General features: G+C 44.4%; 3 protein-coding genes and 1 long non-coding RNA gene across 5 annotated transcripts; 3 read left to right on the top strand and 1 right to left on the bottom strand.

The window, feature by feature from the left end:
- Positions 1-96,507: 96,507 nt before the first annotated feature.
- Positions 96,508-107,444, top strand: LOC136294806 (cytochrome P450 2J2-like). The gene is made up of 9 exons (XM_066192923.1): positions 96,508-96,714; positions 98,266-98,428; positions 99,069-99,209; positions 101,132-101,292; positions 102,093-102,269; positions 102,821-102,962; positions 103,502-103,689; positions 104,713-104,851; positions 105,339-107,444. The coding sequence occupies exons 1-9, from the start codon at positions 96,508-96,510 to the stop codon at positions 105,515-105,517; spliced, it is 1,497 nt and encodes a 498-aa protein (XP_066049020.1). The 3' UTR covers positions 105,518-107,444.
- Positions 104,765-114,059, top strand: LOC136294805 (cytochrome P450 2J2-like). 2 transcript variants are annotated; one of them, XM_066192920.1, is made up of 10 exons: positions 104,765-104,851; positions 108,917-109,221; positions 109,739-109,901; positions 110,051-110,200; positions 110,704-110,864; positions 111,255-111,431; positions 111,691-111,826; positions 112,021-112,208; positions 112,662-112,800; positions 113,429-114,059. In XM_066192920.1, exons 2-10 carry the CDS (start codon positions 109,033-109,035, stop codon positions 113,602-113,604), a joined length of 1,479 nt encoding a protein of 492 aa, XP_066049017.1. In that variant the 5' UTR covers positions 104,765-104,851; positions 108,917-109,032; the 3' UTR covers positions 113,605-114,059. The 2 variants fall into 2 exon arrangements, with proteins under 2 accessions (XP_066049017.1, XP_066049018.1); XM_066192921.1 differs by lacking the exon at positions 104,765-104,851 and adding an exon at positions 107,522-108,563.
- A 1,675-nt stretch (positions 114,060-115,734) lies between these two features.
- HOOK1 (hook microtubule tethering protein 1) lies at positions 115,735-139,792 on the bottom strand. Its single transcript, XM_066192919.1, has 22 exons — positions 139,672-139,792; positions 135,418-135,503; positions 133,783-133,855; positions 133,398-133,448; positions 132,276-132,408; positions 131,550-131,617; positions 130,273-130,335; positions 129,600-129,683; positions 126,859-127,025; positions 126,124-126,264; positions 124,872-125,073; positions 123,926-124,036; positions 123,546-123,633; positions 123,401-123,461; positions 122,832-122,972; positions 122,190-122,277; positions 121,821-121,855; positions 121,192-121,274; positions 120,673-120,773; positions 120,231-120,332; positions 119,483-119,551; positions 115,735-119,303 (listed from the first exon to the last, which is right to left on the bottom strand). Exons 1-22 carry the CDS (start codon positions 139,720-139,722, stop codon positions 119,139-119,141), a joined length of 2,163 nt encoding a protein of 720 aa, XP_066049016.1. The 5' UTR covers positions 139,723-139,792; the 3' UTR covers positions 115,735-119,138.
- Positions 139,793-140,029: 237 nt separating this feature from the next.
- Positions 140,030-141,193, top strand: LOC136294320 (uncharacterized). Its single transcript, XR_010722362.1, has 2 exons — positions 140,030-140,281; positions 140,565-141,193. It is a non-coding gene; the product is annotated as an uncharacterized lncRNA (long non-coding RNA).
- Positions 141,194-142,929: the final 1,736 nt, after the last annotated feature.

Raw genomic sequence — 142,929 nt, 5'->3', positions numbered from 1 at the left:
TCACTACTTTACAGCTGGCTGGATGGTAGAAGAGAGGAACCATTTGGCAAATCAGGCCAGACCAAATAGCATTCATTTGGTTAATCACCAGCTATTAAAATAGCATCAAATCATAGCAACCTATTTGCTTATAATTCAGTGCACAATTTTCTGCACAGTATATTCATAACTGCTGTACCCAAGCTAATTTTAAATGAGCCAACAAAGCCATTTTCCACCACTCTCCTGGGAAATGATTCTGTGGACTGATGGATCTTTCTGCTTCTGGGGCTAAGCCCCCACAAAATCTGAGCTGATGACATCGGTGGTTTAACTTTGAAACAAACTGATTTCAAATTTAGCCTATTTTTTAAAGCTTGGTGTGGTTTAAATCTCTTGCATTAGTCTAAAATTCATCTAACTTCCAGTGCCTAGAAGGTTATACCCACTATGTTCTCTCCAAACATACGAACGTTCAGGAATCATTGCAGATCGCTTTGTGAATTCTATTAGAGACCACCTTCAATAGATCCCAGGTAGTTCCTCTCTTTGTCACCATGAATTCAGCAAACGATGCAATCCCTTTCCTTCTAACTCAGGAATATATCAGTAACTTTGAATTTCGTCTTAAAAGTGTTGACCCTTTATTTCTGAGAACTGATATCTCACTGCTGGAGTAAGAGCCCTGTACAGCTGTGGGGAGCAGAACAGTAGAGCCTGTGCAATGATTAAATGTTTTTCATTGTGAGGGAAAAAATCGATGAAGGTGTGGTAGTAACGTACACAATGAAGTTACGTTGTTTGTAAATATTGTGCACACTGTTGTTTTCTGTACTGCAGTAAAGTTAGCAAGTCTTAAAGATGAGCCTCTGGGCTCAGCAAAAGCTGAGGAATGAGTGTCACCTGCCCCAAACACTTCTTTCAGATAAATAAACAAATGGAGAGTTCAAAATTTCTCCTCTGGCACTGCTGGTGTCCTTCCAATCCAGCTTCCCCATCTTTAATTCAGCTGCAAAGAAATGAGGACAAACTCTGGCTCTGAAGGCAGAACCCAGCCTTGCACATATTCCTGCAGTGTCCACACTCATGTCAGTGAAAAAGGTACGTGCGTACTTTTAGGGATGCAGTGGGATACAATGAAACCTCAGAGCCATCTTAAGGGTATCTGAATCCTTGGCTTGGCATTTCATTCTGCACGTCAGTTGATTGGTCATTTTATCACCAGTTATGAAGTGAAATTAGATAATCTCGCTGCCATATGGTATAGAGTATTTATAGTTTAGTATGTTTTCCATATATGTGCACTAAAGCCTGCTTCAGGGATTTGTTACGGTCCTTGTGTTTACAGGATTTGGGTCTTGGGTGAAAGAAGAAATTGACAGTTGCTAATGTTTGATTTAAACTGATACTTCAGAGGCCACATGAGTGATCCCTAATTAAAATCAATTTACACTTTCTGTCCTTTGCCAGGGAGGCTGGCAGGGCTTTCCAGACCAGAGCTTGTGTCCACCCAGCTCTGCTCCCTCTAGTAGCAATCAGGAAAGGCTGACCTCAGGGGACAGGGGGAGAGGCCTGTGGAAGGCCAGGGATGCTTAACTTCCACCTCAGCTCCCCTCCCAAACAACCAGGAGTACCCAGGGACTCCTCCAGGTCTTTCAGGTAGCCTGAACCCCAAAGCATCTCTCCAAGGATTTTCTCTGTGTTAGGTTTAACTGTTGATTTCTTGCTTTCCATCAAAATGCTCCATTCCCCTTGAAATTTTGATAAATAAGGAGCAACAGGATTAATTATGTGGGACATTAGTCATTCAATATGTGTCATTATTGTCTCAAAACAAGCCTTAAATGAGCACCACAGAAGGGTCTTGGAGATCTGCATTTGGAGCTTACCCAAATGTGATAGAACAGGAGCGTATTCTCAAAACAAAACATTGCCTGCTACGGACACCAGCGCTGGGGAGTTGTATGTATGAATAGCCCTCATACAATTTTCTGACTGCAAAACTGTGCGAAGCTTTAGAGCACTTGTGTGGGTCTGCTTGAGACCTACATCCCCCACTCCTCTCCAGTCTCTGCTGCCATGTCTTGGTAATTTTAAGTTGCAATGTCAGACACAACAGAAACTGGCCGAAGCTCGACAAACCATTTTTAAAAAGTGGTAAATAATAATAACAAACAACCTCTGAGAGAGAAGAAGCAATGTTCAATCGCCCTGTAAGAACCCTGTGAGCACTTGAACAAAGAGGAATTAATAAATGTTACAGTCAGGTTTTTTGGATAGGATTCCTGCAGAATATGATTTCATAATCCCCTGTCTCTAGTGAACAACAAGACCTCTGTAAACACTCAATATTCAAATAGAAAATTGTTTCTTGTAGGCTTCCATGGCACAAAATAAAAGCTCTGTAAATCTGGGCCTCCATATGTGGTTCTCAGCTGGTGTAAGTCCCTGAATGAATTACATGTGAACAGAGAAATTAATGCTATGCACATGGTGGCCAAACTTGAAAGCAAAAATTGCAACTGAGAATATACTGCAGCGGATTGTGAAATTTTTTGAAGATAAATGGAAGCTTGAGTCCTTGTTGATGTAATGCAACATCGATGCATTTCAAGGGATAGACAGCTACCATCACAGTGAGATACTACAATACTGAGATCACATTTAGGAGAGTAAAGAGATTTGCTCTTTAAAATCAAAGACGGAAATTAAAAAGACCAATATTCAAGAATCCAATGTAACTTAGAACAAAAAATTGGGTAAAATTCTTCCCCCTTTTTTAAATCTGTCAAATTACGGCGGCACTAAATGTATATGCTATCCATGTTTTGAAATGACTGTGCTCTAAAGCCACTTTTGTTAATCAGTCAGCATTGATGATGAATTACCCAAGAGTTTTGGTACTTTACAAACAGTTGCAATCTTTTTGTTGTTGTTTTCTTTCTCCCTTCTCCTCTCGACAGAGGAGGGAAGAATGTGCATGTTACAGTGAATTCTAAATGAGGCCTGTGCCTCCCCTGTTTGCAAAAAGCCAAGCAAAGCAGTAAAATAATAAATAAAACAAATGAAACCCTCTTTAATCCATTCATGAGCTTGAGTGTTTCAAGTAGGCCATAATATTAAGACACAGAGCTCTGAAAGAGATGGATCAGAGGAAAGGGCTATTGCTTAAACAATGCCAGCCCATTTAATTGAATTACGTATTTGTCAGCACTGTATTTTCCCATGTCCAGGATTCTTACCGTTGATTCAGGGCTTAAGGCCTAAATGGAAAGGGCAACAACTGCCGTGTATTTTGGTCCCGAACAAGCCGTGTCCTTTGAAACGCCAGCGCTCGACATTAGGAAGAATGCTGGAGTGCTTTGCAGCAACAGAGGCCACCAGCAAAAGAGGTAATGAAAATATGTTACCCCCATGGATTCGACCTTGCTGCAGCATACCGAGGAACTTGACTGAGAATTTTTAAGCCTGATGTTATTTCTGTAGCAGTTTATTTGTATTTATCACAAGGACAACTGGAGTTGTCCTTGAACAAGAGGACAGGAGCCAGAAATTCCCGACTTTTTCCTTTAAATTGATTCGACAGAGGTTTTTTTTAAAGTATAAAATCTATAGTTTAGTCAAGGACATTACCAAATGTTCATTGTCTTATGATCAAAATTTCAACTGTTTTCCTTGATTTGTGGCACAAAATAAGCGCTTGTGTATCCATCCCTCCCTCTAGGGGCACTTTATGCCTCATATACCACAACAGGGCTGGAGGAAGGCACAGGGACCTGGACAGCAACAGCTCAGGCTGGAGGAGGAGACAAGGAAAACTTGTAAGTGTGAGGCCAGAGTACCTGCTCTGATCCTGTACAGAGCTTCCCACTCTGGCATTCCCTTCTGTCCCAGCCACCTTGCTACTACTGCTATCTACATAACAAGACCAAAAAAAAAAAAAAAATTGGCTGCTTTTTCTCTGCTGTACCCATGCAAGTGTTGTTTCCAGATTATTTTGAGGACAAGTGTCTGTGATTACAAAGAGCACGGTCATTCCTTTGTCCCATTCTTTCAGTCATCTGTGACAAAATTTTGGGAGCCTATTCCCAAAAACCAATCTGTATTTGGAGCAGAAGTGTGGCCAGAGCATCCTGATTTCAGCAGAGATGACTCTAGACAAAGAATGCTTGAAATTGGTTCCTCCATACAACCAGCCATATAAGAAAACTCTGCTGAGTCACTTCCTAGACTTCAGCCAAATGATCTGTAACCCCGAGCCATATTTGCCCAGTTTATTGACCCTCAGTCATATTTCATTACAGTGAGATTACATAGCCTAGGTACCTCCTCCTCCATTGTGTTGTACTCCAAATGAACATGAAATTCCATTGTGTTTTGAAGTTGGAACAACTCTTCCCAGATTAGTACACGAGTGACACAGAATTGTGTAGGTTTTACTTGAAGAAATGCCATTGTGAAATACAAGTTAGGAGGCTCAACAGAGCAACGATTGGAAGAAATTATTTATGACACTGCATGGGTCTGGCTGTCTTAGCTGATAGATCTTAAAAATCTACAGTGCTTCAAAGCACACTTGTCTCTGCTAACAAGCCCACCTATCTCTCTGCCACTCACATCAGCTTTTTCCAATGAATTTTTCCATCACTAGAAGTCTTTGTTTTACGTAAAGTTCAAGGTGAGATTATATTTCTTTCAGCTGGCTCTAGCTCTCCCAAGTTGTGTCGAGGCACAGCTTTCCCTCCTGCTGAACACGCAGTTTTAGCTGCATTAATTGTAGGCAATTTTTAAGAAGTGCTAAAATAGGTTCCATAAATAGGAATGTTATGACCCAAGGAAACGACTCACACGGGTGGAAGGGTCTGCTGCTTGTGCATCTATAACCTGGTTCTACAGAAAATGTGCGGCCAAACTCTGGAGTTCTAACCTGCCCACAGAGTGGTTTCATTTGGTACTTCCAGTTCCATGAGGTTGGGATCAGAAAAAAGGGCATAGGGCTGTGTGGTCCTGTCACTTCTGCACCAGTCTTCATTTGTCCCCCTAAAAGGTTGTAGGAAGAGACGTGTCACCACCTCCAGCCACAGAGAAAGAAGTACGATGCAAATAGGTTAAAGATTTGTGTGAGTTGGCTCAGGAATGGTGCATTGAAATCGAAATTTCAGAACACTGAGCTAATCACTAACTTGTCCTACAATAGAGCAAATGGGCTGTGCCCCAGCAGCAAAAATTTGAAGGACTTTTTGTAAAATCAGACTGAAAATCTTTTGCCAATCTCTTGCCAACCAAATTCAATGGCAAAAATGTTTCTGTGGAATCTAAAGATTTCATTTGCCATCTTGCCTAATTATTTTATGAAGCTTTTGGTTGAAATATTATTTCAAATGACACCTGAAGTACCCCATTTTAAACACTTCTAAAAAGAAATTACTATTTTACCCACTACTTTTTTGTTCAAGTTTTGTGAGATTTAAATTTCTTTTGATTGAAGCATTCCTTTCTCTCTTTTGTTGCCCTATTTTTTTTTTTTGTTTTTTTTTGTGCATCATGCAGTTCAGACGCATTTCGAACAGTTTCCGCTCATGTCTGAGCTCTGGTTCTGATGTGCGTGAAGAGCATGGCTGCTCTGAACCCACCACATGTTAAAAGGATGAATATTAACTTTTGTTTTTTCAAAGTGACTCTTTAATTGAAAAATTAAATATTTAATGAGCTATTTCCATCCAGAATAGAGGCAGGGAAAAAAAAATACAACCCTGTGGTTCATTCCCAAGAAAAACTCATGCTGGTGTCTGGTACGCCGTCAGTGGTGAGCTGGCAGCAATTAGTGCTAACACAGCCCGAACACAGGACACCCTTGGGGGTGCTGGTCTGCACCCCCAGCCCTCAGTCCCTTACCTGCATCCCTTAACATTCAGCCCATGTCCAGTATTTCAGCTGGAAAGCAGCTCTGGCTGTGGTTCTTTATACAAGTCCTTATTCAATGTATTAGGGTAAATTTTGGTTCTACTCACATAAAACCTCATAATCAAAACAAATGGCATTTCTAATTGAGCAAGGCCCTCTTGGTAATGAAGGGCAGCAGTGCTGCTGAGATCACTGGTTTGTGTTTCTCTCCCTGTTCAGAAGACTAAACTAATTTATTTATGAAATCAAAGCAACCCACCAGATTAGCCATCTAACTAGCTCGCTGCGCTGTTTAGATTCACTCGTTTGCTCTCTCATGACATCCAAGTGAACAAGCTATATGTCAATGAAAGCGTTGGCGCTCCATCGTACACTATAGACTACTTTGAAGCGCAAAAAAAGGATCCTGCAGTGGGGCTACCAGCAGTAATTTTTTTTAGTTGTTTTTTTTTTTTTCCAGTGAGCATATGCTGCGAGTGGGAAAGGACCGAGCAATGTAAACGAAGGTTTCATTAGCGATGATATGTGGCAGTCCCTGAGTGAAGGGAGAGAAAGCAAATCTGGGAGCACCTGTAGACTTTGCTGCCTTGTACCCAATGTGGCAGGGCATGCGCAGAGGGCAACCACGGGGTCTGTTCTTCCCTCTTAGGATGCCCTCATACCTCCCGTTAAAGGCAGGGCAGGGTCAGCAGGTTTGGGTGCAGAATGAGCCCCTCTGTGCATCTGGCCTCCAAACAGAAACTGATTTTAAAAAACAAAAGGCAGACACTTGCTTCCACTGGAAGTTAAAATATTTCTATCAAAAAGGCAGAAGGGTCTGCTGGGATATATTTTTTGCCAAATGTTGCCCTTGTGCACATCATTATGTTTTAAAAGTTCTTGCTTAACTTTTTTCCATAAATCTTGGCCTGGTTGTATTTCCTCTCCTCCGACATTCTCCTTGCAGCAGGTTGGAGAAGGTGTCCAGAGTGTTACAGGACTAACCATGCTGAATGCTGAAGACTTTGCCGTCCCCATGGGCACACTGAGTATCCCATCATCAGGCTCCACCAGCTCATGGGCCCCACTGGTGGAGATGCTGGTGATGCGCCGTGCCGGGGTGTGGCACTGCAACAGGCTGCACAGAAAAGCTGTGGATGACCCATCCCTGGAAGTGTTCAAGGCAAGGTTGGACAGGACTTGGAGCAACGTGGTCTAGTGGAAGGTGTCCCTGCCCATGGCAGAGGGTGAAATGTGATCGGCTTTAAAGTTCCTTCTGACCCAAACCATTCTAGGATTCTGTGATTCACTGCTTTTCCCCCAGCTCAGCTCCAGCAAGGCGTGAGTGATGGCACTTCGGTATTCCTTGTACCCTTTATCTGCTTTTGGTGCACTTTTGGGCTGGAGCACAGGTGTGATGAGGAGCAGCTGAGGGAGCTGGGAAAGGGGCTCAGCCTGGAGAAAAGGAGGCTCGGGGAGACCTTCTGCCTCTGCACAACTCCCTGCCAGGAGGCGACAGCCAAGTGGGTTATTTGGGGCTCTCCTCCTAAATAACAAGAAACGGGACAAGAGGAAACCGCCTCAAGCTGTGCCAAGGAAAGTTTACACTGAATATTTGGGCAAATTTCCTCATGGAAAGGGCTGCCCTGCTGCCCAGGGCAGTGGTTGAGTGCCCATCGCTGGAGGCATTTAAAAGCTGTGCGGATGTGGCATTTGAAGACATGGTTTAGTAGTGGCCTTGGCAGTGCTGGGGGAGCAGTCGGATTCGGTGATGCGGGAGGGTTTTTCCCAAGAGAACGGCTCTGTTTACCCGGCTGCGGGGCCAGCGGCGGCGGGCCCGGGCCCGTCCCCTCACGGCCCGGCCGCGCGGGGAGCGCGGGCTGCGCGGGCCGCGGGGGGCCCCTGCCGGGGGCGGCCGCTCACTGCACCCGGCCCCGCCGCGGAGCCAGCTCCTTCTTCCGGGGCTTATTGCACGGAGTGTTTGTTTGGGTTTAATGTAGTCTTTTCAACTCAAAAAAACATTCGATTATTCTTTTCCCCCCCAGTGAATTTAAGCACACGCTGTATGTGTTTACCTGCAAACACTGCTAGCTAAGCCAATTCCATGAACACCTTGATCCCATGTTTTTCCATTTCCTTGCCCCAAAATGGGTTGAAAAGCCACACGTGGATAGGAAGCGGTACCAGATCTACGGAAGCATTGTTTCCGATCTTCCTGCAGCCACTGACTTTCCAGGTTACTCGTTAAATTTGGCTTGTGCCCGCCTGTGTTTTCCTGCCGCAGTGAGGGCTTGGCAAGCCAGGGCAAGTGACCGAGTGTGCAGCATTTGGATACCGTGTGACAAGGGCCGTGTTTGCGCACAGGGAATTTAGGGAGAGCTCTATCCCTGCAAAGCAGATGTGTTGAAGAACACATCATGTATGAATCTCTTTTAAGTGCCCCCAAAATTTACTGAAGATATTGCCAGTATCTCACTAGCAATCGAGGCCTCCCATGGGGACTGCTCCAAAGCCTGCCGAGCTTGGCTCACTCTCTGCTCCGTAAGTTAGCTGGGAATGACTTCCAGAGCCCTGCTGTGCTGCTTCTGCTCTTGCGTTTGCAGGAATCACAGCAAGAATAAAGCCTCCACCCAGGGCTGCTAAACACAGTCTTAGCCCCTTGGGAGGGGTCCGAGCTGCGAGTCAAGGTGGGAGACCACAGATGAGAAATATGAAAGCCTCAGACCGCTCAGCTGTGGGGAAGAGCGGCTCCAGGGGGACACTGACAGAGGGGCAGCGCCTCATTTGAGTGCTACCTTGAGCTATGGGTTGTACGGGCTTACATGGGCACCGGCATCACAGCAGCAACAAGGATTTCTTTCAGTCGAAGCCGGATGGGATTTCTGGATCTGTAGTGTTTAAAGACCACAGCTGATGTCTTAAATTCCAGAGAGTTGTGGAGCTTTTTTTTTTTTTTTTTTTTTAATAGTATGATATCTATGTTCTAAGTTTTTAGAGAACCCAGGATTTCCATTTTAATTTTCCCCTTTTTCCTGTAGGACTGATGGCTGCTATACATGCATAATGACACAGAAAGCCTAGAGGATAGTTTTACCATGCAGCTGACAGATGGCAAGCGCACAGTCCAAGGGACACTTTACATCTACATCATGCCAGTCAACGATGAAATCCCTCATCTTTCCAGGTTAGCTATCTAAGTGACATTTGGTGCATAAAGACTTACAAAGAAAAAAGAAAGAAACGAGAGGAACTCATCTCAACACCAGCATCTCCAAGCCCACCCACATTACAGAGGAGATCTGGCTTCCATTGCATGGGTTGTCCCTGAAAGCTGGTTCATAACAAGGCTGGTGCACTCTGCTGCCTGGTACAGGACTGTGACAAGCCACACAATGCCATCCGGGAAAAACCATTCATGCAGAAAAAGCTGGTTTCTGGTCTCTGAGCAAAGGCTTGTTTATATTTAAGTTAGTGGCAAAACTCTGGTTGTCTTCAGTTAGGCTAGAGTTGCTGGTTTTTCACACTCTATGTCTCTCTCCCACTTTCTTTATTCCCTTCTGTATGTTTTTTCCATTCTCTTTAATCTATTTTTAACAGTGAATCTTGTTGGGAAGAACATGGCATGGTTTGGTTTTTTTTCTTTTTTTTTCTTTTTTTTTTAATTTTTAAGGTCCAAAGCCAGTTGAAGGCAGTGTTAATGCTCACGCTCCTTTCAAGAGAGCCAGAGTGCCATCTCTGGGAATAAAGCTTCAAAGAGGTGGAAGCTATATTGAGAGTAATATTAATTAATTGTCTCTCTTTGCCAGTGTGAAGTCCTTCTGACATCCTTTTACCATAAAATAGTTTATCATAAGGTTTTTGAGTGGTATGGCAAGTCTAAACCCTGTCCTCCACAGGCTGTAGGCTAAAACTTCAATGAATGATGATGGTACAACATTTTCTTGACTTACAAAAGTAGTTTGTAGAGCTAAAAATAATTTCTACTCTTATGCCAAAAGAATATTTAGGACTTTCCAAACAAACTTTTTGTCTCAAATTTGTATCCTGGTTGAACTCTTCCTACTAGCAAGGTTTGAATCCTCGTTTTCAGGGCACAAGAAACCTGTTGGATCATAAAATACCTGGTGAACTCTAGTTGTGAAAAAGACTACAAACCTTCTTTTTGAGGCAAAAATCAGTGCACATAGGAAATTCCATGTTTCTCTGCCTGGGTGCCTGGGGCCCCTTTTCTGGGTCCTTTTTGCAGGGAAAAGCAGAAAAACCCACTGTGGCTGCCCCTCTCTGGAGGGGAGCAGCAGCCCATGGCATGCACAGAGGGGCATCGAAGCTTGAAACAGCTTTGGCTTCTTTCCCAGAGTGTCACGTGTGTATTTTGAAAAATTTCATGGAAGTAGTAAACAATGTGAAGTTATAAAATGGACAAGTGTCCCTCCTTCCTACCAGCATTTCCTTAGGAGCTCGTGGATGAGGAGCCATCAAGCCCCTTTGCTTGGGGGGAATGCTGCCAGCCTCCCCTTCCCTCTCCAGCCAGGTCCTCTGCTTGCAAGTCATGATCTGCAGCTGTGTCATCTTCTTCATCCTGCTCTTTGCCTACTTCCTCAGTCCGATTTGCTTATGCTTCATGTCTTTACCTCCCTTTCCCCCATTTCTTCCAATTCCCCCCTCTGAGGATGGTTCCTTGCTGCCATTTCTATTTTCACACATGTGAAGTGGCTTTCCTGGATCCATATGTTCTCTCCTTCCTACTGTGAGCAACCCCATGGAGACACCCCTTATTTAGTCTTTTAATTTCCGTGTTGTTTTCTAGTCCATCACAGGCGAGCTTCATATCTCAGATCATGTTTATATGTTCCCAGCCCATGGATCAAATTGAGCCCTCTTGTAAGTGAAGGAAACGTGCCCATATTACCATTTTCCACCAAGCCACAGAGCTGGAAGTGCACTCTTCTTCTGCATAAGGCCGTAAATCCAATTTTTAGTTTCATCAAAACCCGTGAGGCTGAAGGGCAACATAAGAAAAAATCCCATGTGCATACGTGGCAAAGCTTTCTGTCCCAGTCCCACAGGAGCAGATTTGTTGAAATGTTTTTAAAAAATTCTATCTGCTCCATGCTAAGAGGAGCCTGTTCATGCTTAATAAATCGGAGAAATTGCTCACAAATACTTCATCCATATGAAAGTGCGAGCCCTGTACTGCTGCCAAGAGACGTGAGACCTGTGGTGTTGTGCCGAGTAAGTGATGGCCACACGAATTAGAAAAGCTTAGGTACAGATCCCTCGCTGCCACAGTTTTCCCCAAGATGTGAAAATATAACAGGGAAAATACTAAGCAGCATTCAGTCTTTCCAGCCAAATCTGCCTCTTTTGGACACAGTCACGGGCCGCGTACCAAGCGGTGTAGGAGAGACCAAAATAACATCTTTAAACAATCTGAGCTGCCTCTTCCACCACTTTGAAATTAGAAGTAACTAAGAAATAAGGAGCGTCAGAAAAGGCTGTTGCCTGTCACCCTGTGCTGCATGTTGTACCAGCACATCAGGGCTGTTCCTGCTGCAGGTCATGCAGAGAAGCCACTGGGCTTTCTTGCAGCACGTGCATGTCTATTAATTATTTTTACCCAGATTTGTGACGTTAACTAATTTTTTCCCAGCCTCTCTCCTTAGTAAGCTGCTTTTCCCACAGTAACCTTGAGAAATCTCTTACTTCCCATCCTGAGGAAAAAGGATGGCATTGGAAGTGTTGCTTTGAGTTTGGACAAGAGTGTGTGCAGTGAGTAACTGCGGTGCGATATGTAGACATGCTGAGCTCAAGGAAGTCTGGCTCAAATCATTAAATCTCCCTCGCTAAATAGGCAGTGACTGCTGCTGGTTTGTTTTTTCACCAGTGTCTCACTTCCCGTTTCTTTTTACATTTTTTCTCCTCAGGAATATGGGTTTGGAAGCTGAGGCAGCTGACAAAAAGCCACTTCCAGTACTGGGTCACAAGCAGACACCAAAGATGCTTCAGGGAATGAGCTCAACCAAACTGTTCCCGTGTGCCCAGATCTGGAGGCAGCAGTAGCTTTAGGGATTTTATTCCTCCTTTTTGTTGGGAATGAGTGAAATCCCCAGCCAGCTCCTGCAGCAGTAGACTTGTTCTGGAAATGGTTTAGTTCATGACTTGGCTTGTTTGATAGGGTAAGCAGCAAGACCAAACACAGGTTTTTATCTGATACTTTCCCCTGTGTTGAGGTGGCTCTGGAAAGTCTCCTGCAGGATTTCTTTCTTCTTTCCTCATTTTTGCTTCAAGGTGCCCATAGCCTCTGTCCCTATCCTATTTGGAGTGAACACAACACACCTATGGAACACCAGGGCAAGATGGAAGCCATCCTCAGCCTCACCCTGCAGCATTCCAGCTGGGGAATAACTCAGAGAGAACGTTTTGCCTCTTGGGCTCAGACCCGAGAAACTGCTTTTTGTTGCCCATCTCCCTCCACCATCCCCTCTCTGTAATGACACATTTTAGCTGACTTTTATATTGGTTCACTAAGCCACTGTGCTGTCTTCTTCCTTTTATAATTAAGCAACTTGAGAAATCCTTTGAGGTCAATAAATTCTGAGGAGGCTTACATAAAACAGAATATAAAGTGGAGAGCCCTGCCATCAGAAGCCAGTAAAAGTCAGTGACACCTCTGCAAATGGCATTATGTCATTGCCTAATATTAGTAAGAAACAGTAAGATTATGTTTTTTGTTCAGAGCTATAAAAAGTAATGAGTCTCACATAATCTACTGAAAGGAAGGGGTGGGGGGAGTGCATGAGAGGAGAAAAAGGTGACTGGAAAAGTGAACTTCAATTTTTTGGGCATCCTGAATGCATTAGTAAATCTAGCTCGTTACAGCCAAATATACTTTAATGTGCTTTGTCCTGTGAATTTAATTTATTTTGTTTTGCTTTGCTTGCCGGGAACACACACACACACAACCTTTCAGGAGTCAGGTGGTCTCGTTTCAGTAAATACAACATGATAATCAGAAGCCAGAAAATATTACAAGGAAGCCAGAAAAGGACTCTTCATCAGGAACTTTGGGGATAGGACAAGGAGTCATGGGTGAAAATTTAGGTAAGATATATGGAAGAAATTCTTCCCTGTGAGGAAGTGAGGCACTGGGACACATTGCCCAGAGAAGCTGTGGATGCCCCATCCCTGGAAGTGTCCAAGGCCAGGTTGAATGGGGCTTGAAGCAACCTGATCTAGTGGAAGGTGTCCCTCCCCATGGCAGGGGAGTTGAAACTAATTTAATGTCCCACCGAAACCAAACCATTCTGTGATTCTGTGACTTTGGGATGGATGAGGATGGTGTTATTCATCCTGGGTCATGATACAGTGCTGCAAGTGTCTTGGATGCTGCTGATCCCAGCTCGGTGAAGCCCAGGGCATTATTGTCAGTCTTCACAAACAGGGTGAAATATTTACTTGCTCCCCATAGGAATGTCTGTGCCCAACCAACAGATCTGTAGAGTCATTCATTACAGAAGAGGAAGGAAGTGACCCTCTGAGGGAGGCTTTGTGCTCCCAAACTGAATACGCAGGTGGTGTGGGAGTTAAATACGAGCTGTGAGGGCTGGGGATGCAGCAGAGCGTTGCCCTGCTGCAAGCCAGCAATTTGGGAGCAGTAATCTCTAATAAGGACCAGGCTTTACAAGGGAGAGCCAAGCAAGGGCTGACTTTCATCCTGCTTGGTCCTGGTGAAGGTGGAAATCTTCAGAAAGGGGCTGGAAGAGAAAGGCCTATGGACTGTGCTCAATAAATACCAGTACTAAATCTCAGACTGGGCTGAGGGTGGGGAAATATTTTAGCAGTGATATTCTGCAACCAAAGGATAGGAAGGTTTTTTTTCACACACCAAGGCTGTTCACTAATGCATGCATGAACTAACTGTCCTTTCTGTCAAGCGCCTTCATTAGTATTCTTTTTCTTTCTTTACTGGCGTTAGATTGAAAGAGAGATTATACCAAAAGTTGGCTGGCTATCAGTTGGTCCAATTTTGTGTGTTTTAAAATGTGTGCTTTTTATAGGGCTAAAAATTGGTCCGGAGCCTCTGTGTAAGCAGCAGCTACTAGGGCTGGTGGGTGTTAGCTCTCTCTTTGGATCCCAAATTCATTCTCATGTGCTGTGGGATTAATTTCCAATATGTGCAAGTTCCTCAAACACCACCGAGTGTTTTTTGGAGCTTATGAGTGCTCATGAGCAGGGAATAGTGCAAGAGCCATCAGTGACTGCTAGTGTCAGGATGCAAAATAATCCATATGAATGCATGGAAAACCAATAGATGGTGGCAGCCCTAGGAGGTGATTCAGCCCAGGGATTTATAAATCACAGAATTATTTAGGTTGGAAAAGGACCTCTGAGATCATTGGGTTCAAACCTTGACTTATCACCACCTTGCCAACTAGACCATGGCACTAACTGCCACATCTAACCTTTTGTTGAATAGTTCTGCACTGAAAAAGGTGCATTTTTAATGCAGGAAGCAATGTCTTGTTCACTTCTGCTCCTCCATGCTCTAGTGACACAATGGTCCTGTCCTGCTCCTCCTGTGCTTGTCTCAAGTGATCCATCTCCGGGTATTTCCAAGAGATTGCTACTATTTCCTAACTTGCCTTCCTGGCACCTCGTCATTTTTCTTGCTTTACCATGAGTAGCAAATACAAATGGTCAATAAAGGGTGACCTCCTTAGGGCCATCAGACCTGCTCTTGCCCTTTTCTCTTTTTCCTTTCTGAAATTTCATCCAAGTGAGAACCTCTGGATTTACCCTGAGTAGAAATGTATGGGGTCACATAGCAGGTGCGTGTCGGCCCAGCACCTCTGATTGTGTCAGCAAGGGCTGCCAGCCCTCCAGAAACCCTGCCTGGGCCAGAGCATCCGCATGGTGCATGGCTTTATAGCCCACACACCACTGATCCAAGGCTTTCTGGAGTGAGCCAGCGCTGCACAGTTGCTCTCCACATGTGTCGCAGGTTTGGCACGTCTCCGAAGAGTTGGACCCTGCTCGTACGTGCTGCTCCGAACGCACCCGCTGCAGACAGCTGGGGAGCCCCCGCCAGCCAGATGGTCGAAAAGCTCTCTGCACCTGAATCCTTAAAAGCATTTGTTCTCCAAAAAATTGTTTGCTCTGCAAAAAGGGTTTAGCTGAGACGTAGGCAGCTCTGGCTCCGTGCGGGGGGCTGGTGCATGAAACCACACCGCGTCCCTTTGCCCATCCACTGCGAGCGTTACTGTGTCACCTGGGGTGTGAAGCTGCTGCTTGTGGTGTCTAGACTTGTGATTACTGAAAATTAATTAAACTGAAGGAAATTAGGCTGGAAGGGGAGTAGACTCCTGGGAGGGGAAAATGGAAGAGAAAATAGGATACTGATGTTAACCCTTTCCAGCTACTGATATTAAATAGGAAGGGCTCATAAATACTCTCCAGGCCACTCAAATACATGCAGACAGACAGTTGGTGTGATTTCGGGAGCTCTGCTCCTTACACATTCAGATCCTGTGTAGGCAGTGTCCATAACCCAGGTGGGATGAGCACATCAGAAATGGACAGCCCATTCTCCCTCTGCCCATGTCTTTTAAATAAGTCACTTCATTGTTAGCCAGACCTGAAATAACTTGCAGATCAGCAGTAGGTTTGAAACGAGCTGGTGTGACAGTGGATAAGGTCAGGGGAACAGGGATGCTTGGATAGAATCCAATAATAAATCAGAGCTTTATGGGGACGGGAGGCTGGATGCGCAGCAGAGGGAGGTGTTTGCTGGTGGACAGGTCTCCTCTTGCTTTTGCTTAGCCTCTTACCTGCTCTTCTGTCTCTTAAAGTGTCTCTTATATAGCTTTTCAGCACGGTATCCGAGTGCTTTGTGCCTTCCCCTTGGCACACAGCCACCGTCTGGCTAGCGAGCAAGTACAAACTGTAACACCTGGGTGTCAGCTATGAACATTAGGGTGTGCTACAATGGACCCATCTGTAGTACTTGGCACATGCCGGAGATTTTTATGTGTGGTTGGCTGAAAAGCAGGATCAGAGAGAGAGAGGAGGGAGAGCAGGGGAAGAGGGCTCCGCTGGGCACGCGGAGAACATCATTTTGGCAAAGGTGCCAGTAGGTTTCCATGGGCTTGTCTGCTTCTTCACTCAGCTCATGCATTCAATAAAAATATCCAGGTTGTTTCAAAGAAAAGCGGGAGCAGATTTCCCCAAAGAGCAAGCCTAGAAGCCTCATTCTTTGTCTCTGGAGAACAAGTCTTATGCTATAACTAGATTTAATAAGAATGCATTTAATAGTAATAGATATAATAAAACCTTGATTTAATAATACATAGTTTTATTGTTCTTCCATGTGTATCAGGTGCTGTTGACTGACCCCTGAGCACCACCTGAGTGTTTCTAGCTGGGTTTGGAGGGAGAAGTGCTCTGGTTTTCAGGCTGTGGTTGCTTTGACAATGCTGTGCCCTGGAATAAATTTCATTTGGGAGAGTATGGACAGGGGCTGCCTTTGGTATTTACACACTAGTACCTTGAGCCTAAAGAGTCATGATAGTTTCCAGTTTTATTCAATGAATGGAAAAAACCATGTCCCCATCTGAAAATGTCTATGTATCCCTGAGAAATCCCAGGAAAGGTAGGAAATGAGTTTACAGCAGTAAAAGGAGCCATAGCTTATTGCATCAGGTTCAACTAAGTGAAAACTGCAGTGCACTGAAAGGAGAGGAAACATTTCTTTTTTCTCCTTTATGTGGCACTGATGTGTTTTAAAATGCATAGGCAAAGTTTGTAGTTTATTTCCTCCAGAGGGGCCAAGTCCTCCTGGCATTCTTATGAACAAGCTCATTAGAATAAAATCCATTATGCGCATAACTAATGACACAAATTTACAAATCTGTTGACAATTATGACCACATCCCTCATTGCATTTGCTTGTAGCTCACTGAAGTGACCAGGTGAAGGAGTTCAATCCAGAAGTTTTACAGCTCATGAGCTCCAAGTGCAGCCATGTGAGATTATTTCCCAACTGGATTACAAAGCTGTCATTAGGCAGGGCAACTTGGGAGGACCAGGGCACGAGACCGTAAACTGTCCTCAGGAGACTCGAAGTCATTTTGAAGGCAGGGTGAGATATTCCTGGCTGCAGAGACCATTATATTTTATATTTTCTTTTTAGCTGGGGAGGGGGGAAACACATGCGCATGCACACAAGCCAGGGCTGTTCCAAGTAGTGCCTGGCATCCTCTGGAAATGAATAGAAATTAAATTGAGACGCTGGTATCCTCCGAGTGTTAAATATTTCCAAGTTCTTGCCAGGCGAGTATAATTTATTGAATGTAGGTTTTGTGAAATAGTGCTCCTGTCAGGGGGAGATTGGCACCAGAGAAATGAAGGCAGCTAATTCTCAGGGGGTCCTCCCTGGCAAAAACCCTCTATTGAGTCCTCATGCTACTTGTGCTCATAACTGCCGAAAAACCAGGAGTGCCATCTGCAAACTGTGATTCATAAACACTCTGTCAGTCTGCCATCTACCCTGACATCATAAAATAACAAGAAGCAGCATTGTAATAAAGAGAGGAGGTTTGCAGTCGACCAATTAAATGCATCTAATTTATTTCTGTTACAGCTGAGGCTTTATTTATTAGTAAACAGCTGCATTTGTTACACTCCCCCCCCCCCCCTTTTTTTTTTTTCTCTTTAGCAGGAGTGTGCCAACTGGCACTTTTGATAATCCATTAATCCTAAATAATCATCTGGGTACTTCATGGTTGGTAGGGGGAAAAAAGTAGAAAAAAAAAAGGTTATTAAAAGTTAAAATGTAACCTTGCAAGGAGGCTGGAGAGCGCTTCTCTGCTGTGGGTTTGCATGAGTTATGGTGAACTTAAGTTTGCAGGCCATGTCCTACACTCAATTTACACCTGCGAGTAACTGGCGTGACAGCCAGCTGAAAGGGCTATAAATCCAGGAGCAGGATCTGGCCCTGGGCATATTTTTTTCTTTAGGACAGCCTGTTTGTGGTACAAGAGGAGCATTTTGCGTGTTTGGTTTACTTGCCTTCTCATTTCTCAGTGCTAACTTCATTCTCAGCAAAGCTAAAAATCTGCTAATTGGTTGTCAAAGTCTAATTAGCTGATATTACAAAAAAAAAAAAAAAAAGAAAAAAAAAAGATAAGTTTGCCTTTTATAATTGGAGCTGACCCCCACCCCCCCCTTTCCCTCCCCTTGAACCCCCTGGTGTGTGTTAATTGAGCTGCAGGACTTTTCAGTGTATTTTAATGCTCTCTCCTTTTCAGTGCTCTGGAAAGGTTTGCAGTTAATGAGACAATAATATGTATAATCAAGTAAAAAGGCAGTAAAAAAATAGGTGAAACTGTATGGAATTGGGATGGTGTGTGCATGTGTGAAGAGGTTCACCAGCCTCCCTAAAGCTTCATATGGTCAATAATGTCCCGTAATTTTTAATTTTCCTTCCTGGGAATTTCCTTTCCCTTACAAGGGGGATTTGTTTTTTTATTTTTTTTTGCTTGAGGATGTGTTTAGTTAAGGCAAGAAGGCTCTACTGTGTGTAGTGGTTAAATGAATGTGATGAGGATACTCAAGGAGCCAAACTAGGTGAAACATAATGGGAAGACCTTATAGCTGTCTACAACTTCCTCGTGAGGGGAAACACAGGGGAAGGCACTGATCTCTTCTCTCTGGTGCTCAGTGACAGGACCCAAGGGCATGAAGCTGGGTCAGGGGAGGTCTAGGCTGGATATTACGAAAAGGTTTTTCACTCAGAGGGTGGTTGGGACTGGGACAGGCTCCCCGGAACAGTGGTCACAGCATCAAGTCTGCCAGAGCTCAAGAAACATTTAGACAATGCTCTCAGGCACATGGTGTGATCTTAGGGCTGTCCTGTGCGAGGACAGAAGTTGATGATGATGATGATCCTGGTGAGTCCCTTCCAGCTCAGAATATTCTATGATTCTATGATTTATCTCCACTATATTGTCTCTGCATGTGTGTCTACAGACATAAATACAATGCCTCCTGTAGCCAGAAACCAAGCCCACCTTCAAGTCTGTATTGGCTCTTCTTCCCATGAGATCCCAGAACATTCCAGTGGGAAGTTAAACACCATGGAGAACACCTGCCCTGCACTCCTGCCACGGCCACCTCTGTGGGAGCAGTGTGTGCCACGCTGTGCCTTGTTTTGGTCGCTCGATTTTAAAGCCTATTTCTTGTTTTATGTTAAAAAAACAATGTTCAAAAGAAGTGAGCACAGGTGGGTGCTCTATATATGGGTGCTCTTTTTCAATATGTATAACATTGAATTTACTTACTCAGTCATGTTTTCCTCTTTCTCCTCCTCCCATCTTCCTCCTCCACACCTGCTTTCAATCAGTCCCCTCTGCCCTGCCTGTCATCCTATCCTCTCTGCTTCTTTTACCACAAACCCACTAATGTTATATTTCAAGTCAAACTTTCAAGCCTACGACATTTAAGCAAGTTAATCAAAAAAAAAAAAAAGAAAAAAAATCCGAGTGGCTTCACCAGCCCCCCAAGGCAGGGAGCTGGCGTGGCCCCGAGGAGCATGCGGGGGATGCTGCTGACCGCTCGAGCTGCTGAGGTCGTGGGGTTTCACCCTTCCTAGCAGTTGGAGTCTGTTTTGTTGTTGGTTTTTTTTTCCTTTATATCTGAAAGCGCTTCTTGGCTTTTTTTCTAGAGTCTATAAAAAAATGAACATATTAAGGCCAAATGTTGCTGCTAGATGAACAACTTCAGATGTACGTGTCTTCTTGTCATGCGTCACATAGGCTTAGAGGGGTTTGACCTGACCATGATGGGTATTGGACTGAAAAAAGAAAGAATGAAGAAAATCAGGCTACCCAGAAGATCAGATGAACATTTGTTTATTCTTTGAATTATTGTACTTCAAATACCTGAAGGGATTACAGGAGAGCTGGAGAGGGAATATTGACCAAAAGCATGGAGTGACAGCTTAAGGGGAAATGGCTTCACACTGACAGAGGGCAGGGTTAGATATTAGGAAAAAATTCTACCCTGTGAGAATGGTGAGGCCCTGGCGCAGGTTGCCCAGCGAAGCTGTAGATGATGCAACCCTGAAAGTGTCCAAGGCCAGGTTAGACAGGGCTTAGAGCAACTTGGGAGAGTGAAAGGTGTCCCTGCCCACAGCAGGGGGTTGGAACAAAATGGTTTTAAAAGTTCTTTCCAAGCCAAAGCATTCTAGGACTCTCTGATTATTTCAAATAATATCTACTTCATGGTAACCAAACCGTAGTGGCTGATGGCTGACATCTCAGTTCGGGTTTGTACTTGGATCACTGTGACTTAAGAAAGGGCTTGAAAGTTTCATCCTTGGGCTCATAATTAGAGACATAAGGAGCCTCATTCTTCACACAGTGTTAAGCAAGGGGAGTATATAACTGGCTGGTCAAAGGACAGATCAGGAGGGTCTTCTCTATATCATGTGGCTTGGGGCAGAAAGACTTTCAAGCTGCTATGGGAAACCTGGCCCTTTCTCCACGTGGGCAAAGATAATTTGAATCACCTGCACTTGCCTATTTAACTGTTGCCTCTTTAGATTATCTTGTTTGCTTGGATTTCTTGTAAAGAAAATGAGTCAGCATGAGCACTGCATCTACGTTATCAGCCTGGGCTTGACTGTGGACTTCTAAAACCCTTGAGCAGATTGTACAGCAGGTCAATGTCCTGCATGCCTGGATGCTTCCTACAGTGTTGTCCTGTCCTTTGCCTTCTCAGGCCCTCTCTGCACTCCTTCTTGATCTCAGATTACTTTCGGATACAGTCTGAAAACGAGTCCCCATTCAGTGAGATTTCATACAAATTTAGGGTAGTTCAAAGGTGCAACCAAAAAGTAAAAAACACCCAATTTCTTCTCCAACACAGCACAAACAATTGGTCAAAATGCTTCAAGACTGGTGAGTTCTGATAATGTTGCTTGTGATGGGGAAGGGGTTGGTTATTTTCCTTCTTGTTGCTTTTTCTCAAACAGAATTAGAATTTTTGTTATATGAAGGTAAGCTAGCTAATTGTATTTATATTTTGAATGACGAAGATGTCTTGGGCTAATTTCCTCAAAAAACAGTCACTTCTTGAATGTGTCAGGTCTCAGCCACACTTTTCATTTGCCCTGCTAGCTGCATGGGAGAAGTGGAGTTAAATGAGTTAGTAGCAAAGATGAGCCATCAAATGGGGCCAAAAGCATGGAAATTGGGGCACATTTTGTTGTGGAAATAAAATTTTAAATCCCCCCAAGCCCTGACAACAACTATACTCAAATTTTGCTGGCAGCATTCTCCACTTAATAAGGAACCTGTTGTTTTTAAAACTCAGTTGGCAACATAATAGACAAGAAACAGAAAAAAAGCTCCCATGAAGCCGAAGCTAGAAATGCCACTATTGTATATTGTCATCAGCAGGTTGACTGACAGCAGTGGAAGCTGATTGACGTTATTCTCTTGCTCTTGCAACATCCTCTGATAAAAACTTGTCTCTGCTTCTGCCTTTGGCAGATCAACCCTTGTGCTGCCACGCTGATTTAGGTATGTTTTTAAAAACAAGCAGGGCTATGATAGAAAGGGATGAAGTGGATATGACGAGGTAAATCATTGCTACTCCTCTTCTGAGAAGACCAGTTCATCTTTCCAGCAACCTCAATTTTCTGGGGCTACTCCTTTGTACAAGTGAAAATTGCCCTGGCCCTTGGCCGATGCAGTGGAGCTCCTCATAAATAAATCTAATGGAGCCAGAACCGCTGTTGCTGAGGTTACAGCACCACTATCGGCTTAAAACACGGCGTTTGTGCTTAACGCTTAGTTCATTAACGCGTCCTGTCCATTGGCTCGTTTGGGTCTATTAACATAATTGTTCTTCCTAAACAACTGGGTCATTCTCTCTGCCCAAACAGAAAATCAAAGCTGGCTTCGATATTTTTGGACAAATCACATGGCCAGATAAAAACATGGGCTCCTCTATAAACTCACCCAGGCTGAGGTTAGATTAAAATCTTGTGATTCCATTTAACATTAGCCTTAAAGTGAGACTCTCTGTGGGGCATATTTGAAAACAAACGAGATGGCTCTGCAGCTTTTTCTGTTGTAAATGTCCTGGTGCCTCTAAAGCAAAAATATTTTCCCAGCCTATTTTGATAATAATCTTCTCCTTGCCTTGAACAGAAGGGCTCACTTTTACCCTATTCTTTCCTGGTCTGTCTGCGATGTAAAAAGGAATATTCCCCTTTTCAATTTCTCTCGCATTGGTTTCCTCTTTTACTCGTTTCATTTTTTTAGGTGACATTGTTCTACTCGCCAAACCTGTAACTTTAACAGAGGGTGACAGGGTGACCTTGACGACAGATGTTCCTGTGGCAACAGATGGCACTAGCAAACCCGAGAAGCTGCTGTATGCCGTCTCCCTGCCACCTGTGCATGGTCAGATTGAGCACATCAATTATCCCGGCGTGCCCATTTCCAGTTACAGCCAGTTGGATGTGGTGGCCCAGAAGGTCTCCGACGTCCACGACAATAGCCATGGGGCCGGTAAGGAGGCACTCAGGTGAGAACACCTCCTCTTTGCACACCAGTGTGCTGAAATCCCTCATCCAGGGAAGGGTTAAGTCCTGCCTCTCCTTCTCCCCATACCAGTTGGTGCAATATTTAATGACTGATGTGGTTGTGGGGAAGAGGCTGCTGCAAACAGTAACACGATGTAATTTTATCATTACAGCAATTACATACTTTATTAACTGTAATGGTGAAGTTGTATGGCCACAGGCAATAGGAGTCTCACAGGCTTAGGATTGGGGTGTAACCAGGTAGGCTTTCGTACCAATTAGCAAGTAAAATCAAACGATTTAAGTGCATATAAAGAATTTACCACCTTTCTCAAAGATGCCAGCGGTGGAAAAGGAAAAGCAAAAATTCCCCATCTGCGACTGTTGTTGCTTTCTGGGCAGTTTGTTCTCCTGAAGGGGAAAAAAAAAATAATAATCGTAACATTGTCTGAAATGATCAGGAGAACTTAATCCAGATGGTGGTGTCATTTCTAAGAAAAAGCATATGTTGGCCATTATGATACTTAAATATAATGGTTTTACATTCCTCTAGTGGGCACAAAAGGCACACAACAGAGTTGGCGGGGTTTTTTAATCTTCTGAATGGTGGCAGTGGTGGTGGAGTGGTGGGAGATTTTATCTTCCAAATGGTGTGTTTCCCAGAAGACATGGCAAATTCAATTGAGGAGAGCCTGCTGTAAAAGCCGTGCTCCTGTGGAATGTAAATTTGTGCCTTCCTCCAACCAGTAACAGTGGAGAGGTTTAATTTACTGCCCCCTTCGGATGATCATCATTTTTTTATATTCTTCTGGCTTCTTCTTTTTTCTTCTTCTTCTTCTTTTTTTTTTTTTTAACGTGTTTTTCTTTCCGATTTGCTTTAAAAGTTATTTACGCTCCCTTTGCAGCAAAGTGGGCACTATAACTAATTTTATTCTTACCATGATTAACTATGAATAATTTCCTAAGAAATGAGTCAAATTAACAAGGGGAAGAAGGAATCAATAAATCATGAAAGCAGCCTATTTCTAAGTGGGGTTAAAACCACCATTAAATAAATCACAGACTCTAAATGATGACCCGCTTGGATATGAGGGGGAGAAAAATAATGTCCATTTAAATTGCAGTGAAAGGAAAAAGGAAAGTGAGGGCCAACATCTGTGGCCCCCACACACTGCACAAGGAGGGGGGCACAGGAGAGGGAAAGAGCTCCAGGGAAGGACCCTAGGACAAGGCAGAGACATGGTTGTCTTGTGATGGTTGCCACAGACCAGCTGTGGGGAGGCGGCCAAGCAGGGATCAGGAAAGCTCTGGTTTTTGGATGTTGAGGCAGAAATGTTGTTTAATAGCACCTTCTGCCTCCATCCCTGCTCTGCACGGGAGCTCAGGAATGCAGGGCCTGACCCAGCCTCACTCGAAAAATCTCAAAAATTTTCACTCCACTTTGATATTTTATTTTTTTCATTTGTCTTCATAGGGTTAGTGACAATTTAAACTACTTGGAAGCCATTCCAGCACCAGGCCCATCGTGCTTCTTAGCTGGTTTATGTTACATCCTTTTAATCTTGCATTAAGGATCATACTTTGCCTGGTGTCATGTGGAGTGCAGTAATGTTACCTAGGGCTAGATTTCCATCTTTCTTGTTCATTGAGACTTAAAAATTTGAATTTATACAAGGAATGCCATCACTTTTGCAGAAGAGTGGCTCATCCATCTCCACACCAATATGTTAGGACATCTTTAAACTGTAGAAATTGGGCAGACTTTCCTCCTTGAGTTTTCTGTGGGAAAGAAGGGGTCAAAAAGCTTATTCCTTAGTTAAAAGGGAAAAATAAAAAAGGAAGGGAGAAGCAATTCTGCTTGTAACCTCCCGTTTGCAATTCTTTTTATGATCTTCTCTCCTCCCTAAACACATTATGAAATGGCCTCAGCTCCCTGCTCACTGGGAAGGGGTACCTATTGCCTTGTGTTATGGGCTGGTTTGTCAGCTGGTTTAAATCAGGATATCTCCATTTGCTGAAATGATGCCGTAGCCATTTAGACTGTGGCTTATAAAGTTAGTTCATAAAGTTGCTGAGAGAGTCTCTTTCCTGATGTACTTTTTGGTCATGGGAGTTCATCTCTTTTTTTTTTTTTTTTTTTTTTTGTGGCACTGGGGAATATTCCATTGATTCAAGCTGATGATGTGTCTCAGAACTTGTTTGTCCTCTCTCTCTTTTGCCCACATGGCTGCTGTGGGCAGGATTTGGTTCAGGTCTTTTGGCAAAGCTGTGCATGGGACCACAGAGCCCCAAGGCACGGCAGTCTCTCCCTGTTCACAACATCCCCAATCACAGGGCTCCCACCAAAAATCAGTGTGAATCAGGGAAGCCTCATGCCCTCATCCCCAACTCTGAGCTGGCACTGAACCAGGGACGGCACACAAGCATCTTCATCCTGGTGTCCTCTGTGGTGGTCTCAGTGGGTGAATCGTGCTTATCCAGTACTTCTGCACTGGTTTTAATCTTGGTCTTGTTCTTTAATAATAAATGCTGCTGAACAGAGTAGTGCTTACAGAGCAACTAAGAATGAAGTCTGTTTTTTCTGTATAAACACGGCCCAGTGTGTGTCCCCAGGGCAGAGGGACACGTGTGGGGAGGACTGGACCCATGCGATGGCCATGGAGTGTGTCTCCATTTCCTGCTGCTTGTGGGGGCAGAGAGCTGGGACATGGGGAATGGGCAGAGAGCAGAGGAGCAGCAGCAGGACCAAGGGATGGATTGTGAAGGGTAGAACTTGAGTGGATGGGCTAGTCATCCCTGCAGGACAACCCTGCCTCTCTCCTCTTCACAATTCCTTCCAAAAAAATGGAATTTATGGGCAGGTGGGGGGCTGTGTAGCCCAAGGGTGTCAGTGGCCAAGTTGTGTCCAAGGATCATGCAACCTGAGCCTCTCTCAGATATGAGGGAGATGCCTGTGAAAGGGAGGATGTAAGATGAAGCCAAAGGAGAGGGCACCCACTGGCTGCCTCTACCACAGGAGTGCACAGTGGGTCCAACAGCTCTGCAGGAAGGCTGGGGTTCAGGAAAAGAGATGGGAGACTTGTCTTTCAGACGTGAAGGAGTTAAAACACAGGGATCAAAAAAAATCCTTAAAAAAAAAAAAACACACTCACACACACTCACACACTCACACACTCACACACTCTCACAAAACCCTGCACCCTAAATTAATTTCTGCTGGTAATCTATATCGGGTTAAATAACGCCTCATTATTCTGCAACACAGCTGAGGCTTCTCAAAATGTTTATCTTGTTTTGTAACTGGTACCTTCTGGCATATTCCAGTGCCAACTCTCCTAGCTCTTGCTATATTTCATTCTCACTATTTTTGGAATGGAGCTGCTGGTTCCAGGTGATTTAATAAATTGCTTTTTTTTGTGTTCCTTTTAACTTACCCATCTGCTCAACACATGCGTAACTTGCAATCTGTCGGCAGTTTGCAGAAAGACAAACTGTCAGAGCTGCATGCATTTGACAACTTTGTTCCCAATTAGATTAGTGGTAATTTTAACAGATTTCAGGGCAATCGAAAAAAGGGATGACATGTTATTAAAGCATCAATTTTGACAGACCCAAGCACATACAATTTCAGTGTAAATTATTTTAAATGCTTTAATTAAAGCTATGAAAGATTTACCCTTTTAAGCGGTAAGTGATTGCAAGACAAATATAAAGGGAAAGTGGATAACAGAGTTTCCTAAATGGTTTATGCTGCGCATGGCAGTCCACAAGTCACCACCACCATAATCTATGACTGTAATGTTGGAGGCATAGTTAATTATTCATAGCCTCATCTCTGGAGCAGACGTGATTAAGAACATGAGGAGCATTCAGACATCCAAGCAGTACCTATGAAACCAGAGTTCAAGCCCCTCTTAGAACAGATGCCGTTAGGAAAGAGTTTAGGGGTATCTAAATGGTGGATATTGGTGAAGGTGGTTGATATTTTTGCAGATACACTTTCATTTTTGTCCCAGTTCTGCTCTGGTTTAGCTGGCCAAAGCCCAGTGGTCAGGGTGATTTGAGACTTAGAGCAACTGGGAATTTTCTATACTTGAAGACACTTTACAGGCTGTACAAGTCCTGAAAAAAAAAAAAAAAAAAAGAAAAGAAAAAAATACATCATTTATTATTTAAACAGCATACAGCACTCTAAATTCGTCACTCCAGGAGCACTCTGCCACATGTGTAGCCCATTTAACCATTTAAATGATTTTGTGAATTATGGCCCCCTTCCAGCATCCTTTGTTGAGTCAAGGCTGACCTTGGCTTCGTGGTGAGAGGGATGGACTTGGGCCCTGTTTCCCAGCCCTTGGGTCCCAGCTGGAGGATCTTTGGCCTCCCTGCAGTCACACCTTCATTGTACACTGAAATGTTGGTCTGACTTGGAGCCGAAACCTTCCAGGATGGTTGTTCCAAGGGTTTAGTTTATTTTCTGTGTGGTGTAAACCTGTCTCATTTTCAGACTGTTAAGCATGAATATTGCCTTCTTGTGTAAACTGTTGGCCCCACAACCTGCACTGAAAGTTTATTTCCTTTTTAATTGAGGTTTTTTAGGGCTTCCTGTTGCTATTTAGAGTAAAAAGCAACAAGAACACTTGTCCCACCCTTCCCTCCTTTCTTAAGACCAAGCTTGCATGCATCTGGTTTGGGTTTTTTCTTGTTTTCTTTGGAGTTGGGTATGGCTCAGTATGACTTTCAGAAAAGCTTAGAAGTTTTTCTTTGGAAGTTGCTGACCCAAAGTATTGTAGTACCAAAATGCAATGGAGGTGAGAGAAGTTTCTCTAGTGAGCACTGCAAAATGCTGGTCAGAACATGAGATTTCTTGCTCTTTCCAGCGGTGTGGATGCTGGAATATAGAGGGTTTTGTAACTGGCACAAGAGTCCAGCAAATAGGACAAAATCCTGGTGGAAATGTCTCACCACCTTTGGGGCTGTTTTTAATCTTGATGCGCATAAGGCCAGTCTGTTCTCTGCTTTGCAGGTCTGTGAACCAAACTTTGAAGCATTTCACAGTTGGGACAGCTCCTAAATCCTCTCAGATCCCTTCCTCTAGTCCTCTTCTCAGCTGGTGTGAATCAGTGGAGCTCTGTTTAATCCAATTAACCTACTCAAATGTGCACTGGTTTAAGATCCACCTCGTGTCAGTCGATGAGCGTTTGTCTCTTGGGATGTTTGAGTTTGTCACAGAAAATGGCCTTCCTTCTTAAAAAGGGAAGGAGACAGTGCATCAGAGATCAGAGTGAAAAAACAAGATTCTCCTTGTCATCCCCCAAATCTGTGAAGTTCGAAGGCCACCAAGAGGATGGGGCCAAGTGATGGGTAGGGAGCAGTGATGGCAACTGGAGCAGATTGTTTCAATGCTAATATCAGACCACTCATGCTCGCACATATCCAAGTGCCTACACTGAACAATAGCATGGGAATCCTGCCCAGAGGTCCTTCACCTGGCACAGCCTCTCAAAACCCCTTTTGTTTATATTTTCTACTTGCCCTGGTGTAGCCATTTGTATATGAAAGACACTGTTGTACACTGGGGCAAATTTATTAGGATGAAACACACTCCATTGGCACGAGAGATGCAGTAGGAAAATTGGAAACTTTTATTCCATTGGTACAAAATCAATTAAGGTTTTCTTTTCAGCAGACCAAAAAAGAAGCCAGTAGGGCCTGTAATGCAGTGGGACCTGTGCACAGTGGTCTTCTGATGTTACACCAAATGGTATTGAATGACAAGAATATGATGTTGAGACTAAGACTTAGCATGCAGAAGATTGGATCCTGTGGTCTTCTCCTTGCTCATTAGCACTTCCCCTTCTGAAGGAACTCTAATCATTTTAGGTCAAAGCAACATATGCTGGAGATTGGGGAGATTTCATCTTCCATATGGATTAGAGTTGTGATAGGGGCACAAACAGCTAGAAGTCTGAAAAATCTTCTAATTTTTAGTAAACTTACCTGAAGATTGTGGGCCAGTTAGTCTCTGAGGTCAAGTCACTGGTGAAGGTGTTTCCTGTAAACTAAGCAGAGTCATAAAATTGCTTATTTAATCAAGTCACACACAAAGCAGGACAAAATCCCCTGCTTGCATACATATCAAGCTTTTCTGCCTAATCTATTTTATAATGTTTTGCAATTAACAGGCCAGTGCTCATCAGCTGATAAATAATTAACAGCTGTTGTTTCTTCTAGGGCATGACGTAAAAGGCTTACATAGGACAAAAAGTAGTTGGAGTTGTTTGCCAAAACTCTGACCAAACATATATTTGCCACTGAACAAAAGCAACTTTCTGTGGAAAATGACACTTCCTCTTTAAGAGTCTGCCAGACTTACTAGGAAAAATGTATTCACCTCCTCTTTGTGTCAGCCAGGTCTTGGAAATCTAAGGTGAAGGTTTCTCTATTTTATTGGCATTATTCAGACAAATCAAGAACTCAAAGGGTGTTTTTTATGAGTCACCTACATCTTGCTAATATCCACAGTTTTCCTGACATTACACACAGGATTGTTTGATTTTTGCTCGAACTCTTTAGATCTGAGAGGAGAGAGATCTGAATGTGATGAGATGTAACCACCCCTAATGGGTTTCAACAACTGTAGCAGTCTAGTTTTTATTAATCTCAAATAACTAAAAATTGCCTTGGTGTAGATTCTGGTTACAAACGAGAGATGCAGAAAACAGATCATTTGGGAACTCCCTTTGATGGCATCTTGCTGACTGTCTCAACAACCTGCAACTCATTTATTTGCTTGCTTGTATCTGTTTTGAGTGAAGGGAGGGTCTGTGTGAGCCAGGAACACCAATAAGAGGAATACCTGCAACTGAATCCATGCTGGAGGAGAGCTTGGTGCCTTCCCCCGGAGCTTTTCTGATTTATTTATTTTTATACTACATATTCATCAAGCAATTACAAGTGTTCTTGGCTGAGAGAGGGGGATGACTCCTGTTTACAGCACACACAATCATCTATGATTAAGCAAGTTCATACCATGCCCATGCAAAAGTTCAGTCTCCCACTTAGACAAGTTTTACACCTGCTGTAAAGGTTTCCACTGCAACAAAGAAACGTGTTTCTTGTCCATGGTTTTTATCCAATAGTTTCACATAGTTTTTCATATATCCTAACTTCAGCCTAAGGAGCATCAGAAAGGAAAGGTTTAAAAACTTGAACATGTCTCCAAATTAAAATTGTGAAGCTATTGTAGACAGTTGAGGATAGCTGTGATGTATTTGTGGCAGAGAGTATCACTGAAGAGGTTTTCTGTAACATTTTGTACTGTTTGGAGTTTCCTAAGTGTTGCAGGCTTCATGCCCAGGTATATCGGTTTGCTGTAATACAGCCAAGTGACCAAGGTGTGAAAAACTAAGGCCAGGTCAGTATCTGCCAGGATGGGATGCAGTCTCCCAGCCAACTGAGGATGGTTGGAAGTGATAATTGCTGCTATGAGAGAGCTGAATGTACTTGTGGATTCTTTCTCCTTTTTTCTTTTTTTTTTTTTTTCTTTTTTTTTTTCTTTTCTTTTTTTAAATTTTTTTTTATTTGTATAGAAGCTCAAATGTGATGTGTGCTTTGGCTACCTACTCCAAATTTTCTCCTCTGCATACTGATGTCTTGTGTCTACTTGAGTTCAACTTCTCCTACCTGTGGTGAACCTCTCAGGGTATCTTGACTCAGCATTGGAACCTCATCCTGGTACTGGCATGATTGTGTATGGTGAAAAATAGAGATGTTTGTTTTCTGTGTCCTGCCAGTGCTGAGACCACTTACCACCAGCTGTATATAAATATTGAAAGAGCTGGAGATACATCTTGGCTGATTTTATGCCCCAGGGTGAAGACACAGGCTCAGACTTTGCTCTGGACCCACGTTACATCTTGCAGGTGCGATGGCAATGCCAGTCTAAGTGACTTCATTTAAATATAGAGAGGATGGATGGATGGATGGATGGATGGATGGATGGATGGATGGATGGATGGATGGATGGGAGTGGATCATGTGGCAGCAGGACCATTTCAGCTGTGGGATTGGTGTGAGTCCAGTTTGTGCTAGGCTGGACCACAGGTCACAACAAAACAAATGTTCAGCTTCCTAGACAGAGCAGTCCAACTATCCTGATCTGACACCAGAGGTTCATACAGACATTTGTTTACTAATGTATAATAGAGGGAACTTCTTTAGAAGCATTTGTTCAAAGGAGCAAAAAAAAAATTCCTTTGCTATATTTAATTGGGACCGTTTGGTTCATGAAGAGCACAACTTGTCTGTGATTCTGCCTCTAAACCATGGTGCTAAAACCAGGATCCTTGGTGGTTTATGTTGACTGCTTGTATCTTATAAATTCTGGACTAACCACTGCAGTAATGTGATCACAGTCTGTGTTACTAGTGGTTGCAGTTCCCTCAAAATTATCAGGAAGGCTGAACATGTTGTGAAAGTGTCCTAGACCAGAAATTACTTGAGATCCTTAGCTATGAGTGGCCTGTGTGTGAACAAAAAACCTGTAAGGTTTTTGCCTCTCATTTCTTTTTAGCAGCTTGGTTTTTATTCTTTCCCACCCTTTATCTTTTGGGCTTCCCTGAAATCAGGTTGTGCATTATCCTGCAAGAGCAGGGCTCTGTCTTTTAGAAAAGATGGGCATTGAAATTGGGGTAGCTGTCTCCACCCCACTGGGATGGAGAAAGCCTACCGGTAATGGGGTCCCACAGCTCTCCCCAAATCCTCCAAAGCCTCCAGGTACATAAGCAAGGCCTTCACCTCACCCAGCAAAGGAAGCCCTGTGCCTTTAAATGCCCTCCCCATGGAGGGTGCACACTTTTCTGCTTATTCTGAACTGACAGGTTTAACATGTCGTTTGCCTGGTCACCGGAGAGAGGCACCTCTGGCAAAAGTTCAGAAGTCAGTGTTTTGGAAAGATTGGTTTGACCAGCTCTCAAGCGAGAGCAAATCCCAGACCAAAGGCAGTCAAATCTTCAACGACATTTAACTGCTGTGGTGCTGTAGCTTGCTGACATCCTTTTAACCTGGAGAGGAGTGTTCAGCGCACTTAAACCTTCAATTTTATTTATTGTTTCTTTTCTGCTTTGTTGGCAGGGGGAACTTGGGGTGAAGACAGGATGTTTTGACTTAATTCTAGTTAATTAATTAGCTTGCATCTTGTTCTGGCCCAAGACTACAGGACAGATAGCAATTTTTGATCTTGCCTTGGTATCTAGACCTCTATAATATATAGTGTTGCAGTAAGGATATATATTCCCTTATTGCCTCTGCAGGGCTTGTTATTGAAATGATCTTAAGATTCGCCGCATCTTATTTTGTAAAATTGCCAGGTCACAAACTTCTCCTCCTCCCTGGATATTTACACTGAAGGGTAACAATTTCTCAAAAACAAGCAAACAAACAGGAGCATGCAAACAGTTAATAGCAAGTGGTGCCCAAATTACATATTTCTTAAACTCGTGGCCTACTTTACTAATCAGTTGTCATAAGATGTCAGATGGGGACCCATCACTGAAGAATTGTAGAATGCAGCCAGTGAAGCAACTAATTAGTTGGGCAGTGGCATGGAGGTGTGTGTCCCCAAGGAGCTGAAATGATCAGAGCAGGTGAAGAAAGTTTGGACAGATCAGTATCTCTGTGGTATAAAACCCAACACTTGGCTGAATTCACGGGGATACCGAGGGTGAGGGCACCACGGGTCCTCCTCGGGGACGTGCATGGTGGGGGACTGCAGCACTGCTGCTCCAGAAAGAAAGGCAAGTCAGCTGAACGCTTGGAAGAGCATGACCTGAGATGTTCAGGGATTAGAATAGTTGAGCAGTTTCTGGTTTCATTTGGGAGAGCTGTAGCTCTCTGGTTTATTTGCCAACTCATTCCCAAAGCCTTTGCTTCCTGGTCACTGCGGGAATCGGCGTTGGTCATTCCCTGTGGGCACCGGACAGGCCTCCCTTCACAGGGCAGCAGAGCAGAGGAACCATTGCCTCCTGATGCAGCTGGGGGCAAAAGGCCTCAGGGACAAATGTAAGAACCCCTCTTGAGGACTAAAAGATGTAAAAGATTTACAAGTGTCCCATATACTGGTTTAACTCTAATTGTTTTCAAAATGCTGTGTGACTTTCTTCCCTTTTCCCTTCATCCTGTCCCAATACAGGTGTAGCCCTGCTGCACTCATGGAATTCTGTCTCACTATTCAAACTCCACAGGTGCAGCAGGGGAACAAATCCTCTCCAAAACTCCACCAAAGGATGAGCCCCACCATCCTACAGGACCCGAGTGTGGGTCAGTGTGGGACACCAGGAACCCCTCGCATCAGCAAGTCACTCACTTTCTCAGCAAAAATGGGGATCTCAATTCTGGCCTTGTCTCTTAGGGTAAGCTCAAACCCAGGTATTTGATTTGGGATCTTAAGTGCAACAAATCCTCAGGAGAAAATCATCTTTTTGGTGCTTTGATTTTCAAAATGTTATTGCACACTGCAAGAAGAGTCACACAAGATTGAAGTATTAAGTATTGGTAATATTTAGCTGTCTTGCTGTACAGGTTAAGGATGGCCATGTCACAGGAATTTTCAGGAGATTCCCAGACCTGGAACTTTTGAGCCTTATTTTTACAAGGGCTTGGTCCAGTGCAGTAGGCTACTGCCAAATGTGACACTCCAGTGCTCAGCCTGGACTCACAGTTTCAGGACTGACCAAACCCAGGGGAAAGGATGCTGTTGGAGGACAATATGATCATGTCACCAAGGCTGGCAGACAGGTCTGGAGGACGCCTTGCACAGGTAGTGTGGACCACATGCCCTGGCAGAACCACATTCAGCAAGCCCACACAAATGCTGTCTGGAGCTGTAAAACTAAAAAGACACCAGTTCCTTCCATCCTGTTGAATTCAGGCAAGGTACTTGCTTGAGGGACAGATTCTTGATTCAAAAAAAGCTGTTTTGACCTTTGAGCTGCCAAATTCCTTCCCCCATTACCTCCCATCTTTCTTTGTAGTGTTGCACAGCTACTCTGAGTCATTGTTTATCTAATTTAATTAACATTTGCTAGTGCCTGCAACCTAAAACACTGTCTTAAAACATTTGCTTGAAAAGCTTCCTTGTCCCAGAGCTGTCATTTTTAACATGATGGATAATGGATAGAAATAATTATCCTGAACAAGGTTAGACAGCTTAAATGATTTGAGTTTCAAGGAATTAGTAAGCTTAGCTAAACATCTTATTTTTCAAGACACATTAATAATAAAAACACAGCAATGTCTATAATGGATTTTAAAATCTGTACTCTGCTAAAATTTTTGTGATCTCTTACAGGTTCAACGCCTTCACCCAGGAAGGTTTAAATCAGCACATCAACTCATACGTGGAATCACAGAATATCCTGATTTGGAAGGTGCCCACAAGCATCATCAAATCCAAGTCCTGGCCCTACACAGGACATCCCCAGGAATCACAGTATCTGTCACCATGTACATCATCAGCCCCTGCACTGAAAGCACTTTTGAACCCCAGATAAGATTCTTCCAGGGCTGTGAGTGCTGGTGTCCAGCTCAGCTGGTCCAAGTGGGAGGGCAATGCACACATGAGTCTTGGGAAGACCTGAATCCATAAAAAGTCGTTGCTGCATCTGCAGCCCCCAGAACAGCTCTGGAACAGGACAGAAGAAATCAGAAGGCAGAGAGACTTGGTGCAAACAGAATGAGCTATTTCAGCTTTATAAAGGTGTAAAGGAGAACAGAACTGGGCTCGCCGCCTCTGTATAATTTCCCTTGTCCATAATCTTGGGGAAAATACAAGTTTTCAATTAATCATTGACCTTTAGCTTTGAAGAAAAACAGAACTTAGGTGCTGAAATTGCCAAAAAATAAGAGTAACAATTTGCAATTGCTCAATTTCCCTCCTAGAAAGCCAGGTGCAGCCAGGCCTCTGCGACGCTTTGCACTGCACAGAAGTGAGCTCTCCTCCAGGGACACTCGAACCCAAGGCAGACAAAGAAAACATGGAGAAAAACAAGCACCTGGCAGAGAAGTGCCAAGCCACAAGGCAACGGGATATGGGAATGTCCCCTCCCTGCCCTGCTCATTGCACTGTGACCCTTTTCAAATAATGAACCTCCTGCACCTGGCGAGATGCACAGACCTGATGCTGTTCCCCTTGGTTTGGTGCAGGGGGTCACATCCTGCTGCACGTCAGCCACGTTAATGCTCTCAAGAACTGCCCACGCATCCCACACGGACCCAACCCCAGGAGCAGAGTCTGGATTACAGGCTCCTGCTGTCTAAATTGCTAAATGCATCAATATGATGGAGATTTTTGCATAAGGTAGATTTTTTTTTCTTTAATTCTCATTCTACAAGTTTTATATTGCTGCGGCCTTTTTAAATAAAAATCCCCATTAAAAAAAAAAAAAAGTCCCTTTTCACTTCTGAAAGCAAAGGAAAATTTTCTTGGAAAATTTACCCCCTTGGTAAAATCCAGAAGTTTTGCTTTGACCTCACTTTTTACATTTTTAGATTTCTTTTTTACAGATCTCTGCATTGGGGTAGAACGATTTAAAATTCCTCCAGCAAAGTACAGTTTTATTGCTCCAGAGGCAGCATAAAGCTGAATGGGTGGCTGTATTTCAAGCAAGAAGTTGTGGGAGAGTGCAGCTTGCAAGTGGCAATAGAGCCCAGAAATTGAACTCTAGCCTTTCTATTCAGTGCTCTTTTTATTATTAAGTCACGGAATAAGTAAAATGTTACGGGGACACTTTAAATCTACACTTGTTTGTACAGCATCCAATGAATATGTGATGGAGAAAGAAAATGAAAAATGTGGGGATGTTGAAAATAAGAAGATTGGATTCTGAAGAATCAAGTGTGGTAAATTATGATACAGTTAAATCTGTAATTTTGACCTTAAATGGAGGAGCACAGTTTGGTGCATTCTCATGGTTGTGGTGTGGCTTTGAGTTAGGTGCTCTCTGCTTGCTCAGAGGATGGGACATCTCTGTGACATCGCAGAAGGCAGCAATGGCCAGAAGCTGCCTCACCTGTAGCAAAAAAACCCTGTTGTTTTTATATTGAAGATCCCTTTTGTTTGGATTTTTTTTTCTCAGACTTGAAACAAAACAGTCCAGATTTGCACAGAACTTTTGATCGTGCTCGTGAAAGTTTTGTCACAGGTGGCAAAGACAGACGAGAGCTTGGAGCCATCATTCACACCAGCCTCAAGGTAGGATATGAAAGAGGTTTGGGTGGAGGATGCCTGCAGGTTGCCATTAGCACCTCTTAATGACCTGAAGCCTAAATGTCTGGTTGATGGCTCTAATTTAGACTAATGAACCTTCCTTTGTTTTTAAGGGCCAAGAAGGTTCATCTGGAGCTGGCTAAGGTTCACCTGCAGGGCTACAGATTGCTGCTGTTCCTTCCAGGGTAAGACAGTGCAGATGACGCACCACCAGCACTTACCCATTGTTTCCCACTGGGATCCAGCCTTGCTGAGTTTTTTGGGCAAGTATCCCTATCCCGACAAGCGTTAGCACTTCCCAGCGTGAAGAAAGCAGGAACAGGCAAGAGAGTGAAGCCACTTTTCCAGGCAAGGACAATGAACAACCATTCCTAACACTAACACGATACAGGCTGCAATTTTAAGAAGCAGCCTGCAATTTTGAAGTCCTTGGTTGTGCTTTTGTAACCCACGATAGGTAATAAAATGCAAATATTGCTCCTATTCCTATGTCCCTGAGCAGGATAGAAGAAAAACCTGGGAAAAAACCATTTCCTTGTGTTCTGGGTTGACAGAGGCTACAGATTTATGTCTGTTTCTCACCAGTCTAAACCAGTTCCCTGGTGACCACCACTGGTACTGGAACTTCTATATTCACCTGCCTCTTTGTGCTGGCCCCATAACTGGAAAGTCATGGTGATTTCCCCAACGGGAGGAGGTGGGAATCCCTAGGCCAAACGTGCTGGGAAAGAATGGAAATGGCAGATCTCCTGATGTTATTTCTTACCTTGTTTTAGACATGGTTTAAATGTTGCAAATTCCTTGTAATTGTTTTCCTCTTTCTCCTACTCTGAGAAAACAGCCCAGTGCTTAATATGGTTTCCTGACTGTGTTTTTAATATGCAGTAGTGGGACAGATGTGGACACTGAGGAGCTTTTGTCTGTGTTTTCTGTGCCCCAGATGAGGAGCAAGCAGCCCGTGATTTCTAGTGTTGTATATAACCACAGTTTGTGTTTTCTGTGTATCAGAGATGGCAGGGTCAAATGGCAGAGAGCACTGAACAGAGTCACATGGCAAGGAGATCCCCCCGTGTACCATGGATTAAATCCTGCTGCCTAAAAAGTGATTCCAAGGTTGTCAGTGGACTCTTGCTGCAGATTTTAAGGTACCCAACACTGTTGCAGTGCTGCAGCCAGGCATTGAGCAGCCATAAGAAAACCAGATCTGAGGGGTGAGAAAAGCAAGGTGTACACAAAACCTATGGGTGGCAAAGGTACTTCTCCACAAACCCTCCCCATGGAGCAAAAGGAGAGCCAGCTCCGCCTTTTTACCAAAACCAGAAATCAGATGAAAGGAACCGCAACCTGCCCTAGGTATCTGCTCCTGGGGTTTTCCTTCCTGTAGCACAGTTGGGTTTCTGGTGCCATTTATTCCCCATGCTTGTGGATGTGTAATGAGGCAGAGCATTCATTATTGGGGAGCCACAACTGAGAGATGGATAATGTGGTTGGGTGCCAGTGTTAGCCTTGGCCCAGCATAACCATCGTGTTGGCAACCTGAGTTAAATTGCTCGTTGCAAAACCAAGAGATTGGTTTTCCTTAGCAACGACTTTGTAACTGCAGAATGAGTCCAACAAAAGCAGTAGTAAAGTGTCATACTGTAGGTACTTTTTTACAGTTACCAGGTCATTCTTGGATATATATATATATATATATATATATATATATATATATATATATTTAATATGTTGTCTCTGTGTGCTGGGTGGCTGCAAGAAGCTGGGCTTTGGAGCATGAAATACCTGCAGCCTCCTCCATAGCTGGAGTTCAAGGGGTGTAACACCCTCTGCTCACACTTTTTGTCTGGGAGGAAGAGCTGCTTTGCTCTCTGCCTTTTGGTCACGTTGTCTGGCCAGTTCTGGGCAGACCTCTGTCATCTCCTCCCATCTGATGGCCCCTTTGCTTCTTGCCTGCCCCATGACTGCGAGTGGAGCAGTTGTGGATGTCCTGCTGGGATTTTGGCCAAACACCATGGCAGAAAGTGCTCTTAAACACGTTAGACAGTGCTAGTGAAAACAGGTATGAGCACAGAAAACTGCTGCTAATATAGATGTATTTTTAATAGACAAAATGCCCAATGATTGTGGTGAGTGTTCTTTGGTCGTGTACTGACTCTTCCGCCTAGTGTATGATGTGTAAAGCAGATTTCTGGGTGTTTGGGGTTTTTCAATTGAAGAAAAAGAAAGTCTCCACATGAAAATCTCAAGTTTACTGTGGAAAAATCTTATGGGGGTAATCAAAATGCAGCACTGTGTTCTGGGATCACACCAATGTGCCAAGGTCCAGCAGCTTCAGCTGGATGTCCTGACCTCAGAACATCACAGTGTCCCATTGTATGTCCCATCCAACATAAACAGTTGTGACTTGATTTTTCTTCTGTAAGAAAACCTCAGTGTTTCAACATTTGGCAGAAAACAAACACCAGTTAATGTTCTTTATGTTTATTAAATAGGAAATCAGTGAATAAGAAAGAGAGTGTGAAAAATGTTCTATAATAATTTCAGATTTTGTTGATAATGACACAGATCCTTGCCCCAAAATTTTAAATTCAAGCAACTAGCCAACTTATGCAATATTTAGAAAATGTGTGATCTTCTGATTATTCCAGTGGAAAATGTTTAGGAATTTGCAGAGCAGTCTCTGTGGTGATTTAGATGTAGGGATTCATTCAGGCATCTGCTTAGGTCCTGTTGATGCTCTAAGACCTAAATCCCATTCCTAAAGAGCAGTGCTTTCCCAGGTGAGGATGCAGGTTGGAAAAGTTCTTCCCTCTTGGGTCCGTTTCAAGTTTTTCTCACCACTGCTCCTGCACTGGGGTGGATGTCCAGGGGGAGGGAGTAATTTCCCTAAACATCTCCTGTTCCCTGCAGCTGAATCCAGTCTTGGCTGTGAGTTGGACACAGTCCTCACGGTTTAGGAAGTGGTTCCTGTAAACCCAGAACAAGGCTAATTTCAGGTTATTAGAGTTTTGGCTCTCAAAGCCTTAGTTCCTCTCTCTACTCTCTGCTTAAATGCTGGCAGGTGGGTTTTTGAGGTTGTTCCTTGTGCAAACAAGGAGAATCATTGAATCCTGCAAAACTGCCCCGCTGTTTAACAAGGGGAAGTTGGGTAGGACACTCACCATGTCTCTCTGCAGTGTTTTCAGTGATTTTCAAAGGACAGTTGACTTTTTCTAAATTTAAAATGTATTTCTATGGAAACTGCAAGGCTAGAAGAATGATTTGAGAAAGTTTCATGCCTAATGGCAGCCCAGATAATGGCAATAGACAGCCACACGATGATGTGTGAGATATAGAATCACAGGATCCTCATATGGTTTGGGTTGGAAGGGATCTTAAAGATCTCCCAGGGAGGAAACCTTCCATGAGACCAGCTTGCTCCAAGCCTAATCAAACCTGGCTTTGGACACTTCCAGGGATGTGTTGTCCACAGCTTCTCTGGGCTACCTGTGCCAGAGCCTCACCACCCTCACAGGGAAGAATTTCTTCCTAACACCTCACCTTCCCTCTTTCAGTTTGAAGCCATTCCCCCTTGTCCTGGCACTATAATTCCTGATGAAGGAATATCCTCCAGACTATAATATCCCCATCATCCTAAACAGTTGAGCTGCAGGTGTGGGCAGGTGGAACAGAGGATGTATCCAGCATTCTCCTGTCAGCCTGCACATTCTGCCCATGGGATCAAGGACAATCACAGCCCCCGGTGATGGGAAATAACTTGAGCAAACTGGAACCAGGGAACTGAAATGGGATGTGATCAAAGCACCCGGAGGAGCAAAGCCTGCACTGCACTTGGTGCAAAACCTGCAGCGTGCCCTTGTCTGGGCGCAGAGGTCGGTGCTGGTGCAGTGCTCCCACAGCAGTGCCTGCATGGAGACTATTTCCGACTCCCATAAAAATCTTTATGTCTCTGTGATCAGGATTCGGTGATGCAAATTTGCTGTGTCAAAGGAAGATGCCGCTGTAAATGAATTAGTACAAGAAGAACTTCTTATTTAAGAAGTGCTGACTCTGCGCTCTCCCCTATGCCCTCGCTTTTAAAATTGAAGCCTGGGTTTGCTGCTTGCTATGATCTATATTTAGATACTTATAAATGAAGTTTTGCAGTCACATGGCTGCATTCTTGTACAGCTTCATGAAGCTGGTTTTTTTTTGCATTACAGAGATTTATACGTTTGCGTTTACATATTGCAGGTGTTTCCATAAAAGGTCAGGGTAGATACATTCAGGGGGGCCTGAAAGAAAATGGAGAAGTGCTTAAAATGTTACTGAGCACTCTTAACAAGTATCATCCTGGAGAAGAAGAGTGAAGTCACTGCACAAATGAGGGAGCACAGACAAGTAGGATTAATGGATGTGGGCTTTTCAGGAGCACACCTCCCTACAGGGGGTCAAGCTGTGCAAGAGGACAGCATCCCTTTTGGGATGTATCTTGTGCAATGCTCCCCGTAAACTGCTGGGCCCCCAGCGGAATATTTCAAAGTGTCAGAGAGTGCTGCAGTGCTGAGCTCATGCTATGTAAGTGATAGCCTGATGAATTATGTGCTGTACACACTACACACAAATCCTGTCCCAACCAGCCCTGGAAGAGGAGATAGCACTCTTGCTGGTATGTCCTCTGCTCCAGGAACGTTGCCAGGAGGACACACCATAATTCATGCTCTGCTGATGCTTTATAAAAGTTGCAGCCTGTACTTTGGCTGCTGTGATGCTGACCCCAGCATCCATGTCAGCCTCCAGCTCCTCCACGCCTGGTGGATGACTGCAGTTCCCTGTGCCTGTCCTGGGAAGGCGAATGCATCAATTGGCCCTTCAGCTGGCACAGGCAATGCAGGCAGGCAGTCCTGCCTTGCCTGGCCTCAACATCACATCCCACCAAAGGTCAGGGCTCTCCCTGCTTTCAGGCAATCCCCAGCCTTGCCCTCATGGCTGCAGAAGCCTACAGCTCAATGCTGAAAACAAGGTGGGAACTTACAGGGCTTCACCTTAGCCTAAGAACCTCTTTAATCTCTGTTGAGTTACAGCTACCAAAAGCAAAGGATTATCAGCACTTGATTTATCCTGGTTTGGGGCTCACCATAAAGCTGTAATGCAGCATCTTCCATGAGGAAGTGCCTGAGAAACCGGAGGTTTCCCCCAGGGAAAGAGCAGACTGACAGTATGGGATGATAGGGGAATTTCATGCAAAGCTAAAACACTCCTGAAACACTGAAGGGGAATGGCAGGAGTTTGTGCAGGAATGGTGAGAAAGAGTTTGGCTGTGGGGAAGAGTGGTTTCCTGCACTCTTCATCCCCTTTTCCATGGTGGGCTCTGAGCCTGACCTGAGGAAGACACAGTTCAAACTGTGCTCAGTGGACAGGGCAAGGCAAGGTGCAACACTGGCAAGGAGGGCAGGCAGGGTCAGGAGCAGCCAGGCAGGTGAGTGTATAGGCCAGCACACCCAGAGGTGCCAGTCTGCCCTTTTTTGAGACTTTTGCCTTTTTGGAGACTTCTTGGGGAGCGAAACCCCCCCAGTTTCCTGGGGCCACAGACCAGGCCGGATGCTGGCCCAAATGTGGGTCAAGAGTGACACCCTGTGGACAAATTATTCTTTTTCGTAGCCTCACAGGATTTCTCGCCTGATGCTTTTCGTCTGCCTCTTTATTCCCCCTCCCCAGAGTTTTCCTTTCCCAACTCTCCTCCTTTACCAACCCAGGTGTTGCCGCTGCGAGCCCCGCGATGCTCAGGGACCGGCGTATCTCATCCCGTTAAAACTGCGGGCTAAGGGGATGAGACCGAAATCCCCCCTTCCCTTTTGTTCCTCTTTGCTTTTCCCCTCCTTTTTACAGCTGCTTTCCCCCCATTTATACTGGGGTTCGGCCCTGCAGCTCAGCGAGGGGCTGCAGCTCCTGCCCCGCCGCGGTCCCCCGGCTCCGCAGCCGGAGCCGGGTGCGCTCCCGGGGCTCATAAATCTTCCGCCTGCTCGCAAAATTTGGCAACTATGAACCCGGGCTGCCTGTTAAACCGGGAGAAAAACTGCGTGGGCTTCCCCTCGGCAACCCTCCGTGTCCTCCACAGCTCCACAAGCCGCACCCCGGAGTGAGAATTCCTGCCCGAACGCCAAAACACCTCAAAAAAAAAAAAAAAATTATTTCAAGAACTGCTTCTCCTCTGGTCACTCTAATGCTCCCTTCCCAATCCTGGAACCGCTGGGGTTGCACCGTACTGTCCTGACTTTCGTGGTGTTATTCCCAAGTGTCCCAGAACAGGTTGATTGACAGCAGCTGACAACCTGGAGAGGGTACAACTCTATTTTAAGCAACAAATAATTTAGTTTTATATCGGTGAGAAATTCCTCATCACTCATTTAATTATGCGGCTCTAAAAGAAACCATAACGTCTTGGCACACCTGAATGCTGGGTGTGGGAAAGAGAGGGGAGTCAAATCCTTCCAAGATCTTGTGTCCTTTCTTACCCCCAGCAGTTTAACCCTGCCAAGACTGCACAGACCAGAATATCCATATATCTGAAACAGAGCCTGGATGGAGATTCCTGAATGTCCGCAAAAGCAGCAAATAAAAACAGCAGTAATTCTTTCCAATGACATTTATATGCTGCCATTAACTCTGCTTTAGCTAGTGTAGTTTAGGGCTTTTAGAAAACATGACTTCAGCTGAAACAACTATCGTCGGTTTCTGGTGAGAGGAGCTGCAAGTTTTGCCCAGAGTCCTACACAGATTCTCTGCCATTTCTCATTGTATTCAAAATTCTGGAGAGGAAGAAGTATCCTTGAACAAAAAGTGATATTTTTATGCTCTTATGCCGTTCCCAGCATTTTCTAGGCCTGAGCATTTGCATCTTTGTCAGGTGAAAAGACAAAGATCAGCTCTCTTGTCCAGCTTGGGCATACTCTAAGAAATAAAAAATAGAAAAGCTTTTAAAAAATCAGCATTGTTCTGGGAACTTCCTAGAGAACATCAGTAGTGGGAAGATCCACCAAGTAAAGAATGTGGGAAAAGAAGCAGAGGAGTTGGTTGGTTGGTTGAGCAAGCAAACAGTGAAGGTTGGGAAAAACAGAGATTAGAGACCCCAAAGTGAGCACAGGAAGCCGTGTGCCATCTCCCAGATGTGGTAAGGCTGAAAAAATCCCTTTTCTTTTTTACGAACCGAAGCCACACTTTGGTGGGAAACATTTCATGCCGAGTTCTGCCTCCTTGGTTCAGGTTAGGCCACTCTGCCTACAGAAAGGTGTCTTCTTGTGTCCCTTTCAGTGTCATGGGGGGACAATACAGCCGTTGACATGGAGGAGGTGATGCAGTTCACCCCAGAGGTGACTGCAGTTCACAGGAAATTGATGGCTTGAAATCTCCATCATGGTATTAGATGGCCTTGCTAAAGATGTGCAGCCCAAAATCTGCCTTGCACCAGGAACTTGGGGGAATAGCCCAGCTACAACAGCTCTTGGCTGAGTTAGAAACAGGGTCAGGCCATGAGGGCCCAGCTTGGAATTTAAATTTGGTCTGCTTGAGGTAAATAAAATAACTGCACTGCCTAGTTTGCAAAGGATCATTTACTTTTCTGGAGAGGAGAGTATGTTTTTGGAAAGTGTACAGGCATCTTTCAAGATGAAGGGCTCTGTGTGCAACAATCAAGTTTTTACCTTTTGATTAGAAAAGCTTTATAAAGAATTTCAATTCTGAATTACTAAACAAAGAAACTATACAAGCCCCAGATGAGATTTAAACAGTTTCCAAAAGACATTAAGAAAAGAGAAAAATACTGGGCCACGTGTTTTTTCTTAAGTCTCTTGAGTCCATTTATTCCAGACATCTGACATGCAATTCAAATTTCCAATAGTTTTAGGTAACCATGTCCAATTTAGAAACCACAGCCCTCAGCTAAGCCTACCTACCTCCCAAATCAATCCAGAAACCAGAGCACTTGCTGATATTCTGCACTTTCAGCCTTGCAGAGCTTTGTTATATGTGTGCCATACATTCATGGGTTGAGTTTTTTGGCTCCGTGCAATCCATTTAGATGCATTTCATAGACCTGCAGTCAGTGGTCACAGACAGATAAATTATAGCTCCTAATGGAGAGCCTGTTCATGCTTTCAAAGAGTAAAACCACTATAAAATTGATCTCTTTTGAGATGCCTTTGACAGTGGTGCTTGTATGGCAGTTCGGATGAGACGGAAGCAAAGGGCTCCCTGTGGATAAAGAACTAATGACTTTTATTTCTGGCACTGAGACGTGGCCTCATTTCTCAGCCTTTCTGTACCTCAGAGTTTGTATCTCAAAAGTGGAGATAAAGCAAGGTCTTTTTGATAGGCAAAGCCAAACTACAATGGAAATCCCAAGTTCAGATATGGGCAGAAAATGTCCTGCTATGTGCCCTTTCCTACTTGCCTGCAGAAACCTCCTTGGTGAGGATTTAATCATGTTTGGGAGGAGGTAATTTTGGCAAGGGATGCATTAGGTGATGGTTTCCATGCCACCTTTCTCACCTCAGTCCCTAAAACCTGGATCGTCCAACCCCACAGACCCCAGCACTCCGACTGCCCTCATCATTCAGGATGTGCCCCTCCTGCAGAGGTTGACATCGAAAATCCTCCCTGCCAGGGCCCCAGGGAAATAGTAGATGCTCAGGTGGCACTTCCAGGAGAGCTTGGTTGAACAAAAATTATGGAGCAGGTTCTCCACTGCTCTCAACATCAGAACAGACTTACCATCCTCCAGCAGCGAATCCTGTTTGGCTGTAAGTGGCCATCCCTTTATCCTGTAAATCCCCCATTCATCTAATTTATTTTTAGCTTTCCAGTTCTCTTTCCAGAGGGAGCACTTGTATGCACTCACAAACTCTGCAATTGGGGAAAAAATAGGATTTGAATTGAATTTATTGCTGTTAATTCCTTTCATAGACATCATGAATCAGAAGGGGCAGTTAGAGGTGATGAAATGCCTGTTCATCCACAGCCTTTGACACCACTGATCAGAGAAGGGGCCAGCAGTGGAGCTGGTCCCTGGTAGGATTTAGGGGCTGGGAAACCAAAGGGGAGAGTTGGAAAAATCTCTGGACAATTTTGTTGTTCCTTACAGTTTTCCTAAGCACGTCCCCCCATTTTCCTTCCTGCAGAGATGATCTGAGCAGAATATCCCTCCTTAAAAATAAAAAGAAAAAATGAGACAATAGAATTAATTAAGACATTCTCTGCTGACGCCTGGTTTGGGGTGATATTTATGTCCTTCCAAACCTGTGGTGCCAATTGCCACAGCCCCACTGACTTGGGAGGATAACCCTGATTTTAAGGACAATCTCTGCAGAATGCAATGTATTTTAAGCAGAAAACAAGTGGCCAGATTATGGTCCCCCAGTGCAAACACAACAACAGACTTTCTTCAGCCTCTTTTTCTAAATATACCAGGGCTGTGAAGTAAAGAGAAAAACGCTGAGTCTGCTAAAAACTGTTCAGATTCTTGTGGGTGCTTTGGAGGAGCTGGTATACAATTTTGAGGCTGTTCTTTCTGCTGGCAAATTAACAGCTTAGAAAAATTACAGTGGGGGGGAGGGAAAAAAAGAAAAAAAAAAAAAAAGGAAATTCTATTAATGAAACAGAACAATGAAAATCAAAGCTAAAGATGGAAGGAACTGAGTGGGCCCCATCCAGTTCATTGCCTGCTAGGCTGGATTTCTGCCTATAGTAATTTATGCCATAGCCTTGGAAGTGAAAACAGATTTCATTTACTACTGAACAGTACTACTCTGTGTAGAGAGAGTTCGTGGCCTCGCAGCGTTTCTGAGAAGGTATTGTGGGATTATTGCTCTCACTTTGCAGATGGGCCTGGTAATGCTGCTTGAATTCTTAAATTTAGGCTCTGGTGAGGGGGAATCTGAATTAGGACTCAAGTGTCCGAGGACTGTCCCTTGTATCCTGCTTCTCACATGGCCTGGCCACAGTAGGAAAAGTTGAGATCCTTGAGGTCCCAGTTAGCACCACTGTTCATGTGTGCAAGGCTCTGCATCAGGATCATCCCTTGCTCCAGGGATTTATCCCTCAAGGGTTTGACGGGAGAGTTGGATATAAGATGTTCCTCCAACTTTAAATACACCTTAAAGGAGAAAAGTACTCTGAAACTCTTGGCTTGCTTTCCTTTTTCACTAGTCTGGTACCAGGCAGAGCCCAAAAACACCTCCTGCCCTTCCAACAAACATCAAGACAGAGGACGGTGAGTCCCTGCCTGCCCACATCGCCAACACTGCCACAGGCACAACCTTCCTCAGAGGAGTTTGGCAGTGAAAATGCTCATGTTCAGTTGAGGGGGGAAAAAAAAAAAAAAAAGGGAAGAAAACAGGTAAAATTAGCATTTGGAGAAAAGTTCCTACAGAAAAAAGCTATATGTTTCCCGAGAGCCAAATGAAAAAAAAAAAAATCCCAACCCTCAAACCCAAGCTTGCAGAGTCTGCTGTAATTTATGATTTACCATATGAATCTAACTATAGAACTTCATTTAAAAATTTTATAAAGATTGTAAATCTACAGTGAAATGTTCTAGGGACAATCTGCTGGCAGAAACCAACTCTCCAGACTGACCTATGGGGGAACCAGCTTGTCAGGGGCTTGATCCAGAGCCCGCTGAAGACAATGGAAATGCTCTCATTGACGTCAGTGGCCTTTAGATCAAAAAGCCCCCAAAGCTCAGCATGGAAAAATGAGTCCTAAGGAGAAGCAAACTGCTCTAATCAATAGATGTTGCTGGATGAAGGTCTTTAACAATAGTTTAATAGGCCATGATGAGCTCCTCTGGACACTTTTATTTGGTATTGTATGTATCTTATAATCTTTCTCCTGAAACTTTTAATGGAATTTATCTCACTGGAGAATTTGGGAGAACATCTGCTGCAAATGATGGGTAAAGACATAAGCTGTTGTGGGTGGGGTGAGCCTCAGGAGGTTCACAGTTTGGGTTTGGCTTCTGCTTCAGATTCTTATCTGAACTGTACAGATCTCCTGTGGCTGCAAAAAATTGGACTGGAAATCACAAGAGTACGAGCCTTCTTGTGAGATTTCCAGCACTTTTCTTATGGTTTTGACTGAACACCAGATGTGGAAAAAATATTTAACAAAACTGGATGCAGTTTTTTTCATGTCTGGTTCTAAAAAGAGATGGAGGTTCAGGAATCTAATTTTATCCTTTCCAGTTTCACTCCTTGGTAAGATTCTGTTCTAGTTTTTTAAAAAATAAATGCAGTTTAAACCCAAACTACAGCTATCGCAACCAGTCCCCAAAGAATCGTTCAAGTAGATGAAACTCCAAACATTACATTGACTATGAATTAAATCCTTATGCCTTTGGCAAGTGGAGTGCAAAGAACGACCAGGGTGAATGGTGACCATTAGGAAACATCGACTAATGCTCTTTCCTTTCAAAGATTATTTTTATTTGCTTTGCGTGCAAGTCTATTTGCATTTTTGACCTGTTCCTGCCTGCTTCCACCATAAAACCAAGCTCTCCGGCTTTGCCTAGCACAGATATTTTTTGAGAATGCTTGAGCAATTCTGCTTGCCATGTGGAAATTTTGAATTTTAAACCAGAATTCAAAATCTCCTATAAAGCTAATAGATTTTGCAGGCTGCTTGCACAAGCCTGCATTAGTTTTTGGGTGTAACGCCGGTACTGGGATGCTGAGTCACTAATCAGTGGCGTGTTCTTCTAATCCAGATGTTCCATATGTTCTTTGTGGACCATTCACAGCTGGAAAGGAGAGTCATGCTAGCTAGTTTGGAGGGTTTATTAGCTGATTTGCTCTAGCTGTAATGCCTACTCACATTTGCATTTAAACTGGTGGTCTTTCACCAGAGGGGAGCAAAAGGTTTGTTTGAAACCAAATAGTGAAGTTAGGTTAGGGGAGCTCTTAAGTCACAGGAAGATTTCACAGCAACTTTGGGAAGTAGAAAATGGCCTGAAGTGAAGTGAATGGCCTGTCTTGAAGGATTTTAATCACTAGCATTGGGAGTAAAGCTGAGCAACAGAGTCAAACAAATCAAGTGAGGAAAACAAGTTTAAAAGTAGCACTGACCTCACTGAGATATTTTATCACTTATGATTGATTCTGAAATTTTTGGTCTCAGTTCAGAACAGCAAGTTTGTCCCTGTGGGGTGTATATAAAGGCCAGGCCAAATGGAACTGAGCTGGCACTTCTTTCAAACTCCTCGTTTGGTGTGTAATCTCACATCCAAATCAAACAGGACAGATGAAAAGTGGAGTATTATGTCATCCAGAGTCTGCAGAACAGTGAGCTGTAGCTCCGGCGCCTGAGGAGACTGTCTAGAACTCACCATGTCTTGTCATTTCACTGCATTTTTGGCAATATTGGGAAGTTTTCTTCAAAGATCTAGAGCCAAGCTTCCTGTGAAAATCCACTGTCATTTAACAAGCAGCAAATTAGCCAATTAATAACGGGAAGAAGCAGCTCCAGAGCATGGACACCAACACTTGAAAAAGATAGGGAAGAAAAACCCCAGGGTTTATTCTTAACCCTATCAATCTGGGGGCAAGGAGGGGCTCTGGTGATGTCTCAGAGGTTTTCTAGATATCTCTTTGGGCATGGGGAAGGAGTGGCTTGGGAAGTGAGATGTGCCAAGGCCTGTCAGTGCCGCTGCTCCTGATGGAGATGGGGCTCCCCGTGCTGTTGAGCACGGGGAAGGTTTCTGCTGGGAGAAGCAGCTTTCTCAGGAGCTGGTCTCTGTGTGTGCATGGGGAGGTAAAATCATTCAACTTCTTCCTAGTGGTCTAGGAAATGTCTGAGGATGGGACCTTCAAGAAAAATCCTGGGTTTTGAAATGCAGCTTGGGAGAGTGCTAAAAATGGTTGTAGAAAAGGGTAAAGAGCTCTCCTACTCCTCTCCCCGGGCTTTGCTCCCAGGGCTATACCTCCAGCCCATGTGGAAATAGTTACCTCCAAATAACACATCCTGCGGGACTATTTCTGGTCATTTCACAGAAGCCTTATTAAAAAATAGAGAGTTTATTAACCTGAGATTCAGGGACTAGGCTTCATGATGGAGGCTGTAAAATCTCAGCCTATGCCTCAGTTTTACAGGGATGATTTGAGGGTTGGAAAAGGAAATCTTGTGGAGAGGGCTTAAGGAGCTCCATTTGGTGAACTTAGGGAAAAAAGGCAGATCAGGCAGTGCCCTGACTCTGGGCAGTAAATGCTTTTGGAGGAAAAAATACCACGTAGAAAAGGGCTTTATAGTCTAATGAGGGAAAAACATAACGAGATGCAATGGCTGGAAATTTAAGACAGACAAAATTGAGAGATTGGGAAGGGAGAGGGGGCAGACTGTTGAAGGGGGCAGGGGATTTGTCATCCTTTTGCATCTTGAAATCAGAACTGGAGGCCAGCCCAGATGACTGGTGAAACATATAGTAGTAGGCTCAATTAGCGAGTGAATGTGTGAAATTATTTTCTTGGGGATTTATATTGAGCATTAAACTAGATGATCTGAATTGTCCCTTTCAGCCTTAAAAATGGAGGAAAGATGCCAGAAAAGGAGCTAAATATCCAAATTCTACCAAATTGCAATAGCTGGAGCCTCTGGGCTCCTTTGGAAATGGTGTAAGTGAAAGGGGAAGGGCTATTCTGGGTGCTGGGTGTGTGGAGGGCCAGACAGAGTGAGGGATGCCATCACATGCCTCCAGCACAAACCCAGTTGTAGTTGCTTTTCTTTCTTGGCCCCCCCAGCACACTTTTCTTTTTTATATATTTTATTTTTGAAACTAAAAATACATCCTCGGAGGCATTAGTCACTCTGCCCACATATTAATAAATTGCATAATGATGCCACCAAGCATCCAAAAACCTTTCAAACTGTTATATATTATTTCTTTCAATAATATTCTAAAAGGCCAGTGAGGCTTAATGGAGCCACATGGTATTGTATTTAATCCAGAAATCTGGAACTGTCTAAAATCTCATATATAAATTAAGATAATATACAATATGTTTTTTCATTTAATTTGGTTCTCCCCATTTGGGTAAGCTATAACTCTGTAAGGCTGTGTCTTTTGCAAGGGATTTTTGTCTACCAAATTTTAGATTTGTAATGTTGCTCTTGCTTTTAATTGCCTGGGGCTGTTCCCCGTAATAACTCAGCCAGTCCTTTGCCAGCTAAAGGAAGGTTTAATGGAACCACAGTTTAATTGGGCAAAGTTTAGAAGTTATGCAAGTTACAAAGTTTTCCTTACGGCCTCTCCCGCAGCGCTCCGTTGGCATTGCTGCAGGGAATGTCACTGCTGTGCCATGGAGATGGTGACCTCGGCAGAGCATTGGGCACTGATTTGCAGGTGGCTCCTTCTTGACTCTCCTTGGATTCAGCTGGGTGTCTGGTATTTACACACAAGAGTTTTTAGGACATCAAGAGCCACTGAGTAAAAAAAACCCAAATCCAAGTATTTCCTACGCTGGAAAAACATAAGGGCTTTCTTTCAGTCTGGGGTTTGGGTATGAGGCTTGCCTTCATTAGTGTCACCTCTGGACAGGTCCGCCTCTCCTGTGCAGTGTCTGCAGGAGGTTTTCACATATTCTGTCAAGCCATGGCAGATACCACAGGCGATGAGATAAAGGGTCACTAAATGTTGCCTTTTCCTCCTTTCTCTTCAAGCTCCCTTCATGCCTTTGGAAGCTCTGGCTATGACTGCACCAGGGTGGAACAAGACTGTGAAACAGGAACTATCTAAGTCAGGACCACAATTCAGGTATCTTCTTTTTCTTATAATCTGTGAACCCAGTAACCTCAAAAATTGCTGGTTTTTGAGTTAAAGTGCTTCAAGAGATGGAGGGAGAAAAGTGTACATTCTTGGGTGTGTTCTGCTCTGCAGTTTGACATCCTGGAGGAGAAGAAAGCCAGGTGTGGAAACAAAGTGAGTGAGATGATTTCTTGCAGGGTCAGTGGAATAGATGCAACAGAGGTGCTGAAATGTGGGGCATACCTTTCGTTTGAGGGAATGCCTAGGAGAATTAAACACGTTCTGGAAAGCAAGAGGCCTGTGCATTATGAGGGAACAACTCTGAATCATACGGGCCCAGGTTTTGGCTGATCATGTGAATAAAACCTCTTTCAGGATTTAATACCTCTGCTCATCATTTCTGGTGGTTTGGGTTTTTTCAGCTGGCTTTTAATTTTCCTTGGCTTTGTCAGAACTACACCTGACTTTGAGCAGGGATATTCTCAAGGCTGTAATCTGGTTTTGACAAATTTTTGGTATGAGCAGTGTGTACAGAGGCCCCGTGTTCTCCCCATGTCTACAGGATTTGTCCAGTTTTGGGAAGCTGTGTGATAGATGCCTTTAAATTCCCAACCCTCCCTGGTTTCTTTCCCTCCCTTCCCAATGCCCTGGTCACCAGAAGTGCAATCCACATCTTTCTTGTCACTTAACTGATTATGTACAAAGCTGCTTGGCTCCTGAGTCCCAACTCCTCTCCAAAGTGGGCTCTGCATTGCTGCTGCTGCACAGATCAAACTGCACTTGTAATAAGCATCTTGAGGTGCTTCATTGAACACCAGATTTGTTAGACTAAGAGTTTCACCCCCCTAGAAACATCTGGGTGATTTAACCAGACGTGTGTTGGTCTCACAAACTCCATCATGGGGGGCAGATTGGGTCACAGCAGGATGCACTGCATGGGAGGGAGGAAGATTATCCATGAAATTTCCTAAGCAGAAGCTGTGCAGAGAAAAACAGGAGTGAGCCTGAGCCCTTGTGGCCACCACAGCCTTGTCACCTCTGCCCGGGAGGCACTGAACTATATTACACCTTCCCCACCACCTCTGTCCCCTCCTGGGTCCTTCGGGACCCACAGGGAAAGGCCAGGTTTGCTCCTGGGGCACTGGTCCAGCCCTTGTAAAACATTACTGTAGGGGTCAAGTGAAAACTGACTCATTTTTGAGCAGGAGAACAAGGTCATTTTCTTGTAGCCCAGTAATTCCCTCATTTTTTATTAGTGTTGTTATAAACCAACTTCTCCGAGGTGCTGGGACTTCGCCTATATTGCATCCCTGTTCCCATCCGGTTCCAACAATAAAACCCTTGCCTTTTTTGATCTCTGGCTTTCATGCTTGCTGACACACTCTGGAAAATTTAAGAAGGGCGCAAGGAATGGGTTAGTCACACTTGTTAATATTTATCCCATTGCAGAAAGAGCAGGGCTGACCTCAGAGCTTGGGCTTTGGAGAATACTTATGAGAATGATTCCACCCAGCTGAAACGAAATCTGCATGCAAAGCTCGTTTGGTGCCTGGAAAGAGCTAGAAGGAAATAAAGGTCTTAAATGATATATTTCCGCAGTTAACGTTTTGTCCTGTTTACAGAATCTCACCAGAATACTGGGGGTTTTGTTTTGTTCATATGTTTTTCATAAGGATAAATATCCATGCAGTTTAAACATTTTCATTAGATTCAGACAAGAAGGAGGATGTGGGATTTTTTTTTCTGTAATTGTTAATCTCTCCATTTTTTTAAAGTGTTTTTTCTCAAAACACCCTTCAGAAATAAAATCTCAGGTAAATCAAAGAGATGGCGAAAGTAATTCTCTTTAATTATTCTTAGAGCAATTTTGAGTAATGTAGGTTAAATTAAAAAAATATACAAGCGAGATATTTTGGCTGGGAAGTATGTGTAATGTATGAACAGCAGGAAAAAAAAAAAGCCTTCCTTTCTAAATAGAAAATCTTTGAAAGTAACAGGGGGAAACTGATGGGAAGGGCTGAAGTCCATATATTCCCACCTCCTCCGCCTTGTGCTCTCTTAAAGGTGAGCTGCAAAATGCAAAAGAGAAATGTGTTAAATTCAGATGACTCGCTCGGGTGTCAGGAAGTGGCTCGAACAACCTCACGAAGTTAACTAACACATTCCCTTTTCTTTTTTTTGTTCATCCCCTCCCTCCCCTGCTCTTCTCGTGAAATCTGGTTTTTTTGCTGCTGTGGTTTCTGCCTCCAGGCGGGAGCGCAGCCACTTGTCCACCCGAGCAGCACCCCGAGACCCCCCCATGGCTAGCAGGGAGCCAAGAATTTCTCGGAGGATTTACCAGAAAGTAAGAAAGGAGGAGAATTTTAGAAAATGTATTCCCGATCTAAACAGCCTGTCTGCAGGAGAAATGAGATAAGCTCTGAGGGCTGGCATGTTGAGCTTGTGTTGCTTTGCTGCTTGTCTTTTGTCTGGTCAATCCGTCTTATTATCATCCACCTGCTCTGTTCTAGGTCTTCTTCAGCAGCGTGGTGCCCGCCATCCATGGGGTTGAGTATCCTGGTTTCAGGAACCCTAAATGTGACTAGTGCTGTGTCTGTCAATGACTGCCTTCAGCTGAGGCACAGAGAGAAGCAGTTAGATGTTGGGAAAGGATTTTGGAGCTGCGAGTGGCAGAATTTGGTTTGCAGTTGGATGTGTGTGATGGGAATAAGTCTCATTTAGAAGACCTTGAAAGTGGTTCAGGTGACCAGAAGAAAGTTGGAAAGGCAAGCCTCCCTGATCCATCAGAAACAGTGCCACTGCCCTTTGCAATGACTCCTATCCCATGGACCAAGAGCCCTGCAGAGCCTCATGAAAAGCCACAGACACATGGCTGTTTCTCATTAGCTTCCCCTTTTCCCTCTGGAAATGCTTCCTGCGCCTTTTGCCCACAGCTCGGCAGTAGGTGTGCTAAGGAGAAGGTTTAAATCTAAGTGGAAGGGGGTTATCTGATTTACAGTAAGTAGGTTTTTCATTTCAAATGGCAACACACAGAGCCCTGCGCATTACCTTGCATCAATATAATACACACACACATATGTCGTGCATTTATGCCTAGGATATAAAAATAATAAATTATTGCGATGCTGTGTGTCTGCACAGAGCTAATTCATGTAGTACAGCATGTTTATCAAAGGACACTCCTTAATTGCGTATTGGTATTTTTTTAATTAGTCATTAAGTTGTAAGACTCTATCTCTCTGCTGATTTATGTTCTCTTTATTTACAGTGTGAGTGGCTTCTGCGGCAATTCCTGATTTTAGTTTTCTATTCTTTAACAATACACAAGATTTCAAACTTGCATTGTTTTTGGGGGGTTTTGTTTTAAGAATATAACCGATTATACATTTGAGACTCTTTAACCAGGGAAAGCCAAAATAGTGTATGAGAACAATGGTTGTTCTCCTTCTCTTAGGGGCACTTTCATTCTGTTTTCCCCTCTAACAAATTTATCAGAACTGCTCATTCTCTGTTACAGCCAGAGAAAAAAAACCTGTGGATTGGGAAACACCTCTGTAGTTTAGTCTCTGGAAGAGAAGTAGGTAAATTGAAATAAAAAGAGAAAATTAATAGGAATTTGAATTTCTCCTTTGGGAGAAAGATAAAATGAATTTGAGAAAGAGGTTCTGCTCCTACTTAGTGTTGAACTTGATGAAGTCACCCAGCTGATCACGGCTCAGTGGAGGAGGCGCAGCATTTGATAAAACCACAGCAAAGGGAATTCAAGCAGCAATCCCCTTGCAAGAAGAGGGGTTATTAATGCTGAGGATCACTGTTCCTTTGGGGGTTTAGCTTTATTTTTTCTTTCTGGTGTACACAGTTGTCGGCAATGGAGAGAAGTTAATACAACAGTGTGGGGGCTCCAGGCCAAATGCACGGAACATCCATCTTCAGGCACTTGTGGAAGTTTAAGACCTTTAAGATGTGTCTCCTGTGTCCTCCTCCATCAGGAGCAGCAGTGGTCCATGGCTCACCAGTGGATGCTCCCAGCTCACCCTCAGAGTCACTGGTTGGTGACACCAGAATGGCCTAGCCACAGGAGATGGTGACAAGCCCTGGGCTGATGTGCCCAAGGTTTTGCATGCTATGATGTCCACAGTACCTTCAGCTTCATAAACTTGCATCATAGTCATAAAACCCCCAAGAACCTGCATTTTCCCCTGCTCCTTTCTTTTTCAAGGTGAAATAATTTCCCCTTCACATCCTGCTCTGGCAGCCCAGTGGAAAGACAATGTTCTTGTACTGCACCATTGTACCCAAAACTGTGAGGTGATAGCTGGTTGTTGCAGGAGATGAGAAAATAAACTGATTTAGTCAAGGGTTTTCACATCAAGTGTTGATGCTGAAATATGTTCCTGCACATAGCAGCAGTAGCAGAGCTGGTGCAGGAAGGGTCAAGGCAGCTGTTTAAACTGCTGCATTATCCTGCATCCCTCCCAAAAACCTGCCTTCCCCTAAAAATCCTCTTCTGACATGGTCATGCCAGTAGCAGGGTGGTGTGACCACTATGCTGCCAGTAGCCCTGTTTTTCATTGCCACTTACCTTTTCTGTTCTGCAGGGCTGATTTCTCTGGGTTTATTTATTCCTCTATTAATGCAGCACAGCCATGCCATGGTTTCCCTTTGGCAGGAGGCACTGCATGGCAGGACTCATGTCTGCAACGCATAACGGTGCAACGAGCACCTCCAAAATGTCCAGTCCTGTGACAGCCAGGGGCCTCCTCTTTGCAGCCTTCCCCTCTCATCACAATTAACCTCCCCATGATTATCAGCTATGAGAAGTTTTAAAACTTTTCAAGAGGCAGTGGCTTCGTTTAGGCAGCAAAGCTGTGTATTGAAATATGAATTAGTAGCGTGTGTATCGGCAGGATAGACCATCTGCTGTGCTCAGCACCCGGGTTTGAAGCTGGTTGGCTGGCAGGACAGCATGTGTTTACAGAAAACCCTAACAGTTGTAAAGGAGCCATTTAGGTTTATCGTGTCAATTCCTGTACAACTCCACACGGAGAGATTCCTTTCACAAACTCACATAAAAAAGACAGATAGACTAGTTTTGACCTCTCTCTAAACATTTGACGGTTGAGCTTGTTGCAAGGATAAAATATCTAGAAGAGGGGGGAAAAAAAATCTTGTCATTTCCCTCTCTTAAGCATTAGACTTCTTGAATGCAACATCCATTCATAGCTTAGTTCTTGCATTGTAATTTAACTGCCTTTTATTTTCCTTCTGAGATACAAACGCAGGAGCTGTACATGATTTTCATACCACATTATGCAAGACATTGTGGAAAAGCTGCCCAGAGTAATGGCTCCATTTCAACGTGATGCACATGCCAAGATACAGGGATCATTTATTTTTCTTAAAAAATTAAATGAGGATGGGATTAAAAATGTTATGTTTTGCCTATATGAGCAATATTCCCTATCAGCCATTCCAAACATATTGCCTCTTTGTAGCTCCTCTGTAATACAAATTGTCCAAGGGAAGGCACATGGTAGCACACCAAAGGGGTTTATGCTGCTGCACGAGCATCCCTCTTTCCAGGGACTTGCAAAGCACAAATATTCCAAGGACAGGACGGAACAAAACCACATTGGCCCTGGGGATGCCTCTGGACTGAGCACTCGGTTGTTTTCCCATACTTGGAGGAATTATTAAGAAAACAATCTCTGTAGCGAATGTGCTGAATGCATTGCTTAGCAGGCATCCATGTTGTACATATGGTTTGTGTTTGGATGGATGCAGAGAGAAAAGGGAACCTTCTCCTACGTCCTTAACCAAGCCCTTGGTCACGGGGTCCCATGTGTGACTCTGCCTGGCTGTTGGACTGAGAAGATAAAATAAGAAACAGCCACATTTGACGCATCTCTCAGATAACTCCTTCCAATGTGCAGAAGAAAAAAAAAAAGTATCTTAATACATAGGTCTTAAGACTTCAATCATTTTTTTTTAATGCTCGATTCTTTTAATGGAAAAATCCATGAAGCAAGATGAAAGATGGCAAGATGAGAGATGGCAGGATGGGGGAGAAAGCTTGTTCTTGCAAACATACCCACCTGTTTTTAAGGCCCCTCATATAGATGCTTTAGGACTGGGGATCAAAAGTTGCATAAAAACTGACTGTAGCCAATATCCTAAATAGGAACACAGTATGCTGGTAGTTTGTGAAGGATCCTACAGCTTATATGAAGTAGTAAGGCTTGGGTAAGGACAGGAGAATGGTGGCATGAAGGGAAATGACTTGTTTATTGGCCAGGTGCTGTAGTCTTAAGAATCCTTTTAAGAATCTACATTATGCCTGGGGTCCTTAGAAATGAAATATCAATGTATTACTATTACTGTGTATTATTATGATTAGAATCACAGAGGTTTAGGTAACTCCTGCTTACAGTCTTGTGCATCTGTGTCTATACATTATATTTGTGTACATGTATATATCTGATTGTTTTTTTTAAGATATGTAAGTTCAAAGTTCCTTTAACCTGACCAACAGCTCATGCTCATGTGAGTCAGGATTTGATACTCAGTAGTGGAAGAGCAGAACAGGGTGGATCAAGACTGTCAGATTCCTTCTCCAGGAAAGCAGCAGATTAATACAAAAAACATGAGCACAAGCTCTCTCCTGGGGATGGCATTCTGTGTTTAGGGACATGAGGGAGGGTAGGACATCTCCAGCTGGGTTGCATAAGGTCACTGCAGAGGAGTTAAGTGCCCAGGAGCAGATCTGGGGATTGGTGAAGCACCTGCCACACCCCTCAGTGACCAGAGGGATGCTGTGGAAAAGTCCTGTTCCCTCTAAAAGCAGCATCTAATGCAAGTGGGAGAGCAGAGCCCTGGAAAGTCATCAGGAAAGAGTTTAGTGACCCAGGTGTTGGAGCCACCTCTCTGCTCTCAGGTGCCCACCTTGGCCATTTGCATTAAGACACTTTCAGGCCAGACCACAACCACTTGTCTGGCCCTGGAAATCTGCTAGAAAAGAGCTGTTTTGGGGAGGTAAGTCACCGATTCAGTTTGCCAAGCTGTCATGGTGGAGTCATCTGTAATGGAGCCTAAGGCTGAATCCTATTTTTACATTTGCAAATGTTACAATCCAAAATTTCATTTTCGTGTTTAAACTGTGTGCCTCCAGTTTCCTGTTCTGATTTTGTTTGTGATTCAGTTTTCAGTCCATGAACCTGGAGGCTAGAACTGCAGTGACTTTGGGTGTTTTTATGTGTCATTATTTTATTATTATCATCGTGGTCATTGTCACTATTATTATTATCACCTATTTTGGGGGGATTCTTCTTATCTGCTCATTCCCCTTGGCTGGTGGAATGCAGTTCAATGAAAAGCATGAGGATGCCTATGATAGCAGCATTTTTCAGACTTTTCCTGAGCAACCCTCCCGTTTGCCTGCGGATGGGATTGGGCGCTTCCCGCGCGGAGCAGAGCGCTGCAGCCACGCCACATCATCCCACTGCCTATTTTCAGGCTGTGTGCTGTGCCCTCCCGGGTCAAAGCGAAAATGGGAGAGGATGGCAAGCCAAAGCGTGGGGAAGATGACTCACTGGATTATTTTCTGCATTTCAAATATAACCCTTGAATGCTTGCCAATGTATCGATACAGTCAGGCAGCGAGCCTCATGTATTTATATTTATTTATGCTACGTAATGCCTCAGTCAATACACTTACCTATTTTTTTATACATTTTGTTTATTTGTTTTTTTCACGTATTTTCTTGAAAACAGGCACGGAAGGAGCAAAACTGCAACCCACCCAATGCAATTCCTGTAAACTCAATGTGCCAAGGTTTCCAATAGCAGCATTTCTGGTAACCACAATCATTCCCATTCCAGGCCTTACTGAAACTGGTAAGAATGGTTTTGGAGAAGTGGACAGCCCCTGATCTTTCTGAGGAAGGAAAAAGCAGCTCAGCTGAGGTATGTTTTTACACAGAATGGGGTTATCTTTGCTCCTCTGTCTTGTATACAGATGCTGGTCTGCAAACCCCAGCCCTGCTCTGGTCTGCATGTCCCCACTCTCTGTTTTGGGAGAGGAAAAGGGAAAGAGCTCAGGTGTGGGAGAGCTGAGTTGAGGCCATGATTATTTGGGAAAACGTGAACATGGAGCTCGTAGAGAGAAACAAGCTGCATACCCCAATAGGAAACTTCACCATCAAGCACTTGGTCTCAGGAATCATTTTCTTCTCAGAAAGTGAGGCAATCAGAGTTAATTATGACCAGAACCTACAGCAATAACCTGTTTATGGGGAAACTCTAGTCCTAGTCTAGAAGAGCTGTAATCTTACCCTGCCATCTGAAATTTGTTGCATTATTAAGATTACATTCTTGACTGGAAAAAAAAAAAAAAGTGAGTTAGTTTGATAAGTTTACTGCCCTTTGTCAGAATGGTAGTATTTTTTTCTGCTTTGAAAATAGATGTTCCTGTTTCTATGGCTGTATATTTATCCTTTCTTTTAGTTTTTTCATTACTGTGCCCTTTAATCATTTAATGAGGAGTGTTCAGGTTCCTGATGATTTAAAATTATGACTCACAGAGACACTGGCAATATCTTTGCTGGGGAAATGTTGATCCTCTAACTTTAAGACTTTAAATTCAAACCACATGTTTTTGCCACTAACTCCAAAAAACAACCCCTGGAGTTGTGTGACTGTCACTAGAATATAAACCAAAGCCATTCTGCAAACAAAAGCTGCAGTATTTAAATAGTGATTACGGTCAGAAAAGTGACTATTTTAATCATTGCTCTGCTTTGCCCGGGAGATCTGCTCCCTCTGCACATTCCAAATATCTCTGCAGATTTTTATAGGCTGAAAGGAGATTTTACTGCCTTCCACTCCTCTTAGCCCTACGGAGGCCGGCCAAGGCAGGCGAGTGAGCCGGATTTGTTCCAGACTCACACATCCGCGGGAGTGTGAGCTGAATTCCCGCGGCAGGACCTGACGAGCCGATGATGTGCCCGCCAGGACCCGCGGCCACGCTTTTGCGCTCCCCGGGAGCTCGCAGGGTGCAGGGCAGTGAGAGGGGGAAGAACAAAACACAAAACCAAAACCGCAGGGGTTTTCCCATAAACTGCTGTGGTTTGAAAAGGGGGAGAAAAAAAAAAATCGCTGAAGGGCCTCTTGGGATGGGAATGGCTTTTTTGGGTGCAGCTACCTGGATGGACCCTGCTCCAAGGGCAGAGGCTCTGGGTAAAGGAAAAAATAAATTTCAAAAAGTATTAGATATAGAACTGGGAAATTTAAAATAAGAGGATGCAAATGTCTCAAGGGGATTTTCTTTTCTTGCAGGCTTTGAGGAGTTAATTCAGTCCCTTTAATATTTTCCTCATGTGGACACTTTCTTAGAGCATTCTGGGTGCTGAGCTTCATCTTCTGGTCCCCTACAAACCCAATCACTGCCTCCTCCGACCCTCAAGCCCCATTTTGTGTCTTTGCTACTTCAAGAATCGAATCCCATTTAGAGAGTGGCTGCTTTAACTCCCTATCTTCATTTATGAAATGCAATATATGTATTTTATATCTGTGAAAATCCCCTATTACAGCTTGGGAATGTTCCTCTGATATACGTGAATTCAAAATAAATGTTGTTAGGAGAACATCTAATTCATTTTAGATGGTTTTATTAGGCGTCTCTTAACAAATCCCAGAGTATGTAAATGAAATATAACTATACGTACATATTCATCAGTCTGTTCTTAGAATTAAATATGAGCGCTGTGACATTTGGTTTTAAGGAATGACTAATTAACATGTGTGCAGGATGTTCTCATCTTCCTGCTTTGGAGTCCCGGAGTCAGAGAAAAGCAGACAAAGCGTATTTCCACTCTTTCTATCATAGTTTGCAAAGCAGAAAGCTGCTCATGACAGCCAAGAACTTCTCAGGCGTTTCTGTACCTGTTGGGTGCTGACACAGGGCCCCTTCTTGAGCGTTTGGTGTTGTTAAATGTCATCTCGTCTGCTCTGGGGCCAGGAGTGCATTAAAAAAATCAGCTTTGCAGCCGACCTGGCTTTTAATAATCACACCAACAAGTCACAGAGCACAATAAAGAGCAGGACAACTTCTGGAGTACAGCCAATGTGCTGTTGATTTACCTCCACAACGGGATGCTGGAAAACTGGGCTGAGCCGTAGGATGCTCCCCATCCCCACCGTCCCAGAGATGCACTCTAGGAAAACCTGGGATGGATCCTGTAGGGATATTTGGGGGTTAGGTGTCTCAATGCCATGCTTGGGAGCACCAGGCTTTACAGCGCTGCTGGTAAAAACCCAGAGAAACACCCACATTACTTTTCAGCTGGGTTGGCTCGAGTTGCTTTTGTGCAAGAGCAAAGTGTGTGCAGGGCATACACTTTTTGCAGCAGAAAAAAAAAAAAGTTAAAAAAAAAAAAAAAAAGGAAACCCACTGTAATTTCTTTCTGGGGGTGCTGGAGGAGGGCAAGCACACCACACCGCCCCGTCTGAGCGCCCTGGAGAAGTTGACCAGAACAAATCTCAGCAGGAACACACAAACCTCTATTATACCTTTTAAAAAGCTCCCCATTGAATGCAGCTGGGCAGATGGGAAGGGCCCTTTTATTTCCTTTTTTCTTTCTCCGCCTGAGTTCATTCTCTCCCTTTGGGGGAGCCAGGTTCAAAGACATGCCAAATGCATCAAAACCTTCCCAATAGAGTCCCTTTCACCTCCCGGCAGAGCGGGGACGGGACTGGAGCGTGCTGGGAGCGCTGGGTCTGATGCTGACTTTCAGGACTGTGTGTGGTAAATCGTGTGCACATTTCCCAAAACAATGCCCTGAATTGGACGTCTAATTCCCTGGAAATTAAATCCCTCAGCTGGTCAGGGAAAACAGGAGCCAAAGAGATTAAACAGTGCAACGGGGAGAATCTCTGAGGGTTGATGGGGGTGTTCTTGTGGGTTTGTTGGGGTGTTTTTTTAACAGCAGATGGGTAGCAAAGTAGCGGTTTGGGGTTGCTTCCACTATTTTAATTTGAACCATGAATCCCCCTCTTCCTCTCCCAATAATCCCCATGAAAAACTCCCTCTTTATGCTCATTACCCAACAGGTGAGCTCTGTCCCAGCAAGAACAACCCTGTTTCAGGATGCAGAATTAATTTCTGAGTCCTTGGGGTGAGTGGAGGGGGATGCTGCAGATGCAGAGCCTGTTCCCATGGCCCCAGGCACCCCACATCCTGCTCAGGTCCCTGCTAGAGCCTGCAGCTCCCAGCATCTCCCTGGTGCTGCATTGCCCACCACAGCCTTTGCTCAGTCCTGGGTTATTTATCCTGGTGCAAACTCAGCTGGAACTGGAACCGTTTGGGTGTCAGAAATGGGGCTGAGATGTTCCCGTTGATTTTTTTGTTTCTGGTGTGCTAAATATGAGCAGGTCCAGCCACGGATGCTCCGGTGCGGCGCAGCGAGTGGCTGGATGCTCGATAAAAGCACAGTCCCTGCTCCTCAGGAAACGATCTTTCCCCGCAGGGCTGCTTTTGAACTGCTACAAGTCAAAACTTAGTGGGCCTCACAGTGGCAATTTTTTTCCTTAAAAAAAAAAAGCAGTTTCCTATGTATTTTTACTGACAAAAGCCTGACGCTTCCTTTATATGCTTTATTTTCTTTCTGCTCTGAAACGATCGTTAGACAAAAGCAGTTTTGCTGCTGGTTAATCAAGAGAGTGATGTGGCCCTGCATTTTAATCCTAAACCAATTAGCAGGATTTGACATCATGCCATTAGACTGCTTGAAACAAAAATCAAGGACAGCGTAATGCAGCTAGAAAAGAACAATAACCATCAGCGCTGCCCTGTCAAAGGGGAAGGAAGAAATTTGGCTGCGTCTGTAATTTCCAAGCAATCCCCCTTCCCTCAAACCTGAGCATTCAAATGAGGGAGCTAAATAATAATGAGAGGGGGAAATGTTGAATCTCTAATCACATTACCCTAAAAACTGCACCGTTTTAGAAGCAGAAATCGCTGCTCTTGCTCCTGAGCCAGCACAAATTGGTTGCATTTTCAAACCCTGAGTTGTGGTTTGATTTCTGTCGCGGGCGCTCCGTGCTTTGCAGGTTGCACGGCGCCTCGGATGCAGATGCACAGCGAGGGACAAATGCGCCAGCATCCCTAAGAAACAACTTCCTGGACATGGAAATGTTTGCTTTGTCCAAACCACCCTAAGATAATTAATGAAAAAAGCACCTTTTAGCAACTGTATTTTTTGCTGGCAGGAATGCACCTTGCGGCTGGTCCCGCAGCGGCAGCGGCGCAGCCTGAGCCGGTGGCTGGGACTGGAGCCGGCCTGGCAGGCACTGGCCAGGCCACGGCTGCTGCCCGTGGGCACAAACAAGCCTGGCAAAGATACAGGGTGAGAACAAAACTGCAGGCAGGCCCCGGGGTGCAGTATTGGAGGGATGAATGCCTAAAGCACATCGGGGAATCCGCGCCTTGCTGCGCGCTCGGGGCTGGCAGCGGAGAGCGGAGCAGGAACGAAACCCAGCGTCTCGTAAAGCAGCATATGGATAGAGCACAAATGGATGGGGTTTTATGTCCTGTGCAATATTTTCATTGATATTTATTTTGATTTAATTTGGCTAATGTGCAGGGAGAAATGAAAGCGTGCCATACTCCTCAACATCTGATGAGGAGCTGAATACTTTTTAAAATTAGTATTCCCTCAGAGGCATCAATCTTTAAGGTCTGCCGGCAACTGTGCTGGAAAATCATGAATTACTCCATGTAAATCACAGGATGACCCTTGGAGCAGCAGATTGTTGTTTTAATGTTGATTTTTTTCTGTTAGTATTACAGTTTCTAATCTTTCTGCTTCAGCCTTTTTGTCCATAACTTAAATTTTCCTTCTAATGAAAGTGGAGCTTTACACAGTCTAAAAACACTTCAAAGAGAGGGTTTTTTAAAAACTTAATAAATTATCATGAGATTTGTTATAAAAGGTGAAAGATGAAAATTGTCCTTATCCCTGCTTTGAGAGAGGAGAGGCTGAAGTGGAGCCAGGAGGAATGGTCACAAATTGAAGCGTGAGGTTGGAGACCAGGGTGCAAATCTCTGCCAAAGACTTCCAGGGCAAAGTTGGGCAAGCGACATAAATCTTCCTCCCTCATAGCTGCCATCTGCAAGACGGGACAAAATGAGCCCATTTCCTCCACAGGGATCTGTGTATAAATGCCTTAAAACTGGCGAGGGGCGGCAGCGATGGCAGGGCCATGTGCAGGCTGGAGAGGGACAAAAAATAACTCCCCAAAGAGGTTAGCAGCAAATAAACCCTCTGCCTCCCCGCCGAAGCAGCTCTCCCAGAGTTTTGTGGCTCTGAATTTTGAGAATAAATTTGTGAGAGGAGGTTAGGGCGGGTAAGGTGAGCAGGGGCCGGGGGGTACCCAAAGCATCACCTCAAACCCCCCTTTCCCCTGCCAAGGCGTCCCCAGGGCTGCCTCCTGCTGCACCACCGGGATTTTAATGTCCCACTTCCCTCGCCCGTTAATAAAGGAACAAAAAGCGCTTTTGCCTCCTCAAGGGTGTTGTGAGACAAAGTTGGTAAGTGCTGAAAAGAAACCCAAACCCGAGGAGAAAGCTGGCTTTGTTGCCTTCGGACACAGACCACTGCAGACCTTGCTCGAATTTTGCTGTAACATCCCTTGAATGAAAACGTGTTCTTCCAAAAAACCCATCAAACACGTCCTGGCTGGAAACGGCTGCCAGGGGACTGAAAGGAACTGCAGATTATAGATCCTCGGGGCTCTTGTGGCAACAAAATGTTTGTCCCGTGGATTTGAGCTGGATCCAATGAATCCAAAAAGTGCTGGGAGTGACTGTTTAAGTTGTCCTGTAGGAAAAAAGGGAGGAAAACCCCCAACAGGCTAAATAAACCAAAAAAAGGAAAACAAGAAACAACAGCAAGAAACCACCTTTATATTAAAATAATAACAATAATATTATTATTATTGGACAGGGAAAAGAAAATTCAGAAGGTCAATGGCTAAACCTCCACCTGAATTTTAAACTGAAATGGAAAGGAAAGAAAATTAAATTCAATTGGTAGACCTTGTAAACTGGGCTTAATAAAAAGTTTCCAAGGACAACAGCAGCACCAAACTCTGAATTTTCAGAGTCAGAGAGGGCATCTTGAGGTACCAGTCAAAGAGGAAAAGGATTGTATAAAAGATTACTGATCCTGTGTTTCTTCTACCCTGTATCTCAGTGAGCTCTACAAAAGTAAAAACCATATTTGAATATTTCAAATTTGTGAATATAATGATAAACATTTTGTGTTCACAGTCTCCACAGGAAAATAATTTTTTAATGGGAATATTTTTTTTTTGAAGTTGTTCTAAACTAGATGAATTCTAACACTAAAAAAAAAAATCTCTAGAGCAAGACTAGGACAAAATTATCACAAAATGGAGCAGAATAAGGCATCTACCCACAGTCTGGCATAACTAAAGCATTGATTACTGGAAAAAGCTACCAGAAATAGTTAAAGAAATGGCATCTTTAATAAAATGGTGGTTTTTTGCTGTATTCCAGGCAAGAAAATATATGAGTCAACATCTGAAATGTGATGCAGAGAAAACATTGCAACTGCTTTGTTGGTTTCAGGTGCATATTATATTTATAAAAACAGAAGTTTTATCCCTAATTAAAAAAAAAAAAAAGTGTTGTCTCCTTGAGATCTTTGGTTTCTCTTGCTAATTCCTGAGTTCAGAAAGCAATTTGTTTTTAATTATTTTACTATATTTTATTTTCAGTTACAAAGTCAGCCTCCTTGGGCTTGCATTCATTTGATGTGCATCCATCTTAATTGAAGCTGATCCATTTCAGTCTTGGCAGCACATCAATAATAAACAGGAACCAAACACCATTTGGCGAAATCCAATCTACCAGCAGAACCAGGGAGAAAACAAAAAACCTGGGGCCATCTCCTGGAATCAGTTCCTGGGCTGCAGCTCCATTTTCGTATGTATATGATTTTATTTTATTTTTTATAGCCAAGCACTTATCATCATAATTGTATTTGTAGTTTCAAAAGTACATTATCATACTAATGGATGATGAGCACTCAACAGTCACAAGAAATATTAATTAAAGAAGTTCTCCTGTCCTAGCAGGGACAGTGTTCCCTAACCCCCATTATGGAAATTGGTTAAACCAAGAGAATGTTTCCTTTATAGTTTCAGCCCTCCAGAAAGCCTTTGATATCCTAAGCCAAAGCAACTACCCATCAGAAACAGAAAGATGGACTTTTGTCCCCCACGCCAGCTTTCTACTCATGTCTGCCATTTCATTTCCCGTGTAATATGGGGGTAAGTCTTAGCCAACATTTTCATTTTCCTTCATTAATGAAATCATGGTAATATCCCAGCTTTCACTTAGCTGTCTCCCAGGCACTTTGGAGGTGTCTGTCGCCTTGGTATGTGTGTATATATAGAGAGAGCCCTCTGCCCAAAAATGACCAGTCACTGAAATTTCTCAATATAAAACAGGTCAAAGTACAACAGGACTCTATTATTATCACTCAAAACCCCACGAAACTTTAAAATCGTGAGTGTGGGAAAGCTGGAAAACACAACTTGATATCACTGTGACTGTTGGTGGGTTCTGTTCTCCCTCTCTGCCCGACACTTACCAATTGTGCTTCTCACCCAAACATCCTTTTTTTCCTGAAATAAAAGGTCACTTTGTTCCATGCCAGAAGATGCTCTGCTCATCCACTCTTCTGCTGTCCTTCTTGGCTTTAATCAGCATAGGTAAACTGCATCCCTAAATAATTTGAAAGGCAATAAAAACAAGCACACGCAAGAATTGCCACAGCTTCCACATTCTTGGAGAGGGGGGAAAAAATGTCCTGAAAAGCTCTCTTTATTAATATGAGATGGCAAATATTTTTTGCTGTTTATTAAATCACATGAAAGGTTAATTATGGTTAGCGACTGTGGGTAGAAAACAATTCTTGGAAGATGCTTTTGTAACAACAGGTTGGCAGTATGCAGAAGCCATCTGCTTCCTGCAAATGTTAAGGTACAATCTCAAACTTGTGAGGTTAAAAATTACAGATTGCAGAGTAGTTTGGTAGAAGGAAAATCCATGTTGTGTTGATGTAAAGTTGCTCAGTCTCCTTGACACACAGCCTGGAAGGAATGCCAAGTTCCCTAAAGGACGATGTTTGGCTGGAGAGGACCCTCGCTCGGGGTATTCTGTGCTCACACTGGCTGTCTACACAGCTAATTAAGTCATTTTTGTGCTGTGATTCATCTTTTTTAATACAAGAATTGGTTTCAAATCCTGACCCGTGAATAGGAGTGGATTGTTGCTATAATATTCTGCTTTCAAGGGGGGAATTCAGCTCCTTTCATGAAGGAGAACAAATAAAATTATTATCAAGGAGACGCACTCCTGAAACTTGTTGCTTCAATGTGTGGACTTCACCATGGCTGCAAACTCCTCATGGGCAGCACTGTCAGTAAGAAAAGAAGAGTTATCACCCCCATTATATACACAGTGATCTGGGCAAAAAGGCAGGAAGAGGTTTGTCTGTGAGCGCACAGGGAGGTTGTGGCTGATGGAATTCAACCCAGATTTTTCATTTCACAGTGAAGTGCCTCAACCAGAAAACCATTCTTCCTCTCTATGGGTCAGCTACAGTGACTTCAGCATTTGGGCTGGGCACTAAGACACGTTTATCCTTTTCCAAGGCTCAGATTTAATTCTGCTGGATTTTCCACTTCTGGAAAATGTCACCCACTTTATCCTTCCCCTCTACAGATAGCATTGCCCAACTTTACCTGCTCCCCACCGAGGAAAGACAAATTGAACCACCTGTAAGAGAAGGGATGGGGAACTGCCCCCTTCACTTTTCAGCCACATAGGAAGAAACTGTTTGGGGTTTTTTCAGACACTCTGACCTGATGGCATGCAACCTTCAGCCCCTTTGCTGCTCCCCTAACTAACTTACAACCTCTCCCCACACTCGTCTCTAGGAGCTGACTGCCAGCTGGCTGCTGTGTAACAGGGCTCATTTAGGAAAAATTTCTTCTCTGAAAGGGTGGTCAGGCTTTAGAACAGGCTGACCAGGGAAGTGGCGGAATCACTATCCCTGGAAATGTTCAAAAGGTGTGTGGATGTGGTACTTGGGGACACGGTTTGGTGACAAACACAGTTGACTTGATGATCTCAGATGTCATTACCGACCTAAAGGACTGTGATTTCCAAGAACTGCCAGCAAAGAGACACTGAGATGTTTACTGAGCAATAAAACAATCTGGGGGCTTGTTTCCTGTTACTCTGCCCTAAACAATTCTGTCGAGGCTATGAATGTCCACAGGGGTTTCTCCTCCAGCACTGCCTTGTTTTTGAAAAGAAACTTTCTAGCTAGATGACATGTTTTTTAAGTATCCTGTAAAGTGGTTTTATCTCCTCCTTTTGGGCTGGAGCTGGTGATCCACTCCATTATCAGCACCTCCTGCCAGGAAGGACATCCTGCCATTAAAACCCCTCTGGATGGAGGAGGGAGGGGCAGACCCGACCCCCTGGGCTCTGCTGCGGAGCTCCCAATCACTCATCACAGCCTTGCTCCCCAGTGCTGGCAGCATCCCTCACCAGGATCGTTAACAGCAGGACCTGCCCTGCCCTGCATTGTCCCCTTCTGCTGCCAACCCTGCTGCTGCCTCATTGCCTGAGAAACCCTGAGCTCAGGGCTGCTTGGGGGATTCAGGTGATGGGATCTTCTATTTCTGGGCTGAAACGACTGATGGGGAGGAAGGAATCAGCTCTATTCATCTCCCTGACATTTCGTCAACAGACCTGGACCTTTCCTTCTCTTCTCCTTACTCTGATCTCTTCAGTGAAACTGAAGATCATTATGGGTGATACCAGTAACACTTTCATCAGGCTTCCTGGAGTGCCCTGCAGGAGTTGGCTGTATGTGAGGGACTGAAACACATAGAAATTAGGGATGAGATGTTTCAATTCCACCGAAGGGATTTGGATGCCCAGCATCCATTAAAATGAATAACAATTCCTGTCCTGCCCTAAATGGCCAGAGCCCAAATTGCTCCATGAGATGGAAACCATCTTGGTTAATGCAAGGACACTTAAGCCCTCAGCATCTGACTTCACTTATATTTTATTTCCAGCAAACTTGGTTGATGATGTCCAATGAAACACTTGCACACCGTTACCCTCTCTCCGGCAGCTCATCGGGCTGTCACTTGCCAGCTCCACTATCAGGGGAAGGTGATGAAGGTACCTAATTTGTTTGCGAGTTGGAGAATGATGTAAAAGGTTCCTCGTCCATCATGATAAAGGCTTTCAAAAAAACCCCAGACAAATGTTCCTTCCTCTCGTTTCGCCCGCGCTCCGCGAGGACATTTGAAACAGAGGGAAAGTTCAGCGTAGCCATATGTACAGAGGGGATGCACACAAATCACAGCTGCTGCTAATTGGATCCAGAGATCTAATTGGTCCCTCATGGTGGCACCCTGGGCTGCTCCTGCCTCCCCTGGCCTGCCAAGGGGCTCAGCCACTCGGAGCATCAGGTCGCTCACTAAGCAGAGCAGGCATTCAGGGCCTTGCCCAACCTGAGGGGAAGATGAAGACATAAAATAACATATAATAATATAAAATAATATAAAATAACTCCAGGTGCTTGCTCCGAGGCTAATGCCTCATCCAGAAAGCATCCCTACACCAAAGCCATTGAGAAACACTGCTAATGTTGCCAGAAATAGGAGGTTTCCCACATCCCCTTCCTGCCCTAAGTGCAAAGCAACATGCCTGTCCGTGTTAGGGACTATTGGTCTTTTTTAACCCTTTTTAGGACCACTGTCACCCCATCCAACTCCACACGTGAGCCCAACCATGAACTCTGGACTTGGATGCTCCCAAGTTACATGGGGCAAAGTCCTGGGGAAGTGGGGAGAAAATACCCAAAGTTTGGTCTCAGGTCCACTTTAGTCCTGGAAAAGGCTCTGAGTCTTCTTTTATTATGCAAACCTCCTCAGCCAATCCTGATTTTAATAAAGTTGATTAATGATTGCGCTGAGGACAAGGACAGTTATTCCCTGACTTATGCTATGCCGTTTATGGAAGCTGTATCCTTAAATGAATTACTGCAGGGATCATTAAATTTTGACTTAAATTGGACATAGTAAGCTCATTTAAAAAAATAAAAAGCTTAGCAAGTTATATATAAACTAGAAGAAAAATTAATCTCCTCAAACTGTCTCCCATCTCCTTCTCAAGCAGGAACCTAAAGGGCAGATTTGCAAAAGGAAGTTTAAATTTGCAGGGCAAATCTTCAGGAGGGCACTTTGAAGCTGCATTTGTGCAAGTGCTAATTGAATTATGGGCTCAGAATTTGGACCTTTATCCTCATTCAGTTTAACAGGTCCCCAGATTTAGGGTTGGCAGTAGAAATATTGTTACCCTGGAGAAAGAAGGTGAAAACTGCCACCCTCTTCCTGAGTGGTGTCAAAGTGGTTGGTGGGAAGTGGGTGCTGCTCCCATGCCCTGCACTGTGGCAGCTGGGGACACAGAGACCCAGAGAAGAGGCATACAATTTTTTAATAGGATTACCTTTAAAAGTCACATTACAAAAAAGTTTGATGGCTTTAAGATTTGAGTACTTCTTCGCTGAGCATTTTTAGGGGGAGGATGGAAATGCTGGACATTTTTTTTTTCTGCTTTGCAAGTATTTGAAAACAGTTCAATTTTTGTTGATTTGGTCTGCCTTGCATTAAACTGCCAACATTACTCCCTGGTGCTGAGAATAATCACAGGAATGACCACAGGGCCTTGTGAGGGTGGTCACAGACTGGGAAGCATTGCCCAGAAAAGCTGTGGTGGCCCCTGGATCCCCAGAAGTGTCCAAGGCCAGGTTGGGTGGGACTTGGAGCAACCTGGAATAGTGGAAGGTGTCCCTGCCCATGTCAGGGGGTGGAACTGGACAAGATTTAAGGTTCCCTCCAACCCAAACCATTTAATGAATATTCCTTCATTGAATAGAAAGGACTGCACCTTTGCCTATGGATATGTTTCCAGTGTGGAGGGAAGACTACAAGCAAAAATAAGGTGATAAAGTGGGGGGGGTTTAAGTAACAAACCCTTCTTAACATCCAGACTGTAAGCTCCAGTCACAGATTCATCCCACCCTCCAAATCCCAGTCACACCATCTTCAGGGAAGCGGTGAGCTCAGAGGGTAAAGGGATTGCAACAACATGCTCCCCATTCCCCATGCCTTTCTGTGTTTTAATTAAAAATCTTAATTAATTAATTTTTCACTTTGTGTCAAAATTCCCTTCAGTGGGACGATCAATGATGGACATACCTCTTGGGAAATGGAACTAGAGAAAGGAACGATGCTTTTTTTTTAATGACTCTTGTGCAGCAAACTCTAAAAGGCTGCAGTTACTGCCCTTTCATGCTGACTTGATTGGTCATAGCAGAATTAAATTTCTGCTCTAATCGAGGAGATTTTAAAGCATATACTAATGTTAAATTAAAAAAAAAAATTAGAATTGGGCTATGCCTCAGATATTTAATAATCTATAAATACAGAACCAGTATATGCTCTGCCAAAAAAAAAAAAAAAAAAAGGAAAATAATGTAAAATTTCAACACCTCCCTGCTTTTTACTCTCTGGCAGAAAGGGCTCAGCATGCAAGGGGTTCAGTCCTTTCTCCATAACCCAGAACTGCTTTTCCTCTGGATGGAAATTTCTATTCCATCGCCATCTCGTGGTTCCCTGCAAAAACTGCTGGCTCTGCAGAACGTCTCCTCACGTAGCTGCTGCTGAATTGAACGGCGGCCCCTTTTAAGATGCAACATCCACCGGACATGAGACACACGGGGCACTAAAATTAATAATGTTGTGTAGCTGGGCCTGCAACGGGGGAGTTGGAACGGGAAAATGGGGAATTTCAATCCCGGCACTCAGGAATTCAGCTCTGCCTTTTGCATCCACTCACTATCCCGTGTTACACGGGGCTCATTGCCCAGTGGATTTGGGGGGTTTTGTGGGTGAGAGAAGGATCCTAATCCATGAGAAGAACCAGGAGGAAACTGTCCTCCAAATGATGAAAGACGCCAAAGCTGCTATTCAGAGTGGAATATCTGGCTTGCTTATCATAGAAAGTTTGGTTTGGAAGGGACTTTTCAAAGATCATCTAGTCCAACCCCCCTGCAGTGTACAGGGACATTTTTCACTAGACCTGGCTGCTGGGGTTATCTTATGTCCATGAAATCATTTTTTAAAAAATTTCATTGATTTTTACAACATATTGGTTCTTTGACTAATTTGAGCTGCACTGAAACAATGAAGGGCAAACCCCAGATTTATGATGGTTTTTATATTATTACTGTGACACTGCCACTGTTTTGGGAATGTCACTTACTGAAACCTGTGCAAAAGCTCCCTGTGCAGATTGCAAATGGGGATTGCTGTGATCATGTTGTGATTGCAGGGAGGGACTAGGATGGAGAAAGAGCTGCAGAAATTGACATCAGTCTGAAAAATCTCAACTCCAAGCACGCCAGCAGCAGCTCTTCCAGTCCAGCCCACTCTGTTGAACTTGTCAAAATTCCCTCACCTTGATTTCATCCTGCTGGAAAAGGAGTCTTTGCAGGAGGCTGCATGTGTGCCCCTGGTTTTCCTCAGCAAGGCAAGGAGAGAGGGAATGTTGAAACTCAGCCGGTGGTTGGGAAATTGCCCCCCTCTAATACAAGCCAGACCCGTGGAAACCCTCCAGGTCTCAAAATCCCTCCTCGGCCCAAGCAGGACTTTGATGAAGAAAAGCAGAATAAAAGTGAACAGGAAGAAAGCGAGTTTAAATAAGCCCAAACAAGTAACAGAAGATTTTGAGAAAGCAAAGTGAGCAGCTGTAGGAAGCCCCAGCTGTTCCACTGCCCCAGAAAAAGCCAAGAAACCATGGAAAATTCCCTGTTGTGGTGAATGGCATGGACATCCCCAGGTGTCTCTGTAGCCATGTGCATGTGGGCACGAGCACCACGGGCCAGGGAGGACAATGAGTACATCTGTGAGCAGTTTTGCCAGTGAGTAGTTCTAGTGAAGTCAGTGTTTAGCTCAGCTTTGGGGCTTTTTGATGGCAGATTTCCCATTTTCCTGGGAAAAATCTCCCTGAAGACGTTGGCTGGTGGACTCCACATCTCCTGGGCACATCAGCTCTGCTGCCCCATCTTCAGCCCTGCTGGGTCTCCTTCACACCCCCTGTTTGCAGCCAGTTGGAGCAAAACACACAGTCCTGTCTCCCCTTGCCTCCCCTCACCGTGTTAGGACACAAACAGGACTTTCCTTCTTTTCCAGCATGGTGCCACGGGCTTTGTGCTGCTTCTCTCCAGCCCAAGGAACGTTAGGAACAAAGCACTGCAGAGCTCATTTGGGCAGCGTACTGAAAGGAACATTGCTGCCACATTTGGGACCTACTCTCAGGGCAGGGAAAAGGCAGTTTCAGGACCTGAAGAGGAAGGAGCAGTGGTTGGCACAAAGAACCTCTGGAGGGTACCAAATCTACATTATCATCAGGCATTTAAAAGTATTTCCAAGAGGTCGTTCCCAGCTTACTTTTCACTGCCCTATGGAGCAAACCTAGAAACAAATGAGGAGCTAGTTCATTTGGGCCTTGCTGAAATGAATGGCTTCCTTTATACCAGCTGCCTCTCAGAAATGTTGAGATTTAATTAATCCCTGGCTGGAAATAATGTGCAGTATTGCCTAATCTCTAATTCAGGATATCAGCATAAAGAATGAGGTTAGTTGAATGTACAGCTGGAAAACTGACCACAATCCCACCAGTCTGGTGCTGCTCACTGACTGGCCTCTGCCCTGCTGTTGGGGAGAGGAATCATTTGCTGATGGTTGAATTTGGGGCTGTATTATTGTGCCAAATCTTTGCTGCAAGCCAAAAGAATGCCACAGCAGTGTGAGTCCCATCTTCTCCAGCCTCCATTTCACTCCTGGCCTTGTAGCCAGTCCTGCTCTTGGTGCCACATTACCAAAGCCATCCAAGGAGGACAAGTCTCTAGAGCCACTGATGAGCAATGTTCTGTAAAACCTTCCTTTAACAGAGCCTTGCTAGAAAACCTGCAGAGAAAACTTCAGGCACTGGTTACCCCCTCCCAGCCCCTCCTTGGGAGTCCGGTGCCCATGTCAAGGTGCTGGGGCTCCTCAGAGGGGAGTGAGGCAGCTCTTGCTCGGGAATGTTGGAGCAGGATGGCCGGCACGTGTGTGCTCAGCCAGCTTTGCACTGTAAGAGGATCACCTCCCTTTTTGGAGCAATCAACTGGCCCGTGTCTCTCGGGTCACTTTGGTAGCACTGAGTATTCCTGAGCATCCCCAGCAACCCTGAGCTCCTGCTGCCAGCTCTCCCCTGGCTCTCACACACACAGAGGGATGCCAAGCTCTGCCCTGGCCCCATCTGCTCTGCCTCACACCTCCTGGAAACCACTCTTCTTCCTCACCCTTTGCCCTAGGCTATTTATAAAGGGCTAATCCCAAAGCTGGACCTATGAAGACCTTAGCTTCTGGCTTCAGGGTGGATTTTTAACAAATGATTAAATAACCAGAGGGGAACAGCACAGTGTCATCACTGAGCCACTCCAAATTCTGTACGTGATTCCTTCCCCCCCAGGAGGATGCAAACTGTGAGGAGTTGAGACAGGTTGATGCTTGCCAGTGTCCTTTGACAGGTTTTATCTTCATTTGCATTTTCATAGGTGAGATGAGAAACACTGGTTGGGTTTTGAATGAAAACTGTGGCAGCTTCCATACAGAATCCCCAGATACGTGCTCTGGGTTGTCATGTGCAGACTCCAACTGGAGAGGATCAGAGGAAAAGGGTCTATTTTTGGTTTTGCATCTAGTAATTACTCTGAACAAATGAGCAATGCATCTGAGAAGCAATCAGCAATCTTTTTTCAGGTTTCCATCTGGTAAAATTCTTGTAGGTGCTGTAACTTCAGAATAATTTCAGGCCTGTACTTCTCACTGAAGACTCTGAAGTTCGAGTCAAACAGTGAGTGGAAGAACACAGATTTGCTGTTTTGTCACTCATGACCATTCAGAAAACTACTAAAACAACACTCCTCAGGGCTGTGAACACCTACACCCAGTAGTGCTGGATGCAGTGAGTTTTATAGAGTTCTAGTTTTCTAGAGTTCCTGGTTAGAAAGGACTCACAGGATTCTACAAGTCCAACTCCTAGGAAAGTAAAAAGAAAAGAAAGAATGAAGGGCAACTGAAAGAACAGAAGAAAGAATGAATGAAGAAATGAAGAAATAAAAAAAAAAAAAGAAGGAAAGAAAAAATATTAAAGGAGTCCAACTGAAAGAGATATTTTCTTTTTATAGCTTGTGAAGTTACACCAGGGTAAGAGTTCCCTTTGCCTCTAAATCTTGTTCTGCAGTGAAAATGAAACAGCACAGTGGGGAATGGGGAGGGTTGTGAGGATGAAGGGAAGGATGCAGGAGTCAGTTACACTTTGGACTTACTACAGTTTGAGTCCTACATGAAGGTTGGAGTCTTGCCATATTACAGGGTGTAACAGCACTTAAAGAGTGAAAATCCCACCGCTTCTCCATGTAGGATGAATTAGCACAGATTTGCAGGCTGGTTCCTTGGGAGGCCAGTGGTGATTCTGGGGTGAATTTCCCAGCTTTCTGTGGAACTGAGGTTTCACATCACTCATGAGCAAGTTCCACCCACTGAATCGGGGTGTCACAGACCCGTGGAAACGAGTGGGAGCAGAACAGGAGACCTTGGAGCTGTTGCTTTTTAGACACCAGTTATTGCAGAGTACTCTGTGCATCATTCTGAATTTAGGCTTGTTTTTGTATGGAAGCAATTGGCTGGCAAGATTGCTGTAAGTATTCCCAGCAGAGTTGTGCTGGGGGAAAAAGGATTCCTTTTCTTAATGGAAAATTTTGACTTTATAACTCGAAACTTGAAAATTTTAGCTGAAAACTGTGAGAACCTTCCCCAGTGTGACTTCTTGTTTTCCAACAAAAATAAAATAGCAGAGATGGAAGCGGAAAGTTTCTGTTTTCAATCAGAAGGAAATTTTCCTTGCCTACCAGTTCAAATAGCTGGTAGTCTCTAGTCTAGCCTCTCTGCCAGCCTCCAACTTCCCTGTTGCTCATGGATCAGTGTTTCCCAGGAGGTAGAGGAAGCTTTGCAGAGCTGAGAAAGGTCTGTGCTTGGCCACAGCTCTTTCTGAGCATGGACAATGTCACATTTGCAGCCACACTGCCAGGGATCTCCTGGACACTGGTGGAGATGAGACACCTGCGCCTGTTGAAAAATAAAAATCAGTTTCCAGGCTGTGATCAGCAGCAATCTGATTTTCCATGATAAGGTGGCTTTTAGGTTGAGAAATATGGAAATATAAACTGTTGAACCCTGTGTTGTGGAGAGATTTGAGCAACAGAAGGGGTGAGGTGGTGGCAGAACTCAGCTCACCACGGGCACCTCTTGGAGCTGGGTGCCTTTGCCTTAGCGAGACATTTGCATTTGGGGTTTGGGGTTGGAAATAGGGACCGTGCAGGGACTGACTGAGAAAAGCTCACCCTGACTTCAGAGCAGAACTGATGGATTTGGTGGGGATGCTAAAGGAGCTCTCAGCAGTGGCCTCCTCCCTCCTGGCAGTGCCAGCATCACCTGTGTGTGGTGTCACTGTGGGCAGGGCACATCCAGTGACCTTCAAAGAAATAACTCCATTAGCTGGGGATGCACTGTTCCCCATATATCCCATCGCTGGTGAAAGCCTGGCCTGTTAAATTAAACCCATTTTGTTAAGGGTTTTTAATGCTGCTTGCCCATATGCAGAATTATGTCTTTAAAGATTAAAAAATCCAATATAAACAAAATAAATCCAGGGAGCTGAATGCATGAATCATTATTTTAGTACATATTGTCCATTCTAATCTGCAGTCCAATTGTGAAGTCATTCAAAATGCTGCTTCTCAGTAATTAGCAGGAATCTAACTCCGAGCCAATTTCTGATTAAATGTGCTTAAAATCAATAAAACATCATGAGTGATTAGAGTCACGTGTGATTAGCCCTGTCGAACAAAGCAGAATAAGTTATGGCCTCACTTTAACTTGTCAAAAAACAGAACTGGGGGTGGGAATGAGGAGGAACAGCTGATATTTCTATAAAGGGTTTTTCCAGTTCTCTGCCTCTCTCTTCGCTTCTTTAGAAAAGTGAAAGGATTGGTTTGTTGTCTGAAAATTACAGGCTGGAGGGGAAAGTTTGGGGTGGCTTTGGCTTCTCCCACGGGTTTGTTTAAGGATATGCTGGGAATGCATCACAGCTATGAAGAGTTATCTGCTCCTGGCCTCACCTGTTCCCCAGCCCAGTCCTGACTGTTTGCAGAAGGAAACGGCTATATTATTTTATTTATTTCTCTTTTCTAAAAGAGGCATAAAGATCTCTTCTCTCTCCCTATAAATGGAGCAATACAGTGAGATATCCCCCATCAGTAATGAAAATAAAGAGCAACAGCTCAAGCCCAGGTGTTGACTGAGAAGCATCAGAGGGTGAAGCTGCTGGTGAGATGGTTTCTCTCCATCCTGCTGCCATGAATCTGGGGACTCACAGCGCTCCCACCCCGGAATCTCCTAGATACAAACCACCATCTCCTCCATCAGTTCGGGGTCCAGCACGAGGTGCTGCAGATGGAAAGTGGCTTTTTGGGCAAGCGGCTTTTGGCAGCGCGTCCCCCCATCCCGGCAGCTCGGGGCCGGGGGTGGAGGCGGTGCCCGCACCCGGCTGGGAGGGAGACGGCTGAGATCTCACGTGGGGGCTGTGTGGGGTGGGAGAGTTTCTCTGGAGCTTGGAGCTTGGCAGGGCTTGCCAGCAAAGCTTCCCTTGACGTCAGGAGATGGAGAACAACACTCATTTATAGCTACAGCTTCTTCCCTCACAGCTGTGTGGCCGCATCCCCACCGGCTGGACCCTCGGAGGAAAATCCTGCTCTGTGCTGCCTCTGGATCCAGCCCTGAGTGATGCTGCTGGGGCTGCTCTCTTCCTATCTCGGTCAGCACAGCAAAACCCACACCCACAATGTGCTGCTGGTGGTGGGTGCAGAGGGGAGGCTTGGGAAGCATTGTCCCAAGTGTATTTCTGCTGGCAGATTGCATTTAATTGTCTTGTTTTGTGGCCTATTTGAGAGGACATTGTTGTTTTTTTTTCAAGAGTACATCCACATGTTTGTTACCTGCTCCTGGCAAGGTTGTGGTCTTCCACCAGTGAAGCCAGATGATATTATTATTATTATTATTATTACTATTATTATTTCCCAGGTAACTCCCCATTTGCCTGTCCCATGGGACAAGGGCTTGTGACTGCATGTCACACCTGGGAGATGCAGGGAGCCTTCAGGAAAGGCTTGGGGAAAGATCTACAGGTACCGAGAACCTTCTTCTAAGAGGAGTCTGCTCTGGGTGACCCCATCATCCCCAAACACCATGCTGAGCTTTGGGTTGGTGTGTCTTCCAAAGGAAATGGTCTTGGAAGCCTCCAGTTGAAATGAAAGTGAAAAGAAAGCTCATTAAATGAAGTCAAAATTAGTAAAACAGAATCAGCGAGGATAGGTTGTGCATCATGATGTGCTGGTGGCTGGTCAGAACTGCCAACAGGGACAATGCACCTGGTTTGCCCTACATAAATTTCCTCTCTTTTACAGGTTTTCTTACAGCTTTTCATGCAAGCTGCTGGTCTTTAATGGCAGAAAACCAGAGGAGCAGATCCTCCTCAGCTATCCATGGCAGTAGCTGAGTTGCCCCCAAATTACAGCAGCTGAGTCCCAGGGTCTGCTGTGCCCCGAGAGATAAATCACTCTACATTGACCTTCTGGATGCTGCCTCAGTGTGGGACCATCTGTGCTCATCCCTGGTGCCAAGGTGTGTGTGGGGAGATCTGCTGCTTGAGGTGATGGGAGTCAGCACCATCCAAACAGGGTGCTGAATAAAACCCAGGGCTGGATGTGGGAATTACATAAATCAGCTAATTATTCCTCTCCCTGAGCCCCCTGTGCATAGTTTGGTGTCTGAGCTGGGGTTTTTTGCTTTTCTCCAAAGCAGCTGGGGGTGGGATGTTGAACATGGTGTGTTATTGCTCCTAATGGTATTAAAGAAAAACATCTCAAGTGCTGGTTGGCATGTTTTGATTGTATGTGAGGGTAAAATGAGTGCCAGATTTGGAGCGGGGAAGACTTTCCTCCAGATCAGATTAGCAGGAGTTGTCGGGGGAGTGAAGCAGGGAAGCAGGGAGTTGGGGGAGCACTGGATAGAATCTCTCTCTTGGAGTTAATTTGGCATTTTCACTGAACAACTCCCCGCTACAGAAGACCAGAGCCCTTGGTGGTTCCTTTTCTCTCTTCCTTTGGTGTTACTATTTGTGGCTTTATTTATTTGTACTAAAAGCCTTAAGCTCGTTATGGCATTTTTTGCAAGTGTTTCTGTGGCTTGTGTTGAGTGAGTGTGTGCAGAGCAGTTGTTCCCTGGACTTTTGGATTAATGTTTGTCATATGATTGCCTGTGATTTCATGACCTCTGTGGCTGAAGTGAGCGCTGTGGAGTTTTTTATGTATGTGCAATTTAGCTTTTAATTAAGGCCTTGTTATCCAGGGAGTTGCAGCTTGGTTGGCTCGCATGCCCCAAGGTTCTCCTGGCTTGATACTGAAGTAAGGTAGCCCATATTTGGAAATATTCAGCTCATTTCTCTTGTTTCAGTTTTCCAAGCTGTTTGAATTAATCTTCAGTCTTCTCTTCCAATGTTTACTGAAGAACAGCAGTTTTTTTTTAACACTCCCTTGTATCACACAGTGTGATCAGCCCAGCTCAGACAATGTGCATTCATGCTGGGGCCTGTTGCTCATTTAGCAGTCTACAAACTCCTAATGAAGTGCAGATGCACTGGGGAAGATCCTCCCTCCACGGATGAATCCTGGAATGGGATGTGCTGAGGAGCTGTGGCGAGCAATTCGCAGGAACCACTTGCAGGCGTTGTAGAGAGTGTAGTTTTACTTTTATTTATCTTCCTATTGACTCCTTTTTTTCTTTGCTAAATGGCTCATCAGGTCCCTGGGTATAAATCTTAAAATGTACATTATACCTGGGCATAAAATCTGTCTTTTTGAATGAACATGAGTGGTTTCTGTTGGTTCAGGTCTTGGGTGCTCAGGCTGCCTCGTGTGCACAGAACTGATTTCCAGACTGGACTACCTTTGCATGCACTATCTCCCTCAGCTGTCTCTAGGATACCTAAAGAATTGGGAGCTTTGACAGATGCCTGGCTGCAGATTAATTCCAGATGACTGGAGCAGATAGGTACCAGACCCTTTCCCGCTAGCTCCTGCTGCCCCCAAAGCAGGAATTTACTTGACAGCAAGTTCCCAAGATGCCACCATACTCAGCTGTTACACTAAAGTAACCTAAAGATCACTATTAGCAGGTTTTCAAACGTCTGTGTTGGAGTCATTTAGCATAAGGGCAACTCAAGCTGGATTTTATGGCTGTGGTTCACTATGTAATTCTGGATAATCATATGCCATCTCTATGAAGAAGTAGTAGAGGTGCCTCACAGATCTGTATTTCCACCCCAGGCCAAATTTTGAAAACCAGGAGGCGTTGTGATATTTTTAGCCAATGTTTTTATTGACAAAATGCAAGTTTGTGAAATCAGGATTGAGTTTTGAGTTCACATTTGGTGTATATTTCAACTTCCTTGTATGTTAGGTGGGCTCCAGCGTCTCCATCCTGGCCCAGTTTTAAGGGTTTAGTGTCTCGTTCTTGGAGAGTGCATTTTACTAATGCCTGTGATTTAAAACTGTTGATTTCAGCCTCTCATTTTTCCATGAGCCCAGTGGTGAGAGGTTGACCTGGGTGCTGCACTAATCTAATAAACCTCAGAAATCGTTCTGGGGTGTTTAATATTCACACGGTGGCCAAACTCGGAGTTCAGTCAGTCGTAATCATCACACTGGAGCATGGTCAAGATGCAAAGTTTGGCCTGGGCCCTGTGGCCATCTGGTTGCAGGGAAACCAGCTGCCTCTCGAGCTAAAAATGCCCTTCATCCATCATGATAAATCCCCTTTTCTACTAAATAACTTTCATTCTTTAGCCTGCCTCCCTGTGTGTAAATGGCCATACTCTTCAACCAGTGTTGTTGATGGTATTTTAGGTTTCACATGGCCTCTTGGGGAAAACTCACAGCAGATAACCTGGCAAGAAGTGGGGCTGGATCAGCCAAACCTTGCAGAAATCCATGACCAGATACATGAACCTTGGTGGTGTCACCTGGGAAGGCAGGTGCCTGTGAATGGTTTGAGCCAAGGGGTGTAGAAAGGCATCTGGGAAAGGACAGGATTCTCCCAAAGGAAAGGCACATTCAGAGCACTTTCAAAGGGGGGTTTTTTTTGTGATACAGGACAGGAGTCGTGCCTCCCAACATTGACTTCTCCATTAATTGCTAATTGAGCGAAAGAGATGCTGGTGATGCAGGAATTACCCCCCACTAAGTTAAGATGCCTCAAGTAGTTCAGATAAATCATGGTTTAGTCACTCATTTCTCTCCACTGATGCTAAAGGGAATCTAGAGCACCGGCTCCAATGTAGACATCAACCCTGGAGACATCTAACATCCCTGGAGATGAGAATCTCAGCTGGGCTGCCTCTGCCTCTAAGCTTGAATATGAGAAAAGGGAAGCCAGGCTGAAATCAAAGGCAGTTAGAGACATAAAACAGATGTAAGATGTCAAGAACGATAAAAGCCATGAGATGGCCCATGGTCCTGGGAAGCCAAGGGCACCCATCTGAAAATGAAGTAGCAAAACAAGAAAGCAGCAGAGAAAAAGGCAGACTTGGACCAGCGCAGGAGGAGAAAAATTTCCTTTCAACACTGAAAGTAACAGTTTCTAAAATCCACCTTCTCTGTCCCTCCCAAAATGTAAATGCTAGTAGTTACCCCTCTGAAAATCTGGAGCAGTTTTGTGGTAGTAAGTAGCAGATTCTTGGCTACTGAAGCCTCAGTGTGGCAGATGGGTTTTTTGGAAAATGACACTTGCGCAGCCCAGCTGGTAACCACAGCTGAGATCTCCCTATTGGAGATCTTAGAAGTCAACGGCTGCATCGGCTTTGATTTCACTGGAAGCAGTGGCTGGGCTGCTGGAAATTGCACCCAGGTGTGAGGTGGAGAGGTCAGACTTGGCCAGCAGCTCCCAGGGTGGTAACTGACCCGTTTCAGGCAATCCAGGCAATTCTCCCTGTTTACCAGGAAGAACGTCTGTGTTAACTGCGATACTGCCGGAACCTCTGGCAAATATTTTTTGCCTTTTTAGGTGAGCTGTTAAAAATGTTTCCTCCCCTGGGTTTGGGCGATATTTTTGGCTAATGGTTGGGCGCGTCTTTCCATCACTGCCCAAGGCCCCCTGCTTTGGAAAGGCCAATCTGCTGCCATCCTGCTGCTAAACCAAGCCAGGAGCAGGCGTTTTTCACCCCCCAGCAGGAGAGGTTGGCACCAGGAAACAGTTCCCTTCTGAATCATGAGAGAAACTTGGAATATTAAACAATTTTATGGAATAAAAGGATAGTGGATTGTTTTGTCTCACATGTGGCAAAATGAAAAGCAGTCAACAATTTCTGTCAAAAGTAAACAACACAGCATAGGCCAGCTCTGCTGAGGCTGTTGTTGAAATCTTCCTGCTCCCAGAAAATTTGGAAGGAGTGTTAGGAGGGGGAGAAATGTGTGGCACATCTGACCAGTTGCATTTGCCTCTGACTCAGAAATATCAGCTGGGTTTTGATTTTATCTCTGCTGAGGGGTGTGCATTGTTTCCCCAGTACGAATGACTTTGTATTTCGAATGTTTCTTGCGCCAGGTCTCCCTGTACCCAGCAATAAATGGAGGGACCTCCAAAGTGTTTTCAGTGTCACCTGCAAACAGGTTTTTTGTATTTTAATTTTCCTTGATTCGAAGAACGCACAGCTTGATTTGTACCATCTGATCCGACTGCTATTTAACCCTCCTTTTCCAATAGTTTCTGTGTTCTCAAACTTTGTCTCTAAAACTTACTTTTTGTGCCCATGCCATATGCACACCCACCTGGATGTGTTATGTGCTATGTTATGTTTTATGCTGTGCTAAGTGCTATGCACACACACCTAACCATGATGTGTTATAAGTAGAGATAGCTGTGGATTTTCCATCCTGTCATTTTCCAACTGAAAAAGTACATTCGAAAACATCATGTTTTGCTGTTGAAAAATAGAAATCCTTTCCCCCAGGATGTACAGCCCCCAAATGAAGCCATCATTGGGAAAATTGACATTAAATGTTTTGTTTGGGGATGGATTGATTGTAATTAAGAGTATATGTAATGGTTCAGCTAAATGTCTTCTTTTCCATCATTTCAACCAAGTGTTGAATTGCTCTTGCCAGTGGTGAAACCAGGGGAAGTGAGAGCCCTGGTTCAGTCTGAACTTTCTCAAGGGAGATGAACTCTCCCTTCACATAATGTGCAGTGGTCATTGCAGCAGCAGGAGTGATGGAAGTGGCATTTGGTTGAGGACATAGACCTATGGGAAAGGAAAAACTCCTGATGTTGAGACTGGGATTTGATGTTTTACATCATTGCTGCCAGAGAAAGAGGCAGTGCTGGGCTGCTCCTGAGGGTTCGGGTCCATGAGCTACTTCCCATTGCCTGTGGGAACACTGGAGGTGGTCTTTGGTTTGCCAAAATCGCCTTTGTGAGTGTTTCTTTCGAGGGGATGTGTTGCAGGGGGAATTGTCATTTTCTGCTTCAGGAGGGACTAAAGAAGTGACTTTGGATGAATTCCACTGTCAGAGTCACGCTGCTGATGAAGAAGTTGTTTGGTGCGTGTCTGGTCTCAGTTTATACCGATCTCTAAAAAAAAGCAAGAGAAGTACTTGTTCTTTTAAAATGTAATTATAGAAATCATTGCTGTCCAGTCAGCAACTGGAGGACAGCACTGGTGATTCTGCTTTGCCTTCAAAGCCCTAAAGCACTTTGAAACAGAGTGATCCTGCTTTTACCTGTAGGAGTTCACAGTTATCCTCCAAGGCAGGAGTTATTTAGATTATTTAATTTGCATGAAGGAGATTAGTTGAATGGTTTGGGGCAGGGGGTGTTTGTTTAGTTGATTTATTTTTCCCTATAAATAATTTTCCTTTTTTTATCTAGGCATGCTGGAAAAGGAAAATTATCTATTCCATAGCTATGGGCTTGATCTAGTTATGTCCTCTAAAAATTGCCTCAGCTTTCAGAAATGTCTATTATAGAGAAAACATAACATTACAGCTGTTTTGCAGCCTTTAAAGGGCAGAAGCACCTAAGCAATTGCTCCCTTGACTTCTCTTTCCAATGAGTGAAAATTATCTGACAGACAGAATATTGCTGATCACCAAACAGTGCAGAATTGTTGTTTGATTCCTATTCTCTAACAGGGATGCACCAAAAATAGAAACAGCTGCATCTTTCAATTGAGTGAAATTTGAATAATGTCGCTGTGCTGGAAATAAAATGGAAAAGCCACATGGAGCAAGGGGTTTGATCTGGTAGGTGCAAATGAGACCAAATTTCAATTTTCTATAGCAGATCTAGTTCTAGATTTTCTGTGACCCAAAACTCACAAATATTTTCATCTGGGTTCTAGTTTCGTATAAAGACTGCAACACTGGTACAAAGGTTTACCTTGCGCTGCTCAAGGAATGCTCTCACCAGCAGATGCTAGCAGTGGACAGGTGTACAGACCAGCAGTTGCCAGATGATCTCACTGAGATTTTAGATCAAGAAATTAAGACAGCTGCTTTTCTTCCTTAATCCTTTTCATTTTACAGCTTTTAAAATTTTTACTGAAATTAGTAGAATTTTTCCTATAATTTAGTTTTAAAATGCCAGCCATTCAAGAACACCTGCAAGCTGTAATTCTGGGGGTTTATACATTTCTCTTACTTAGGAATAGAAGGAAAGTAGCCCCGACACCCAGGCCCCTCCAGGATGCTTTTCTGTGCTGTCCTTGCCTGTAAGGCTGAGCCTGCAGGTGTTACTTTGCATGGATGTTGGACCAGCTACAGGTCCCTGGCACGCAGCAAAGCTGTTATTTGGTAAACAAATTCTTCTGAAACAGTCAAGCTGCAATTTCTGCACATGAAATGGATAAACTAAGTGACTTGGGTCTTGCAGTACCTAAATATCTTCAAAGACCCGTGTCCTGGTGTAGGACAGATTGTGGTGATCGCCCAACACGCGGCCGTGACACCGGTGCTCCTTGCTGTGCTCCACAGGACACAGCAGACAGGGAAACAGCTTTCCATCCTACTGCAGTGCCTGCCAGAGCGAGTTTGCTCCTCCAAATCGGCCTAGGACTGTTTGGAAGGCTTTGGAGGGCCCTTCTTACTTGGTTTGTTGTCACCCCACGGGATCACACCTGTGTTGCACCCACCCTCCTGTTCCTCTCGGTTTCTGCGGGTCCCCGGGACATCCCAAAGGTTGCACCTCTGCAGCATTTACATCTTTGGGCTCATTTGTTATGTCCCTCACTTTACTCATTGCACGGTGATGCATATTTACTAATTCTAACATTTCCTCGTTAGTCATTCCCTCCAGGCCCATTAATCACTATAAATTCCCAAACGAGAGGCTGCAATACATCGTTCCTTCCAACAGACAGCTGACACGTAGTAATTAGGCAGCTGAACATAAAAATAATGAGGCTGAGGCTCCCGCAGATCTCCTTCCCCCTCTCGGCACCTCGGGGGCAGCCTCTCTGCAGCCACCACTGCACAAGCTGCTCCCCAGCACGGATGTGCCTGTTTCCCTCTCTTTACCCCCCAAACCTGCTCTCTGATCCATTGGAGAGGTACCCAGGCATTTAGCTTTGTGACTTCTGGCAGTATTTTTCCATGCATCACATCAACACACACTGAATTATTTAATCTCTCTGCCTCCCCTGTTTCCCCGTCATGCAGGGACTGGTCCAGCTCCCGTTGTTCATCTCTACCTGCTGCTCCAGAAAATCCTCGTGCCAAGCTGCCCTGCCAGTTTGCCGCAGCCTCTCTAACTCAGAGCCCACTCTTGGAAATAAATGCATCTTCTCACAATGGCTTCGCTCCCTGAAATAAAGAGCGTGATTCAGGCAGGGGTTTGACTGCCATGTGCAACGCAGAAATGGTCTGAGAGACCAAAAGGCTCTTTGTGTCCAGACTAATTTCCCTGTTTTCTTGTATTCTCCCTCCTCTGCACAGTTAGGGAGCAGTTTTAAGGAGCAGTTCTGCAGTCTTTTTCCCTCTTTTTTCCTTTTCTGTGGTGATCACTTTTGTTTGCCACAGAAATACTTTGGAAATGGAGTGCTCATGGAGAGGGACACAGCACCATCCGCTCCAAATTACACTGCAGTGTCCAGCATCACTGGCCAAACTGGAGTTAATGAGAATTAGGAAGAAACTTCCCCTGCAGCTCTTTTTTCGTCTCCTGCTCCTTTCTGAAGCAATGTGTCTTGGCTGCATTTGGCTTAAAAAGACCCTTGATCTGCTTTGTTTATGGTAATTTCTTTATTCCTGAGAGAGAGAGAGGGAAGGCAGCACCGAACTGATATTGTTCTGGGACTGCAGATGGGCAGATGGTTTGAAAAAACGACTGCAAGATTTCACTTGCACTCTGGGCCTGTCTTTCACATTTGGGTGCAAAGACCAAGTTTTGTCTTCTGTCACGGGAAGCCTAATTTAGATTGCCTAAAACTTGAAATCAGTTTGAAGACAAATCCCCAAGGTCAACGACTCCACAGATTTGGAGGTTAAGGAATTGAGGTTAAGAACTGACAAACGAGGAAGCCGAGGCAAGATTATGGAAATGAGGATCTGTAGCAAATTCTCTCTTGTTTCCCCCTTGTAACCTCCTAATGACATTAGTGCCTGTCTTTGACAGTCCCTTCTCAAAGGGGAACTTACTTGAGCGCTAAAGACGCTTTTATGAGTCCCAGAGACACACACAGGAAAACATGTGGGCAAATCTGCTAAGACCCAGATATGGGACACAGTCCTTAAAAGCCCTGCACCGACTTAAAAGAAATGACCTGAAATAAGGGAGACAACAAAACACACTTGGCAGCTGGGTCCCCACCACTGCATCCCTACCCCAGACCCCGTGCTGAAAGCCAACATCCCTTTTTTACCTCCACGCTGCTGAATGCACTCAGTTAAAAATTCAATCTCTGCGTCTCCCCAGTGAGCTGGAGCTCTTCTACTGTCCCTTCTCGCAGCTGTGAAGCTGTGATTCAGAGGGATTGGAGCCAACACCATAAACCAGCACCTATTAACACTGTCCAGCCCAAACCACAACAGCCCCAGTGCTCAGAGCAACTCAGCCTTTTTTGTAACGCAGTTTTTGTTGCTTATCCCAGCACTGCTCAGAGGTCACTGAACTCATTTACTCCAGGGAGAGTTTCTGGACACCTGGTCCATGGCTGGATTTTTTTTTTTTTTTCTGTTTTTCACCCTTCTTCACCAAGGAACACTGTGTGAAGCTTGGGCTGGATTTGTCTCTGCAAGTGGTAGTTCTTTGACTAAAACATGAGACCCACATTTTCCTGCAAGGCTGTCTCACCCAAAGCATTGCAGCTTGGTTGCTGCAAGTGAGGTTTCTCCCGTGGAGTCAGTGTAACATCAAACCTTTCCTCCCACTTTTTCTCTTGATCATCTCCTCTCAAACTACTCAGAGAGCTGCCCAAGAACAGCTGGGTTTGTAGGAGGCATTTAATGAAGATGCCTTTGCTTCCCCATCAAGTTGGAGAACTGAGCCATGGTGCTCACTCCTTCTCCCCTTCTTGTCTGTAGACTTTTCTAACAGTGCTGGTGAGCTCAGACCCGTTTTTCCCCTGTGAGTAGATGGCAGAAAGCAAGGTGAACTTGCTCCTTTTCTTTTAATATATTAGCCAGCTATGGTTAATGAAAAGCTGAAAGGTAATTTTTAACTGTAGAGTGAATAAGATACAGCTTTAAAGGGGAGCAAAGTGCCCCCGAGGATGGTGGCATTAAGTATGGATAAATAATGTACATGACTGTTTGGGAAGCACCTTACTCACCTGCCTAAAACATCTGCCATCCTACTGATCTCAGATGGATGAATTTATGGCCTTGTTATAAATTTCCTGATGCCTCAGCTTCCTAACCTTCAAACATTCATTCAAAGTAGTTATAGCTTTACAAATAGATTATTTTTTTTTTTCAGAAATAGAGTTTTTCCATCTGTTTGTTCCATTTTCCCATCTGTTCCTCCAGCCTCATAGTCTTGTTCAACCTGTTTATGAAGATTGCCTTTAAGTGAAAATACATATATATATATATATATATATATATATATAAACTCTTTCTTCTATTCCAGGACAATTGTTTCTTTCACAGTGGTGTGGTTTGTTCTTAAACTGCCTCTCTGAACTCCTCTGGGCACTTTTTTTTACTAATCCATTTACCTTTCCAGTATGCATTGTAATCCTTCAATGTGCTCGTTATGCTTTGAGGCCACCAGGAATTCTTGCCAGATGCAGGGTGATCTCTGTGGCAGGGCAGACCGTGAGCTGCAGCCGCATCCCAGTGAGAAAGCCAGCACATCCCATGGATGTGGCCTTCTGGTGTCCAGCTGGGTACCACAAAGGTGGGCGACACCAGGGACACCAGCACACAGCCCAACTCTTGTGCCCTCCACCACAATGTCAGTCAGGACCTGCTCAAGAGCATTTTCTGCTGTCATGACCCAGGTGAAGATGGTCTTGTAGCAGCTCCCAAGGCTCTGCTTTCACTGAAGAACTTCTAGTATCTTCTGAGTAGTGACTAGGTAGAGATTAAAGTACCTAATGCAGTCCCCAGCCTGACCAATCTGGAAAAAATTTCCCTGGAATCAGTGGCCAGTATTCTATTACAGTTAGATCAGAAGCTGAATTGGATTTCTCTCTGTATTTGTCTGAGAGGCACAAGTAAGCACCCTCTGAGAAGGGATCATTTCTGCTACAGAGAGAAAGCAAATCTGAGCCTCTCCAGGCCACCCAAAAAGTGATTTTTGATTTGTCAAAATAATCCTTTAAGCAGAGGAATTGAGAGCTTGGAAGATATCCAAAAATGTGTTAATCTACACTTTTTTAATTTCTCTTTTTATGTAAGGAAGGGGGGGAACTAATAATAAGCTTGTAAATCATGTGGTTAAGTTTAAAGAAAAATGCTTTGGGAAAGTTTTCTAGCCTCCTGCAAGACATTTTGTTTTTATTCCTTCTGTCTCCGCAAGACTTTTGCTTTCTACCGTTTGCCAGCAGGATTGGAAAAATTCTACTGGTCCTGTCATCGCAAGGGACGCTTGTGGAATTGTTTTATTGTTACCCTTCTCCTTCTGGTAGGATGAGATCAGTGTCTTCATTTAGCTGAAGTCAAGGCGTCTTCTCTCTCGTTCCAGATGTGCTAAACTCCTTGTAAACAACCAGTGCCTGTGTTAAATTGTCGGGTGTGCGTGAGCCTTTGAAGATTGCTGTGCTCCACCTTTCAGGTAAAAGGGCTCACAGGAAGCCTTTGGGGCAGAGGAGACCCCAATTCCACTTTCCATGCAGGAGGATTTTCCCGGGAGGACTCACAGCACTGGCCTTCCAGACTAAGGACGGCACTGATGTCTTTTAAAGGTTTTTCAAGAGCGTCTTGCTGATGTCGGGGAGGGGGGAGCAGCGTTCTGCAGCAGCTCCTCCTCTTGGTCTTGGCTTTATTTTAGGGTGGTCTTGTGGCCACTAAGCAGAAATGAGCTATAAATTTACCTCTAAGGGCAGCCGTTTGGGCCACGGCATTTTAGGCACAAGAAGCCAGTCCTGCGTGTTTTGTACCAAGCCCAGGGCTTTACCTACCAACTCAGCATGGAAAGTTTATCCATTACCAACCTGTGTAGGTTGGGTTCCCTTTGTTCCCAGAAAACAAAGGCTCTGTGTTCACAGCTAAATCCCCCCATCCAAGCGTTTCCTGTAACAAAACAAAAGCCTGCTAAATAGGAACGTTACTCCCTCTGGGAAACGATGCATTCCCTCACGTTCACGGTATGCAATATTCTCTTAGTTCACTGATTTTGTTACTTTTTACAGTTCAGTTTCCATACGCTGCTGCTCATGTGTGGTGCCAATGCTGCTGGTGATGAATTTCTCGCAGAGCTGACTTGAGCAATGTCTCTCTGTAGTAATCACTTTCTGTCTCCCCAGCGTTTAGCTGAGTACATCGTCTCCAAGACCTTTCACCAAGCATCCATCAGCAAGGAGTTCAAGCTAAGCAAGACATTACCCCGTTCCAGAGGCTGAGCAAATCACATGCCTACGCTGTAACTAATTATTTCTATTGGCTGATTGGTTTTTAATGCATCTGTTTTACAGGTAAACAGATTTATCTTAGGAAGGCATGGATACTAATGATGATGGGGTTTTTTTATTCATTGCCTTCCATCAGAGACTGAAGGGCTGGATGCTGGAATAGGTGTCATTTAGCTGTACAGTCCCTTGATTTTTGTACCTAGGCAGAACGGGCATCTGGGATTGCTGGGCAAGACTGGGAAAGCCTGAAAAACTTGTGGAGCCTTCTAAAAGACTCCATAAATGGATAACATTAACCGTGTATTAATTTATCCAACCCAGCCCCTCATGAACCTCCCCTTTGTAAAACAGAACTTTCTTGTGATTGTCAAATCCCTGGAGAAGCCAATTTCTGGTGCAAGGAGCCCACACTACGGATCTCACATGCAGACAGCACAAAAGCATCAGCCATTTGTGATGTCCCACACACCCTCCTGATCCCAGGTGAAAATCTGATCATGGATATCTTGCCGACCCATGGATCAAGGAGACCCAAAAATCAGTGCTTGACCCAAAGTGCTTAAGAGTGAAACACCGGAAGGGTAGATGGAAGCACAGGAGACAGAAAAGCTCTGCTCACTGGAATAATTTAGATACCATCAGGGGATTGCAATAAGGGAATGGATCCTGAATAGCCATTTCAGCCTTACAAATTAGGGAAAGGGAAGAAATTCACCAAGTTAAAATTCTTGGAGGGAGATGTCATACATGTATGTGGTAAGGGAAAGCCATGGGCAGAGAGCACTTTCTTGGTGATGTCCCCACTCATCCACACCACTCCTGCACGTGTTTTTAAGTTGTTTCCAAAGAAATGTGGGTCTTAAAACCAAACAATCTGTTGCTAGAGGTGCTCAAGAGTGGCAGTGGCTGCTTCAATCTATCATGACCAACCTTGGAGACCTGAGCCAGTGTGAACCCAGCAAGCACTCACCAGTGTCCATACAAACAGACCTGCCCAGGTGAAAGTGTGGCTCTCCCTTTCCAGGACTTTTCTGCGTTGGAAAGACCCTTCTTTTTCTTTCCACCACTGCCCCCCCCCCCCCCTAAAAAAAAAACAAAACAGGGGGGGTGTGGGGGGGAAAATTTCAGTGTAAATTTTTTTACCAGGGCCAGGTTTTCCTGCCTGCTCTCCCAGGGCTGGGGGAAGGAGGAAGACCTTTACCTGCTGCTGCCTGCCGGGCAAGGGGCACCACGAAGGAAAACAGGACCCAGCCGTCTGGCGGCAGCTTTTTTTCGGCTGGATTTCGGCTCGCCTGCCGGGCTGGGGTTGCAGCTGGCTGGCCTGATCTCCTTCCCTCCCACCGGCTCTCACTGGGAGCAGAACATGCCTTCTCCTGCTGATTTCTGCTTGCCATATTGATTGCAGCAGGGTATAATGGAGACAAGTCAGGCAGAAAGCCAGCCACCCTTGGGAATGATTAAAGAGCAAGCAGAAAAGGACAGAAGTGAAGAAAAACAGGCTGACACTTAGGACGTGGTGGATTTGGAGCAAATTATGCCCTTTTCCCCACCTCACCCCCGCGAGGTGCCTGGGACGGTTCAGCGGCGCCTCTGTTTCAGCTCTGCCCAAAAGAAGCATCATATCGACCCCCATGAACGCGGGGAACAAAATCCCCAGAACGTGCACAATATCCCTATTGTGCATGGATTTGCAGCCTGATTATTCAGAGCATAGCCAAGGAAAGGTAAGGCTATGACCCATTGTTTTCCTGCGATCAATTGAATACTGTCATTTGCATTTAAAACGCTCTAAATTCGCACTGTCAATATGCCAAACAGCTGCTCGAGCTTTTCAGCATTCCATGGTGACAATCACACTATCATACATCATTGGCACCAGGATTTGCAATACTCTCAGTGTCAAAATTTTGTGGGTTTTTTTTTTTAAGAGGGAAAAAAAAAAAAAAAAAGAATCCTCCCCTCCCCCCCAAAATACCCAAACCTGTGAAAAATCCACTTTTAAAATGATGGCGTTGGATGCTGCTAAGCAGGCCTTCACAGATGCCAACATATCAAAATTCATCTCTTTTCTTCCTCTCCTACAATTAAAAGGTAGTTAAGAAAGAGGCTGTTCCTGATAGACCCACCTTCTGTTTTCTCCTTTGTATGCGTATTATTCATTAGCAGTCTAATAAGAGTTTCAAAATGCTCTGTGCCTCTGCCAGCAGGGCATATGTATGTAGACATGTGCTTGTGACAGATAAGTACATAAACAGCATATTGGCACCAGAAAGACATCTGTGCCTAGAAAAACGCTTGTGATATGTACATAAATGACATTTTAGCTCTAGTCAAGTCCTTGTGGCTTTGAGAGGAATATGTGACTGTACTCTTCTCTGTGAATACTGAAAAGGTGCGCCTTAGACGGGAGAGTTTTCCCGAGGTTTACGGGGAACCGGAGGATGCGGCACAGCCGGGGTTGCAGCCCCGGCGCTGCCAGGTTGCGGCAGACGGTGCGAGAGCCGTGCCAGGGGAGGGTGGGCGCTGCCTCTGGCGCTGCCGCGGGCGCGGCCCCGGGGGGAAGCACCCGGCACCCCCAAATCTGACTCGCTGCGTCCGGACGGGATGTGCCTGCGGGGCGGCGCTGGCAGCGGCGGCGCAGCTCCTGCCTGCGAAGGGAATCAAAGCTTGGACCGGAAAGCCAGGGGTGATCCAGGGTCTGGGGGGGGCACAGGGTGGGCTCCCTGCAGCACTTTCTGGGACCTGCATTTAATTGTCTGGCTGAAGTCTGAATGCGATCCCTTCACAGCTGGCTTCTACAGCAGAAAAGGGACATTTTGGACTGTTTTAGAAGGGGACTGAGCATCCTGTCTTCTGGGATCCTTCCCAGATGGCACAGCCAGACACTGTAGGTCTGCTCACACCACTTGGTTTAGCCTCATAATGCCTCAGTTTGCCCTTTCCTGGTGACAGCTCCGTGATTTAGAGCTCTAATGAGCACTGGAAATGTTGTGGCCAGGAGGTTACAGGTGAGAGGTCTATGGTCCCAGGAAAACCTAGAGGTTATTTGCACCTAGTCTGGGTGAGGGAGGAGTGAGAGAAGATGCAAAATTGGAGGCACTTTGATATTCACCGTACACACAGAGCAGTAAATAGGGACTTGGCTTCCTGATTCCAGGCATTGAAGCCAAAGTGTGGGATTTATGGGAGCCCTTGTGTTCCAGGGAAATCACCCCAAGTGGGGAACTTCAGCCTAAGAAGTGAGTTCAAACATATCTTTCCTGAGTTTACTCCAGGAAGTTTGGGTGCCCCAGCACTCTCCACTCCTCCTTTCTGAAATAACAAATCCCCTGTAGATGTCATTTGATCCAGTAGAGTAAATCCTGAAAGGAAATGAGTGTCCTAATCTGTCATTGACTCCAGGTTCATAAAGACTCACCTGGGCTGGACCATGAAACAGCAGCTGCACCTGTGTGAAAACCTTCTGGGACGTGGCATTAGGACAGGTATCAGGGTGGTCGCTGCTGTTCAAGAGCTTTCCCGTGGTGAAAATGGCCTCACTTCCTCGGGTCTGACATAAAGAGGAGAGAAACACCCAAATATTCCTTGCTGGAAATCAGGATGGGTCCTTGGACTTCGCTGTAGCCTGTTTGTTGACGTGACCTGAGCACGTGTCTCCCCAGGTGGGTGGGAGTCTCACACCTCCAACATGATGGATGGAACAACAGTGGTGGATGAGCTGTTACTTGCCTGAAAAAAAGTGTTTCGGGGGAAAATTGTCTCCAGTCATCCTCATTTTGCATGTGATTTTTCCTGCATATGTTTCTAATCATTAAGAAATTCTGTAGTTTAAATAACGCTCTGAAAGTACGGTAACTGTTGGGCTACATTCTGTTGTAACCTTATTGAATTTCACTTCTCTGGAAAAAATAATGGGATACTATATCTTGAAAAACAAATGGTAATTGCATTTTTAACAGAATGTTTCTCTTTGTGTTTCAAAACCTTCTGCACACAGTTAGACATCTAGCCAGGGAAGAAGGTACAAAGCATATGGGCCAATTTCTGTCTCTTGGCTGTTCAAGATGCCTTAATATTCAGACAGTGATGTGTGTGTGTCCGTGCAATATGGCACAATTAATCTACGTGGTGTCCTCGAGCTCAGGTGAGGTGGTCAAAAGCTGTGTACTGGGGTCAGAGGAGGTGTTTGAGGAGAAACTGGGGGAAGGTGGGTCTACATCCAGTTCCCTACTAGATGTGTGGGTGCACATCCTCTTATGAATTCAAATTTGTGTCTACTTGATCTGCAGAAGACCAATGTTCCGGCATTCATGGTGCTGTCCAGAGGAGCAGGTTCATTCTGCAGGTGACCAGGATCTTACAGATAAGGATCTTGTCAAGGCTGCAGAGATTGGAGTTGTCCAACAACCTTTGCACTGTCCATGTGCCACGGTGACGTGACTTACTTGGTGCTTTGGGGATTTGCACACCACCACATGCTGAGAACCGGGTTGATTAAAGCCTGGGACCCGAAATAGCATCGCCACAGTTTGATAACATGCTGGTGTTATTGTCTGCCGAGGTTAGGAGAGCCCTGGTAACTCTGGAAGGCTCTTCCCTAATTCTTTGTAAATCTGGCATGTTAAGAACTTTGTGAGGGGATGCATTTGGACATGTGAAGCTTCAAGGCAAAGGAATAGACTTGAGGTTTCTGACTGACAAGACACATGTGAGTACATGCAAAATGTGCTCCTCCTGCTAAAAATAACATTTCTCCTGTCAACCACGATGCACCCACCCCCACAACACCACCCAGAAGAACACATTAACACCTTGGCTTTGCACGTAGCCCGATTCACAGCAGCCACAAGTGGTGGAGGGATCTGCACTCTGTGCATGCTGACAAATCATATGGCACAGCGAGGAACAGAGGAGTGAAACTGGGCTAGCAGAAGTTGACGCCTTATCATCACAGTCCCTCTGAGCATGCTGTAGGCTGACACCTCCACCAACCGAGTCATCTCCCCGGTGCCAGGATGAGGAGCACGAGCCTGCTATCCTGATTTAGCCTCTGGTAAGCCAGGCTTGGCTTGCCACACCAGGAAGGCTGGAAGAGGTGCATGGATGCAAATGGTGCAGGAGCAACGTGGGTGCGTCGGCATGAGGAGAAGCAAAGCACATCCAACCACTGCTGCTCACAGCTGTGCTATGGGGACATGTAAAATGTGCTTTACACACAAGGGATGTGAGATGTTTCTCCCGTTGCTGTTCCCCGTTTGCTGCCTCATCCCACCTAGGAACCTGGAAATAATATTTCAAAGCAAGAAGGGTTGGGTTGCAGATAACTATTGCCCCTAAAAAAGACTCCTGCCATAGCCAAGGTGCAGGTCTGTCAGATAGCCTGTGTGGGCTTCTAAGATAATGAAATACACGGACAGCAAAGCTTTTTTAAATGGTGAAAAACTAGAGAAACCCAGATTATTTTTTTTCCCAATTATTGTTTCCTATGAAAAGCTGCACTTCTTTAAAACTGAAGACACAGCATCCCTGCCCATGGCAGAAGGTTGGAACCAGAGGATCTTTAAGTTCCCGTTCAACCCAAACCATCACAGGATTCTATGACAGTAAAAATTGACCATCCTTCAGAATTTCTCACATTAAGTTCTAGGCAAATAATTTGAAAACTCGTTACTTATAGTTTTGCTTTAGTATAAATTCAGATTCTTTGTAAAAGTAAATTTTGTGAAAGGAATTAGAATAAAAAGAGAGAGCTGGTACCAAGTTGTAGCTAAATATCAGCAGGTGACAAAAGATTGATTCTAAGTCATAGAGGTCACTGTCAGTCCACTGCAGCCTTCCCCCAGGACAGCGTGAAGCTTTATTCAAAGAAGATTTTCAGAAAACCCAGGAGATTTAAATGCATAAGTTCCAATCCCATGGCAAGCACATGAGCCTATGTTCTCACTCTCGAAATTAAGCTCCTTTAACTCTCATTTGTGTGGCTGGGAGAGCCCTGGGCCCCTGCAGTTCTTCCCTTGTCTGAACCTCCCCCGACGGCTCCAGCAAAGCCAGGAAGGCTTTGGTGGGCACTGAAGGCACCCAGCCCTTTGCAGATGGTGCTTAGCACTTAACAGGATCAGCCCCTCAGCCCCTTGAGTGGTGTCCATCACCTCAGATGCCTCACCATCCCTGAAACTGCGTGACGCCCACCACATGTGATCAGCCCCGTAAGCTGCTTTCACCTCACCTCCAGTGTTTGCTGTGCTGATAATCCCAGTGGGGTGTCTGTATAAAGGAGCCCCTTGTTCAGGGTAAAAGGGAGGAATGCTCTTCCATAAGAAAATTAGGGAGTTGACCGAGATGTAAAGCTAAAGGTTTGCAAGACTGCTTTTGTTTGGCCAAATGTTGTGAGGTTTTGGGGTTGTTTCTGGAGATCCTGGTGTTTGAAGTTAGTTTTTCAGCAGGTGGTCTGACAGCAGCTGTATATGGAAAAGCAGCTTCTGTCCCCAGTCAGCTATCAGCATTTTAGCTTTTTTTCGTTTCTTCTCCAGTCCTTGCTCACTCCTGTGTTAGCAAATATAACACCATAATCAAGTCCCTTCCTGGGATGAAAACCTGCGAGTTCATCAGCCAAGATGGAGCTTCAGTTTTGGCCTGATTGGGTGTCTCTCTTGAAAAAGCTGAACGGTCGGATGCTCTTGGTGGTTCTGGTCATGTCTCTTTTGATTCTTGACCTTGTGAGAAAGAGACGACCCAGGAATTTCCCTCCAGGGCCTCAGCTCTTTCCTCTCGTGGGAACCTTTGTGGACTTTAAGCAGCCCCTCCATCTTGCACTGCAGAAGGTAAGAGCTCCATGGACGTTTTCCTTACTAACAATATCTTACCCTTCCATGACTCCTGTCACCACACTGTGAAGCAGCAAGGGCAGCCTCGGCAGAACTGGGTATAAAATAACCACATGAGATAGATGACCCTTCATGGTTTTCTCTCTCACGATCACCTCCTCTTCCAGGGGAGCAGGATGGTCCAATAGGAAAGAAATGCATAACGGAGGAAGACCTACATGTTCCTCCTTTTTCTTCCCATCTGACTGTGATCATTTCCTTCTGGACACCAGAAAGGGCTCAAAAGGGCTGGGCCAGGCTGGGGGACAGATGAAAACTGCTGTGAGACAGCTGAACTGTTTGGAGATCCCCTCTGGAAATTGTTCTGTCATTGTCTTTGCTCAGAGGCCAACAGTTCACCCCATCACATCTGAAAAAAACATTTAAAATCCTGAGTTATGTCCTGTGGCTTCTTCTGTGTCGCAGAAAGAGGCAGTGATCTCTCTGGAAAGGTTTCCACAACTTTGACTCCCACCAGAGACAAAAAGGCAGAGATTTTATACATGCTGAGTATTCCTCTCTGAAAAGGTGGAAGAAGTTCTGACATGCTGGGTGAAAAAACCCTTTCTGGTGACTACCCGTCTCTTGCTTTTGCCTAGCAGGCTGATACCAGCCTGTCTACCCTGGGTGTTCTCAGGCCACAAGCACAGGTCGTCCCTGAGGGAATCCTTGGGGAAGCCTGAGGCAGCGAGTTCAGGATATTTTGTCAATACACACAGTTATTAAGAAAATTAATCCCATTTATTTCCAAGCACACAATGGCTGAGACACCCATTTGGTCCCAGGCTGGTTTCACGAGTCACCACAGCAGTTTGGGGTGACTCGTTACGTCCTTTCATGTAGACTTATTCTAAGAAGAGGATGAGTTCCTTGACAGAGAGAAGATATGATTCCCTCCTTTACTCTTACACATCTCAGAGGAGACACTAATGCCAGCAAAGTCCATGCAAGGAAAATGGCTGCAATTTGGCCATAAATGCAGTCAGGCTTAAAATTAGAAGTACGTTTCTAGCAATAAGCAGTTAGGGCTCCTGTCTAAATGGGAGAGCTGGAGAAGAAACCACGCTACTCTAGACACAAAGTTGATGAAAGGGATAATTTGTCGTGCTTTGCCCTCAGCAGGAAGAGCCTGAGCTGAGTGTGGTGACCCAGGTGGTGGGACAGAAAGGGACAGAGCAGATGCCCATCAGTTACAAAGCAAGTTGTATCCTTGTTAGAAGCCAAACTGATGTAAACACCTGGTAAAGCCCAGGTCACACCAGATAACAAATGTAAGCAAACCATGTCTCCCACACCACAGCTCTGCAGCCCTTTTTATGCCTTCTCCAGCCTTCATGCAGTAGTTTACATTGGACGGGACCTGCATGCTTGGATTTGGATTTTTCTGAAGTCCCTTTGCTTCAAGCAGGGTTAAATTCAAATTCAGATTTCCCTGTTCAAGGTCTTAGCCTGGTGAGTTTTGAAAATCCCCATCTTCTTGTTCTCAGAGGACAATGGGCTCTCTTTCAGCTTACGGGTCGGTACGGGAACATCTTCAGCGTGCAGTTCGGAAGTCTGACATTCGTGGTGGTCAACGGGTACCAGATGGTGAGAGAAGCTCTTGTCCACCAGGCTGAAATATTTGCTGATCGGCCAAATATTCCACTCCTCCAAGAAATATTTAGAGGCTTTGGTAAGCACAGCCACCAGGATTTTGGGACAAAACTTTCATCTCTTTGGAATGATAACTGTTAGAGGGAAAGAAAGGGGTTGAATTCAACCCTTGTGAACTGCACCTGTAAAAGCTTGCACAGGGGAAGGCAAGAATTGAGTTCACACTAATAATCTCGCAGGGGTATGTTTTAATCTCTGTGAGATTTAGGGATGAGGATGGGCTCAAAACCAGATTTTAATGAAAGAGGAGAAATAAATGCAAGCTGCCCGAAGATCAGTGCACTTGCAGCGTTTCCCCTCGGTTTTAATTTCTCCTTTACTTTTCCTGCCTGGGTTGCACGCAGCTCCAGAGACGGGGTGCTCCTGCCTGCAGCTCTGCCAACAGCGTGATAGTACTCAGAGTATTTTGGCTTACACCTTTTTTTCCCACGCAAAGTGACAAAGTAGCAGATTAAAGCAAATCCATAGAGCTAGATCTTTAGCATAAGCCAATTACTCTTGAATTTTAATTCCCAGGCAAAGCCATAGCCTTTTCCACATCCACGAGCTTTGTTTGCCTTGGTTTGGGGGTTTTGTCCATGATGAATGGCTGTTTTGGAATCCTAACACTCACAAATGACCCACAGAGAGGATTGTTCACCTGTTTTTTCCCCCTACAGGGCTCATATCATCCAATGGGCACATATGGAGGCAGCAGAGAAAGTTTGCTTTAGCAACACTGAAAAGCCTTGCTGTAAATTTTGAGGAAAAAGTGCAAGAGGAGAGTCGGTACCTCGTGGAGACGATTGAGGAGGAGAAAGGTGGGGGGTAATGCACAGCACTGTGCTCAGAGCTTCCAGCTAAATGAATGATGAGAAGTAAAACTCTTACCCCAACGCAGCTCCAAACATGCAAAACATTTCTTCAATAGCTCAGACCTCTATCTTACACTTCCAGACTGCCTTTTAGCACTTGTTTTAGACCTCAGGCCTCCTATTTTAGTTGTTCCTTGTTGATATTAAGCAAATATATACCAGGCAGTTATTAAAAGGTGAGTGTTTATGTGGCTAAGGAAGTGTCTCATGCATTCTGCGAAGGAATAAACGCAGCTCTCCTGCTATCAGGCACTTCCACTCAGAGGCTTAGTTAACCTCTGCTTGTCCTTGGTTTTGCAAAGTATTTTAAAACTTGTTTAGTCAGGCTTTCCTTTTGTTTCACGCACAGATGAAGCGTGTGCCTTGCTCTTTTATGGTCCAGCTTTTAAAAACTGCCAGAGGGATATTAGTAAGAATAATTTGTATGTTGGTACATGGGTGATGTTGCACTTCAGCTTTAAATAGAAGCAGATGGGGTTGAGCTAATTCTATGGAGCTATATATAGTAAACAAGAAAGATCTAAAAAGGAATTGTGAAATTATATACTAAACTTGCTCCATTTTAATCGCTGTTGCACTGAACAGGCCAAATACTCCATGTTGCCAATTGATTATAGTCTTCTACAGTCCTAATCAATAAACTAATTAAGGTGCTGGTTTGGGCCTTTCTTCCCATTAGTAATGACAAATAGTGATCATGTCCATCACTCTAATATCTGAGCACCAGCCCGGTTTAATTACTTTCTTGAAGAGTGGAGAGATCAGCAGTGCTGCGAGGAGTGCCTCGCATTTCAAAGTGATGCTCAACAGCAGCTCAGGGCTGGACTGGGCTTGTCACTGAGATCAGTCTCTTGTCACAGCAAGTGGCTCTCCAGGCTGCTGAAATGTGCCCAAGGAGATGAAGGTCTCTGCTCAGTAGCTCTCTTAGGGAACACAGATGTGACCAGCATCACATCACACTTCACTGCATGAATGTGCTCTGCGGGCCACATGAGCTACTCCTGGGGTTTACAGGTGGGCACAGAGACCTGCAACCTTCTCCCCTCTCTTCTCCAGCTCCCTTGATCCTTCATGGTGGACAGCTAAAGCCCAGGGCAGTGGTATTTTTGCCGTGTGGTTGTCCCGGGCTCCCTGCCCTGGGTGAAGCTTTGAGGGACCCTCTCCTGGCGTATAAAATTGGCACCAAACACACATTGCAGTGGGCAAAGTTGGCAGCCATAGCATGGCATGCTGCTGGTTGTTTTCCTTGGAAAATACTTCAGATCTTGCTTGGGCAGCTCAGGGCTAATGTCACTGCCTGCCAGCAGCCTGGGCTGGACACAGGATGGGATGTCCCGGCCCATGGTGCCCTGGCTCCAGAGGGATGCTGGAGGTGATGGGGGTGCTGGTTACCCCAGGACATGGGGTGAAACCTGAGCACCACCATGGGTGAGAAGCAGGTGAGGTCTCACTCCGATTCACTGCTGTGGATCTGGTAGAGAACATGGTTTTGACTGAGACTGAACAGGAAAAAAGAATGAAAGCTGTCTTCAGAATCATAGAATCATGGAGCAATTTATGTTGGAAAAGATCCTTAAGTTCATTGAGTCCAAACATTAACCTAGCACTGCCATGTTCACCACTAAGCCATGGCTTCAGGTGCCACATCCACACACCTTTCAAACACTTCCAGGAATGCTGACCCACCACTGCCCTGGGCAGCCCCTTCAAATGAAGACATTTTCCCTCATATCTAATAAAAATCTCCTCTGGCACAACTTTAAGGCTGTTTCCTCTTGTCCTATCCCTTCTTCCTTGGGAGCAAAGACCAACCCCTGCCCCGCCACAACCTCCCCTCAGGAAGTTTCCTTTCCTTTTTTTTCCTCCAGGACAACCCTTTGACCCTCATTACAAAATTAATAGTGCTGTTTCGAACATCATCTGTTCCATAACTTTTGGGAGCCGCTTTGACTACCATGACAACCGTTTCCAGGAGCTGCTGCACTCCCTGGCTGAAACGCTGCTGCTCATTGGAAGTTTCTGGGGTCAGGTAAAGCCACTTGGATATTTTTCCAGCTTCAGCTGCATGTAAGAGCTCAGAAATCAGGGTTTCTAAGGCACTGATATAATCTGCCTTTTCCTGTAGAAACAGAGCCATGTTTAAAGGAAAGCGACCATGAGAATTGTTTTACATTAGATCGGATTAATACACAAAGCCTATCAGGAAAGCAAGGAAATAAGTTAAAATTATTGGTGCACATGAAGAAAATAAGCACCACAGGACTGTCAAACCAATCTTCTGCCTGACATAACCAAAGAACAATGGGAAAATCTTCAAAGTATCTGTTTCTGCAAAAAGAAGAATAAGGGACCCTGTGAAAATTCCTATCTTGTCCCTCACCCATATCCCCACCAGTTTCTTAAATAACTTCTATTTATGAAAAAAATGAGATTCTGTGTTTAGAACCAAAATAGGTGGATTTGGTGATGTGTTTTCTGCATGGCCACACACCATGGGTCAGGTCTGATGTCTGTCCCCTCCATGGGGACACACTAAGGGGCTCATCTGCATCCACCTCACCTGTGGCCACCTCATATTAGGGGGCAGCCTTGGCCACTCAGTATTTGAGAACTTTATCAGCAGACAGTATCTGTCCAGTTCTTATCTTGTTTGCACTTGTTTTACACCCGTGTAAGTAAATTTGTACAAATTGGACTGTTACAGCAAGGATGATTTTTTTCATGGTAGTAAGCAGAGTTAATCAATTGAGAGTCCCATCCTCTCAACTATGATACCTGCTGTTTTCTAACTCAAGAAATGCTCTTTTGCTCTGTTTGATTTCTTACCAGCTCTATAATGCTTTTCCTTTGATCATGAGATGGTTGCCAGGACCCTTCAGGAAAATCTTCAGGCACTGGGAGAAACTTCGATGTTTTGTGAAAGGCGTGATTGCAAAGCACAAGGAGGATTTGGACCAGTCTGAGGCAGGAGATTATATTGACTGTTACCTGAAGGAAATAGAAAAGGTAGGAGGGAAATAACTAAAACCACCTCAAGATTAACCCATAGAATGAGCAGAGAAGATTCGGGGCTCTTTTGTCAGGGGAGCCCTTGCCTCACACATTGCCTTCCCCTCCCTACCTCTGCCACATCAAACTTTAGCAGCAGCAGAAGCCTGATCACTTCGAAAACACACAGATTTTTTTTTTTTTTCCATTTGAAAGGATTTACACTTTGTCTTCTTCCCTTTTTCGTTCTGTCACACGGCGTAGGAGGACTCTCAGGGAACATGTTCATGTTTCTATGAGCACTCGCAGGCCTGTGTTTGCTATTGTGAAACTTGACATTTAAAAATGCTACCTTGCTTTCAAGAGCCACTCTGCAGCAACCAGGGCGTCTTTCAAAACAGTGCATTGGGCTTGAAATCCAGTGAAAGTAAAGGCTGGAAATTTCCAAGTCCAGGGGTAGATAAAAAAGGAGCAGCAGGACTTCAGTTACGCACGGGTGATGTTAGATTGGGTTTTAAGAGCATCCCCTCCAGAGGAAGAGCTTTCATTGCCATGTTTTTTCCTCCAAGTTTAAGGGTGACACCAGCTCCTATTTCCATGAGGAAAACCTGCTGTGCTCCACTTTGGACCTGTTCTTAACTGGGACTGAGACCACGGCGACCGCCATCCGCTGGGCTCTGCTCTACATGGCCGCGTACCCCCACATTCAGGGTAGGGCCACTGAGGGGTCCTTTGCTTAGCCCAAAATTAGGTAAGGGAAACTCAGGGGACAGAGTTATCCCAGCTCTGCCACATCTTGGCTATGCCTGTGCCCCAGGAATCCTCTTGGGAACCTTCTGAAGATAAGTCTTAGGAGAAGCTGTTGAGGGAACTGGGAGTGTTTAGCCCAGGAAAAAGGGAGGCTCAGGGGGCACCTTCTCAAGCTCTACAAGTCCCTGAAAGGAGGGCGCAGCCAGGGGAGGGTCTGTCTTCTCCCAAGGAACAAGTGATAGCACAAGGGGAAATGGCCTCAGGTTGTGTCAGGAAAGGTTTAGGTTGGATATTAGGGAAAATTTCTTCACTAAAAAGGTTGTCCAGCCCTGGAACAGGCTGTCCAGGGGAGTGGTGCAATCATCCTGGAAGTGTTGAAAAGGAGTATGAACGTGGCACCTGGGGACATGGTTTGGTGGTGGCCTGGCAGTGCTGGTTTAATGGCTGGACTAAAGTTTCTGTGAAGACGGATATTTTGAATTTCTTTTTGCTCCCTATAGAGAGAGTGCAGCAGGAGATCGACGCCGTGGTGGGGCAGTGCCGGCAGCCCTCGCTGGCCGACAAGGAGGAGATGCCCTACACCAGCGCCGTGCTGAGCGAGGTCCTGCGCATGGGCAACGTGGTGCCCCTGGGGGTGCCCCGCATGGCCACCAGCGACACCACCCTGGCCGGCTTCCACCTGCCCAAAGTGCGTGGGGACCACCAGCCTTTGTCCCACCAGCCTTCGTCCCACCACCCTTCAACCCACTGCCCTTCATCCCCCCAGCCTTCATCCCACCAGTGTTCATCCCACCAGTCTTTGTCCCACCAGAGCAGGGTCTTCACTGCCCAAGCCCCGAATCTCACCCCGAGGGGAACCAACCAGCAGGATCTTATAGAAATATCACAATTACATAGAAAATACAAGCCTTCTTGATGGATTTTGTAGGGCTGTTATGGGTCTCACCTCCTTACGGAGGAGAACTGTTAGATCCTCGTGGTGATTGCTGTCTTTTCCAATTTTAAAAGGCTTATGCCTTAAATTTTGTAAAAGACACCCTCAACACATTATGGGAATAGAGGGCTAGGAAACATAGGAAAGCAAACAGTTTGGGTTTGTTGATTCTACACAATATTAATAAACATCTATTAAAAGTAGCACTTGACGAAGGGCAGGTAATGAGTATTGTCTGAGTATTGAACACACACTGTTCTGCAATTACAAAAGTAAATATGGAATTTATATAGAACTGGTCTCTTCCCTCTATATGACCGGTTGCAATGAGGCAAATTTTAAAAATCCGGGCATTTTCCTCCACAGTGAATAGAATATTTCTCTTGCTGATGCAGAATGTGGGGATAAAACAGATCAGTTTTAATTTTTTCCTAAAAAAGCACATTTAAACAAATCGATTGAAAATAATTCGATTAAATTGCTTCAGGTTCCTGTGGGAATGCAGTGCTACCAATTCAAAGTTGGTTTGCGTTAACATCACCTGTTACTGCAGCTCAGGGTGCGGATCAACACTCGGCGGTATGTAAAGACACACACAAGTGAACAATCCTGCAGGCTTTCACCCTCATTTAATTACGTAGCTTAGGGGGAAAAAAAAAAAAAAAAACCCTTTCTGCCCTTAAAACCGTGTAGTTTACAGAGCTAATAATAACCCAGTCTGACGGCACGCCGGCTCCTCTCCGCCGCGTAATCGCCGCTTTTCTCCACCTCTCGCAGGGCACCACCCTGATGACCAGCCTGACTTCCATAATGTTCGACAAAAACGTGTGGGAGACTCCAGACACCTTTAATCCTGAACATTTCCTGGAAAACGGCCAGTACAGGAGGCGGGAGGCTTTTCTGCCCTTCTCTGCAGGTAGGATGATGGATGGGGAGGTGGCTTTTCTTTTTGCAAAGCTTTTAATTTTTTTTTTCCCCCCAAGACGCTGCTTCTAAAGAAGGGGGTACCGCTCCTGTCCAGCTCCCAGCCCATCCCCGCAGTGAAAATCCCAGTCACAGTTAATAGAGGCTGCTCGGAGCGGGAAGGAAATCAATTTGTTACTGCAGGATTTAAAAAAAAGAAAAAAAAAAAAAAAAAAAAAAAAGGCTTTTTCTTCTTGCACAAGTTGCATAACTGGGTTGTTCACACTGTTTCCGCTCTTCGCCTCTCGGAACAGGCGCAGTTTGCTCGGCAGTAAACTTCTGGGGAAGGTTTGAGCAGATTGTGTGGGTGAACATTGCCACCTAACCTTTCCAGGAAGAAAAGCTGCTCAGCCTGCGCAAGGCGGCGCGGGCCGGAGGAGGCTCGGAGGTGGCTGGAGCTCGCTCGGGACTCTTTCGGGTTATTTGTGCTCCTTTTTCAGGCAAGAGGGCTTGTCCCGGGGAGCAGCTCGCCAGGACCGAGCTCTTCATCTTCTTCGTGGCGCTGCTGCGGAAGTTCACCTTCCAGGCGCCAGCAGCGGCCGCGCTGTCCTTCGCCTTCACGCTCAGCCTCACCCGCTGCCCCAAACCCTTCCAGCTCCGCGCCGTGCCCCGCTGCTGAGCCGGGCCCGGCGCTGCCCCAGACCCCACTGCAGCCTCACAAGCTGGGAAATGCCCTTCTCCCCACCACACCGGAGATCTGGGGCTGAAACGACGGGCCCCGGAGGTCCCGCACCCGCCAGCATCTGGGTGGCAGGGGAAGGGCACAAGGGCCACGTCCCGCACGCTGCAATCAACACAACCTTTGTGACTCTTCCCTTCACCTCCCTCCTGCTCCCCGCTACCAGTCTGACAAAGTGCATGGATTTAAGAGCCTTATTACCTAATTCCCACTGGCAGCAGTTCCCAGGAAGGTGTCTGCCAGCTGAAAAAGCATGGGTTGATGTTGACTTTTCCATAGGGAATATGTCCATCGCCCAGAGACCACTTAGCAACCCCTAATGCTGCAGCACCCAAATAGCCAAGGGCTCCTGAGGTGTCCCTGCTCAGAGGGAGCAGCTGGCCTTGGACACAAGCTCGGGACTCAGCATCAGTTTGGACTTTCAGGAGGCCACAGCCGGTCCTGAGCCTCAGGTGGGCTTGGGCTCAGTGTGGTGGACACTCCCTGCAGCACCACAGTGCTGCTGTGTGATGGAAATCACAGAATCAAGGAATGGTTTGGCTTGAAAGGGACCTTAAAGATCAACCCCTCTACCATGGGCAGGGACACCTTCCGCAAAATCAGGTTGCTCCAAGCCCCATCTAACCTGGCCTTGGACACTTCTAGAGATAAAAAATACCTAAGCAGAGATTTCTGCAGCATCATCGAGCTTTTTTTTTTTGGATCTCAGAGCATTTGGAAATTTTAATTAGGAGGCTGCAGGGGAGTAGAAGCAGCTTCTACCAAAGCCCAACCCATGTGGGATGGCACAAGGAGTTGTGCTTCCAGCAGGTCTGGAAGGGTTATAAAAATATGATACAGCAATTTTTACATTAGAAAAGTAAAAGACCTATGCTAGTGAAATACAAATCAGAAAACTGCAATAAAATAATCCCCTGGGGTTGCTGGGGAGCAGTTCACCTGAAGCACAGCAGAAAGGGAACAGCGGAGTGTTGGAAGGGTGGTGCCCGTGGGGTCAGCGCTGGCCCTCAGGAAGGAAACGTTGGGACAGTGGCTTTGTGGTGGGAAGTCACGAGTTCAGCACTTCCCCTCTGTCTTGGCACATGTTTGTGTCTGTGTGTGAGCAGCGTGGACATAGCATGGGGCCGAGGAAGCGGCTGGGGACAGGACACCCTGCACGATGGACACGGCTTCTTCCTGTGCCGGGTCTCTTTGGATAAGAGTTAATTAAATATGCAACTTGTAGAGAATTTTTCCATTTATGTGACCGAGCATTTATGCTTAGAAATGCTGTCTCCTGCGTGCTTCAGTTTGGGCTATAGTCACAGCAAAGATTATTCTTCTTCCTCTTGGTTTTTTGGTTTTTGTTTTTTTTTTTGCTTCTCACCTTTCATGAGTGACTTTTCTGTGGGTACCCACGTAGGATATGGAATAGTTAAGAGGAAAAGAGGATTACTTCGAGTTTCACTTCCACTGCTTTTCTCCTCTGTCCCCGGCAACAGCGGCTTTGCTGCGGTACAAAGCAATCCTCGTGCAGTGGCAGATTTATGCCACAGGGGAGAGTCCTCTGCACATCACATCCCTGCCACGCCGGGCGCACGGGGATTGTCACTGAGCTGTCCTTCCGACTGATCACTTTAATCCTATTGCGTTTTTAATTATTGTTTCACAGTCGCAGGCTCCCATGTTGTGTTTTTGTCTTTGTAAAAGAGAAAACATGAAAGATCCAGGGACTTTTTTTCCACCTATGAAGTCTTCAGCACAACTTGGGACTAGGCTCTGGTTTCTCTCCGTTTTCGTTCTGCTGTAGGTCTGACCTCTGGCATGTGGCTACAGCTTGTATTATTTGCACTGGCTTAGCAAATAAATATTGACCTCCTCTCTTTCATTTCCAACTTGTGTTTCTTTATGACTTTGAGGGTTTCCTTCCCTGTTTCCAAGAGGATAAATTATTGAAGTCATCTTCTTTTTCTTCTTCTTCTTTTTTTTAATCATGTGGGGGAAAAGATGAAAATTAAATGCAGCGATGCCATACCTTAAAGGCAGGAGGCATGAATGTGTTTGATTTTCAAGTGGATCTTCTCATGTCACTGCTGGCAAACGTGTGTCTCCAGGGGCTCATAGTGCCGAAGTGCACTTAAAAACCAAGGTGAAAAGAGATATTCTCCAAAACAGGCCTCTCCCCTTTAAATTCCACAATAAAACAAAGATTTGAATTCTCCAGCTTCCCAAGTGTAAGGGTTATGGAGAACATGTGTATGGCATCACTCCAGTGGCTCTGCTGCATCCCTGTGCCTTGTCATCAACACTGGACAATCCCAACAGCCACAACTGATGCCCCCAAAAGAGAGAAAGGGAACCCAAAACATCCCCCAGAGGAGGAAGCAGCAGCTGATGGCTGCAAAGGGCTGTGGCAGAGTCACGAGGTGCAAGGGCAGAGTGCTGCTGCTCCCTGCCTCTTCCACAGTGAAACACAACATACACATCGAAATTCCACGTGATCCGTGTGCATGAACACCTCCTTAACTCAGAGCTGCTCCTGGGAGGGGAAAATGGGGCACATCCCGCTGCCAGCTACCACCAAAGGGCCCCAGCCTGCAGAGCTGGGCACCTGCATGGGCTTCTCAGCACCTGCGTGAGCTCTGTGGGGCTTTGGGAGCAGCTTCACCACAGGCTATGACCCGAAGGACAGGGCGAGTGGGAAGGGATGGCTGGAGAGCTCAAGGCATGGCTGGAGCCAGCTGCAGATCCGAAAATGACAGTGCTTGGGAACCGCTGAGTTCAGGGACAGCTGTTTACTCTCAGCCCACGTCACACGGACAGACGGAAACACGAAACTGAGTCAGATGGTTTGTGCAACCTTATCTCGGATGTTCCCTGGGACCTGGGGCTTGGCCCGGGACTCCTCATACCAGGGAGAGAGCTGCTGTAAACAAGGAAAGCTCGAGGCTCTGGGAGCAGCTGGAGACTCCCTGGCACTGAGAAGCTGAAACTGGCACGTAGCACGGTGAGGGCACCCGGGAAGGAGGGAGCAGGGTCATCCTGAGAGATGGGCTTGTGGGAACTGCATGCGGAAACTGCCAGGTTTTAATCTCGATCCCACATTGTTTCTGTCTTAGACAAGGGCATGGAGCGCTGGGGTTTAGGAAAGCACTGAGGGGAGGCTGGAGGGGAAAGGGGAAGCTGGGGGTGTTCTGGTTTGTGGTGGGGTTCTTTGTTTAATCAGATCAGAGGGAATGTTTCAGTTTAATCAAGAAGGGGTTTATTCCTTTCTGAAAGCTGGGAAAGCAGGAGTCTGAATGTAGCCTCGAGAGCAGGCAGAAAAAGCCACTCCTTGCTGTCCTGTGTTTGCACCCACAGCTGTGCCAGCACATCACCCATCTCCACCTGGCCCTGGGGGCCTCAGTGGTGCCCTGTGAGCTCAACCTGCCTGACCTGCTGTGGGACACGTCTCTGCAGAGCCCCACCATCCAGCCATGCTGCACTTCCTCTGGGACAGCATCCCCCTCCAGACAGTCCTCATCTTTCTCTTCGTCTTCCTGCTCATCGCAGACTACATGAAGAACAGAAATCCGAAGAATTTCCCTCCCACCCCCTTCCGCCTTCCCTTTTTGGGGCACATCTACCTCATAGACTTCAAAGATCCTCCAGCCATAGTGGAGAAGGTACGTGGGTGGTGAGCAGTATGGGGAAGGGCTGGAGGGATTGCAGCTACACATCCCTGGCCATGCAGGAAAAGGGGAAACCCCAACCCCACAGGTGAAGGCAGGCAGGAGGTTTGCCCTCATCAGTGACATTTACCTGAGTACAAGGAGAGTGACAAGCGTGGAGTGATTCCATGGGCAAAAGTCTCAGCACGATCCCACAGGGGCAGTCATAGATGTACAAACCCTACAGGTCTGAGTGGGGGCTGGAATGAAAGAAAAACTAGAAAAAACATAGGACTGAGAAATCAAACCTGGTGAGGTTTACTTGATTTGTGGCCAGTTGACACCATCTCCTGATCACTGATTCAGGAAAAAAGGAGGGAAAAAAGACTGTGCACTCAGGCAGAGTGCACACATTCTGTCTCCCCTCCTGCTCTTCCCTTATTTTTACCCATGCACCCTGACAGGGCTGTCCTGGTCCCCCCAGGAACATTCATTGCAAATGAAAACTCTTTTTATTTATATCCCCTCCCAGCTCAGTAAAAGATACGGTGACATCTTTGGCGTGCAAATGGGCAACATGAAGTTTGTGATGGTAAATGGGATACGGCTGGTGAAGGAAGTGCTTGTAAACCAAGGGGACAAGTTCCTGGCCCGCCCTGACATTCCCATCGATGAGGAGGTCTTCAGCAGGACTGGTGAGTTATCCCTCAAGAAATGCCTCAGCTGCAAGGCCCCAGCCTTGGCCCTGCAGAGGTCTGAGACAGCTGGAGACAAGGCAGAGCCCTGGAGCTTTTCCCCCTCAGTTGGGAAATCAGCCCTGGCTCACAGGGGATGTTCCTGCCAGGACTGATCTCCTCCACTGGGCACCTGTGGAAGGCACAGAGGAGGTTCACCCTGAGCACGCTCCGAAACTTCGGCTTGGGGAAGCGGAGCCTGGAGGAGCGCATCCAGGAGGAGTGCCGGTACCTCACGGATGCGTTTAGGGATGAACAGGGTGAGTCCGTGGCCCTCAGCAGCTGCGAAGGCAGGAACTGGTAGGGCCTGTTAAAATTTCACTGCATGCTGAGAAGAACCCCATCTTCCAAGGGATGCTCCAACCCTGCCACCATCCCTGCATTGCCCTCCAACTAGCTGGGGAAAGCAGCCAGGCAACACCCACAGCATTATCCACAGCCCACCTTCAGCCTGCTCCTCTGGGAAATACCGTGTGTGCATAAACGCTGATGTTCCCAAAGAATTCAAATGACATCCTGCAGATGCTGCCTTCCAGAGTCAACAAACATCTCCATAAGCTGATCGAACTGGGACCACTGGGGCTGCCCTACCAAGCTTGGCCAGCTCATGGGGTCAGCCAGGCACCCCAGGAAAGCACTGACATAGGAGAGTGCCCATTAGAGCCCTTTCATTTCATTAATAATTTTTGATTATTTTACCTCTGATGTGTGTTTTCTTCTTTTCTGAGACAAGAGAAAAAGGGATGATCTTTTTCTTCTCCAGGGAAGCCTTTCAACCCTCAGCCTAAAGCCACTAATGCTGTTTCAAATGTCATCTGCTCTCTCATCTTTGGCAACCGGTTTGAATACCACGATGAGGATTTCCAGAGCCTGCTGAAGCTGATCCATGACACGACTGTCCTCCATGGAGCCATCACAAGCCAGGTACAGCTCTCCTGCCACCAACCCAGGGCCACAGTTTCTTCTCTGGAGTCAACCTCAAAAGTCACAGTATTGTCATCACCAGACCTGCCATTCCCTATTCCTGTGCTCAGGGTAGATTTGCCTGTCATTTCTTTCTTCCTTAAGTTGTGCCATGGTCATGCTGCTCTCTCTCACCCAAAATCACTTTTCCTGCCCACTCATTGCCAACCTATCCTCTAAAATAGTGAGGAACACACAAGTTACCCAATAAAGGGAATTCTGCTCTTCTGGAGCTGAGCTGTTTCCACCAGCTCCAGAAATTCAGCAAGTGCAATCGCAGGCTAAAGTCTTGATGTTGGAAGAGTTTTTAAGTCCTTTATTCAATTTGTCTTTCTCCTTTTGTGTTCAAAGCTGTACAACAATTTCCCATCCATAATGAAGTACTTACCTGGAGCCCACCAAACCATTTTTAAAAACTGGAAGTTACTAAAAAATTTTATGCAAGAGCAGATCAACAAACACAAGGAGGACTGGAACCCCTCAGAGAGCCGGGACTACATTGACAGCTACCTGCTGGAGATCTCCAAGGTCAGCAACGGGGAGAAAACCCTCCTGGAGTGGGCCTTAGGAATCAGAAGGGGTGGGAAACGAGCTCAGATTCTCCATCTGAGCTGCCTGTGCGGCCTCTTGTGAGCTCAGTACAGACATCAGGTTCAGGCCACCCATCAGCAGGATGGGGATGCAGGGGGTCAGCAGCTTCTGCCAAAATCCTTGGGGTGTTCTGGACCAAGCCTGGTGCCAGGGCACCCTCGCTGTTGCTGTGGCACTAACACTTCTTCTTGTGAAGGACCATGACAGTGGCACCTTCCAGGAAGAACACCTCACGGCCTGCACCCTCGACCTGATAGTTGCTGGGACTGAGACCACGTCCTCAACCCTCCGCTGGGCTTTGCTCTTCATGGTCACACATCCAGAAATTCAAGGTACACTCAACAAAAAGTCGGCGTTCTCCCTTGCTTTTATCCCTCACAGTTCTGTGACAGAGCAGTTGGGAACATCCCCGCACTCACATAGGAGGTGTAAACAGTGGCCCAGGTCCCTTGGTGGACCCTTACAGCAATAACCTTGCATTGTTCCAAGGGTTTTTTCCCTGGGCTCATTCCTGCTCTTCCCCCAGCCCGGGTGCAAGCCGAGATCGATGCGGTCATTGGCCAGGCACGGCCGCCAGCCCTGGAGGACAGGAACAACCTGCACTACACCAACGCTGTCATCCATGAAGTGCAGAGGAAAGGCAACGTCATCCCTTTCAATGTGCCGAGAATGGCAACAGAGGACGCCTACGTGGATGGCTACTACATCCCAAAGGTAAAGTCCGGAGTGCTGGGACTCCAGGGATACTCCCAGCTCCCCAGGCACGGTGCCAGGCCAGGTTCCTCCTGTGCAGACACTGTCCCTGCCCTGTCCAGAGTTCACTCCTGCTGAACGTGGATTTTTGCCATCCAATGTTCTCCAGTTCCCTGACTGGTGCCACACCCCCCCCCACGCCTTTGAGGCACAGCTCCCAGCTCTTACAGGGACTTTGGCCCAGGATTACAACAGATAAAAACAATGCTGGTGAGGGAAAAATGCAGTTATGTAACTGCACCTCTAAACAGACAAGAAGTAGAAAATCTGGGCCTGCAGTGGGGTGGTGCACAAATAATTTCAGCAGAATTTGACTAAGGATGTTCTTCATGGAGAGGAGACTGGAAGATAAAACCTCCCCTCCTGCTGTCAGTGCCAGAGAAAGTGTGATCTGTTTTTCTTTTGTCCTCTTAGGGCACAATTATAATGGCAAATTTAACCTCTCTGCTGTTTGACAAGAATGAGTGGGAAAACCCTGATACTTTTAACCCCGAGCATTTTCTGAAGGATGGGAAGTTCTGGAAAAATGAATATTTTCAACCATTTTCTATGGGTAAGATTTGCTGAATTACGGTGCACATGTGGGCTTGGGTTTCCAACTGCAGGGGGGAGACAGAGAGGAAAATAGCAATGGAAAGGGCAGATGCACCCTGGCAGGTGCTGCTCCAAATGCTCCTACGGCCTCCCCAAAGCACCAAAATACTTGGAGGACTTTCTTGTCTCTTCTCACGTGCACAGAAGAGAAATGAGGATGAATAAAAAACCAGGTAGATTCCAGAGACCTTAGGAATATCTTCACTGAGGCCAAGGCTCTGTGCTCCTGCTCCCACATGGCTGAGCTCACCCGGAGCCTCACTGTTGCCACCACAGGGTTCTCCAGCCAGCAGCTCCCATGGGGAAGTTGCTTTTGGCACACATTTCCTCTGACAGCTCTCTCTGGTGAGCTCCCCCAGCATGGGCACACCCAGGTCGCGTGTGTGTGAATTGTCCTCACAAAGTCATGCAATTTGGGGGCCAGATCACGCTGTAATGCCAAAGTTATTATTAGAAAGCTTGGTTTGGGTTGAAAAACTCATCCAGGAACGGGGTAACACAGCTGGACCACGGTTGTAAGGGCAGGCGGAAGCATTTTCTGCAGCAAAAGCACAGTCTGAGGATGCTGTGGGTTGCTGTCTCCACAGGGAAGCGTGCCTGCCTGGGAGAGCTGCTGGCCCGTTCCGAGCTCTTCCTCTTCTTCACATCCCTGCTCCAGAAATTCACCTTCCAGGCACCCCCAGACACCACCCTCAGCCTCAAGCCCTTGCTAGGCATTGCAATGGCCCCACAGCCCTACAAGATCTGTGCTGTGCCTCGCTAGGGAACCATCCTCCCATGGAAAATCCTTTGTCAGGGGTGCTGAAAACAAGCCTTGACAGCCCCAGGGGGAGACTGGGTGGTTTCTTTCTTTCAAAGCAATTGCAAAATCATTTCCTTTACAAGTAGACCTTGCACTCTGTATCCCATGATGATGTGATCATGGGATCAGCCTGGGAGCTACCAGGGCATTATCAGGCTTGCCCTATGGCACTGTAAATTAATAAGGGCTTGGAGCTTTCCCCGTTTTATGAGGGATGGCCATGGTTCACCTTGGCAAAGTGAGGGACACTTTAGAGACTGCACTGTTGAAGCCATGGCTGGATTCAGTGGCAGAGCAATATCAGCCTTTGTTTTATGACATTAACACAAATATATTAATTTGACATTTCCTTAATATGTACTTCTCTAAAAAAAGTCACTCTATACCATCTATCTCATACATCAATAAACCTTTATCAAAGCATTTTTGTCATGAATTGTTGTGCAAAGTGAAGACCAACACAGGCCATGTCCAAGCCCTGTGTCTCTGCCCCTGCACTGCAGGAGATTGCCACTGTAAAAGCAAAGGCAATTCCTACAGAAGTGATGGAAAAAATGGTCCTGGCAGCACACCTAGGATTAGAATGTGCAAAATCCTCCCTGTTTACCTGCCCAGCACCACGGAGTGGCTGGTGCGTCCAAGGGCAGTGGGATGAGCTCCAGCAACACACGATGCCGTTAAGCTGCGCTCAGTCTAACGAGGAAAAGGGTGCCTTGGAAAACAACAGCAAGAAATTACTCTTTTGAACCATCATCTACACAATGAAACAGTCCCAGGATTAGCAACCAACGGCTAACAGCAGTAAATACACTGAACTGGGCAACAGCTGCACCACAAGGACCCTGCTGAGGCCTCGGGCAGAAGCTGCAGCTCCCAGGAGCAGGATGGGGGCTGCCTCAGGAAATCAGCACAGCACCAGGAACACACATCTCCAGCTCCTGCTAAGGAAATGAGCAGAGAGCATTTTCTCCTCTTTTCAGTTTTCAGATTCCCATTTCCTTTCCCAAGCTGCTGCTCTATCCAAAACTTCCTCCATAGGCCTCTGCTGGGTGAGTTAAATTCCAAAAGAACAATGCATTTCACAGACTTCTTGAATATTTTGCCCCCTCCCCCTAAACCATCTCCCACATGTAACTGACTTCAGCTCCCCCTTTCCTTTACACTCAGGGCTTTAATCCTGCACTCCTCTTCCAGGGACATCCCTCACCTCTCTGTGTGTGGGAACACACAAAATTGCTACTGCAGTGCTTGGCTCTTCAGGAGCTGCCAGAAAGCTGCAAGCAAACAGGGTCAGGACTGAACACGTCCTGCAGCTCAGCTCAGGCTTCCTGCACAGCTGAGCACCTCTTCCCTTCCCTTCTCCCTCACACAGCCGCACCTTTTCATGTTCAGTGTCTGAAACTGCTTTAATGTCCAGCCTGAGAAAGCAGGAAAAACATTTCTTCCACACTGGCTTCAACACTCTCTGGGACAGGCCCTTCCACACTGGGGAACCAACGCAGGTCCTCATCCTTGGATCTTCCCTCTGGAGGGCTGAAGGCTCTTCACCAACAGCATTGCTGGGCTGGGCTGGGCTGGTGCTCAGGGAATGACAGCTGACAGTGGGACTAAGAACGGAGCACCTAAATCACCTGCAGAGCAGGCTGGACAGGGCAGACAATTCTCTTTCCCGAATAAAAGCAAGAACAGTGATTTAGAGCTGTACCTGTCCTCTCAGGTGGGGCTGAGAACAGGCAGAGACCCTCAGCTACCTCAGCAGCAATAAGGGATTACTGAGGTCACTGCACAGCTCACCTGCCGAGGGGTTTAATCATTTCACTTCGCAAGGCCCCGTGCCCAGCTCTGAGACAACTGTCTGTGAGCTGAGCAGAGAGAACCAGCCTTGGGTGGGAGGAATGAACTGGAGACAGCAGAGGAGAGCAGCACAGCTCATTACATCCACACCCTCATTATCATACATGCCCATCCTGAAATAGGGGATTTTAGATGGTGTGAACGGACCAACATGTAGAACCAGGTCACGCGTGGCCCAGAAACACCATCTAGGGACCATGAAATACACAGCTTGGAATAAAGACACCAAAGAATTCATTTTAAAAATCTTTATGTGAATATAAAAGGATTTTTTCCCAAAGAAAAAAATAAAACCAAAAGTTCAAAAATTAGTGCAATTTTTCAAGTTCTATGCAACACAGTGTTTACATTTGTTTTAAACAGAAGATGTAGACACCGAGACACTGAAAACCTTAACTCCAGCTTTAGGGGAGGGGGAAAAAGAAACAAGTAAGAAAATTATTGTACTAGACATTATCAACTCCTAAACAATTGTTTTCATTTTCTAATTTCTAAACTATTTATGGCTACCTAAATAGAACATCAGTATTGCTTATATCACTTATTTCCAAGTAAGTGTATATCATAGAAAATAGAATACCCATATATATTTATTTTGAATGAACAAAAAGATCAGGTGAAAATTTATTTTCAGTGAATGTTTCTTAATCCACTATATAATAAGGTTGTTGCAAAAGAATCTTCTCAAAACTGCTGCCTGACCCATCTTGAGTAAAAGAACTCACTAGTTCCGTATTTTGAATTATTGCTATAAAACACTTCTCTTCCATAGTAATTAATCTTATATAAAAATAATTAAGAAATGATATGTCAATCAGAGCATAGTTTTTGTTTCTTTGGATCTACATTACCCGTTTTACTGGAAACTGGCTAAATTCCTAATAATGCTGATTAACTTCAGCAGTATTCAGTGATCTCACCTCATATTTGAGTCTGCTCTGAACCGTGCTGATGGGATGGCACAAATTCACCTTTCAGGAGAGCCAAGGGGCCTCTCTGCTCCTCCTGCCTCAGCAGTGCTGCATCCAAGGACATGGACTGACAGAGCTTGTGTTGGACACAGCTCAGCTGTAACACAGCAGCGTTTTTAGCAGCTTTTTGTTTGGACATGAGCGGAGCAAACATTAAAATGATCCTGATCTAATGGTCCTTCCTGCACGGGCAGATGAGCTGAAGTGAATACAGCACCATGGCTTATAATCCAGTATTTATTTCCACACATCAGTTCCTCGCTCACAGGACAGAACCCAAGTTTAACCAGTCGTAGAACAGCTGCTCTTAAACAGGTTCTCAGTCCCAAAGAAACCCTTGAGTGACATTCACAGGCTTCACTCTTAACAGTGGAGTTTGGAAAAGTCCCAAATAAGCAACATTTCATCCAATACCTGAAAACCAGATTCATTTTGGTAACCCCGACTTGATTACTGGGGACAACTGTGCCCTGAAAAAGGCTGATCCCTGCCTGCGCTTCAGGACTTAAATTCTTCCACCACCAGTCAGAAGACAAACTGCCAATTAAATGACAGGGAGGTTCTTGGTTATTTTTGGTCCCAGGGTCTGCAGTTTTGAGAAGTGTAAGTCAAAGACATTTGCTCCAAGTTTGTCACTATTCAGCACCTGACAGACTACTGACACAGCTCCACTACTGGGAGAAGTACAACAAATCAAGCCTACCGACTACATGAGTATTTGAAGGACATCCATGAAAGTTTCCATGCTGCAAAGAAGGGGGTTAAGAGACCCACTCAACACCATCAGAGACAGCTCCACGTTTCACTAGAACACACCAAATACCAGACTTTAGGAATGGAAGCATCTTGCTACGACTTCATCTCCTGCTCCACTGCTCACCACCACCTCCCTCCCACCCACAGCACCAGCAGATTAAATATGCAACTGTACCTTAAAAACACCAACTCCACTAACACCACTGCAGCAATAAAAGATCTCAACACCCACGAGGTAGTCCAAAGAAGCATAGAGTCCTGAAGAACACCACCACAGACAACTCTCCAACAGTCATGTGCGCGGCTCATGCCACGCTTTGCACGACACTGGATTTTAAACAATGCCTTTTGAAGGAGGAAATCTGTTCAATGCCTATCCATACATACAGCACTGTAAAACGACCACCACAACTAAGAAGCAACCCTAAGTATCAAAAAATGAATGCATGCCTTTTCTCTGGCGTTACATGCAATGCCCAATTAAAAATGTAAGATGCCAGGGAAGGAAGAAATCAAAGGACAGGCTATAGGAAGGGGCAGGCAAAATGACACACTATCCAAATGGCGTAATTCAGAACCTAAAAATTCTGTAAAGCTGAACCCTGTTCTCAAATCAAAGATGGCCTTAATGGTGAGACAGTTGTGTTTTCATTCCCACAGGCAGCGGAATTTTGTATTAGATGGTGGTCTAGTGCAGCACCCTCGAATACTTGAATTATTTTCATTTCATTTTAAGGGCTGCTGCCATTTTATTTTATTTAACTACGGGTATAATGAACTTTTCCTAGACCGTCTGCAAAGAACAGACATTAACAGGTTTCCTAAAAATACAAGTCAAAACAAGAGTTAAGACATTCGGGAAATAAAGTCACAAGTTTGTGAAAGACAGCAACTTCCTGCACACAGATTCCAGGTATCAACCCCCATTTCATCTTCTATCAAACTATTACAGTTTATGCATTTTTCTCCCTGCCAACAAGCAATCTCTGCTGCCAGTAACTGCCAAAGCCATCTCTCATTCCCCTGCCTAGCACGGTTAGTTCAGAATAACCAAGTGAAACTACATTGAAAAAAGAGGAAATGCAATTTCCATGCACGGGGTTGTATAAATAGGGTGAAATAAATGGGGCTCCTTCCCACCTAATCCCCTTTCTGCATATAAATGCAGTATACAAATATGCCAGACTTTTAAAATATAGCCCAGGCTTTTGAGTTTGTATAATAGCTTTTTTCTTACCCAGGAAAAGACAAGCTTTTTTGGCTTAAGTGAAGTCAACATCTTAAAGACAGGTTTTCTTTAGTGTGCATCTGTACCAACTTAAGCTTTGCTTATTTTTTTAAATAAACTGAGAAATTCTACTTCTCACAAAACAAATCCTGTCTTCTGTTACGTAACAACTTGTACCACACCTTTATTTTCTTCTTCTATAAATGCAAGTACTTTCTTGCTTTTAAAATTTTTCTTTCTATTCTAAAGAAAGTCTTTTCTTAAAAGATGTTACCAATCTTTTAGATCCATTTTCAGAAAAGCCCAGCAAAAATGCCCAATATTGCCAGTTTCCTGAAGTACACCTTTGCATAACATCTTCCCATTATAAAAGTCAACTTTCTAGCCCAAACCCACTTAAATAAACTTTTTAAATATAGAGTGCCAAATTCCATATTTACAATATAATCTGAAGGCAAATAGAAATCTTTTAAGTTGTGCTTGTACATGCTGCAGTTATTAAATCTACTTGTTAAACTACGTGCTACCTTCTGGCTGATCACCTTAACGCCTTCCTGACAGGTTCTGATGTTGCAATTTGCATCTGCCCACCATTCTAACCTCCTCTTTCAATCAAGCAGGTAAAGTGGAAGGTATAAAACATTTAAGGACACTTCAGCTTGTGAGTTTTCCTCATGTCCTCGTGTTTAATCAGCTGTTGCACCTGGCACTTTAACAGTGAGGTTCCTCCTGGTGTTGGTGACGTGACGCTGCTGCGCCAGGAAGGAGCGGCCGGGCCCGGCCCCGGCCCCACAGCTGCCACTGCTGCCCATCAGCCTGGATTCCATGCCCAGCTTCTGCAGGGTCAGGCTCTGCAAGAGTTAAACAGCAGCTTAAACAACAGCAGAAACAGAAGGAAAAAAATTACCCATCCTGCTCATGCTTATTCAGTATGCACACAGAGTTTTTCCCGCTGTGTTTCTTAGGTTAACTAAGGTTTAACTGGCACACATGGCAAAAGGTGCTTCAAGTAAGTGAATTTTTCACCCACCTTGTTGTACCATGCAGTTACAATCAGCTTTTCCTCGTAGTCACGTAGCTTGGCCATTTTGTATTCATTCTGCAAGGAGACAAATCTCAGTTAAGACACAAATTTGATCTGCAGAAACTTGCTGCAGTCCACTGAGTGAAATAAACACAGACAGCAGAAATGCTTCAATACACTAAATAACTGGAAAGCCTAGAAGAACAAAGAAAGATACTTTCATTAAAAACTGAGAGATAAATATCAGCCTGCTTTAAGAAGAGGCTAAACTACACAAGTTGTGGTTAGAAACACAAACGGAACTTGGAAATGTACTCTGAGGGTTTGTGTGGGGAAATGCACAAGAGGTCTGCTGTGGATCAGAAAATCTGTAAATAATTTAGTGATTTTTCACCTGAAAAAAATGTACCTCCAGTGACTGACTAATTGCTATTACACAATATACTTCCCTAGTACTCATTACATAAAAGGAATGTGAGGCCACAGCATTTATGCAGTCAGACCTATCAGCCTACTGAGTCATGCTGAGGAGTTCTGTATTTGCTCAGGCAACTACTCCAACTAGTCCCATCAATATTGCTGTGAAACTCAATGCATTTCCCCCATTTTTTTTTATATTTGGACTACTGTCAACAATCCTTTCAGAATTTCAGCCAAGCGGTTTTTACTGAATCGCTAGGAAACGGTATCTTGAATCCCTAATATCAGAAACAGCACATATTAAAAGTTATTAAATATATGTAAATTTTTTTACCTCTAGTGCTTCAATTCTTTTGTCCTTTTCCAGTATCTGTTTTCTGAGCAACATAATTTCTGCTGATGCTGGATTTAGCTTGGGGTCTAAGGTTTTTATCACCTGGACAAGGCAAAACAAGAACATTACAAGGCAGTTTGATTCTCAACTGCTCTGCATCTCATCAGCTCCAAGCAGGAATGTGAGAACAGGCTGGGCACTGGTCAGGCAGTTACACTGTACAACTGACAGCAAAGGGTACAAAGGAATCCTTACTGCACCTCATGCTCAGCCTAAACCAAATTTATTCTCTCAGACATAATTGACTGCAGTTGAACAATCTGACCAGATAAAAATGCAACTTTCAGCTACTGCTTTTAATTGGGAGGTGGGGACACACACACTCAATCTGTTTAACCATTTATGAGGGAGGAACGCATATGTTCGGAAACATGCCACTCACATTCCTTGCTTTTTCAAGGTACATTTTATATCTTTCTTCCATTGCTTTCATATCTTCATCTTTTTTTCGTAAAGCTGCTTCCAGCTCTCCAATCTTCTGGGCTGTTTACAGAAATTTTCAACAAAGACACACAAAATAAAAACAGACATGATACTTTCAGGGCTTCTGTGTTCTCTCCATTTCACCATCCCTCAAATACAGAACAATGTAGAAGCTAGAAGTTTAAGTTTAGAAGGTTTAAGTTCTTATTTTTGTTTTATCTGTCCCACCTAACCCTGAAATCCCTGAATTTTGCAGAGCACTGTTCAACAAAGCTCATCCCCCCAGGATCCTCTCCCTGCTCACCACCACATACAAAAACCCCTCCAACACCCCCCAGTTCAGATTTAAAGCTAAGCTGCAGCAGAAGGCCTCATCCAGACAAGTATCCCATAGTCCAGTGGATATGGGAATCATTTCAGAAGAAACTTAATATAGGTCTTAAAAAAATACCAAAAAAACCCCCACAAAACAACTCACGGTTCTGACTGTCATCAGGCTGGAGCTCTGCAAGATCAGCCTCTTTCTTCTGTAACTCATCATGAACCTCATTCAACTTTTCCCTGTCAATGAAAAGTTGTACTAAGGATTAAGCTCACAAATAATTCCAGGTTTAACAGCTAGAAGCTTAAACTTCATGACAGAAGTATTTAAATAACTATTTTAAGCTCTAGCAATGCTTCAGGGTTTGAATAGAAATATTAACATCATAGAAGTTGTGACTTCTGAATTGATCCTCCTTTAGTTAAAACCAGGAAAATGAACAATTAAGCCTTTCCAGCATCATCTTAGTAAGAAATACACCTGCTGAAAGGACTGGAAATATTTCAGAAGAGTGGAAATACACTTTGAGCGATGGTTTTAGCAGTCTGTTGTAGAATCAGAACAGTTAAAATGCTGGTGGTGATTAAGAGAAGTGAAGTGGTACTGGTACTGCAAGATCATCATGGTCAGAGTAAACAAAACTACAACATCAATATTTAACTCACTTCATGCATAATTCTCAAATCAGTGGCTTAGAAAAACAGGACATCCCTACCAAGATTTGAGCAGTTCCTGAGCTCTATTTAGTATAAATAAACCGTTGTGGATACATGTGCCTTACTTACATGTGTGCTGCCAGCTTCTGCTTCAGGTTGCTGGACTGTGGATGGAGAGAGTTAAAATTCAGTTGTATTTCAGTATATCATACCATGCAACGTTAAAGTACTCTTACAAATCAGCCAAGAATGCTTAGCACTACTAAATAAGCCAAAGCAAATAAATCCATTGAATGATAAAACCAGGGACTTTTAAAGCAAAGTAGAAGGGTTACAGTTCCATAGAAGGAATCACATAAAACATGAGCTTTCCAATTGAACTTCAGTTGATATGGAGGTATTTCTCAGATACACTGAAAAAGAAGATGCACATCAAAACAAAGGATTTGATGTTACACTGGAGGACTTTCAACAAAACTGGCAAAATGTTTCACTTACCCCTTCAGTCTTGGATCCCTGCTCCTGTAAAGTCTTTTGAAGATCTTCAATCTGCTGCTGTAATCCTCCAATACGCTCTTCATTGAGCCTTTTAGGAGGAAAACACAGTTATTGCCCATCTAAACAGCTCACAGAGAGATTTTTCTGTTTCATTAATTTTTCAGATGGTCTACCCAGCACAACTTAGCCACAAATAAATTGATTTCAAATGCTTTTAGTTTGACTGGAACTTCTGCTGAAACAAACACATGGAGCTTTACTGAACATTGTATAATGAAATTCCTGTAGTTGTTTTAAGTTTTCAAAAATTTTCCTATTCTAGTAAAATGTTTTAGCATTCACTGATAGAAAATTCATGGTCCAACAGTCTGAAGTTCTAGAAATAGAGTTTACATCCATTTGTGGTCTACCAAGAATCACTCAGAGTGAAGAGTGCCCTGTAAGCAACCCTTCCTTCAGGGTATGGGGCACACAGATCTACCACATTTAAACCACTTTGTTTCTTCCTTGCTTCATAATCCTTCATTTATGATTACGCTGGTGAAAGAAAAGGTTCTTACAGTACAGATGCAAGGCCCAGGTCACCCTGAAACTCCAGAGATCACTTTTTGTTGCATTTTAAGATGGAGTTTCACCCTTTACCTTTTCTCTGTTTCCAGCTCGTTCACTGTCCGGTGCTTCTGCTCCAGCTGTTCCTGGAGCTCTGCAATCCGTTCATTTTCTGATCCTTCCTGTTTCAGCAGGAGCATCTTATTTTCATGCTGCAGCCGAATAAACATTTCTCTGAATCAAAAACAACAACAACAACAAAGTCACTGTTAATTAAGAAGGTGATTAAGAGGAGGAAGTAATAGACCTGTTCACTCCCCCAACCTTAAAGTGAGCCAAGCAGGTTGTACTTAACGACATAATTGGGGTAACAATGCAATTTGTTATTAAAAGGTAACTTCAAATGTTTGAAAACTTGAAGAGATATAAGCAGAGTTTTAAATTGTCACTCCAAACCCAGATTTATATACAGCAATCTGATATGGTTTTAAGAAAAAAAAGCAAAGTAATTTTAGTGTGGGGAAATAATTATTACCACCTGTATGGGGGCAAAGCAAGGAGTGGGATAGAGAACCACGCAGATGAAAATACTGAACTTTCACAGAGGCATTGTCATGCCCCACCTATGAACATCCCAAACCACCTCAACCTTTGGGTCTCACCTATATTCCACTGGCAGAATTTCAGCAGCAAGATTGTCATGGCTCTTGAAACGAGATTCACCTGAAATCACATGAGGGGTTTAATTTAGCACAATTAAAGAAACCTCTAACCCAAATAAAAGAGTCTCTGAAGATGAAGCAGTACCTGTTTGACTCAGGTGATCCTGCTGCATCTGTGCACACCGGAGCTCCTCATTTGTCTCTCTCAATGCATCACACTGCACTATCAGTCTCTAACAAGACACATTGGAGGTGGAATTAGGCCAGGCTGCACCACTTTTAAGACCAAATAACATTAAGCAGAAGTAATAACGACACATGCACAATTTAGGTTGGTCTTGATGATCTTGGAGATCTTTTCCAACCTTCATGATCTCATGATTCTATATTATGTTTTATAAGTGAATGCACACACAGAGGGCACTAAAACTTCATTTTTATGGTGGCACTACTTCCAGGAAGGTTCTCCTTAAGCACATTCTGAGAGAGATTTAGGTGCTCAAATAAACTTTTAAAGGGACTTACCTCTTTTTCTTTTATTAAAGCTTCATGTTTTTCTTCGAGTCGCTTCATTTCAAATGCCAGCTTATCAGCTCTTTTGGATTCTTCAGACAGTTTGTTATGAAGCTCCTGGACCTTTACATAAAAGCATTATTTAACACAGGAATGTTGCAAGATGCTACCTTAAAAAGCTACATTAGAACAATCCCTCCTGCCCAATTCAGTAAAAATAAAACAGTTGGTTCCTCAAGCTTAGGAAAGCAGGGATGGGATGGGGGCCTATGTGTTTTGGGGGGGTTATACTGATTTTTGGTTGGTTGGGTTTGGGTTTTTGTTTGTTTTTTTTTTTTTTTTTTTGTTTTTGTTTTTTTTTTAATTTAACTCTTTCCTAATTCCTACAGAAATTAAAATAAAACTTCTAATTTTCATGAAGAATGGTTAGAATATGATAATACATGCCAGAAGAGAGTCAATGGGTTCAAATTGAAAGAGAACAGGTTTAGATCAGGTATTAGGAAAAAATTATTTACTGTAAGGGTGGTGAGGCCCTGGCACAGATTGCCAAGAGAAGTTGTGGGTGTCCCAGCCCTGGAAGTGTTCAAGCCCAGGCTGGATGGCGCTTGGAGCAATCTGGGATAGTGGAAGGTATCCCTGCCCAGGGCAGTGGTATGAGATCATCTTCAAGATCCCCTTCCAAGCCAAACCATTCTATCATTCCATACAAGCCATCTCAGTAACAGCTGAACAACCTCTCCCAGGCATACCAATTACCTCAGAGTAAAGAAGAAAAGCCTGCAGACTATGGACTCTCACATCAGTTGAGAGGACAAGTACAGTTAAGCTTGCAAGGGAAAAACTCACAAGGGCAAGGCAGGGTGTGAAGGAGTTTTCACACCTCAGAAATTCTAAAAGGACAATGCGGGGTTGTTAGGGGGAAAAAGGAACCTTTCAAACACAAGTGCAGCACTACCTGTTTTTTGTAAGTTTCCAGCTGGGCTCGTGCTGCATTGGCTTTCCTGAGTTCATCCTCCAGGCTGACGGTGTTGTGCATGTACATCATGTTGGTCTCCTGCAGGGACTTCACCTGCCGGCGGAAATCGTTCAGGTCCTGCAGCTTCTTCCGATACACTTCCACCGTTGACTCCAGCTTGCTTGCCTTGTCTGCAGTAGCCCTGGAGGAATAAACAGCAGTCAGAAGGACAGATTACAAAACTCAAACTCTGCTGACACACACTGTTCTCAAAGAGAGACGTGACATGCTTAGCAGCAGTTACATCTCACCGCTTTATTTTTAATGTATAATCGACACAAATTTGCTTATAAAAACTGAAATCAGCCAACCTTCGAGTGAGACTGACAGAAACGTGAGCAAGGGTTAGTGGGTCAAATATCCCTGAAGAATTCTGTGGCACCACAACATCCTGTGCTAGACAGTCACCTCAAAACACTGGTACCTGTTATGTTCTCACTGGGGGATTATACAGAATTAGAACATAACTGCTCTGTGAAAATGATCACTGGCAGATAAAACTGAGAACTGTCAGGTGACCACTAAAAAAAATTAACATGGTAAGAAAACATTGGGACCATAATTTTAAAATTAATTTTAATATCTGTGTTTATTATCTGCATTCATATCTCACCAGAAGCTGGTACAAGAAAATAATGGAAAAAATCTATAACTAGGATTTGTTTCAGATGTTATTTAAGAATCACTAAGTTGAACACCTGAAACCACTTTTCTTTCCATGTTTTATTCATATTATTTTATGAATAACAGATCTGCTTTCACAATACAATTTATTTTTGATATTCCTTGGGTGGTCTGGCATTTAATACAGTTTACACCAGCTGGAATGTTATACTAAATTCTCGTGAAGGTTATTCTGAGTTTCATCTTCATTTTGTTAATGACCTCACTAACCTAAATTTGGCCTAGAATGCTGATACCAAAAGTTAGGTTAAAATTCTAGCTGTATAGATGTTTTTCCACGCGAGAACTTCCACTTTCTGTCCCACATGGAGAAGCTTATGTTCTGTAGTCATTAATTCTGCTTCACAGACAAATTCCGCGTGTTATTCTTGTCAAACAATTTCCCTGAAAGCCTGCACCCCACCTCTGCTTTGCCAAAGAGACCTCAAAAAAATCTTGTTAAATACAAATCCTTGGATTTAGCCATTAAATCCTAATGTGTGTGTGTGGAGCTCTCCCTGCTACATACCTAAGAATGTCATTTTCATCTTTCAAGGCTCTTGATTCTTCTGCCAGAGAGGTGAGTTCATTGTTTCTATGTTGCAGCTCAATCAATTGCTTTTCCAGGTCTTCACAATGGACACGATAATCATCTTTTGCAGCTTCCAGCCTACGAGATCAAAACCAGTACCTTTGTTAGGAACTCATCATTATTACACAGTTTCATTTAGCACTAGAATTACTAAAAAGAAGTAAGATAAAAGGAAAACTACTGATTTAAGTAGCTGGGAAAATGTTACAATAAACATGGAACATTTTGCTGTCTACGTGTTAAATCATAATGCATTGCACACTGCAAATTTATCACATCAGTATCAAGGAATCACATGAAAAGATTTTGTTTCCCAATGTGGATCACAGAGGGAGACTAATATGTGAAAGAAATCGGTTGAGACATGGTGGTGTTGGGGGGTTTAGGGTTTAATTTGTTGACACACAAATGAACACTCATTTTTCTGCCTTCCACCACCTTTTTGAAAATATTAGAGGGCTGTGCCAATTACAAACTGATACTTTTTACAACAAGTAACAGATTCTTTTTCTTCTTAAATATAAGAACTGCCTTTAAAATACATTTATACAGCACTAGACAGCTTTTAATGCAAATTAATGCAAAAACTGAGATGCAAACGCCCAAAAAGCACCAGAAATTTCCAGAGTACATTAGACAAGTGAGAGATTTCGGGAGGAAATCATTTCATACCTGAAGTTTTCTTCTTGCAATTGTTCCAGCTGCAACTGTGCACTAAAATACTTTTTTGCAACCACAGTATTTGGATCATCAAGAGAGTCGTCTAATTGCTCTAGTCTGTCATTCATAATCTCATTTTCTGACATCAAGCTGTTTTTCTCATCCTGGAGGGCAGCCACCTAGCACAGATAAAACAGCATGAACACTGTAAGACCTGTCCAAAGAACTGAAGCAAGACAGGAATACATCACCAAATTAGTTGATGAAAAAGGCTGAGCGTTTAGAAGTTTTAGAATGTAGTTTACAGAGCACACTTGAGCATACAGATGCTTTAGTGTATGACAGTTATGAAGCACTAAATGCAAAGTCCCTCTAAATAAAAAGACAAATTTCGGTAACTGAAACCACGGTAAAAAGGCAGACAAAGTGATATGGAGAGAAACCGCTACTTCCATTAAAAACACCGTGGACGCTGCACAAAAAACTCTTGAGTGTTGCTGCAAGGAGTGTCCATCTTGCCTGTACTGGACAAGCAGAAGCAGCATGGCATGGCCAGCACCCCCAGGCTGCCGTGCTCAGCGGGGAATGGCCGCGGGAAGCGGGGTGGGCCGAAGCGCACACGCACGGACAGCCCGGCCAGCCTCAGGGGGAGCATGCACCCCTGGCAGCACACACACGGCTACCCGGTGTCACAGCTAAGCACAGGGGCTACAACACTTCACTGACAGGAGCCAGCTTCACAGCCAGAAGGATTAGGAGGACAGAACCTTTAAAGTTTGTCTAGTGAAAGCTGCTGTGTTAATTTTAACGTCCTGTCAAACATGAGAGCACGCAGCGTGTGTTAGTCGACTGCATTGAAACAGGGACAATGTGCTTTTTGGGTTATGTTTTCCTGAATTATAAAGTAAACCTACCTTTCTTATACTCTTGGAAAATATCAAGGAAGACTGAGACCTTACAAGTGAATTTATTAAGAATTAGTTTAAATGAGAAGCGTCAAGTCAATATTACGGCTTCAAATAAATAAAATAAAACATATCATGATGACATTATTAAACAGATATAATCTACAGTATGCAATATTAATGAACAATTTGTTTGTGATCAAAATTTAAAAATATATCAGTCAAACAGATGTAGAAGTCAAACAGTAATTAATCTGCACTTCATTAGGTGCTGGCTTTCGAGGTTCACTCCTTTTTATTTACCAAATGTCATTTACTATTTAAAGGCACACCTGTGAGAGGAGAGCACATTTGAGCCTTGCTCAGCCTCCTGTTCAAGGGTCAGCCACTCCTTAAATATGTACAACATTTGGACTTTTAGAATAGTCCTGAAACATCACTCATCTCAGGCTCAAAAAAATCTAAAAAAATCAAGCTATGACACACCTCAGAGCAAGTTTTACATCTTTTCTCAGTTGCTTTCTGGTAGCCTTCTCTTCTTTTTTTATCATTTCAACGTAGCAGGAGTGGTGTCAAAGTCAACAGAAATTATGAAGAGAGATTTTTACAGACACATCACAGTATTACAGAGCTGTGGTGTCATTAACTCCTCTGTTTCTATTCAGCTGAACCTTTCACCTGTCCCATCCCATGTTATGAGCAACTGGCTCTGCATCATCTATGACTAATTAATAGAAAATTCTGGCAGAAAAGCCAGGAAAAACAGGAGAACACCTGGGACTTCTCCTGTAGATTCTTCTCACAAGCATTTTTAGATCTCTGCTTTCACTAGGAAGCTTTACCACTGCCTCAAGAAAAAAAATGAAAATAAATATCAATTCAATTATAGCAGTAGCTTCCTGGGCATGGCAAGTAGCTCTGAGCTGCTTTAGACACAAGTATTCTGCTTTTTCAATTGTCATTGTCAGTAAGAAATGTAAAACTGGCCTCTGCTTTTGTGGGTGTTCATTTCCAGAGGCTCACAGAGCCAGTACAGCCCTCTGGCTCCTACAAGAAGATGCCACCCAAATGTTCTCTTTATGCAGAGCCAAATCTGACATGAATTGCCTTCCCAGATAAAACTCTTTCTATTCTCAGATTGTAGTCCCATAAGAGAGGGGCTAGTAAGTGATTTTTTTTTTCTTTAAAATGTTGATTGAAATGCAAATTTCTCTTTATTGTCATCAAGTCCTCTCTCCTTTCTCTCAAGAGTGAGTTGATTAACTGCTATATCCATTAAAAACAAAAATAGGCCTATTTTTAGTGTTGTTTGAAAATGCCAGCAAGGATCAATTAGTTTTCATTATTTTTATCCTGAGATCTCCTCCATGTTGCAATTGTGTATGAGAAAAAGTTAGCAAGTTTTAGATAAATTACAAATTTTTGTCATTCATCAACTCCTATTGAAACAGCATAATTTTCCTGTGATTAAATCTAATTACTGTTTATGACATGAACTGGATGTTTTGGACACAGTACAAAAGACTGGAGGACTAAGAATGAAAAGGGCAATTTTTAAAACCATGATAACATTGTTTATCACTACCTGCTACTATGGGTAAACATTAAGCTAAGACAAAGAACCTTAGAGATAAGCTGGCATAGGACCTCAGCTTACACTTCCATCAGAAAACTCTTTCCAGTAATTGCATTTTGGAGCACAGAATAATTGCTTGTTCCCCAGAAGAAGCTACAAATTCTCACAAAAATTTAAACAATGTAAAACGCACTTTTTGCCCTTCAAATTTTCTGCATCTTAATAGCAGCACCACTACATATTAAAGAAATAAACAACTGACTGTTTCTTACCTGCAAATCCAGCTCTTGACATCTTTGTGCCAACTCCTCTTTTTCTGCTAGTGCTTCCTGAAGGTCTTCCAAGGCTTTTTTCAGCTTTCAAAAAACAATGCAGTCAATCACTATGGCCCATATCCAAAATACTCAGTTACAGCCTCTACAATGCCTCTCCTGCTTACACCCATTGTTTAAGTTGGCTGTTGGGTGCACACATTGACACCCAAACCTATACTAGATCAGGATCCCTGCTCATTTCACTTGCCTTCTAAACGATTATCACACTCAAAGTAAATTATTGGAACACAACAACTTAGGCTAAAGGCACAACAAAACACAGGAACGTGCTGTCACCACTTCCAAATCCCTTTTAAGGCAAGTTCATTTTATGTGCAACACTTTGTAGTGTTTAGATTATCAGGAATTTTCACAACCCCTTAAAAGTAACCTGAAGTACTCAGCCTGAGAAGGCTGAGCCTTGACGCACCCCTACCCCTCCCTGTAGGTTTGGACTGACCAGTTTTACATCACAGCAGTCACTGTGGGGTTTTTAAAGAAGCTGTAGGATAACCCTGAAGTTTTCAGTTAATTAGCACTGAAAACCAGCATTGCTTCATTTAAGGGTTGGCCAGATACCAACTTACTGTTCAAGCTTTATCTACAACAGCACCACAGACCAGGCAGTTACCTGCTGTTCCACTTCACTTGATGCATCACATGGGGAAGGACTCGTTACCTCCTTGCTCATGAGCTACAGAAGAGGCCACAGGAAAAAAGGTTAAATTAGAGGTTATAGATCTGTAAATTCACTGTCTACCGAGTACCAACTGTATTTTCCATTGTGTTATTTCATCCCTTCAATATACCAAAATGCATTAGTAATGCTCCTCCTCATCTCATGGCTGGTGAAAGATTAAATCAGATCTAGAGTAAGATGATTTTTACCTCTCTCCTCTCAAGTTTGCAGTGACTTGTATGGGATAAATGTGTGATGTGTTGAAGGTATTGCCACCCCCTACTCAGTCAAACTGGAATGAACCAGAAGACAGGATTTCATTCCATTAATTTAACAGTTATCACACTCCTTTGTGTCCCATTAATTACCACTAAACAAACAATGAGAACATTACTTCTCTGATACAAAGATGTACAGTGTGTATTTGCCAACAATTAAAGGGCTTTACTCCTCACTTAGAAATTACTGAATTATTTCAAGACCACCTTCTAGAAAGTTTAATTAGCCAGAAGACAACAAACACAAGCTTTATGGATTTATTTCTACCAACAGGACACATACAGCTTTAAAGACTATACAGTCAATTTAAATCTAAGTTATAAAGCTTGTAACCAGCTCCACTGTTACCTTGATGAGGGTGCAATTACACACCACCTTCTCTTCACAGTCAGTATTTAGATTTAGTTTTTGCCTCTCTCCACACTCTGCTTCACAGTCCTGAAGCTCTCAGAAGCCAGTGACTGCAGAGCTAAGCTGTGAGCAGGATCACTAAGATGATCCAACCAAGAACAAATTAAGATAGGAGGAGGAGAACACCATGACAAAAATAGAAGAAATGCAGCTGCAAGCTTGTAAGTCAGAGGCTGGAATGGTCTGTCAGAACAATGCAACCTCACTAACACAATGAGCTTAACTCTGGGAGCAAGCAGTGGGACACAATTTCAGAATCTAACTCCAGTATAATCAGTGGTTGACAACTATATACATTTCTTGTCTGGAACAAAAAAAAAAAATCTTAAGCATTTGTTTTATGTTTGGGTACCACGAGTCTAAAACAAAACCCCTTTGGCTGGGGTTTAAGCTCTCTTGGTCCCAAACCTCTCAAATAACTTAGGAAAGTACTTATACTCCTCCCTGAACTTTGCTTGGATGAAAAAAATTCACAAAGGTCAACAAAAAGGTATTGGGACTTCTCAACTGACAGCATCAGGCTATGAACTGTTACCTACCTCTTGAATGGCTGTCATGACAACGTGCTGCACAGACTCCTCAAGGGTCATGATGTTCTGTATGTGTTCTGTGAAAAAGGATTTGTAGTGACTCATGGCAGTGTTCATCTCAATGGTTTGAGTAATGTGATAAACTGTTTGCTGAAAGATCCAGAAGAAACTATTACCCATAGAGCTCCCTCAAAACAAGTAGTGGACTCTTTATACAGAGGAGTACCATTAACCACCATCATTATTATCCAGTAATATGGCAGGTAAGCACAAAACATTATAAACTCTTAACTGGACAAATTTACACTCTGCCTAAGGAGAGATGCCATCAGAGCATGGAGGATTAGTTCTGGTAATGGGGGAGAGAACAACAACCAATTCAGTCTTGAGCCTCTGCAGACAGAGAAACAGTTTCTAATTTAAGGGCTTAATTTAGTTTTACTATGTTTGCATTTGACTAGTAAGTTCTAGGTATTGGTACATATTTTAACAGTATGAATAAACCAATACACACTTCAGAGTATATTTTTAAACCTACTCTGAACAAAGTTTGGAGTTTTATTAACAGACATTTCCCAAGGAATTTCTGCTTTTAAGTGAAGTCCAGTTTCAGAACAGGCATTCAGGAAGTTAACAATGTTGATGAATAAGAAAGGGAAGTTTCTACATCTTTTCCACCTTAACTATCACCTGAGGCAGTCTGCTGTTTGCTGAGCAGGTTAAGGTAGTGCCTACCTTGTTTCCTCTCACAGTTGACTGCACAACCTAAAATCAGCTGCAGGAGCCTGCCCAGTTCAGTGGGATCTGAGTTCTCAGATATCCTGGTCAAGTCTGGAATAAGCTCTTCTGCAATCTGCTGACCCAGGAACTGGAAAAAAAAAAAATTAAATTATGAGAAAAAGTAGACTCCCACTTTTGTACAATGTGAAAATCTGATGTCATCTAGAAAATCTGGACCCAGTGAGCCAGCCAGAGAAAATGCCCTAGAAGTTTGTTACCAGGTTTAGTTAACTGAGCACTCCTACAAGAAAAAGTGACAACAGTGAAAGTTATTGGGACAGCTCCCAAATATGAGAGAATTCATTTATTTTACCAACATAATGAAAGAATGAATTAATAACACTTCCAGATGGAGCTGCTTCCAAATCCTGTAAAAAGCTCCTCATGAGCTTAAAGAAGTTCTGCTTCTGGACCTACCAGAGGTCCTCAGACCTGGCAGCACATCAGGGCCTGGCTCTTGGTGTCACAGCTCAGCCCAGGCAAGACCAGGAAGCCACAACAAGACCTGGCAAGTTTTTCTAGACCATACCCATTACATAATTGTAATCACATCAACACAAAATTCAGCGATTTCTGGTTTTTAACTCAAAATACAGCAGCCTTTTATGGCTACTGTACTTAACTCTGCACGAGACAGAACAAATTAATATTGTCTGTGTCCAGGAGGATTCCTAACTTGGCTCCCAGCTTCCAACTGAGTATCATAAAACCTATACTGGGGTTGCTGAGTCTGTTCTGTTGTGTACAAAAGGATTAAAACTTCTCTAGGCAAGAGCAAACATGAACAGACACACAAAAGTCAACAGGATTCTGCAGCTCAATCCTTTCAACATTCACCTGGGCAGAGACATAGTTCCCAGTTCACACTCCAAGAGCCTTATCTGGAACACACCTGCTCAAATTAATTTCATATTCACTCAGACCTCCCACTTAACAGATAATTATTATACACCTTCTGCCTAAAAGGTCCTCAAAACAAATTACAGCTTTTTTTTCTTCTACTTGGCAAAGCCAAGGGGAGCAGTAATCATCGTGTTTAATGATGAGAACAACAACAATAAATTGTTTTTTCCATACCTCATGATAGTAGTCCATAATTCCTTGCAGTATCTTCTTCAAATTACTGGACTAGTTGTTGTACATGAAAGACAAGGTTACAATTCTATTAAAAATTTTACTTTGTTAAATTGAATAACAACTTCTAATAAAATGGTTACAAGGCAGCTCTATGAGAGGACATAGGAAGAGAAATATCACAGGAGAAAATCCCCATCCAACAATTCTGGAAGGCACTTAAACTATTAACAGGCACCTCTACCTCATTTAAAATATGAAAAGCCTGAACTTAGTTCTGCAGTTCCTTGAAAAGCCTGAGCTTAGTTCTGCAGGTTTTGGACTGCCAGATCTCAGGACAGCCACAACATCCAACCCCACAAACTTCACCATCTTCAGTTTTAAATACCTTTATTCTCCAGTTGTCACCAACGTCTTCTTTGATGCGACTGAGCCAAGATGCATCAAACCAGGCAACATCTCTGAAACAAAATTAAATGATTAATCAGTAAGCAAAGACTTAAATAAGACAGCAATTTCCCAGCATTAAATCACCCGATGCTGAACTCCAGTGTCTAATGAGGCATGAATTCCTGGAGATTGCAAGGTAAACTTATGTCACAGGAAATTTCCATCCTGCTGGCTGCGTTAAGGCACATTCCAGGCCTGGGAGAATTTCTCTGTGTGCCTGAGCCAGCCATAGATGGAGCACAAGGATGTGGAAGCCTTTGTCATGCTGAGTTTTTATACCTGATAAAGTAATCACAATTAGGTAAAGAAGCATCTTTGTTTGACTAGTGCTGACGTTATGATTGGTACCTACTCCTGTAGGCTGAACTAACTAACATTTACTCCAATTTGTCAAAGGCATGCATTAAGAAAACACTGTAAACTACTGGCATTTTGTATATTTTGTATGTCTCTGGTTCCCCTGGGCAGAAGGGGATTCAGTTTGCCAGCATAAACAAGGATGAATTGCTGAGGGGGAGTGTTTACACACACTCAGCTGCCAAGCAGTACAATCAGAGCATATTTAACAATATTTAACTTTGACAGTGCATTGTTTATTCAATGGTCCCAAAGCACCTAATAAAGGACAATCATTATTATCCCCACTTGCACATGAACCAACTTGGTGTTAAGAAGTTTGCCCAAAGCACATGGTTGCCTAACACCCAAAATACATGGGAAGCAACCTTCAGCAAACCCTAAATCAGTTTTTACCACGTCCAGAAGAAGGGTGAGCTCTGCTTTTAAAAGTATATTAAAAATCTTTACAGACAGGAGGGTTTCTGAGCTCATTTTTCTGGGATGTGGATTGTGAAGGTGTTGAAGTAATTTCTTAGTAATTACAAAATGATACTTTGAACATGAGATAGTAATGCAGACTTCAATTATCTGAGCCAATAACAACAACAACAACAATAAAATTGCAGTGATGACTTGTAGCATGCTACTACTTCAAAAAAAGACTTGGATTACAACCCTCTATGCAAATTTCAAAATTAGTGTATCACTCAGACTACCAATCTTCATCACACCAAAAGAACAGCAAATCAAAAGTAAAATAATTCCTGACTATTAACTGAAATTAAAGTTGTACAGTTCTTGTCTTCCACACAAATAGTAAGCTGTCATTTAAAACCTAGAACTTAAATCTAAATTAATTGAGCAACCTCAGGAAAAAAACCACAAAGCCATGCTTTTGGAATCTTTAGTTTCTCAGTCCAAAGAGGACTGAATTGCCTGAAGCATGGGAATAGTGCTGATGGGAAAAATGAAAAAGACAATGTCACCCTTGCCCAATTATCCCCAAGCATGGATGTAATACTGCAGTATTTGTTTATCTTCTCATCACCTTTCCCACCATGTCATTAATCAACTATTATCTCATCCCCAAAACAGCAGTACGAAGGCATAACCTATCTTCTGTTATAAACTGCCCACTCTGAATTTCCGCCTGCTTTAAAAGCAACTACATCTGTCAAACACAAAAACCTCAGGCAACTGAATCCCTCTTCTCCCAGCTGAAGAATCAACTCACATTTGGTGAAGCACCTGAGCCATGGCAACGCCGTTAGTCAGGTCCTGGACGTCTCTGCAGGGTGCAGCTGTATTGAACGTCTGGAGCTGAAACAGGGAGAAACAACGGGGTTTAGTTCAGCGGACAATAAATTAGCTGCCACCTTCCTTCTGCCCTTTCAGGACAAGCATTTAGCAGGATGAAATCCTTTCTGAACCACACAGACTTGAAGCCAACCCAATTATCTCAGCACTTTTGACTGTTGTGACTGGTAGCTTTAAGAGTTGGTACGAACACCCACGCTCTGTTTTTTCATGCTAGGCCTTCTATTGTAAAGCAGATTATGGAAAGATAACTTGGGAGACTAAAGTCACATTTATCCAGCCTTTGAATTATGTTGCAGTGCTTAGTTCTGGGCATAACCACCTAAACAAAAAATAGCATCAGAATAAAGTGTGAAAGTTGATGGGGAAAAATAAATTCCAGTCTTTAACTACAAGAACTTAGCAATAGAAATAGGATGGGATTATTTCAATGTTAGAATGTTTTAAATACTGTGGGATTTCTTCCAAACTATCCCCAAGCTTAGAGCTAACATTTTGACAGAATTAGCTGTATATGTAGAATTGCAGTATTTTATTCCTCCGAAGACAATCAACTCAGAACAAATTATTCTAGATGAGAGAGCCATTTCCATACATGTCAGTTCATCACAGTTACTCAGGAAAATAAGAGCCTTCTTTACCACAATAAACAAACCAGAAAGTTCATTATTAGTACTACAAGAAGACAGAATAGAATGGGAGCAAGTACAAATCCTTATAGACTCCATCCACTGCAGAAACTGACTTCCTAAACTCACTGCATTTACAATGTCCTGAATTACCTTTCCCTCTGCAAGAGGGCTTTCCCAAACACCCTGTGCAACAGAAGCTTCTTCAGAACTCTGGGAAATGACCTTGTGTTTGGGAAAAGGAGCTACTCAGACCAGAGCGATGGAAAAGCAGTTTCCAGCTGTGAGAATCTGAGGCAGTTTTTGTCCAATCTGTGCTCATAAAGAGCGACCATAATTCTGAATACTTGTTTGCTTCCTTCAAAAAGAGTCCAATCAAGCCAAGAGAAAAATACGCAGAGCAAGGGTTTGTGTTTTTTCCTTTTTTTATTTTTAATTTTATTTTATTTTTATTTTTATTTTTTTTTATTTAAAAGGTGGGTTTAAATCCTGTCTTACAGGAACTGAGAAGGCAGTAATCCCTCGTAGGTTACATAAAAGATTAAGTGGAACACCAGAGCCCAAAGCTGCTATGCCTGACAGCACTGGCTTCTACTACACCAGCAGCCTCAGCACAAACACGGGCACGCAAGTTCACATTCCAGGCTGAGCTTCCCAAATCCAGAGTTTTATGGCACAATATTGTGATGCTGCCATCTGGATATACCCCCGATGAAGCAAGGAAATTGCTCTGCACAGGTGCAACCCTTTCACCTGAGCCTGTGAGAGCAGATAAACAAAGCCTCAGAAAACCCTGGCGTGCAACACTGCTTTATGCATGATCTCCCAGAATAGAAACAGCTAATTAAAATTAAGGAAAAAGCAGGACTGACAGAATAGGTTTCTCTATGTATTTAAAAGTCACATGAGGACTTAGAAATAAAGAGAGAGTAGAAGTATTAATTATGGGTTCTCCAAACCTCATGCCAGCCCAATCATTTCATCAAAATGCATTTTGACTGCTCTTGCAAAACCAGTAAAAGCGGCAAGTGTGGGGAGGAGGTTGGAAAAAAAGAAGGCACAGACTTCAGGACTGTAGCAATGCTCTTTTTCCCCCTCGTTTTTTCAGTTTTACTAAATAAAGCTCCAAGGATATGCTGCTACTCAGGCTGAAAAGCATTTTGTGAATTCCACCCCAAATGCACTCGGTCCCTTGCTGCTACAGCAGAAGTTCCTCTCTCAGACACAGAGCGACCCTGCTCCCGATACACAGCTGGAAAGTTAATTTTTGTAGCTCTACCACCAAACATTTGCAGATGAAACACCAGCGTTGAGAATGCCCAGCAGAAATGAGCCCATCCACCTGGGGAAGGTGTGCCCTCAGTTTAACTGACAAGGAGGGGTTGAGTTTCTCCATTTCACACGAGGGACAGCGGTTTTATAGAACAATCAAAGAGATTTTAAAATAAAAATAATCATTCCCATGCTGAAAGCAAGTATACTAATAGAACAAGTCAGCCACTGGACAGAATGAACAATACCAGTCGTGCCAGTGCCAAGCAGTGCATTTATGGTGGAAAATGCTTCCAATTTAAGATGCTGCCATACATCCAGTACCTGGTTTGGAGGAGAAGGCAGTACAGCCCTGAAAAACATCCAATTAACTTTTCCTCTACACAGAGGAAAAGTAACTAACTTAGCAAATTGTTCCTGTTGCAGCTTGTGAGTTCCAGCTTAGCTTAGGTATTACCTAAGTCGATTTTTTATGGAGTAAATATGCTCATAAACATCACCTCTATAATTTAGTGTAGCTGCTTTACGTTTTTTCTGTAAAATCCTCAGAATTTTAAATCCAGTGACACCTGGGCTGCAGAAACAATAGGTAACATTTTTATTTGAATCTCCTCTTTCTTCTCTGGACACAGCATGTCTTCTAATATTGCATTTGGTAAAATAAAAATATGAAAATGCCAGATCTGGCAGCAGAATACAGAGAAGTCATAAGCATCTGTCTGCTATATTAATGAGTAAACAAACTGAGAAACTATTAGAAGCAGAGAGTTACAGAACCTCTTTCTCTCCAAACACAGAGCACTTCATCCCCCTCTCCCCACACCACTTTCCTCCCCATTATTCACACTGAAGTTCAAATTGTGAAAGGATGTTTCAACCACATCCAAGTGTTAACAATCAGCTTCTAAGTTCCAAACTAGGCCTGAGAAATAGGGTGCTAAATCTAAAAACGTGCATCTGCTGAGTGCTGTACAGAAAACCTGAACAGGGTTGGGTGTTCTTTTACACTGACACAATTGCTCAGTTTAGGGCCAGTGAAGGTTCCATTAAGATTCTTTATATAATTACAGCTATTGCACTGTAAGGATACCATAAATGACAACTAGAATAAAATTACTTAAAGCGGGAATTGTAAAAAAAAAAAAAAGTTCAGCACTGCTGACAAGATTTTTGTGAAAGAATTCCGGAATACGGTGGTTTGTTTTGCTATTGAATCATGATGGAGCTAGTCTTATTTGATTATTGAGGAGAAAATACAAAATTAAAAAAAGATTAAAGAACAAAAGATATCTAAGAAGACAGAGGTGAGTATAAGGCCACCAGAATTCTAGAGACCAACAAAACCTTGGGAGAATACAATGTCACTTAAAGGAAAATAGAAGGAAGAAATTATTTATCAGTGATTTATTACAGACTTTAACTCACCAACACTTCTGTACTGCCACACAGAAATTAAGAACACCTACTTTGGCTGCTGTTCCTGTTACTTTTACCAGTTTCATTCCTGGATTTCTACAATGTCTCTAAAACACTCCCTTCTCTCCATGATCTACACTTCACAGAGTCCAAACACCTGCTTTTTCTAGAGAAACCCTTCACGCAGGTAATCGTGACCTTTCCTGCCAAGCTTTCACTCAGAAGTTCTATTTAGCAGAGCTCCCTGTCACCAAAATTACTGCACCTGCAAGGCCAGAAATACAGACAAGGTCACCGAAGAAGCCTGGAGAGAAAGATAAAGAGGAAGCAAGAATGATTGATGAATTTAATAAACATGTTTGTACTCGATGACCTTAAAGGTCTTTCCCAATCTAAATAATTCCGCAGTTCCAAACAGGTGCCTCTGGCACATGTAACATCACACACCCAGGTGTGGCGTGCTTGACTAATAAACGCTTTAATCAGCCGGTATGAAATGCTCTGAGGTTTCTGCGCCTGTCAATTCAAATTAATTGCATTTATTTATTAATATTGTTCATCGCCGAGCACTTTCCACACCGAAGCCACCGCCAGAGAGCCGCACTTGGGCCCAGGGGATATTCCAACCACCACATCCACACCTGGAGGCTGCGGCGGGAAGCTTTTGCTGGCTGCGAGCAGCGTGTCCCGGGCAGCCCCCACAGCCGCGGCCGTGCCCGACCCACCCGCAGCTCCTGCTCCTGCTCCCGCGGGCGGGGCGGAGGGATGGAGGGAGGGAAAAGCCCCGCGCTGCCGGCCGCCTCCTCGCTGCCCTCGAGGGTCCCCAGAGGCGGCAGAACCCCCGCGCCACTCACCCAGAGGATGAGGCTGTCGCAGAGCAGCGGGTCCGCCGGCTTCGCCTCCATGGCGGCGGCGGCGGCAGCGGCAGCCGCGTCCCCCCCGCCCTCAGGCCGCCCCCGCTCCGGCGGCTCCGGCCCCGGCTCCGCTCCGCCCGCGCGTCCCCGCGGGGGCGGAGCCGCCGCCAGCGCCCACCACTCAGCGCCCGCCCCTGCCCCCGGAGGGCGGGAGTGACAGCGCTTCTGACCAACCACAGCGGAGGACGGGTGCGCTCGCGCCAATCACGGTGAGACCCGTTGGAGGCGGGGGCTGCCCTGACGGCCGCGCCGCCTCCGCGAGGGGCCGAGCCGGGAGCGTGTCACCCGCCCCGGGCTGTGTCACCCGCCCCGGGCTGACGCGTGGGCGAAACGCGATCGTGTCACCCGCCCGGAGCGAACTCCTAAACCCAGAGCGGCCCCGCGTTCCCCCCGCACGGCCCGGAAGACGCCGCGCCGTCCCAACATGGCGGGTGCTGCCTCCTCCCAGCCCCGGCCGGCTGTCAGCGCTGCCGCGGGCACCGACGGGCCGTGGAGGGCACGGGAGGAGAGCTGCTGGCGTGGTGCAGAATTACCTGTGCTTAAGGTGTAGGTAGGTCAGTGGACCTGTACCCGCCGCAAACATTGCTCTCAGAGCAGGATACAGAATTGCTTAAAAATAGTTAAATTTTAAAAAGAAAGTTAAATGAGGCGGAAATACCAATTAAATTATCTAGGGAGGTGAGGGATTGAAAGCACTTAAGCACGGGGGTGAGGAGCAACTGCTTTAACCCTTGTAGAGGTGGGAAAATGTGCCCCCATCCAAAAGGATGGATTGAGAAGGGTTGTGGCAGTTTTACCTGTTCTTAATTCACATTGTCATTTCTTCTTTTCAGGCTCAGAGTTACTACTGCCCAAAGCCTGGCAGACTCCAGCGCCTTCACCTGCCAGCGAGGTGTGAGCTGTTCCTCCGGAGCTGCTCCTTCCTGCCCCTGGCAGAGCCCGGGGCTCGCAGCCAAGGCTGCATCCCGCCCTCACAGCACATCAAACCCCGCCACACGCCTTCTTTTCATCTTGCTTAGCTCACTACACGATAGCTAAAACGTACGAGTACTTTTTTTGTTTGATCTTTATTTTTGTTCCAGAAAATACTGTATTTGTTTCATAGGAAGAGGTTAGCCTTATTTGATCAGAACTTTTGGGTGCCTGAGCCAGGATTCTGTCTGCTACAGCACCCTGCCTCAGACACTCCAGAGAAAAGTCTCAGTGCCTTACACTAAGGAGATGTGTTTATTCTGTCCCTTCCCTGTTTCAGCACATGAACTTACTTAAATTTTCCCTCCACCAGCCTCTTTTACTAATTTGAACCATTACTTTTTTTCTTTTTGATTCAATTTTTATGACTGAAGTGTACAGAATGGCATTAAACGCATCGGTGTTTAGGTCAGCCAAAGAGTAGACTAAGCAACTTGAATAAAACTTGCTAAAGGCAGCATCTGCTGTTCTTTGGTTGTTCTTCAAGATACATACTTTGATTTTCTGTTACTGATTCTACTTTGCCTCACAGAGGTTAAAATTGTGGTGATGATATGGATGGTATTTACATAACTATTTCCCCTCCTAGTGTTCTCCAGAACTGATAAAGACTTGAGAGTGGACTTGGATTTCTGGAAACCCTATTACTGTTTCCTTCACCAAAGGTTCTTAAAGAGATTTGGTTGCCATGGAGGATTAACATAAATCCTTATTAAAAATAGAATAAGGAATAAAAGGTTTTTACAGTAAAATCCCCCAGAGTTCTGTGCTAGGATTTGTACTCTTTAGCATGCTCATTTTAGGGTTTTTTTAGTATTTTTGCTCTTTTTAAATTTCTAGTAGCTTTTGTTTATTTTATCCCTCTTTACTTCTTTGTAGTTCTGTAATTTTGTGTCCTTTCCTGAGGGTTGATCCTCATTCAGAAGCATCCAGAAATGATAATTCCTACGGGATGACAGTGCTGGAAGGGTGACCCAGACTGGCTGGGGCAAGGAGCGTGGCTGAGATCTGTGTAGAAACACGGCAGGCTGTGCAGGGAAATGTGGGATTATGTCAGGAGACAGCAGCTCACCCCTGTGCTCCCGGCTGCTGCATCCAGGTCAGGCTGAGAGCTCCGCCAGACAGAGCAGTGTCAGCACTGCAAGGGTCTGGCTGTGTCTGCAGAGAAATCCAATCAGCTCCACGCAGAAATCTGCCCAGTTTTTGCAGCTTTCAAGTCACAGCTGAGAGGGGGAACATCAGAAACTCCCCAGACTGGGCAGCTGTGCCTGGAGCTCAGCCGTGGGGCAGAAGGGGAACAAAGGGATCTCTGTGCCTTATGTAGAGTAAGGTGGGTTGGGTTTATTTTTTAAGCCTGGTTGGAGATTTCTTCATGAGCAGCAGTTTATATAAATGTCTGTCAGTACATTCTGGGTTTGTGCCAATCAGGGATTATGACCTATATTAACATCCCAGAAACAGGGGAGGCCAGCCAGGCCTGCACCTCACACCAGGACTGCAGCTCAGTCTCCTGGTGTCTGATATCCACAGTTACTGCATTTTAAAGTCAGGTTAAATTATTTCTCTCAACAGCAACTTACTTAAAATGTGTTCAGTTCTCTTGACAGTGCATCCTTTGCCCACTTCACAAAGCACCTGCCAGTCTCTTGTGAGGGCTGTCTTAACTTTCTTAACAGAAGAATGGCATTCGCTACAATAATTTAATTGCTATTCATAAAAATAAAATCCAGTTCCTAGGGTTTTTAAAATTATTTTCAGTGGGACATTTCATTATATCCAGGAATATGAACAGTACTCAGTTCAGACATAACTTGGTAGCTGGCTGATAAAAGCCCCATATCCAGACACTTGAATTTTCCCATACTTTGTATGGCACATATGCATCTTACTGTTAGTTCAAAAATACTGTTGGAAAATCCTAATTACAGGACTGCATCTTAAAGGGATTTGGCAAGCACCTGGGAACAAAGATGTCAGAATATAAAACCACCGAACACTGACCCTTGGTGGTTAGTCATGTACATGCACATTTCTTGCCTTTAGAAAACAAGATTAAAAAATCTTCCTCTGCTTTCCAATCAAATTTAGTAGCTCAGTTGATTTGATTTCTGGAAGTCTGCACTTCCTGAGCATCTTTCAAAAGCTTTAGGAGCATCCAGTAATCCCCATGGTGTTCTGTAGTACTGAGGCACATCTGAAGTTTTAGATGCAGAAACCAGAATAAAC

Source organism: Chamaea fasciata, unplaced genomic scaffold (genome assembly GCF_029207755.1).
Source record: "Chamaea fasciata isolate MVZ Bird 193981 ecotype frontalis unplaced genomic scaffold, bChaFas1.0.hap1 SCAF_10, whole genome shotgun sequence".
NCBI lineage: Eukaryota > Metazoa > Chordata > Aves > Passeriformes > Sylviidae > Chamaea > Chamaea fasciata.
Note: the sequence above shows the minus strand (reverse complement) of the source record. Positions and strands in the feature narration are given on the sequence as shown.

What these genes read in the sequence shown, in the direction of transcription:
- LOC136294806 (XM_066192923.1), top strand. Translation starts at nt 96,508, where the DNA reads ATGGAGCTTCAGTTTTGGCCTGATTGGGTGTCTCTCTTGAAAAAGCTG. An exon ending in GACGATTGAGGAGGAGAAAG is followed by an intron (nt 99,210 to 101,131) that starts GTGGGGGGTAAT and finishes TTTTTCCTCCAG; the next exon opens with GACAACCCTTTGACCCTCAT. An exon ending in CGCGTACCCCCACATTCAGG is followed by an intron (nt 102,963 to 103,501) that starts GTAGGGCCACTG and finishes TGCTCCCTATAG; the next exon opens with AGAGAGTGCAGCAGGAGATC.
- LOC136294805 (XM_066192920.1), top strand. Translation starts at nt 109,033, where the DNA reads ATGCTGCACTTCCTCTGGGACAGCATCCCCCTCCAGACAGTCCTCATC. An exon ending in ATGGAGCCATCACAAGCCAG is followed by an intron (nt 110,865 to 111,254) that starts GTACAGCTCTCC and finishes TTGTGTTCAAAG; the next exon opens with CTGTACAACAATTTCCCATC. An exon ending in ATGGCTACTACATCCCAAAG is followed by an intron (nt 112,209 to 112,661) that starts GTAAAGTCCGGA and finishes TTGTCCTCTTAG; the next exon opens with GGCACAATTATAATGGCAAA.
- HOOK1 (XM_066192919.1), bottom strand. Translation starts at nt 139,722, where the DNA reads ATGGAGGCGAAGCCGGCGGACCCGCTGCTCTGCGACAGCCTCATCCTC. An exon ending in GCTCAGGTGCTTCACCAAAT is followed by an intron (nt 133,856 to 135,417) that starts GTGAGTTGATTC and finishes ATTTTGTTTCAG; the next exon opens with AGATGTTGCCTGGTTTGATG. An exon ending in TTATGGACTACTATCATGAG is followed by an intron (nt 132,409 to 133,397) that starts GTATGGAAAAAA and finishes TTTTTTTTCCAG; the next exon opens with TTCCTGGGTCAGCAGATTGC.